The sequence below is a fragment of the Lepidochelys kempii genome, chromosome 3 (genome assembly GCF_965140265.1).
Source record: "Lepidochelys kempii isolate rLepKem1 chromosome 3, rLepKem1.hap2, whole genome shotgun sequence".
Taxonomy (NCBI): domain Eukaryota; kingdom Metazoa; phylum Chordata; order Testudines; family Cheloniidae; genus Lepidochelys; species Lepidochelys kempii.
Window position 1 is genome coordinate 107,829,161 of NC_133258.1, and position 132,374 is coordinate 107,961,534.

The window sequence follows — 132,374 nt, forward strand, 5'->3', positions numbered from 1 at the left end:
AGCAGATTTTGATGGTTGAAAGCATGATGCTTATACCTTCATGTAAAAAACAAACAACAACAATATTATTTAATCACAAATTGCATAACTTCTTATTCTTCTAGAGAAATAACTTGAAAGGTGCCTTTTTCTCTCATACTACTTGTGTTATCTCTCAAATATCCACCATACTGGGTGAAATATATTTCAGAAAGACTTCTCACTCCAGATAAGGAAAGTAATAATCATCTAATATCAGAAGAGACTCCAAGTGTGAATATTAACTCTAAATAGGTTACACAGTGCTGTATACTCTGAAAGGGACATGGGCTAAAAAATCCTTGATGTAGAAATTATCAAAACAATGTCAATTTAACAATACTTTACACTGTATCAGAGAATGAATGGAAATGTTTAAAAAGGTGCTGAAACAAGTAATATTGCTTGTTTTATGTTCTTCTAATCTTACATGGAATCTCAGTTTAACTATCCTTTAACCCAATTCCAAGTAATGCAAAATAGAAAGAATTCTTAAATCTTAAAATGGAATTTCCCATAGAGAAACTAGATACCAGGCCTCTCTAACAGTAAAGCAGAATGGACTTTTGATGAGACATGAAGCCCCAGGGGTGTCACCCAAAGCAGAGTAGATTCAGATAAACTGCTTCTGCTTTATCCAAGGCAGAAAGTATTATTCTGGTGACAACTATCAGTATTTAAAGATCAAAAATTGGTTTATAGCCAAAAGAGAAAAAAGCAGATTGTCAGAGCAAGTATTGTGGAGTTCTTGGAAGCCTGATAAAGAGAATGACAAACTCCAGATAATCAGAAGTACTAGTAACACTTGGAAAAAATAAATACAGAAAATAAAATCCTGACCCCTTGAAGTCAATGGAAAAACTCCCACTGATTTCAGTATTGGCATCTAAGGTATCTGCCCTACTTTTCCACTACTCTATTGAAAAATTAGGCACAAAGCATGCCTTCTGTGTTAATTTGTCAAGGACATTTTATGGAAGAAGAAGTGGGGGGGCATTCCTCAGATCTGAATAAAATAGCCTAAGCAGCCCCATGTCTTTCTTCCTTTCTTTAAGGTAAATAATATTTTGACAGATTGAGTAACTGAGGAATTCAGTGGGACAGCCCATGTACATAACCAGTTGGAAAGAGTCCAGAGGAGAGCAACAAGAGTGATCAGAGGTTTGAAAACCATGACCTGTGGGATAAGGTTGAAAGAATTGAGCATGCTTTATCTAGGAAAGAGAAAACTGAGGTGAGAACCTGAAAACAGTCTTCAACTATGTAAAAGCATGTTATAAAGAGCATGGTAATCAATTGTTCTCCATGTCTACTGAGGTTAGGACAAGAAGTAATCAGCTTGGATTGCAGCAATGGATATTTCGGTTAGATATTAGAAAAATGTTCTAATTCTAAAGATAGTTAAGCACTGGAAGAGGTTACTGTGATACTGACATACCATGTACCAGCTCATGCCAACATCCCCATGTCTCAGAGGAATACCGACAAATACATGAAGAAATGAGAAAACAGTTTTAAATCATTCAAAGCAGAGGCCAAATTAGAGGGAAATAGCAATGGGACTTTCCCAGGCTCCACACATTTGAGTCACACTCTCAGTAGACTGTGCAGATGTTTCAAATATGATTATGCATGCTCTGGGCTCGACTATGCTACTTGGGCTTGGTTACCCCTCTGTGGGGCTCAACCGCTTTGCTGGGTTCTTGGTTAGGCAAACAAATTATCAGTTGTGGTATCTCCCAAGTCCACCCATCCTCAGACTAAAATGAGTTGTCACAGTGAGTAGATTGTACATATCTTCATAATATCGTAAGCCTAGGTCCAAAAGACTTAGGGGGGTGGAACTCCCTTCTCCCTCTTTAATAAGGCAAAGAAATATCATATTGTAAGCCTTCTGTCAGCCAATGGCAACAGCAAAGGCAAGGTTTAGTCTGTCAGGTCAGACTAGATGATCACAGTGGTCCCTACTAGCCTTGGAATCTATGAGATCTACTATCTCGGGCTCTTTTTTCTAAAATACATAAAGCTTGGTTCAAGCCCAAACCCAGAGCCATACTCCTACCTCTGGTTCTGCCGAAATAAAATATAACCTCACTGACCACCTTTACCGCTGGTTTTTCCATAGTTTTCAGGTTAAAAATGAAGTAGATTTGAGTTCTCCTACTGTGGCTTTTTCTTTTATTTTTTCTTTTATTTAAAGAGGGCCCTAACCAATACAAACAAAAACATATTTTATTGACTACATTAAACAGTGTATTTTCACTGGCGACATGTATCCTAAAGGGAGTAAGTGAAAAAAGTATTAATGACACTAAATTGAAGGGTAGCATGCTGTGATAACTGAATAATCTGGAGGTATAAGCATTAAAATCTGTTTATGTGCATATAAATCAAACTCCAACTGCATTTTTGAGCAGGGGAAAGCCGAGACATTTTACCAATGATTTTTAATTTTTTTAAAAATATGCTCACATATAGAGCAGCTGCATACTTTAATCCTCTCAATATCATGTAAATATTGATCCCAAGATGCAAACCTATTTTGGATAAAAGATGCAATAGGCAAAAAGTGGTGGGGGGTTAGGGGTTGCAATAGCTATCTATTATTGCAATGAGTCAGACAAACTACAAACAAATAAAATAACTCTCATTGTACAAACTCGCTGAGATTATGTTCTTGCTTAAAATGTGAAAATCTTTTCTTTGGGAAACTTTTATATGCAGCCTGAGATACAAATACAGAGAGGAAAAACAAGATTGCCAGTCATGCACAGCTTTTGTTTTGAGGACACTTGTGAACGAGAACTGGATCAAAGTCAAGAACTAATTTTGCACAGGTTGTCAAATAGCCTGGATCCAACACCCACCAAAGTCAATAGAAGAACCCCATTGATTACAATGGGTGTCAGATTAGGTGCTTAATAAGAACTTCCAGTTTCTTAGAGATACCTGCATATCAGTGGTTTAGAGGCTAATGCCTTTGGTAGTCCATTAGTAGTCTTCTGCATTACACATAATTTTAATTTTTCTCTTTTCTAGATTAATGTTCTCACTAATTAAAAATAAATAATAACAAAAGTAAGGGAATAATGGCCCTGCCTTGAGCCAGGCATGGAGTAAGATTGTACAGAGCAATGTTCTAGATCGCGTCTACTAAGGCAACTCCAGCTTCACCTCCAATTCTTTGGGTCTTTCTTGATAAGAGATATTTATTTATGATGAACAGGCTCAAACTGTGCAATGGTTTTCTGCACTGCAAAAGTGGGATTTAGGATGATGCCACCACATTCATACACTTAAGCCCAACGCCAGGATTTGAACGCAGGGTTCCCGTTCAGTAAAACACTCACTTAATTTCTAGTCTGTGTTTAAGTCCCACTAAAAAATCAAATTGAAGTCAATGAGACTTAAGTACATGCATGATGTTAACCATGTGTTCAAGTGCTTTGTTGAATAGGGATGGATTTAAGCCACTTAATTTTAGGGCACCTACTTAAATGCTTTGTTAGTGCATTAGACCATAATGCCACATATTCCTCAGTAGTACTACGGTTAAGCAATAGCTGTGGTAAAAAAGGTTATATATGGAAATAAGAGGGAAGCACAAAAATATCTATTCCTACCTTTTCAGTTCACAATCCTGCAACTCTTACACATATGAATAATTCTTCACTTCATTGGGAATACCCAAATGAGTAAGAACAATTCACATATGCAATGTGTTTGTAGGACTGGACCTTTAGTGGCTTGCTTTACAGTCTGGTTTAATTTAGTTTTCCTAGGAGATATAAGAAGGTTTGAAGTTTCTGAGTTCTAGGGTATTTTTCTCGTGGTCATTAATCCTGGGAAAAAAATTATTATTATTTATTCATTATTTATTGAATTAAGGCCTGATTCCTAGAATGAACAGTATCCACAATTCCCATTGACTTGACAGTAGCTATGATTGATGTTAAAAAGTGGCTGCTTTTTTTTTATAATATCTGAGAGCTATAACTGACTACAGTTCTCAGAGGAAAATAGTTTGAGGACATGATGTCCTAGTATGGGAGCAAAAGATTGCTAGTATTGAAAGAGAAATGATATAAAGTTACAAAAAGTAAACTAAAGATATTTATATGTCAGGTAATAACAAAAACTGGATGTAGGAAATTAAATTTGGATGGCCTGATTCTCCTTTATGCCTCTCTCTCTCCCCTTAAGTGTAAAGGAGCCTTAAGTTGGATGTAAAAGTAATTTATCAAAGTAATGAAGCTAGACAGTATAAATGAGAATCAGGCCTGGAATGCTTCAAGGTCATCAAAAATAATAGTCAAATTTAACAAATATAATCCACATTAATATAAAGTATTGATGTTATCTAACTCTGTTTTGTTATTGTGGTATTGTTATTTATGTAAATAACTGATTTACTGATCTTTAATACAGACCTTTTAAAAGTCAATCAGGCTTACTGATCTGCTACCAACTCTTGCATCTTTGTTGGATAAATCACTTTCCCCTTCAGTGTTTTGGAGATGTATGGTGAAGGGAGGCCTGCTCCCCTACGATCTTGGATGAACCTGCAGGGGTTAACAAGTGACACTATCTCTCAAAGAGTACAGAATCCCTTCCTGCTGCCAACCTTCCCCCACCTGTCAAAAACACACTGCTGCTCCCTCTCAGAAAATAAGTCAATATGACTCTCTGCCAACCTTTCAACCTACAAGGCAGGTTCCGTTAGGCAGGAGCCCATGTGGCTTATGACCAATCAAACCAGTTTGAAATTCAACAAAGTAACAAGAAAATGTGTCATAAATTCTCACAGCCATTCAACATGAAAAATAAATTTCACATTTTCACTGGTGAGGAGCAAATGTTCATAAAACTCCCTTTTCTTTTGTGTGTGTGTGTGTGTTTGTGATCTTGGAACAGGCAGATGTTGATAAACAAATGTCTGATAAAAATATCGAACTCATCTCTAATGACTGGCAGCCTGGTATCTTGTCATAGTTTGAGGTTTGTGTGAGCATAACCTGACTCTGTGGTAGACTTGACAACTGGAAATATGTGATAGAAATAAAGGAGTCTGTAGAATGTGTAATTTTGTTGAAATGAATATTTATCATGTTTCTCTCAGCTGCTGAGAGGTCAAAGATGTTACAAGTGGCATCATAAAAATGTAACAGGAACTTAGAGAGGCAAGAAAACTGAAGATTAATTAGCAGAGACGTCATCAGCCTTTAGAAAAATGCCACTAATACTTTCACTGGAATATAACTTTGGTCTTTTGTTTTTAATTTTCAGAACTGCCAAACTCTGCGACTCTCCTGTGTTCAGTAGTTCACCTAGCATTCATGGCTGGCTTTTCAAAAAGAGAAGTGCAATTACACAAGCGTAAAGGGTCAAACCCAGCCCCCCCCCGCACCCCACCTCCAACTATGAAATATATTGCAGTGTGGTCCTGCTACAGCAGATAGAGCAAAAAGTGTGTGTGTGGAGTGGGGTGAGGGTGGCAAGGGATAGAACACATGCAAAACTGGGGGGTTACTGTGAGTGGATCCTCCAGGTCTCTCCCTGCTAAGGGCTGCAAAAGGTACTGCAAAGGCTACTCTGGTCCCTGGACTGGAGTAACCTCTGTGTAATACAGCTCAATAGCCTTTTAATGTGACTGATGCTAGCCTGGGTACCTGAGCTGTGCGTTAGGATCTAGCTTTGAGCTGAAACACATGTGAAAAGCATATCCATGGTTGTGTGCTCTCTTACAAGAGTGTCATTTTCAAATGGCTAATTATAGGCCTATTTATCCTTCTGCATGACTTGTGCATGCAGTTGTAGTGCTAGTGTGAATTTGTAGGCCTATACTTCTGGAAAATGTTATATTTCCATGTTGGGTATATGTGACACAGTGGCCCATCAGCGGCTCACTACCCTATGTCAGCACCTCTTGTCAGGCCTGGCCTACCCACTACACCTAACACATTGTTGTCATAATCTGTATTTAAAAGGTGTCATATAAGATATCTTTGGAAAACTTAACTCTGATCATTAATATTCTTCCATGGTGTTTGTAAGGGATTGTACAAAGAGTTATGGATATGTGTTAGAATTATATTCTTAAAATGAGTTGGGCAAGCATAAGCCCAATCTGCCCTGGACAAAGGAATATGTATTGGTTTGTCTGACCTGCCTGGTCCTCAGGCAGAGGCAATGAAGGTAAATTTACATAAAAGGTAAACAAAGCCGTCAACCTCACATGTGGGGGAGATAGTCTGTTGCTGGGTCTGAACCTCAGATGATAAATAACTGAATCAACTGATTGTGTACAATATTACTAGATTATACAAGTGTATCAAGCAAGGTCTTTTATTAAATTAATGACACACTGTTGTTTAATACCACTGTGAAATGTATACATTAATACTATATGAGAAATTATGGATACTCACTCATTATGAAACACCCAAATTCAGGACATGGAATGTGTCAGACCCTACCAATTTTTGCACCCAGGCCCCAAAATTCTACTGCCTGAGTACAGACCATGTCCAGCAACTCCTACCACACCAAATATTGCAGACCTTGGTATATTCCAGTGCCACAAAACCCAGAGTTGGAAGATTCATTTTGCCAATTTTGGCACCTCCCCTCCCCCGCATTCCCCCCCCCCACATTCCACTGTGTAAATAGAGCATACATCCAGTTGCATCTACTACACCAAATAAACCTGGATCCAAGCATGTTGTGTTGCCACAGAGCTGCCAAAATCCATATCCAAGGTATGTATCATGCAAGATTCTGCCTATTTTTGCTCCCAAGGCTTCATATTTCACTGCCTCAGTAAAGAACACATCCAGCCACTCCTAGTGAGCCAGCAAATTCTGGGACTGATGCTACATAAATGGGGGAATAGGATCCACTTTCAGGGAGCATAGACCAGAGGCACCAGGGGGACTAGTCCTGGCAGACACATAGAAGCCACCCATGAGCCCCTTGATTGAGAAGGGTGTGAGAGGAGATGCATTGCAAATAGACCACACATTTTTCAAGGGGTGGGGGACAGGCAAGTTTCAATGAAGGAAGAAATGTGGAAGGGGCAAAAGGTGGCATAGTTGTGAATTATGGGATGTTTATTATGGACAGAGTAGAAATATTGAACAGTGCAATATTGATAAAGGGATAGGGATAGATTTGTTTCAATGGGGCATGTGGAATATGGGGTCAGGTTGGAATGGAATGGCCTATGGCAGGCATATGGGTGATGCCTAGGTTGGGTCATATGGCTCCAGAAGAAAGAATTAAGAGAGTAAAAGATTCCAGTGGGAACCTGTACTTAAAAAGGAGACCTCAGGGGAACCTGTACTAAGGTACTGGAAGAACAGTCTGAATTCTACTTTCAAATGACAGACAGAATCTAGAGGAAAAAGGAAAAGGCTGCTTGGTAAAGAATGAGGAGTAGTGGAGAAGACACAGTATTCAGGGCCCAGAAGAAAAGTTAAGTGGTCTGGTGACAGAAGTTACGAATGCAAGAAACATAGACAGCAGTGAGCAACTACATGGCTATAGCAAAAATATGGGAGAACTGAATCAAGACTAACATCAGGGGGTGAGAGCAGTTGGTGAGTGGTGGGGAGGGCATCTCTTACCAGTGACCCTCAGCAACAGGCCTGCAGAAATTTCTGTGGAATCTCTGGATGTACAGTATGGCTTTTTTACTATAAGAGAGCTATTCCTTTTGCAGTGGGAGACGTATATAACTGTTCTGAGGGTCAGAAATTTGTTACTGATCCACCATATAGACTTTGTGGGGATGTGTTCCTATATTTTTTCAGAGGTTTTCCCCAGAAGATAATGACTGCTGGTTGTGATAAGTATTCTTGCTTTAACTGATACATCTTTGGACAAAATTACATCTTAAACTATGACAGGTTTCAGAGTAGCAGCCGTGTTAGTCTGTATCCATAAAAAGAAAAGGAGTACTTGTGGCACCTTAGAAACTAACAAATTTATTAGAGCATAAGCTTTCGTGAGCTACAGCTCACTTCATCGGATGCATACAGTGGAAAATATAGTGGGGAGATTTTATATACACAGAGAACATGAAGCAATGGGTGTTACCATACAGACTGTAACAAGAGTGATCAGGAAAGGTGAGCTATTACCAGCAGGAGAGCGGGGGGGGGGGCGGGGATGTGTGTCTGTGTGTGTGGAAACTTTTGTAGTGATAATCAAGCTGGGCCATTTCCAGCAGTTTACAAGGACAGTAGGAGGGGAAATAAACAAGGCGAAATAGTTTTACTTTGTGTAATGACACATCCACTCCCAGTCTTTATTCAAGCCTAAGTTAATTCTATCCAGTTTGCAAATTAATTCCAATTCAGCAGTCTCTCATTAGAGTCTGTACGCAACAAAAACACTAACTCAGGAACCTATGCTTACAACAAAACCTGTTACCAACTGTGTCCACTTCAATCTCTTTGGTCACTCGATTACAGACCTAAAAGTGGCAATTCTTCAACAAAAAAACTTCAAAAACAGACCCCGCTCTCCTGCTGGTAATAGCTCACCTTTCCTGAGCACTCTTGTTACAGTCTGTATGGTAACACCCATTGTTTCATGTTCTCTGTGTATATAAAATCTCCCCACTGTATTTTCCACTGTATGCATCCAATGAAGTGAGCTGTAGCTCACGAAAGCTTATGCTCTAATAAATTTGTTAGTTTCTAAGGTTCCACAAGTACTCCTTATCTTAAACTATGGAAATTTTAGCCCAGAATCAAAAACTAAGTAAAGTATAGGAACATTTGTTACACACAGTTTTCATAGATTCAGAAATTTTAAGGCAAAAGGGACCACTGTGATCATCTAGTCTTACCTCATGCATAATACAGGCCACAGGACTTCAAGTCTAATAGCTGTGGTTGAACTCGAGCATGTCTTTAAGTAGAACTGGTTGGAAAATTTAGCCATTTTGACTAAAACAATTTTTTTTCATGAAATCTTATCAATTTTGACAAAATAAATATTTTAAACTAGAATACCGGAATCACAAGAAATATTTATGAATGCTTCCATGCAGTTCTAAAACAGTGGTCTGAATTAACAGAAATATCAATGGAAGAAATGGTACTACCAATGTACTGTCTACAAAAAAGTTACTGGAGATAAATGTTACGTGAACTTTGACATATAGGAGATTACCACTGATGCTCACAATTCATCAAACATGCAACACTCCCTGAAATAAGTTTTGATCATAATATAATATAATATAAGAGAATATTGCTTATGATCTACCACCAGGCTAGGGAGCTCAAAAATATAGAAATTACATCACCAAAAAAGAGGGAACCTGTAAGTCGCATTCTGTGAGTCCAAAAATGCTGGCCAATATAAGATAGAAAAATTAACTGCTCTGTAGCTACAATGGAACAATTTTCCCATTTAGTTAGTACTTAATACAGACACTTGTGCTGTAAAGACTGTCAAAGCAAAGCACAAAATATTGCATAAAGCACAATGTCCTACAAAAAGACAATTCCTCTTAATGAGAGACATTCACTGGATACTGATTACTGTCATGAAGACAAAAATGCTTTACCTAGACTTAAACTATGGACAGAATATGGACTAGATGTATGGAATTGCAACAGTTTTAGGGAATCTTCTTCTTATGGAGACTAGAGAGTCATCAGTTTGAGTCATTTTTTGTTGCAGTAGCCAAAGTAATCCACGCAAAATAATTTTAATGACTGTGGTGTGTTTCTGTTCACATCATTGTAACAGCTAGGAAGTTACATTACACCCAGAATAATATCACTTGCTACTTCTACATCTGGAGCCAAGGGTGTGATTCCCAGTTCCTGTAGACATACTCCAGCTAGCTCTCAGAGCTACCATGCTAAAAATAATAGTGTAGCCAGTAGCACTGAGAGCTGGGGCGAGGGCTAGCCACAGGGAGTACAAACCAGCCAGGACCCCTTGGGATTTATTGGACATCATTAATCTTTGCTACCGCTGCTACACTACTATAAAGCTAGCTGAATGAGAGCTAGCACCAGTATATCTATGCCAGCTGGGAATCACCTTCCTAGCTCCTAGTGTAGATGTAGCCATTACAGACTGTATTGCAATGACATTAATAAAATGTACTGGAAAAATATATTATTTGTGAGGTAACTAGTCTCCTAAAAATGAACCAAGAAGATCCAGGTTTCCAGATATTGTTCTGATGGCCTTTGAGGAGCCTTAGTCGGGTTTTTCTCCAATTTCAATTTCTTTGATGGACATTAGACATGATGTTTTCTGAAAAGAAATGCCTTAGGCCAAACTTGAACATGAATATGGTGTTTTGTAAAGGAAACTGTAAGGCCTGGTACCATTGTAGTTGCTTGGCAATTGAGACAACAATAAAAAAATCCTCCCCTGTGTTATTTCCCCATTTGTGAAAATTAAGTGCAAATCAAGATCAATCAAATAGTACCTGCTCTTATCACTAATGCTTAGTGGGTGGATGAATATATTTTATGGAGAGAGATGGATTTAAGGGAAAGGGGCTGAAGAAGACTAAACTAAGGGATTTGGCAGAGAGGGAGGGGAAAGTGAAGGGACAGGGGGATATGCCCAGCAGCTTGTGTCATTATTTGCACCTATGCAGAGTGACAGGTTTCAGAGTAGCAGCCGTGTTAGTCTGTATCCGCAAAAAGAAAAGGAGGACTTGTGGCACCTTAGAGGCTAACACATTTATTTGAGCATAAGCTTTTGTGAGCTACAACTCACTTCATCGGATGCATGTCCACATGTCTACATGCATCCTATGAAGTGAGCTTTAGCTCAAGAAAGCTTATGCTCAAATAAATTTGTTAGTCTTTATGGTGCCACAAGTCCTCCTTTTCTTTTTATGTAGAGTGAGTGTAAAGCAGGCGTGAGAACAGTTTTACATCAGCTCAGCATACAAGTAAGTGTTCATTGTTCGAGATGTCAAAACTGGAGTAGGATAAACATCCCATACTCATTTAAGTGACACAACGCGATAATCCTATTTAAAAACACCTTGTTTTGAAGTCTGTGATTACCTTCCAACTCTCATTGTGCTAATTCTGCCCTTCCTTCCTCTGGCTTCTGATCTCCTCTTCAAAATTCATTTGTTAGGATATGTAAAAATGTTTGATCATGGGTTACATCTTACACTTAAAACAGTGAACTGTTCAGGAGCTGTTCCTTCTGATGCTCTTTAAACTATGTAGCACACTTTAGGTGCTATGCAAATAATAAATACTACTACTTATACTTAGTAATTATTCAAAGACTTATAGTTTTTGTGTAATTGAATTTAAGGGCTTAGATCCGAAGCTTTTTGGCATGTATCATTTCAACTATTGTTTTTATTTACCAGTTCCTGCTATATTTCACTCACCTATTTAAAAAAGTTAAGTTATTAAGCAACAACTGTTGTCGTTTAAATCATATTAATAAACCAATGTGAAGTTAAGTAATTCGGAAATATATTTATAATATGGAAAGGGCAAAGCTGTGTAACTTTTCTTTTTATATTAAAACTCTTCTCTGCCGCCTCCCAGGATTGTCCTGAATACTACCCAAACATAATTTCTGATCAGCAACGGACTTCATTAATTATATTTTCTGTCTGTTAAGAAAATGATGACCTGATCTTGAATCAGAAAAAGGAGATGCACATGTTACAGATATCTGAGCGTGGCAAGCAGACCAGTGAAACAGCGACACTGTTACCTATAATCTGAACAATTATCACAAAGCGCTAGAAACAACTATTTGATCAGAGATGTTTCCTAAATAGGGAGAGGTTGCAATAGGTTGTACAAGGACTCGCCGAGTTCCAGGTCAGTCTGAGTGGCCGAAAGACAAAGTGGTCTCTATTTGGGCAGTGGAAGGGGGGACGCTTGGAGACACAAATCGGCGGGCAGATCCAGCTTTCTCCTCCCCCCAGCGCAATTTGAGCTTGAGCGCGCAGTAGCCCCTGCTGAGTGAGGCGGCGGCGAGGCAGGGAGGAGCGACGCATGAGGCCGCGGATGATTACCGGAGCGCTGCCCACAGATGTGTGTGTGTCTCTCTCTCTCTCCCTCTCCCTGCCTGGGGTGAGCGCGCTGGGCGGGCGAGGCACCGCTGGCGGGACAGCAGCTTCCTTCCAGGATGCTCCCGGCTCCTCTCCCTGGACGGAGCCAGTGGCTGCCGCGGAGAAGCGGGACCCAAGAGCAGCAGCTCCTGACTTGAGCGCCAAGTGAATGGGGCGCCCCAACAACACCACGCCGGGGCTGCGGCTGGTGCGTACTGCGCCGTCTCGTTGCGGTTGGTCCCTGCTTTCCACTAGGTCCAGCTCTGCGGAAAAGTTGGTTCCCATCTGAGAAGGAGGGGAAAGGGAAAGCCCCGCATGGCTCTGCGTCCTCGGGCTGCTGCGCAGCCCGGAAAATACACCGTGCGCTGCTTTCCCTAGCCCCCACTTGAACTCTCTGCGTGGGTCAGGCTAGAGGGGGACTAAAGAGAGAGGAAAGGTGAAATATGAGGGGGAGGGGGACTGTAAGGAGGAGGATCGTGTTAGCAAATGGGGAGGATTTTATCAGTGACTATCAGAAGGGCCAGTGTAACTCCTGTGTGTGAGTGAGCAGAAAGGCGTTGGGAGAACACAGATGCAAGAAGTAAGCTTACCAAGAATGCCTTGCCCACCCCAGGATTTCACTTTAGAAGGGAGTCCCTTCCAGGGGCTGTTTGCTAGGCAGATCCCTGTGCGCGAGATGCTTCAATGTTTCCTAAGTTTTCACTGATTTCCTTTGCGAGAGAGACTCATTCTCTGTACTCGGGTATCTCATCATGGGAGCCCACCGGGATTGAAACCCCCAAGGGGCATTTTTTTTGTGTTACTCTCATTCTCAAGTAGCACAGTGATGTTGGGAGCTCACTGCCACTTGCATGTTCCCCTGTCTATTGTGTGACTGTGTTACGGTGTTGCACGTTTCTGCTGACTCCGTTCATGGATTATTAGGCAAACCACATGTATCCTGCTTTTGTTTGGGCTCTTTTTTTTTTTTTTTTTTTTGGTCCTGAAAGAGTAAGGTTGATTGGGGCCCCAGAGATAAAAAGTAAAATGTGCAGTGACAAGTGTTTTGTACAGCAAGGGTCATGAGAGAGCAATAGCATCAGACTGAGTCTGATGACAGCAAATTGGCAATGAGGGGCATGAATTATGCCACAATTGCACTAGGATAACATCTTCCAAGACATGTCTTTAAATTACATCAAGAACTTCTATGAAGGATGTGTGAGTATTAAGTAAATAATGAAAGGAGAGGTGTTGGGGAAATAAATAAAGTGCTTTCTTTATCATGACAAATATACATGGGTGGAGATGAAAGTTCTGATAATCAAATATGGAGGAACAGAATAGCATTCTCTGAAAAGGCAGACTTTAAAAACTACATAATCCATGCTTTCCTAAAAGAAAATAAAGATGTAGCACTACTACTCAAAGTAACAGTGCAAACAGGTAAAGTTTCCTAGCCTAGTTCTAGCAAAGCCACTTTTGAGAACTTTATATGTTTAATTTCTGATACTAAATATTAAATTATCTTAGTTTAATCAATAGAATAATAAAAATTGATTGACTCTTTATTGAAGGATTCTTTTTCAATCTGCCTGACATGTCTCTAATTGTAGAATACTGAGTTTTATGAATGTAGCTGATATGTAAAGCCACTACTGAAATCACAAAAGCATAGTTGTTAAGCAGAACAACTGACAGACACAATATAAATGAGAGTGTACTAGAAACAGTAAGTAAAATCAGTCCCTAACAATAACAGGGACTTTGATTATATTTCAAGCCACTATTTGGTTTAAGGTACACAACACCCTTTGTATAATAGTTATTTTTAAAAGGGAGAAAAAAAGAGTGAGAAGGGTGTTTTTTAAACCTGAAATAAATGTTCTAGGTAACCTGAAACTGGAAGAATAACTTTTGTTCATGTTTGCCTTTATCTTTCCTGCTGCATAATCCTGCGACTGTTACAGCTCAGGCCTCCAACAGTGATTGGTCAGTTCCATACCCTTTTCTTTGGCTCAGTTCGAATGTTTTTCCTTGGAGTTCTGGGCTTTGCAGTTTATGGAAATGAGGCCTTGCATTTCAGCTGTGAACCAGACAAGAGGGAGGTTAATCTCTTCTGTTACAACCAGTTCAGGCCTATAACTCCTCAGGTAAATTTTCTTTTAATTGAAACAACCAATTATTTAGGAAATAGATAAAAGGTTCATAAAATGAAAGTAAATTCCATTTCCCCATTTTACATAAAGAGTAGTAATTAAACAGAAAGTGGTGGTAGTGTTTTTCAACAACTGGCCCCAGTTCCTGAGCTCTCCCTGACACAGTTTAGGAAGGCAGCAAGCTGGTCCCTGGTATCAAAAAGGTTGAGAAATACTGGTTTGGACATCAGTGGAACATAATCTTCTGTAATAAACTTTAATTTGTGACAAAGTAAGGGGCTAATCTTTTCATCTTTATTCACATGAGCCGTCATTACCCTTGCAAGTAGTCAGACTGATTTCAACTCATATGAATAAAGATTGCAGGATCAGCACATAAATGTACTATAAATAGCATTCTCCTACTTGGAAATATTTGTAGACAATAAGGCTGGATTCTGTAACCCCATATGCAGTCATCCTTGTTCACCTAGATCAGTCCAGTGACTACATAACAAACAGGAAGGTTGGCCTAGTAGATAGGGCCCTAGCTTGACACTCAGAAGACCTATGTTTGATTCCTGGTTCAGCTACAGATTTTCTGTATGACTTTCAGCAGGTCCCCTCATCTGCCTTAGTGCGTCTATCTGTAAAAGAAAATAGGGATAACATTTAACTTACTCACAGTGTGTTATGAGGATAAAATCCATCAGTGATTGTGAAGCACTCAGGCTGAGATCTGCAAACGCTCTTAACCTCCACTTCCCTTCTGAGTCCAACTGAACTCAGTGGAAGTTAGGAGTTTAAACATCTTTGAAGATCTGGGCCTCATACTTTGGTGATAAGGGCCATATAAGCGTCTATAGCTAGAATTATCCAGACAAATAAGGACTACTCCTGTGAATAAGGGTATACAGGCCCAGGATTTATTGACTGTAACCTACTTTATTCATACCAGTCTTCAATTAAATGAATGTTTACATGTAAATGAACTGTAAAACTGGAATAATATGTAATGGTGATTGTTCTTATCTTAAATGATCTTGTAATTGTTTTTAATGTATATCATAAATAGAAAAAAACTTCTCACAAGAAATTTGGATGTATGCCTGTTTTAACTGGCACAAGGCAATTGTACATGATCTGACTGTGAAGTTTCTGCTACCCTTTAGGTATTCTGGGCATTACAGCTAGTGACGGTTCTGGTACCTGGAGCAATGTTTCATCTTTATGCTGCATGTAGAAACATCGATCAGGAAGATATCCTCCAAAAGCCCACCTATACTGTTTTTTATATCCTCTCTGTTCTGTTAAGGATTGTCCTTGAAGTTGTGGCTTTTTGGCTTCAAAGTCATCTCTTTGGCTTCCAAGTGAACCCACTCTACAGGTGTGATGCAGGAGCCCTTGACAAAAAGTTTAATATTACCAGATGCATGGTGCCAGAACACTTTGAAAAGACAATTTTCCTCATTGCTATGTACACTTTTACTGTGATTACAGTGGTGTTGTGTGTTGCTGAGATTTTTGAGATATTATGTAGGAGACTGGGTTTTTTAAATAATCAATGACCCTGTAGTCATAGTGAACTATTCCCACTTATGTGCCATCATTCTCACTGTTGTGTATGATGGGCTTTTTATGAACAATGGAGATCTTAGTGTGAAACAAAGACCACTTTTTGTACACCTCTGCAATTTTGTATAGGAACTTCCCTTACATGAGCTTTTTCTACATTACTGTTGTAAAATATATAACTAATGGCCAGATCCAAAAGATATTTACTTGTATGAATAATCCTTACTCACATGTATAGATTGAAGCCAATGAAGCTACACATGTGAATGAGAGCCACTTCAATGCCATTTAAAGCAATTTGGTGGGGGGTAGGGGGAATGAGTTGGGGTTTTGTTTGTTTATTTGTTTTTTGTTGTTTTTTCCCCTGTCAAGGTTCCTCCCCCACTCTGAACTCTAGGGTACAGATGTGGGGACCTGCATGAAAACCTCCTAAGCTTACTTTTACCAGCTTAGGTTAAAACTTCCCAAGGTACAAATTAATTTTATCCTTTGTCCTTGGAATATCCACTGCCACCACCAAACTCTAACTGGGTTTACTGGGAAACATAGTTTGGACACGTCTTTCCCCCCAAAATCCTCCCAGCCCTTGCACCCCACTTCCTGGGAAAGGTTTGGTAAAAATCCTCACCAATTTGCATCGGTGACCACAGACCCAAACCCTTGGATCTGAGAACAATGAAAAAGCATTCAGTTTTCTTACAAGAAGAAGACTTTTAATAGAAATAGAAGTAAATAGAAGTAAAGGAATCACCTTTGTAAAATCAGGATGGTAGATACCTTACAGGGTAATTAGATTCAAAACATAGAGAATCTCTCTAGGCAAAACCTTAAGTTACAAAAAAGACACACAGACAGAAATAGTCATTCTATTCAGCATAGTTCTTTTCTCAGCCATTTAAAGAAATCATAATCTAACACATACCTAGCTAGATTACTTACTAAAGTTCTAAGACTCCATTCCTGTTCTATCCCCGGCAAAAGCAGCATATAGACAGACACAGACCCTTTGTTTCTCTCCCTCCTCCCAGCTTTGGAAAGTATCTTGTCTCCTCTTTGGTCATTTTGGTCATGTGCCAGTGAGGTTACCTTTAGCTTCTTAACCCTTTACAGGTGAGAGGAGTTTTCCTCTGGCCAGGAGGGATTTTAAAGGGGTTTACCCTTCCCTTTATATTTATGACACGCCCCCCAAATCTCAGCTAGGGTGAAACACTGGCTGGGATTTCTTCCTGGAGCTCTAGGAAAAACAGAGTTAATAAGACACATGCATCTCTAAATATACTACCAAGTACATAAAGACTAACAATATTTTCCACATCTCAAGGATGATTTTAACCAGTTGATTCTGGGAAACTTTCACGGGAGAGTGCATCAGCCACTTTGTTAGAAGCTCCTGAGATGTGTTGGATGTCGAAATCAAAATCTTGGAGAGCTAAACTCCACCGAAGAAGTTTTTTGTTAGTTTCCTTGACGGTGTGAAGCCACTTCAGTGCAGCATGGTCGGTTTGCAGGTGGAAACGCCGTCCCCAAACATATGGGCGTAGCTTTTCCAGAGCGTAGACAATGGCGTAACATTCTTTTTCACTGACTGACCAGTTGCTTTCCCTCTCAGACAGTTTTTTGCTGAGAAACACTACAGGGTGGAATCAGGTCCTTTCTACATTAAAACTGCTCCCACACCACGCTTGGACGCATCTGTGGTTACTAGGAATGGTTTGTCAAAGTCTGGGGCCCTTAGTACAGGGTCAGACATGAGTGTCGCTTTAAGCTTGTTAAAGGCCTTCTGACACTTTTCGTTCCACTGAACGGCATTTGGCTGTTTCTTTTTGGTTAGGTCTGTCAGTGGGGCGGCGATTTGGCTGTATTGTGGTACAAATCGTCTGTAATAACCGGCCAAGCCTAAGAAGGATTGAACCTGTTTCTTTGACTTTGGGACAGGCCACTTTTGGATAGCATCCACTTTGGCCTGTAGGGGGCTGATAGTTCCTTGACCCACCTGGTGTCCAAGGTAAGTCACTCTGTTTAGGCCTGTTTGACACTTGTTAGCCTTAACAGTTAGTCCTGCCTTCCTTATGCGCTCAAGGACTTTTTGTAGATGTTCCAGGTGGTCTGCCCAGGAATCCGAAAATACGGCCACATCGTCAAGGTAGGTGACTGCATATTCTCCTAATCCCGCTAGGAGACCATCTACAAGTCTTTGGAAGGTGGCGGGTGCATTTCGCAGCCCGAAAGGGAGTACATTAAATTCATACAGCCCAAGATGTGTGGTGAAGGCTGACCTTTCCTTGGCAGATTCATCTAGTGGTACCTGCCAGTACCCCTTGGTTAAGTCCAAGGTAGAGATGAACTGGGCCCGTCCCAGTTTCTCTAATAGTTCATCTGTGCGTGGCATTGGATAGTTGTCTGGGCGAGTTACAGCATTTAGCTTACGGTACTCCATGCAAAAACGTATTTCCCCATCTGGTTTGGGAACTAGAACCACTGGAGATGCCCAGGCACTTCCACAGGGGCAGATTACACCCATCTGTAACATATCCTGGATCTCCCGTTCTATAGCAGTTTTAGCTTGAGGAGACACCCGGTAAGGTTGGACTTTAATTGGGCGAGCATTACCTGTGTCAATGGAGTGGTATGCCCATTCAGTCAGTCCTGGGGTGGCTGAGAACGTTGGAGCGTACCTAGTGCACAGCTCCTGGATCTGCTGTCGCTGCATACGCCAAAGGGTCATGGAGAGGTTCACCTCTTCCACACCACCAGCACTTTTCCCTTCGTAGTAGACACCTTCAGGCCACTCAGCGTCGTCTCCTCCCTGGGCTGTAAACTGACAAACCTTTAATTCTCTGGAATAAAAGGGCTTTAGAGAATTAATATGGTACATCTTAGGCTTTCAGTTGGAGGTGGGGAATGCTATGAGATAATTAACAGCTCCCAGGCGCTCCTGGACCGTGAATGGCCCTTCCCACGATGCTTCCATTTTATGGGCCTGGAGCGCCTTTAAGACCATGACCTGGTCCCCTACTTTGAAGGAACGCTCTCTGGCATGTTTATCATACCAGGTTTTTTGCTCTTTTTGAGCATCCTGTAAGTTTTCTTTAGCAAGGGCTAAAGAGTGTTTTGTAGGTTGGTTACAAAGTCCAGAATGTTAGTTCCTGGAGAAGGTGTAAATCCCTCCCATTGCTGCTTCACCAACTGTAATGGCCCCTTAACCTCACGGCCATATACAAGTTCAAATGGGGAAAACCCTAAACTGGGGTGTGGTACAGCTCTGTAGGCAAAGAGCAACTGCTGCAACACTAGGTCCCAATCATTGGAGTGCTCATTTACGAATTTACGTATCATGGCCCCCAAAGTTCCATTAAACTTCTCCACCATGCCATTTGTTTGATGGTGGTAAGGAGTGGCAACCAAGTGATTTACCCCAGGAGCTTCCCAAAGGTTTTCCATAGTTCCTGCCAGGAAATTAGTCCCTGCATCTGTGAGGATGTCGGAGGGCCAACCTACCCTGGCAAAAATGTCTGCTAGTGCCTGGCACACATTTTTAGCCCTGGTGTTGCTTAGAGCTGCTGCTTCCGGCCATCGGGTGGCAAAATCCATGAAAGTCAGTATGTACTGCTTTCCTCTGGGTGTCTTTTTCGGAAAAGGACCCAGAATATCCACAGCTACTCACTGAAATGGAACTTCAACGATGGGGAGTGGCTGGAGAGGGGCTTTGACCTGGTCTTGGGGTTTTCCCACTCTTTGGCATACTTCACAAGACCGGACATAGGTAGAAACATCCTTGCCCATTCCCTCCCAGTGGAATGACCCCCCCAAACGGTCTTTGGTCCTGTTCACCCCAGCATGGCCCCTAGGGTGATCATGGGCTAAGCTCAAGAGCTTGGCCCGGTATTTAGTTGGAACTACCAACTGTCTCTGAGGATGCCAGTCTTCCTGGTGTCCACCAGAAAGAGTTTCCTTGTATAAAAGTCCTCTTTCTACAACAAACCTGGATCGATTAGAAGAGCTGAGAGGCGGTGGTTGCTCTGTGCTGCCGTCCAAGCTCTCTGGCAGCTTTCATCTGCTTCCTGTTCAGTCTGGAACTGTTCCCTTGATGCTGGAGACATCAGTTCCTCATTGGATTGTGGACCTATGCTTGGTCCCTCTGGAAGCGATGTAGGGGATGGGGCTGTTTCTGTTGACTGTGAATCGCTTTCCGCTGGTGCACTATGTTGGGATTCAGGCTCCGGCTGAGCCTCTTGTGCAGGGTTATCGGCTGCTGCCGGTTCAGGTTCGGTGGGGCCCTCTGGTGTTGAGGTTGCAAGTACTGGATTCAGTGCTGGCAAATGGTCTGGTGCTGGTTGTTCCGCTGGTTCCAGTTCTGGGACTGGTTCCGTCTGGGTCTCTGGGACTGGATCCACTACTGCTGTTGCAGACATTGGCCTGGGGTCCGGGTCCATCACCTCTGACCGGGTCCTGATAGAAGTTTCCGGAACAGAACTAGGCCTCACGGCTTGTTTAGCCTGGCTGCGGGTGACCATTCCCACCCTCTTGGCCCGCTTCACATGATTGGCCAAGTCTTCCCCCAACAGCATGGGGATGGGATAATCATCATAGACTGCAAAAGTCCACATTCCTGACCAGCCCTGGTACTGGACAGGCAACTTGGCTGTAGGCAAATTGAAAGAGTTGGACTTGAAGGGTTGAATCGTCACTTGGATCTCTGGGTTGATTAAATTGGGGTCCACTAAGGAAGCATGGATAGCTGACACTTGTGCTCCGGTGTCCCTCCACGCGGTGACCTTCTTCCCACCCACACTCACAGCTTCCCTCCGCTCCAAGGGTATCTGGGAGGTATCTGGGCCTGCGGACCTCTGGTGTGATCCCGGTGCAATGAACTGTAATCTGTTGGGGTTCTTGGGGCAGTTGGCCTTTACATGCCCCAGTTCGTTACATTTAAAACATCGTCCAGCTGACGGGTCACTGGGGCGAGGTGGGTTGCTGGAGAACGGGGTGGTGGGACGATAAGGGGTCTGGAGGGTTCTTTGGGAGGTAGGTGGGGCTTTGGGCGGCCCCCAGTAATAGGGTGTGGTCTGGGGTTGTCCTTCTGGTCTCCGCTCCAACTGCGACCAGTTTTCTTCTTCTCTGCCACCTCCACCCATCTGGCTCCAATCTTTCCTGCCTCGATTACAGTTTTGGGCTTCCCATCTAAGATGTATCTTTCTATTTCCTCAGGAACACCCTCTAAGAATTGTTCCATTTGCATTAGGAAGGGCAAATTTACTGGAGATTCAACACTTGCTCCTGATATCCAGGCATCCCAATGTTTCACAATGTGGTAGGCATGTCGGGTAAATGACACGTCTGGTTTCTACCTTAGGGCTCTGAACCTCCAACGAGACTGCTCGGGTGTTATCCCCATTCTGACTTTCGCCTTGGATTTAAACAGTTCATACTTGTTCATGTGTTCTTTAGGCATTTCAGCTGCCACCTCAGCTAAGGGTCCACTGAGCTGCGGCCTCAGCTCTACCATGTATTGGTCTGTAGAGATGCTGTACCCAAGGCAGGCCCTTTCGAAGTTTTCTAACAAGGCCTCAGTATCATCGCCTGCCTTGTAGGTGGGGAACTTTCTGGGATGGGAAGTTCCCCACCTACAAACCTGCAGAAGGATTGCTAGGGTTTGTTGGTATATTCTGCTGAGCCTTTACCTTCTCCATCTCCAGTGCATGCTTCCTCTCTTTTTCCCTCTCCTCCTCCACATGCTTCCTCTCTTTTTCCTTCTCCTCCTTCTCCAGCCGCATGAATTCTGTCTTTCTTTCATGTTCCTTTTGTTTTTCCTCAGCCTGAAATCTGGCTAATTCCAGCTTTTGTTGAGCCGTGGATTTTGTCATCCTAACCTCTCTGTTTTTAACTAACTTTACACCCGAGGTTTAGAAATAAACAAACAAACTTGGCTGTAAAATTTTGCTGTGCTGGAATAGGATACCTATTTTCTGATAGTGATTGTCAGCCTACAGAAAAAGACAATTCCCTTTGTCTCTGCTCTGGCCTCAAATCAAAGCAAAAAACCTCCAACTACTTGAAAAACTGCTTACCAGCAGCCTAAAGGAAAGAAAATTCTTTTTCAAACCGGTGTTCCTTGTAAAAAAAATCAAAATCCTAAAAAAAAAAAAAACCCTGCCACTTTTGTCTCCAAGCAAATGGGTAGAACACACACCCCCCCCCCCATTTACTTTTAGGGGAAAAAAAGGCTTCTGGTTTACCAAGACTGTGAATTTCCCTGCAGGAGGTTAAGTACCCTGCCTCCAGGCAAAGAAAACCTGCAATTCACAAAGATAATCCCCTTTTGTCTCTCCTCTGGCCCCTAAGCAGAGAAAAAACAAGCTGCTTTCCAGCAGCTCCAAAGAAAAAAAAATCCTTTTTAAAATCTGTATTTCTAGTTCAAAAAATCTCAAATTGATCTCAAAATGATTTTAGGTTAATCCCACTACTCTGCCACCATGTCAAGGTTCCTCCCCCACTCTGAACTCTAGGGTACAGATGTGGGAACCTGCATGAAAACCTCCTAAGCTTACTTTTACCAGCTTAGGTTAAAACTTCCCCAAGGTACAAATTAATTTTATCCTTTGTCCTTGGAATATCCACTGCCACCACCAAACTGTAACTGGGTTTACTGGGAAACATAGTTTGGACACGTCTTACCCCCCCAAAATCCTCCCAACCCTTGCACCCCACTTCCTGGGAAAGGTTTGGTAAAAATCCTCACCAATTTGCATCGGTGACCACAGACCCAAACCCTTGGATCTGAGAACAATGAAAAAGCATTCAGTTTTCTTACAAGAAGAAGACTTTTAATAGAAATAGAAGTAAATAGAAGTAAAGGAATCACCTCTGTAAAATCAGGATGGTAGATACCTTACAGGGTAATTAGATTCAAAACATAGAGAATCCCTCTAGGCAAAACCTTAAGGTACAAAAAAGACACACAGACAGAAATAGTCATTCTATCCAGCATAGTTCTTTTCTCAGCCATTTAAAGAAATCATAATCTAACACATACCTAGCTAGATTACTTACTAAAAGGTGCCACAAGTACTCCTTTTCTTTTTTTAAAAGTTCTAAGACTCCATTCCTGTTTTATCCCCGGCAAAAGCATCATATAGACAGACACAGACCCATTTTTTCTCTCCCTCCTCCCAGCTTTTGAAAGTATCTTGTCTCCTCATTGGTCATTTTGGTCATGTGCCAGCGAGGTTACCTTTAGCTTCTTAACCCTTTACAGGTGAGAGGAGCTTTCCTCTGGCCAGGAGGGATTTTAAAGGGGTTTATCCTTCCCTTTATATTTATGACATCCCCCTTTACCCCTTGTTGGAACTTGTAACTTAACTGCACAAATGCATTTGAACAAGTTTATTTTTAAATTGAGTGATTATTAATCTGCAGGGGAAAGCCTTTCCAAACTACGTAAATGCTCTCACGATTAACTTTTCGTTCAGTGAATTTTAATGCTCATGAAGTGAGCTTTCATGTTTCAGTAATGCCTGACATGGTACAAGAAAATGCTCTAAAATGTTCTCAAGCAGCTCTACCATTGCATCCTGATTCCTGAACCACCGTATCCCTGGCCTTCACTAAGACTCCTGGTTGTGCTGTGATTTTAGTATGAACCAAGGTCTAAATCTAGCTTCCAACAGCCAAACCTATTTTATCTGTGTCCAATGCTAGATGTAAATTCCCTTTTAAAAAAGAAAGCTAGCTTGAGCTTCCTTTAATCCCCTACCCTGCTCATCTTTATATTTAAAGATAAAATTTAGCCCCTCTTCCTTTTCTTTGTAATGAATCAGAGCTTATATTTATGGCTCATATTTACTTATGAAGTAAAAGTGTACAGATCCTAAACTTGCCTCAGATATGTAGCATTTAATAATTCATACATATTCATTATATGGTGAGGTGAGGAACTGGCCCTGTGAGTTAATTTTTTAACAGGAAATTTCAAAAGAGCTGTCAGGATGACACTGCTGCTTGTGGGCCCAGTCATGCATTGATTTCAGTGAGAGTTTTGCCGGAGTATGGCCTGAAAGACTGGGCCTTGTAGATATATATATATATATATATTTTTGCCACGCCACTTTTACTCACCCATGGCACTATATACTGTTAAATAAAAATAATCATAAATATTCTGTGCATTAAAAATATTCTCTGAATTAAATGTATTTTTATAATTTACACATCTTAGACTTTTATAGAAAATATATCTCATCTTCTCTTGCACTCCAGTTTCCATCTCATAATTAATGGAAATTTTAACATGAAAATTAATCTTGTTTCTTGAAGACTGGACAGAAAGAAAGGGGTAGTTTTCCTTTTTAAGTGTTTACAGTTAGAGTGCTAATAATCACCTAGGTTTTTTGTTTGTTGGAGATTTTTTGCCACTCAGTTCTGATTTCTAAAAGTTAAGCTGTCTTGTCTGCTTCATCATTGTCCATAGGAACTAAATAAAAAAAACCCTCAGTTTCATATTCCAGTGTGCCTACTTTTGATGAAGTCTCAAAACAAGAGACTTTCTGACACATTCTCTTGAATTAAACTGACCTTAGGGCTTGGTCCAGTGTCCACTGAAGTCAATGGGAGTCCTTCCATCGTCTTCTGTGGGCATTGGATGAGGCTCATAGCGCTGAGGATAAACTGAGGGGGGAAAAGCTTAACTTATTTGCGAAATTTAACTTATTAAAAAAAAAAGACAGTTAAACTAAAAGTTAACAAATAAGAGCAGACAAAAAGTTGCTGTAAAACGTACAGGCTTAAGGGTCTTTCAAAATTAATTTACCTTTGAAATCTCTGTGGGGAATCCAAATACAACTTTTACAGTAAGCTGAGGCCAAATCCTGTTCACTTTATTCATGTAAGTTGTCCCAACAGGCTCAATTGTGCAAATCTTGTAATCGTGATCCACACAGGTAGTCCCAGTGACTTCAAGTGAGTAAAGCATACAGGATTTGGTTGCTGTTGTACTCATATCAATGTAAACTGTATACAGGTTACCTAGTTCTATTAGTTTTATGAGCTGGCTAATGATGAGATCCTAAATTCTAATATGTTTTTGTACTATAGATTAATCTTTTGACTCTTCCCATGGAAACAAGTGATATTTTTCTTGTCTTAATATTATAAATGAATGCAATATGTTTGGCCAAACACACTTAACTAATTATTTATTTGATATTTTGAAATACAACAAGGGCCGGGGGACTGCTCTTGTTTTTTGCTTGCTGAATATAACATGTACTTTGGTCAGTATATACTTATTTTTGTTGTATATATCAAATATCCATCCAACTGTTTTTACATATATACAGGATCTGTTCTTTCCCAAGTAAATTTGTAATCTCAGGTACAATAAACCTCTTTATGTATAAAAATACAAAAATGTGTGACTCTATTGACAATCCAGTTCATCTCTGTACACGAAATATAGATCAGTAATTATAATGTTGTCAGGGTTTTTCCCTAGTGTTTCATAGTTCTGTTTAAGTGATGAAATTCAAATGCTTTCCAAATAGACCAGCTGACCTCATGTTAATTACAAATAATAATAATTCCTAGATTCTATATAGGACTTTTCATCAATAGATCTCAAAGTGCTTTGCAAAGGAGAGCTGGACACTATGAGTATCCCCATATAGCAATGGGGAAACTGAGGCAAAGAAAAGTGCTCAAGTTCACCAAGCAGTCCCTTCACAGAGCCAGAAATTGAACCCAAGTCTTATAAACCACAGGCCATTACCCAGCCTTTAGGCCACAGCATCTCCTGGCCTAGGATACTCAAAACTTGGAATTTTGAGAGAAATTTTGACATCTTGAAATTTGTTTTCATTCCAAAACCAATCCATTTTTGAAAATTTTTTGAATGTTTGTTTCAAAACAAATTGTTTTCATTTTATATTATTTACATTATTTCATGACATGAGAAGTAGTGTATAAAATGTCAGAATATAGTAGTCAAAATATTCTATTTTATTTTTTGAAATTATTACAGGAAGCAGCTACTTTTAACAAGAAAATAAATTTATTCAATGAATCTGTACAAACTGTATCATTACAACACAAACAGGAGACACTTTGATCTAGAAAATAAGATTTTCCACCAGCTCTCATTCTAAACACTACATGTAATTTGTTCAATGCATAAGCTGTTGTATGTAATGCCCTAAAGGTTAAGTTGCTTAATAATCCTCCTTCTATAGGATGCAATCCTGCATTTCTTAATAAAGAAAAACTCCCATTGAACTAAATAGTAGTTTTGCCTCAGTAAGGAGTGAAGAATTGGGCCCAAAATGCATCTCTCAAGCCATTTTCAAACTCTGTTTTACATAGGCTCGCTCCTCTGTGAAGGTGATTTATGTGGCCTCAGCATGAAGTATAATTATGAAGAATATTATATCAGAGGCAACAAGTATTTTCTTAATGTAAATGGAAGCAGCAAATGTTGTAGATGTACTCTCAATTGGATATCTGGAGTGCTCCTTTCCCATGCATTAAAATGTAAATACATCTCCATGTATGAAATGTATTACTGCACAAGATATGAGATAAATACTGCACAGAATGAAAAATGTGAAGTTGTATCAATAATCTGGTCGCTATAAAGGTCACACTATTAACCAGATTCACTCGTGCTGGTGTAGGGAGGTGTAAACTGCAAAAGCTGTTGTAGCCATGGGAGCATTCACCCTGAAGGGACAGCAGACAGGGTACCCACAGCTTTCTATCTGCAGGAGTTGTATTGCAGGGAGACCAGCTTCATAGAAGGCTGGGGCTTTATAGGAGATCTGACTTTGGACAGTCTTGGCCAGGCTTGAGTTTTCTCGTGTGGTGGAAGTTGTCGGCAATCCCTGATGAATGAACCTTACATTGCTAGGAGCTCTCAATTATTATGTATTTATAAGGCCTTCGCTGCTTGCCTTCTTCTGGAGGTAACAAGGCAACACTAAGTACCAGGAACACAGGTGAACATTTGTTGGCATTGCAGTGAGATACGCCTGAAATCCAGAGCCAAGGGAAATCTTATAAATCATCCGTACAAAAAAAACTTTAACTTGCAGTTAAGGCTGCTGAACTGGATTTTCTATCAATATAGTTGCCAAACATTAAGGAAATAATTAGTTAAGACAACATTAACATCCACACCAACCAAAGCTCAGGTGCCTTGAAACCCAATTATAATGTCCAGCTGCACCGATTGACAATCTCCACAACAAACTCTCTTTCTATTCTAATGTAAAATCACCCAAAATGTACACATCCAGTTACCCAAAATTATATTCACTTGTACAACCTTTGTTCTGGCCTCAGAATATTTTAGATAGAAACAGAACAGTATAGGATCTTGCTGAGGTTAGAGTAAAGGTTCTGGGCTTGAGGACAAGTTTGAGAAACTGGATATGTGCTCTTGAATAACCTGTTCTAGTTTCTCTTCAGATTGTATAAATCTTTATTGAGTGAACTTAATTTCAAATTAACAAAGTTTGGGGTATTTGGTGATGGGGGGAGTGGGAAGAGGGCAGACGAGGCAATTTCCTTGTTTTCTAAAATGAGGAAAAAGGGTTTAAATGGAATTAGCGTGCAGGGTTTGAAAGAGGGCAGCCTTCTCTAACAGATGTTATGAGGCACACCAAGTACAGTTTCCCTTTTGCGGTTCTTTGCACATCTGTAGGGCCCTACCAAATTCGTGGCCATGAAAAACATGTCACGGACCGTGAAATCTGGTCTCCTCCTGTGAAATCTGCATAGTATAGGGTAAAAGCACACAAAAGACCATATTTCATGGGGAAGACAAGCATTTCTCAAACGGGGTCCTGACCCAAAAGGGGACTTGGGGGAGGTGGGCGGGTCGCAGGGTTATTGTAGGGGGGTCGTGGTATTGCCACCTTTACTTCTGCATTGCCTTCAGAGCTAGCTTGCCGGAGAGCGGCAACTGCTAGCTGAGGGCCCAGCTCTGAAGGCAGCAACACAGGTAAGGATGACAATACTGCGACCCCCTTACAATATCCTTGCAACATCCCTCCCTGCCCCCGCAATGCTTTTTTGGGTCAGGATTCCTACAGTTACAACACTGTGACATTTCAGATTTAAATATCTGAAATCATGGCATTTATGATTTTTAAAATCCTATGACTGTGAAATTGACCAAAATGGACTGTGAATTTGGTAGGGCCCTACACATCTGCATCTAGTGTGTGTGTATGGAATTATAGCTATATGGGACCTGAGGGGTTAGATAATGGAGGGAAATACTTCTATCCATATTGAAAGTGTTAAACAACTTCAAGCATTTAAAGTGTAACCTAAAAAACCACACCCTTTCCCTGTTCTCCATGGCTCCCTCTGCCATATCTGTCTGTAACCTTTACAGCCCCTCTCTGAACTCCCAGATTTGAGCATCCCCCAAGTCCCACCCTCCTGGTCCTCCAAACCATCAGACCTCTCTTCCCTGATACCTTTTATACTTCCTTTTTATTTATGCCCTTACCTGAAGCTTTCTTCACACCCTTGTCTGCACCTTTATTCCATGCTTCCATTTTCTGCACTAGGTCTTTGTCCCCACTGTTACCCCTTTCCAGCCAGAGCAATTAGCCAAAATTCAGGGTCTTGCAGGTTGTTTCTATTAGGAGGAGAAACTGAAGGAGTCAGGTATTTCTTTGATGCAAGCTTGTTTATTTCCAAAAAAGGTACACAAAGTTCTGTTTTCTGGAACACAATAGGAATCATACAACAAGGGGGAATTTCCTTGTTCATAATTCCAAGCCTTTTTCCAGACAATACTCTGCCCCAAAAGCTCTCTCTTGGCTTTCTCTCATGGTCATGCTACAAGTTCTCCTCTTGCTCTCTTGGCTTTCTACTTCTCTGGCTGTTTCTGACACACACACATAGAGCAATCAAAACAATCCCTAGCCCCAGCATTTGCATTCAGTCTAGTCTTCGGGCAATGACTTTCATTGTTTCAATTATCACTAAATGGGCATTTAACAGTTCCTTCATGTACCCTGAATATAAGGCAGCTAGTAGGCCCAGCAGTTACAGTGAGGTGGTGACATCATGTAATTGCCCATATATCAAATACATGCTTGCTGGGGTCCACCCAACCTCCAGCATAATACCACAATGCTCCAGTCCCCTCACAACTTTCTATCCCATCCAGTCCCCTGTCCACTCCATCATATTTAATCCCCTCCATCCTCCCATGTCCCAACTCATGACACATTCAAGCATGTATTTGCTACATTTTTAACCATGTAAAAATAAATGGAAAAAAATCCATTCAGATGTGCAACAGGGGAGATGACTGAAGGGGGTTGTAGAGTGCAGAGGTTCTCCAGGAAAAGTGCCCACTTTACAGTGAATCACTTAAGCAGCTCCATTTCTTAAGCAGCTTTGCATCCAAGTTTCCCTTTGCCCCCGTCCTCTCCCGCCATATCCAAATAAGAGCCACAGGGGAGGCATGAAGACTCGAAGGAAAAATTTCCTAAGAAGCATAGCTTGTAGGTCCACTAGGAATGCACTGTTCCAGGCTGGTGAATCTGCCAGCTTGCCATAGTATGGTTTGCTAAATCACAACTGTTCTGAATAAAACTTTTGTCTTATGGTTTGTTCTCAAATAAAACTAACCTATACATCCTCTAGAGATCGACTCTAGAGGGGAGGTGCTTAGTCCCAAATAGGACTGACTGTCTCTGGGAATTTTACATCCAATTACCTTTTTGTGCCTTTGAAAACCTCATAGTGCAACCTAAACTTTCAAGGGTGAGGGCTGTGCTATTTGTTTGCTAGAGGAAGCAAAAGCTAAGATGAGACAGGAAGGGTACAGAGCACTAACAAGTCACTTCCACCCCTTAACGCAATTGAGAGCAACATTCAGGCACGTGCCTATACGCCACCCTTTGCACCGACCCACGGCTTCCCTTATGATCACAGCTGCCGCCTAAGCAGCCCTGCTCTATTTGACAGGGGAACCCACACAGTAGAGGAGGCCACAACTTTTGTCTCCCCTTTGTGGCTAGGAACAGGCCCGCAGCGGCTGCACTAGCGACCACAGGCTAGCCCCATTGCTAAAGCTCGCGGATAAAGGGAGGCTCGTGTCCGCGGTGGGCTTCGAACGCGAGTCGCCCCGCTCCCAGGCCGGCGCGCTCCCTACTACGCCACTTCGCGCCGCAGGTGGCAGCCCTCCCCGCCTCACTTTTCCCCGTCGCTCACCAGGTGTCGCTGCTGCAGGAGCGAGGCGCCACGCTCTCCCCCCCCCCCCGCACGCCTCGGCCGGCGGCTGCCGCGGCACCGGAAGCGGAAGTGGACCGCGGGGGTCGGGCGTGGGACTAGTTGTTGTTGCTAGTGCTGGCGCCGCGGGTCCGACTGGGGCGTCATGGCGGCCGCGGCCCTTCCTCCTTTGCCTGAGCAGTTCAGGAGCCTCCAGCATCACTTGCGAACCGGGCAGGAGCTGGACAAGCGGGAGCCGGTGGTGGCGTATTACTGTGAGTGAGGCTGCCACGGCCACGAGAGCCCCGCCCCGCCCCCCACTCACCGACCGGTCCCCGACAGCCACGCCCCCACCCCGTGACTGTGTCCCCTGCCCCGCCCCCAACGCCCCTTCTAACCGCAGCCCCCTGGGCCCGCGTCTCGCTGGGTCCTGATCTGCAGGCCCGACCCGAGCTACAATCCGGGCGGGCCGCGTCCCCCCCGCCCCCCTCCCGGGACAGACCACTTTTTCGGGGGTGGAGTTAGGAATACTAACCTAATAAATCGTTTTGTACCACGACTAAATTTGTCCACTTTTAATCCGGTGCGAAAAATTAATGTTTGTTCCAAATTTAGCGTTGCCTTTAATTAAGGGAGCACCTATTCTGGGTCGCCGCCCAACCCTCAGTGATTAATGCCCAAGACACAACGTCTAGCAAAATACCACCCAGTGGCACCACCTTCACCTCCCTATAAAGCTTATGCCCAGATGAATTTTTTAGTCTCTAAGGTGCCACAAGTACTCCTCCTTGTCTTTGCTTAGAAGTTGGAATAGTTTTAATAAGGGATTTTAAAAAAATCAGTGATGGAGGTTTTCAAATGCCTCTTTGAAATATATAAAAGTAGACTCTTAAAATGGAGAAACAGACTAGGATTGAGGGGAGCTTGGTTCTGTTCCCAGCTCTGCTGCTGAATTGTCTTGCCTTCAGCAGTTCACTTTCCTCATCTTTTGAGGCAGGTGTTTGTGTATCCTTCTAGATATTTAAAATCTTCATTTGTTATTATTTGACATTTCCTCTTTCTAAGGGCAGGTCTACCCTACAGCCCAAGTCAATCTAACTTACGTTGCTCAGGTTACGTGGATGCAAGTTTTGCGCTGTTCACGCCAGTGCTACGTCGGCGGAAGATGCTCTCCTGCCAACATAGCTTATGTTTCTTGCTGAAGTATATGCCAACGGGAGAGTGCTCTCCCGACAGCATAGCGCATCACCAGACATGTTACAGTGGCGCAGTTGCATCAGTGTAGCTGCGTTTATGTAGCACTGTACTGTAGAATGGCCCTCACTCATTTTCAGCAGGGAGGAAATTATATTTTCTTAAGGCTTGTCTACACTACAGTAGCACAGCTGCACTAGTGTAGACCCTTGCTATACTGTCAGAAGGGTTTTTTTCATTGCTGTAGTTAATCTACCTCTTCGAGAGGTAGTAGTAGTTGACAGAAGAATTCTTCCATTCATTTAGTGGTGTCTATATTGGGGCTTAGCCTGGCCTAAGTACATCTCTCCGGGGTGTGAATTATTCACATCGCTGAGCAACATAGCTAGGTCAACCTAAGTTTTAGGTGTACTGTTTCTGTCTCTTAAATGACTTATTCTTCCCCTTTGAGATAACTTTATCAGGAGGTAACTTCTTGGAGTTGTAGTAGTATATTTTCAGAAAGTAAATGGGGAAAGGAACTTTTTAACCAATGATTTAATAAAGTACTTCTTTGTATACAGAGGTAAACTGAAAATGCAGGCTTGCAGTGTTTTGAAAAACATAGGCAACTCGGAGGCACAAGAATGATGCTATTCTTTATTTCGTGCACACAAATAATATGCTAATACAGTACTAGAATATCAACAAGTTGAATAAGGCATCTGTAAAATAACAGGAAAACTAGAGGTTTATAATAATAATTGCTGGATGGTTCTAGTAAAACACAACACAAAGTCATCTTGTATGTGACAGGAAGCACTAGCTAGCTCCTGAAGTGCTTTTTCGTTATCAGATGTAACACAATGTCTAACTACGTCATACAAATAATAGAGTTTCATGTAAGCAAGTAAGTGCAGGTTTTTGTTCTGATGAAACTAAATGCAGAAATGTTTGATGATTAACCAATATAATTTCTCGTTTTTTTGATTTATATATTTGTTTTGAAATCTAATATAAGTTCTCAGGAGTATGTAGGAAAAAACTAACTTTTTATCACACCTTAATATATTGTGATATTTGAATGTATTTTGTGATATTTGTACTTCAGTGAATAAGTACTTAAGGGAGAGGAGATAAAGTGCCAATTAGCTTTATATCATTTATGGTACTTCCCTGCTTGAGCTTTAAATTAGTGTAGGTGGCCTTGACTTTTCCATTTGGTCACTTAAGTGTGCTTACTGTGTTATTGAACATAGCAGAAGAATATGTTCCAGTGACATAATGTTTCTCATTACAACTTAAAGTAAAAAGTGATGACATCTTGTTTTCAAAACCAAACACTGTATAGATTCTGAATCCTTTTAAATGTCACAGAGCAAAAGAATCAGTCATCACTGAAATTATTTCAAAACTTTAAGTAGTGTTTCATACAAATAGACATCCGACCCATCTCTAGCAATGAAACTGTTCCTGCTATATTGTATGGCTCCAATCCTGCAACTTCTGGTGTGTTGATGTGCTGGAGAGCCCTTTTGAACTCCATGTTGGTGGGATTTGATGCAGGGACAAGGAGTTTCAGGATCAAGGAGATAGGCTTCAATCCTATAAATGTGTGTTTTTAACTTTACTATGATGAGTACTCCCATTGACTTCTTGTGACTACTCAAGGTTTTAAAGTTAAACACGTTCATGAGTGTTGGCAGTGCCAGGGGTGAAGGGCATTTCTGCACATTGTTTAGCAGTAAAATTGTCAGTAGTGACCACTCCTTGATATTACTTCTATATGTAACTTCCTGCTGTTCCCTCCCTTCGTGTCCTTCCCCCCACCCCCATTTCAATGGATAGTGGGTGTTAAGTCTGTGTTATGAACAGACCTTGGTACTTGAGTTCGAAGTTGGATTTTCTACCTCTAAGTAATAACTAAAAATCAAGAAGCAAAGTGTAACATATTGTTTGTCTCACAAAAATAGCAAACAGAAAATTTTAAATAGAAAGATATACATTTAGAAGTATTTATTTATTGTTAGACTATAATAGTTTTTAAAGAATACACCTTGGGCTTAAACTATGTTTATTTTAAAATGTGTATTGTAAAAGACTTTTTTTGAGCATTTCCTTTTCTAGGCTGTATTAAATAGTTTGTGTTAATCATATGGCAAGGTCTTCTCAGTGGTGCTTGTTCAGTGCCGAGCTGTTTCCACACCCCACTGATGATCAGATTTACTATCTAGTAATGTCTAAAAGAAAAGTTATATAGCTCCACTGGAGAAAAGGGCATAGGTGATTAATGGTGAACAAGGTGGAATTCTTCCTTCATTAAGTAATATGTGTGGAGGGTAGATTGTTTAATAGAATTGTATGATTTCTTCAAGGGATGTCATTTTCTAAACACAAGGAGGAAAACTCTGATAATAAATCTCTGGCCTGTTCAATATCTAAAGAAAAAGATGTCCCCAAGTAATATCAAAGACAGTCTGACTGGAAAATAAACTTGCAAAATAACTGTGTTTGAGAGATAATTACTTGTTTTTGTAACTAAGTTTTCACTTCTGTTGTAGAGGTTTGATGAAGGAAACTTCTTCGATACTGATTTTTTTCAACCTTTCACTCTTGGCTCTTTTCAAATTAACCTGTAAATTTTCAAGAGTATATTTATTAACTAAATTGTGTTCATTTTACTTACTGTAGCTCTAATTTAAAGGTTATTGATAGCTGTGCAGGTGTACTGAAAGCAACACTATTGTCCCTGAATCTTTTCAACACTATAGTACGTACATAAATCATATTTCCATATCCAGTAAATGCAGTATAAAATAGTATAAGTGATAATAGTCAGTGTGTTCCAGCAACTTCTAAGAAGCAGAGATATAGGGCCTGATTCTGATAACACAGTGTTATAAATCTGAAGTATCTCTGTTTAAATCATTGGACTAACTGGTGTAAAATAGGTGCAAAAAGAATTTGATCCTTAGATTTTTTTTTTTTCAGCTCTCCCTTCTCCTTCTCCCATCATCTTCAAATTAATCTTTTGGACAGATGACAGTTAAAAAAGCCCTTACTCAGCATGTGTATTAGTGATTTTCCTGAAATGCAAGGGAAGAAAACACATACAAGATTTCAAGTTGCTTACTTCTCCCAGAACTCTAGCTGGCCATAGTTTGGTTGAAAAGCTGAGTGGAACAGAGGAAAAAGCCTCTGGCCAACATTTTTCAGCAGTTAAATGGGGTTTTTCCACTTTGGGGAGTTTGGGGAGTAATAAAATGTTGGCAGACTTGACCTTTTCTACCTGCAGTAGATCCAATGTCATTTTTTCTTGTGACAAGTGATAAAGAATAAGGAAGCTCTGCTTGGCCTTCTTGTCTTCTAAGGCTGAGAACTGTGTAGTGTATTGCAGTTCTATAGGATCATTCTGTTTAGCATTACCAAGCTATTTCTGTCTGCTTGTTTTATACAGCAGCTACAGTGTAGACCCTCTCACCCTCACCGGTATTTGACATACTGTAATATGTTTCTTAATGAAAACCTACTTTGTGTTTTTCAAAATTAGCCTCAACTGAAATTTCAAGTTCCAGTAAAGTGTTAGCATAAGTGGTAAATTTAAAAACTTGGCTATTATTAAGGCACAGGACTGACTATAGACAGCAAGAAATATTTTTCCCATTGTGCTTGGTTATAGTTGCAGAAACAATGTTCTACTGTAACTTGATACATTTTTGCTTATTAGGAAAATTTTGAGTAACCATTTAATCTTTTTTTGAAGCAGTATATAACTAAATGGTATTAGATCTTTCTATTGAAAAAAATCTTTGTCAATTATGTACTTTATACATTTAACGAGGGCTTATTAGAATTCAAAAGCATAAAATATAGTGCCCAGAAGATTTCTTGTTTATTAAAAGGTGAGTTCTGTGGAGTTCCTACATACTGGAAGGAAACATACATTTATTACATGTCTGCAACAAAGTTTCTTTGTAGGATGGTACCTACTAAGACTTCAGAGTTCAAACTGATTCACATGTTGTCCATGGTTGAACAATCTGTTTTCCGTATTGCTAATAGCAATGGGGAAACAGATTTTATGGGGTTTTTTTAAGTGTATGATTTGAGGTTACACATTAAGGAATAGATTTTAATCTTTTGTTTTTCTGGAATATTTAAGGAATAAGACACCTAGTTTGTGGTGTGCTGTGACCCATGTTTTGAATATATGGGATAAATTATAAGTTGTCCTCAATTTCAGTTTCTTGAAGATGGGTTTCCTTCATCCTATATCAAGTATTTTCCTTCGTCTGTCTTTGTTTGTGGGCACTTATTCCTTTAAGAGGATTGCAAGGGAGAAACTGTACTCTATGCTTTTGCCCTTATTGTTGCAGCAGAAGAACAAGTAGTTGTGTGTTTAGCAAACACTTACGAGAAAGGTTAATAAAAGTTAATAATTGCCAAATGTATTTGATGGAAATTATTAGAACAATGAAATCAAGCTGGTGATATTGTTTAAAAATACTAGGGGATGGACAGAAATGGAAATATAGAACAGATATGATTCAGAAATTAAAACTTGTTTTCTCAGGTGTGTATTCTTTGATTTAAGTAAACCATTAAACCTATTACTTACCCACTGGTCAGAGAATAACCCTCGGTCTAGGACCTCAGTACAGACCTGAGGATCATGAAATCTCCATTTTAACCTCTCTCAGAATGTTCCTTACACCAACTCATTCTCCTCTGGCTATTTTGTGAATCTAGCCCTTTAAAAATGGCCAGAACAAAATGTTTTCAGTCGAATAAAATGTTTAATTTAATCTGAAATGGACTTCAATTTGCCAAATTTGTCTGGAATTTTTCAAATTTGATTTGGGTGCTATTGTTTTTTTTAATTGCCAAATCAGTGATTTGCCCAGCTCTAGCTCCAACCTATTCTGTCATCCAGCTAACTATAATTCCCATTGGCATCTCCCTGGAACTTGTCATTTTGGGCAAAATTCTCTGCAGAGGAGCCCAAGTTGAGATCAGCATCTCCACTCTCTTGCATCTGGCAGCTTGTCTACACAGGGATATGTAGGGTAAGCATGGATGTGAATTTAAAGCGCACTAATAGTGATTTCTCACTAACTCCCTGTGTGGATTCTCTTACTTCACACTAGAAGCGCCTTTGCACTTTGCATTTACACCCTAAATTACTCTGCACTAAGTTCCTTGTATAGACAAGCACTTAGTGTCCTAATAAGGTGATTAAAGAACATCAGGCCTTTAGTAAATTCCTTGACCCTGAGAACCAGGGATTTGAATCTCTTCTGCTGGGGTTACCCCTCATTTTACCTAATCTCATATATCCCTGTTTGATTTGGACAAAAAGGGAAAAAAATACGGTAAAAGCTAAAAATCACAATAAAAGCAGTCGTTTTCAGAAAATGATTTGCAAGTTGACTGTTTCCATTTAATCATAAAATATTAAGATATCTTCGCCAAACATATTTCATATTGCAAAACATACATCTCACTGCTAAATACTCAAATCACAAAAGAAACGACCATTGAAAATGCAGTGATTTCACACTTTCCTTCTCTGCCCCTTCCCAACTTACTGACAACCACATATAATTGTACATGATCAGTCTTTGATGGATGTTTCATAGGAATGTAGATTGGTGGTATGATTCTGCAGTATACTCTTCTAAAACAGGTGTGCTATAAATCTGAAGACCTGTTGTGGAATTAATGTAATTTTTTTTCTTTTCTAAATTGACATTGATTATATAAAATTCATTTTGGTTATTAATATGCAAGGTTTAATTTAGAAAGCATGTGTTACTTCCCCGACCTTGTACCATCCCACGCACCCACCCTACTCTTCAAATAAAGGAGTTCCTTTTCCCATCCACCCTTTAGTCTGCATTGTGGTGTTTTTTCTTGGCTGAGGAGAGCTGGATGAGACTGTTTGGAGCTAACAATGCTAATCCTACAGTAGCTCAGATCTAGGGATTATTACAGAATGACATCCTTCCCACTAGAGGCCAGTACGGGTTGGGATGAGAAAAATCTCGATACTGAGTGAATATGACTCAGATGTCGCAATGTATATTGCTTCAGGGCCAACATAACAGACCCTCTTCTGTAGCTTTCACAAACTGTAGTTGCTCAAGAGTTATTTTTCTTGTGTGTAGACAATCCCATTTTTTGACTTCTTTCTTTGAACGAGTTGTGTCATCTTAGATGTGGTAACCCATGACTGCAGTTAATTGAACTTGTCTGCTTCTACTTTTCAAGCAGTTTCTCAAGTATTTGAAAAAGATGTCAAACTTACCTTTTTACTAAACTCTTACTCATTTCTAATATCAAATTTAGTGTTTTCACATTAATATATTGGAACATAGTAGTGCTCTTAAAAAACAGCAATGTTACGATCTCTACAAGATTGGATTTAATAGGGAATATGGTAAATTGCCTTAACCAAGAATTAGAACTGTAACCTTTCCATTGCATACAGAATCCATTGCTTGTGTCTTTCATATGAATTAAGTGCTCACAATAGGTGTGACTGATAAGTCTTGAAGACTGATGTTTTCATCTGTTGAATGGGTACAGCATAGACAGTTACACTGCAAAGTTCCCCAAATGGTCCTGAAAATGTAGGTCAGTCTTTGCCTTGAAGTACCAGCTTTAGGGATGAGTGTATTTCATTCTTCAACCTGCTGATCCTCTAAGTTTCTAACAAAGGCAAGCAAAGGTGCCGTTTGTGAAACATTTTCACGCTGGCCATTAAAGAGAGGAATGATGCTCCAGTGTTAGGGCAATAGTCAAAGACTTGGGATCAAGTCTGCCATAGACTTTTTCTGTGACCTTAGACAAGTCACTTAGCCTTTCTGTGCCTCAGTTCAGCATTAGAAAATGGGGAATATAGTATTCTCCTATGTCAAAGGAGAGATGTGAGGATAAATATATTTTAAGTTTGTGAAGCACTTGGATACTATAGTAATGAGGGCCAGAGATAAAACATATGTTTTTAAATCTCCCCCCCAAACCAAAGGAAAAAAAACGGGACAGGGGAATCTCCTTTTATTCTTTCAGCTAGTATTTTTAAAAACAGGTGGATTTTCATTTCCCTTGGTTATGTCCATAAGAGAAACTGAGCAAATGTAAAACCTGTCTTCAAACCTTGTCAACAATTTTCTTAAGTTTTTTTTGTGGCTTCTTCCTTTATAGTGTGTATATATCTCATGTTACATACTAAGCAAACAGATAGTGATGAGACAAGGAAGACTTTTTAAAAAATGCTTTCTCCTGACACTCATAAAAAGAAAGTTATATTGAATTAATTTTATTATGAGGCTTAAGTTCAGAATCTATTAGATTGTGTAAAGCTTTTAACTTGGAAAGCCATTGATTTTGCTATTGTTAGCTCTGTGTAAAGTGTTTGGGATGTTTGGAGTATCTGATTGTTAAAGCTGAAGTAAGGTTTTAGAAAGTGCATTGGATTGACTCTGACAGTGTACTTGGAGGTAGTGTGTTATTTTAATTGTTTTGTGGAAGTGCAATAATCTGAATATTAAAGACGCAGGTATTAATACTGACCATTTCAAAGATTAAAACCTGATACTTTTTAGGTAAAGTTTGCAAGTCTACAGATCAAGTTATTGCCCATTGTCATCTTCCTCATAATATTTTAAACTTTTCTTGTGTTTGCTCTGACCGTAGCCAGCATCTTCCTCGTACTTTATGGGGCAGCCCCCGGTACCTTTCCTTTGACTGAGGGCCTAGATCTGGCCTATTTCTGTCTCCCTTGAGAGTAAATGAAAGGGTTATTCATCACAATGACCATGAGTATCCTCTTATTAAAGTCAGCAATTTTAAATTCATGTATTTTTTTTAAAAAAATCCTGTTTTTTAATCAGTCTAAATACATTGACAGCTATGTTGTTGCACAGTATTTAGTGTAGCTAGATCAGATTTTTCTAGTTTTATTCCAGCTTTATGTTGGAGGACCAGAAGTTGGTCTTTAAATAACAGCACTGAAAGACCAGAGCTTGGAAGAGAGAATTGGTCATTCTTTTTCTAGAATTCTTAATGGAGATTTGTACAGCCTATTTGCATTACCATCTGGACTTCAGAGTTACAACATGTGTTTGTAATTGCAAATATAACTGTATTTTCCAATTAATTCATTTTATTTAACAAGCTGGTATTCTTTAGAGAATAGTATGTTCTAAAATAGTTGTTTATAATTTTCAATACAATTTTTTGAAACAATATCAGGTTTGTAGTATTAATAGTACAAATATGTATCTCCTACGTAGTGTTTTGAAAAATGAGACCACCCAGCACATATACAACATTGTGGTAAGTTTTAAAATGTGGTACTGTAAATGATCCGCCCTCAATTCCAGGATTTGGAATACTATTAAACATGAACTGAAAATATTTTTTTTTCTTGGATGGGATCTCTCTTACTTTTTAAAGGTAGTCTGGCTATTTTTTCCTCCAAAAGGAAAACAGTTTTCTTCAGCTTGTATTTTTCCTTAGAAATATCAGGAATTTCAAGTTTTGTTATCTTTGGGGAGGACTTATTGTTTGACTCAAATTTTTGACTTTTTCAGTCAAACTCTTACTGTTTGACTTTGCCCATCTACATCTCCCACGTTATGTAGTGGAAGGGGGAGCATATGACCCTCCAAGGTGTTTTTTATATATATACATATATACTGCAAAATAGGTAATGTACTTAGTCAGTTAATTCAAGTGAATTAGACTTGGCCATCCTGTAAAAAAGTAGCATGATGAATACTAAAACTACTAATTCCATAGTGGAATAAACAGTGGAGCAAGTAGAAATCATTTCTTGCTGGTACACTGCACTCATAGGGGGAGGCATGTGACCTCCCCATGTGATTCCTCCCCAGCCTGGTCCCTCCCCGTGATCCACATCCATCCCACAGTTACCTGGGGGAGGGGGTCTGACTGTCCTCCTCCTGCTGTGCCGTAGGTGTCTGCTGTACAGATCCCAGGCAGGAGGACTCAGGAGACACAGCTGCATGGAAGGCCTGGGGCAGAGCTGGAAGCGGTACAGCCACACCGGAGGAGCGTGAAAGGAGTTGTGGTTTCTGTTGCTACAGAACAGTTGTCTATGTTAGATTAAATGACTCTGGAAAGCAGGGTGGATTGATTTTAAATCAAGGCAATTTAAATCCTGATTTAAATTACCAAGTTGAAATCCTTGATTTAAATAGTCGATGTTAATCAGGTTTTCCATTTGCACTTTAGTTACTTTCTAAACAAAGTTGCATTCTCATTGGTTGGTATAACCATTAAAACATGTTCACTTCCAACTAAATAAAGCCTTTGTGCTAGATTTTGTACATCTTTTTGCTACCTAAGAGAGTATACTGTAACTATATACATTTATTTAAGCAACTGTATAGCTTAATATTTTCAGATTCTTATTAATTGTACATTTTAATATGTTAGAAAATTAGTGAATAACATATTGCTTATTTCTAACAACAAAAAACTAATTTTTTTGTCATGATTTGTGTCAAACTGGATTAGGATGGTAACTGGAATTTAATTAAATGCACAAAACAGCATATAAAATTTATTTTTATTAAAACAACCTTAAATGTTGTGGGCACAAACTTCTCTTATCAGGACATAGTTCACATTTACAACTAAATGGTTTAATAAAGAAACAGAGGTATTAACTGTAGTCAGTGAATAAAATTGATTATTTCAGGTGAGCCTGGGAAGAATTTCAAACATGCCTAAGTGAAAGTGACTGGAGCTTAAGTTCCTACTTGCCTAAGTCTGCTGAAAATGAGACAACAGTCTCCTAAGTTACTTGGGCTGTGTTTCACACTTCTAAAACTAGTAAATCTCAATCCCTCCCTCTTTGTTTTTATGCATAGGCTGAAAGAGAGAGACAAGTTTTCCTGCATTTTGAATTCCCAATTGATTTCTCAACTTCGAGTGTTAGTCCACATGAAGAAAATAGTCTTTCTATGCCTGCAAAAGAGGCTACAGCTGTCAGAAGCCAGTTTAGCACTTGAGCATGATATGGTTCCAGGTGCTTAGCTACTGACTTCCACCTGTTTGAGTGGTGAGACTTTCTTTAAAACATCAGCAAACATATACTTCTTGAATGGTTCACCTCAAGCCCTGAAATTTATTATGGTTGGTGTGACTTGAAGGGTGACTATTAGATGCCCATGTCATAGCAGTTGCATCTTCTTCAGCAGTTAGGAATCTACTCTAGTACTTTGGATTGAGAATATTGGCAAGAAAATGAGGTGGAGTAAGTGCTTGACCTATCTGCTTCTTTCCTGCCTACAATTTAACATTGTTCTTGAGTATTTCTTTCTTCAGTGTCCTTTCCAAATTTCAACAGTATCAGCAGTACAGCAGTAATCTTTCTGCAGTTTGTTCAAGGCTATGGAAATAGGTTTCAGTGTATTCAGCATGTCTTCTATATTTCTCTTTAGTGCAATGTTGGCTGCTTTGTCTGTGATAGTTCCATCTATTTTGTCACAATTTTCTTGATAAGTTGTCATCAAAATAGGCCAGTTCTTAATAAATAGCTCAAAACATTCAGCCACTGAGTTCCATTGTACATCTTGGGGGAGAAATAGTTTGGATCTTATTGCTCTCCCATGAAGCTGAAATAAAGTGGTTGTTACAGAAGTAGTTTTCAATTTCAACAATATTTTCCTTTATTCCTGGAGTTTTACATAAGTCTTTGGCTAAAATATACATCAGATGAGGTCTGCACCCATATGTTGTGAGTTTCAGGTTCCCTCCATTATCTTCTAGATTTCTTCTCATCTTTGCTACATTTGCAGCATTCTGGGATAAAGCTACACACTTGATACTTTAATATTTGTTCACAGTTTTATAGTTTTTACTGCTCCTTCTTTTTAGTATTCTGCTGTATAGTCATTCCCTGATGTATCAGTTGTTTCTGTAAGATAGAACTTCTGTAAGATAGAACATCTTCTGTTGTCAGACAAGTACAACAGGATCATTGTGTACATTGCTTCATCCATCAAGACTCAGATTAACGCATTTCCCATCAATGTTTTTTGCGCGCTGTTCAATTTCTTTGTCATACACTCTATCCAGCAAACTTCCAGCAGTGTCTGCTTTACTGGGTGGAGTGTAGCCTGGTCGTAATGATTGAACCATGTCAATGAAATGTTTTGTTCTGAACAAGATGAAAGGGGGGAATTTGTTGCATAAATGAACCGAGCAATCTTTTCATCTATGGAGTCTTGCTGAAATTTGCTGGTCCTGATTACAATGCATCCATGGTTTTACTGGATGATGAAGACAGTACTTTTTTTATTTTTATTTTTTTGGATACAGGTAACTTACTGTCTGATGTGTGTTTAGTTGCTGTGCTGCTGGTGGTACACATTGCAGATGATGGACGTTCATAATCCCTTATGTCTAAGAAGGACCCTGAAACAAAATGGTAAAGGAAGTCGCTCACTGAATATTACTCAGTACACTGCTTTAAAAAAGTGATTGTGAATACAAGATTCCTCCTAGTGCAACTCTTTGTACCACCTTTTAAATGATAAAATTTATTCTAAACCAGGTTTTATAGGGAAGATAATTAATAAATATATGGATTATCTAAATGTATTTAAATCCTTATCTCTAGCAGCATACCAAACAGGTTGAAAAAATGGTTTTAAAAGTTAAAATTCATAAGTGTCTAATAGAACTTTATTTGTAAACAGGAAATCTTCACCTAGGATGTTTGATTATATTGAGCAATAAAAAATAATTTCAGAAGTCCAGCAGAAACAGTAATAATATAGTTGATAAATATTCCTACAACAAATTAATATGCCAATTATATTTGCATTCAAACATTTTGAAATTCATAAGTAATCTACCCAAAATACAATTTTATTACAATAACTTGTCATAGATTATCATTTATTAGCATACTAGGACATGGAAGGCAGTCCATAAGAATGATGCAAAAATAAGTTTACTAACCAGTTGATTCAGATTGTTCAGGCATGCCCACGTAATCATCTTCAGGTCATTTACTTCTGAGGAGTATTTTTCATGATGGTGTTTCATTCTGTCGGTTAGGACTTGCATCTATGTGGCCCATGTTCCTGTTTTACCCAATGGTAGAGGAGTTTCTTGAAAGTATTCCTGAGTAGGGTCTTTCTTATGACCTGCAGCCAAGGCAGTTTTTTCCTCCAGTTCCCAGGTGTTGAAATCAAGACTAGAGGCTGCATTCTGAAGAATACTGTTCCTTCTTCCCACAGGGTCCTGCTTGAACACCAGTATTGCTCCTTTCTTTTTGCACACTTTGTTTCTTCTCCCTTGTTACATAAACTGGATCCACTGCTCCCCAATTCTTCACCCTGGGGGAAAACAACAAACTAAAAACTATGGAAGACTTCTGCTCGTGTAACCCAAATGCCTTTTTGCACTGCAGTATTTTATTTATTTAGAGACAGAGAGGGAAGCAGATGAGAAATTAATGGATCTGTTTGTATCTCCTTCTGTGTACACATGCAAGGAGACTGAGCAAGGCCGTTTACCTGAAGTGCCTAGAACCATCCAAAGCAGGGCTTGTAGTTACTGGGCAGGTTAGTGCTCTTCCATGAACTGGAGAGTAAGCTTCTGTGATGAGTTGACTCATAAATTTTCATAATTTTGAGAACTGAGCCAGTCAGGGAGTAAGCTATAAAATAGGAGTAAGAGACTGAGGTGGATGATCCTGATGTGATACATGATGGGGTCTCCTGGAGTAAGAGGCCAGGTCCCAATGCCTGTGATCACTTTGCCAGTCTTTTGCACCCAGTAGCGCTGTCCCTGGGTCCCCCCCAGGATCAAGCCCTTACTACAGTTCATGACCTATTGTGCCATATTCTTAAAGCTTGATCTCAAAAATTAAATGTTTTTCCTCTGATTTTTTCTTTATTTAGAAAAGCATCCTTTAACTCAAAATGTTTGATGGTGACAGTCATAGATTCAACATATTTTTTATTAAATTCAGATTTCATTTTAAACAGGTTTATTTTCAAAAGGAAAAGCTCATTATAATTTACATAAAATAAAAAGTCAGATTTAAATTTTAAAAAATCCAACTTAAAAAAAATCTACCCTCCTGGAGAGAGAACTACCTATTTGTCATTACAATTCGTCATCCCTCTAGGCCAGAGTAGAAGCATGTGGTAGGACAGAATTAGAAGATAGCAGCTAACAGTAATATCGATTCTGTGGATAAAACTTCATTTGCTGCTATTTTATTTTTATTCAGCACTAAATTCATTTAAAAAATAAAGTTTCTGTTATCCTGGCTGAAATCTGGAATAATATACTATGTTATAGAAATGAGTGCTATGCACAAATTAAAGACATACTACTCATGGTGAAATTGTGCTGTGCATTAGAAAAGGAGGAATAAACTAGTATTGAGTGACATGAATAAAAGCAGAACAGTTTGTGTCAAAGCTCATTGTATAATTCCTTCCAGCACACCCACATTTAGTATTTACTGAACAAAGATTAAGGGCAACAAATTGAAACATAAATATTCACTTCTTTGAAAAACATTTTTCTGCGAATTATTACTTGCCAAGTCTTTGACTTTGAAGATAAATGTCCTGTCTTAAAAAAAAAAAATTAAGAAAAGAAATAGAAACAAACTGTTAATGATTAGTAAAACATATTTCTATCTTTGTGTATAAAAAGATTTAAAGCGATTTCAGTAATATATTACTAGCAAGTACTCTTTGCAGTATTAAATGATGGTGGCAGTAATTTACTCCACAAACCTTTTTTTACCTCTCCACCACCCCAGTCTCTGCATGTTGATTTAGTTTTGTTTGAGTAGACTTAATTTGAGCTGCTAAAATATTTTGTTAATTTTAAGAACATGGGAGCAAAGGTAATATAATTCTGTAATTATATATTAAGCAAAGTGCTTGAAACAGAGGTGAGATTAAAAATGAGTAATCAGCATCTTTTATTCATCTTCAGATAGCCCACATCTGTATCACAAGTAGTATTGAAGATTTGTAGGTCACTTTTTTTCTGACAAAGAATACCTAAGCTCTTCTAAAAGGTCCGGTTAAGACTTTGGAAATTTGTGAGTTCTTGCAGCTGGAATGTATGACTAACTATGGCTTTTATTTCAGAAGTTACAACTGCTTGGCTTTCTTTCCACTGAGTATATTTTTGATCAAAAGGTTAACATCAAGTGGCTGCCTTCATTTTAAGCCTAGCTCTTCAGTTTACAGAGTATTATTGGTTCCTTTAGGGACAAGCAATAAATACATTGTTTCAAGTTCAAGAGAAGAGAAGTAATTGGAAAATGAGCTTCATAATCATCTTGATATAAAATGACACCTTGAGCCATTAAGCACTTGTGTAAAGTATTCTCATTGTTTTAAAAGCAGACTCCTTTGGCTGCAATAATACAGTTTTAATTCAGAGCATAAAGAGGATCTCATTCTGTGCTGTATGTGGTACTAAGCAACTTAACCTCCCTATGAGGCTATTAGGAATCAAACATTGTCAGACAAAACAGAATTTGTGTGACCTTAGCAAGTATCATAGCTATATGTTCCATTGCTTTTGCAATATCATGGAAACTAAAATTTCTGGGTTTAAGGGAATGTAAATATTCAGTCTGTTTTCTTTCAGAAAAGAAATGAGGAAATATCATTTATGATTTATTAATGTCTGGTTTCGCTCAGCAAACTGGTGGGAAGAGGTGGGAATTTGGTTTCTCATTTGGGAGTTGCCCCTGAATATTGAGAAATCCCATCTTACTGAGCAGTGCTTAGGGCCTAGCAAGTTTTGTCTTCTGGCTATTAGGTGTCAGTTAAAAAATTTCAGAAAAGGAACAACCTGAACTTGAGAAGAAGATTTGGGCATCACTGCCTACAGCTCAATGAAGATATTTGCTTGTTGTTCAGTTGCAGTCGGAATAACAAATATGTGAAGTCCTTATCTTTCAAACACCTACATGCATGCTCAACCTCACTTTTGGACTGCTCACTGTAGTAAAATTAAGTATGTCTTTGTAGGATCGGGACTTTAGTTTGCATAAGCAACAGGATGGAGAAAAATATAATGCTTATGGCTTACTCCCAACTAGAATACTTTGGTCATCCCATCTTTAAAAGGATATTTCAGAGTTTTTCTAAAGGTGGGGGGAGAGGGCTAGAAAAAGGTCACAAAAATGACTAGGGGCATGGAAACACTTTCATATGAAGAGAGATTGAAAAGATTAGATTTGTTTACCTTAGAAAAGAGACATCAAAAAAGTATATAAAACAATTAATGGAATAGAGGAGGTAGATGGGACATTTCTGTTTTCTCCCTGTCTTACGAGAAAGGGGACAGTCAATTAAATTGAAAAGCAACAAATTCAAAAGTGAAAACCAATAAATATTTTTTGCATAAATCTGAATTAGATCACTGATGTTGTTGAGTCCAAAAAATTAATAGAATTCAAAAAGAGCTTAGATATTTATATGCATAACAAGAATATCCAGAGTTTTTATAGTTAATACTAGCAAATTTTAGAGGCAATATTAAACCTCATGCTACCAGGTTTTATGCCAAACTCTAACTATTAAAAATTAGGATGACACCTAATGTGGGAGGTAGGTTATTCAGCATCTGCCTAATACAGTGTTTCTTGCAAACCCATCTGAAGCCTCTGGTGCTGGCCATCATCAGAAATCACTGGACTAGATGGTTTGTGGATCTGATAAAGTATGGCAATTTCTGTGTTCCTGTAACACAGCCCTGGGGGGCAAAAAGTAGGGGAAAAAATCTAGTGTGTTTTAAAAATGTGTTTAATTGTATGTGGGACTGCAAACACTAAAATGCCTTAATCATATTCATATGGTTAGCCCTACTGCAGGGCAGAGTTAAAGTTGTTTGGGTGCTTCATATGTGCTTATTTTAATATGTTTGAGTTTCTTTTAAGTGTATCCTTAATTCTAAATTTTGTGGATTTGTAATGCTTGGTTTTAGAATAATTGCAGCACCTTGGAGGGTAAAAAAAATAAAATACTGGTACATACTCTTAAACTTAACTATATCTTAATGTAAGTGTTTTTTTTGGGGGGGGGGGGAAGGGGAAGGGATAAGGGAGTACATATGATAAATTCCATCTGCTTTTAAACTTATTGAGTTTCTTTCAGTTGCCAAACTCTTATTTTCAGTTGCTCAGAGCTTTTACCCAAAACATATCTTTTGGACTGAAGTTCCTATTTAGTCTCAAAATTAGAACTTTGTTTTTGTTTTTGCATTGTTGATGATACAGCTGTTAGGCTATTTTTTAAATTATCCAAATGTGTACAGGGAGGAGTCCGAAGGCAAAAGTTGTTTTTCATCTGCTAAAAAATGTTTGTCTTTTTTGTGGTTAAATAACTCAGATTTATTTTAACGTTTTAAAACTTGGCCAGTGCATGATCCTGAATAAGGAGTGCATGCTTTGTCTGCTTTGAAGAAATTTGGTTTTGAAATAATGTGGTATTTGGCTCATATGAGGTACATTTCCTAAACTTTGGAAAGACTTACCAGATTGTAAGACTCACTGCTCAAACCTAATAACTGATAGCCAAGGTGATTCTGCTCTACTTCAGAATCATTGGAGGAAGTTTGCAGCCCTTTTTTACTTACACAGCAAGTTCAATATGTCCTCTGATTTGTCTGCCTTCAGAATGGGGGTTGCGTGTTCCCTACTGCAATCACTGTCAAGTCCCTCTGCCAGTTTCAAAATCAGCTTGTTACACTCCGCCCCTGCCTCCCCCCCCACCCCCGGCAATCTTACTGGATTTAATGTATAATGATGTGAAGGGGGGACAGACTGATAACTTCCGCATTAATTCACTGGAGTTGTCGAGGCAGTTTCCAGTTTACTGTACAGTTAATACTAAAAATTAAATGTACTTTATGGTGATTAGTTATTTTATTACAATTGAGTATGTTCTATTCTGGCAATGAAATAACATGGTTAGATGACTCCACATACCTTCAGTGACCCATTTACTTTTTACCTTCAACCATTGTTGGGCATATCTTTGTAAAAAAGTCTCCAAATTTCCTCCTTCCTCCTCCCACAACATAACATAGAATTATTGGTTTACATTCCATGTTTAAAAAATATGGAGAAAAGAACCTGTGAGTTGTTATCCTGTTACTGTGAAATAGATAAATAAGATAAACCAAGTGGAAAAATGAAATGAAATGGAGAAAATCTGTATTTTGAATCAACTATTGTGGATTTTGCTTTTTAAATTTTTACATTGTATAGGGCAGGGGTGGCCAAACTGCGGCTCGTGACCCACGTGTGGCTCTTTGACAGTTAAAATGCAGCTCGTGGAGCACTCCCTGTCCCTCCCCCATTCTCCACCTACCAGACTGGGGGCGGGGAGCTCAGGGCTTCTGCCCTGCGGCAGGGCGGTGGGGCTTCAGCCCCGTGGGGCATGTCTGCTGCGGCTTGGGGCTTCAGCCTTGTCAGGTGCCTACTGCAGGGTAGAAGCCTTGTACCCCAGCAGGCACGCCCAGCTAGCGAACTTTTTAAGATTATTGTATGAGACTCGGAGGATCAGTAAGTTTGGCCACGCCTGGTATAGAACATAACTTCAGACCTTATTTTGCAGAAGGTACAGTAATTTCAGGGGTAATGTCTTAGAATCTCTTCCATAAAACACATGATTGGAACTTTGTCAGAAAATATGAAGGCTAAGAGAACCCCATTTTACTTTGATTTTTTACAATAAGGCAAGGGATCCAGTGTTCCTAAAGTGATCATGTTTATAAGCATCCACAAGCCCTAATGTAGAACTGACACTTAATACCGCTATTCGTGAGGCTGAACACTTAGAATATTTTATTGCTAGCTTAGTAAATTAATTTTATATTTGCACTGACCAGGTGCAGGGTCTAGGTTCTTTTCTGATAGCCTTTAAATTTCTCTTTGAATATGTCATAGTGGATCCCAGTGTACATGCACATGTGCCTCATTCATGCAGGTTTGGAATCTTTCAAATGACAGCGTCCATCAGGGCAGTCTATGTGCCCTTTGCCTCTTTGTGCTCCAGTATGAGGGCAGAAAATGTCGAGGACCCGTCACCCTCCCTCAGTTCCCTTTTACAGTTCATGGCTTCAAGATGGAACCTGAATGGTGTCCAGTCAACTCTGTTTCTCAAGCTTCAAACCCAACTTTACTCTGAAGAAATTCCTGTTCACTCCTATTATTTAAATTTATGACTTTTTTTTTTTTTTTTTTTTTTGCTGGTCCAAAAGACAAGGGGAAATCCCCTGCTGGAATGAGGCGCTGGGTGCCAACTACCAGCATAATGGTCACTTAACCCACTGGGTTTAAACCTTGCTCATCATGCACAGCATATGTCTTTTCTGCCTCAGGGAAGGACATATCCCTGAAAAGCGCTTAAGCTGACACTCTTTCCCCTCCTGCACCCAAAAATCAGGAAACACAAGGCTCAAATTACATCTCTTGGAGAAATCCATGAAAGAGACATCTTCCAAGCTGGAGTTGAGGAAGCTATCTGCAGCAAGTGCCAAAGTAACCAGATACCCATACCTCCAGTTCTAGTGGGGAGAAGAATTCTAAAAGGATGCCAGGACCACTGGGACCAGTGTCAAGATCCCCAGCACCTTATGCACGAGTGGTCTTGGCACCAAGCGCATCTATGTCAGCTTCCAAGGAAAGAGACCCAGCGCCCATTTTGACTACTTCAGACACTGAGCAGCATACCCACAGAGAGCTTGTCCCATAAGGAGGAGTCAAAATTCCTCCAAAGACAAGTCTTCCCCAAACGCTCCTTGACATCGAGGGATAGAAGCAGGATTGTGAGACCATGTTTCAGGCACTGATGTTAACACTGAGACTTGGCCTGGTACTGACACCAATCAGTGAGCCCTTTCAGGTACCAAGGTACACCTTTGAAGAATTGTCCTTTGCCCCTTGTCTCAGCACTAGAACTGGCACCAGCTCTAGACCTGCACCCATCAACACCACCCTTCCCAGAGATGTACTCCCCCGTGCCATCGCCAAGCCACTCCTTTGTCCTGACTTTGAGCAGGAAACCTTCTCCCATTAGATTGGAACATTACCGTGGAGGAATTTCAGAAACACACTTTACCAAGCTCTGGTGCATGACTGGCAGTGGACAGGCCAACCACTGTCTGGCCAATACCCATACAATTTATCACAATGACTTTACTGGCCTTACTAGGTCTAGTTTCCCACAGGTCTAGAATGGAGCCCATCACATGTCAGGAAAGAGAAGGAGGTCTCGGTCACTGTCCCTATCAATTGCCAGGACCCCCAATTTGGAACCAGAGGAATCCCCTTGTGAGGATGCAGAGGTTGTTCAGGAAAATCTCCTATTGCCTTGCCCACCTAATGCATCCTCTTCTCTGGATGAAGCAGTAAACTTGGCCCTGACACTGGCCATCAGTGATTTTAGGATCTTCCAAAATGTGCTGTTGAAGATAGCTTCAGCCTTGCACATCAAGCTAGTGGTGAACCAAGAGAACATGACAAGCTATTTGATATCCTTAGCTCATCACTGTCGACAGGAATTGCCCTACCAATCAATGAGAGCATATTGGACCTAGCAGATGGACTGTAGCATACCCCATCTTGCTTCACCTTCTGCAGAGTAGAAAAGCATTATCAATTTCCACTTAGTCTTCAAACATTTTATGTGCATTTGACACCAGGGTCTCTTGTGGTATTGCAGTCCAGGAAATGACTAATTTCACAAGGAGACTCTAAAAGATACGGTCTTCAAGGAACTGGACCTTTTTGGCCAAAAGGTTTACTTATCAGCCTCCCTCCAATTCTGCATCATGAACTACCAGACTCAGTTCACTAAATAGTTTTCTGATGGGGGAAAGAGTAATCCTCTTTCTGTCTAGGCTCCTGCAGAACTCTGGAGAGGAGCTGGACAGATGGTAATGAAAACAGCGCTACAACTGACAGTAGATTTGACCACATGGCTACAGCAGTCACAATGTGCTTGGCCTCCTGGTTACAGGAGTCTGGGATTCCAAAAGAAGTCCAAGTGACAGTAGAGGACCTACTTTTTGAGGGCATAGAGCTCTTCAGCAAGCAATCAGAAGAGGTACTCTGTTCTCTCAAGTATTCCAGGGCAGTGCTGAGCTCTTTAGAGATCTACATCACAATGCTGTAATTCAGGCCCTTCCTATATCAGCCCATCATAGACAAAGAATACAGGCTTATTCCCACAGTTGCCAGCTGGAATATCTGCTCAGAAAGCAACCTCAGGAGGCATGCCCATCCTCCTCTCTTACACTCCATGATTCGTCCCAGAGTCAGCAGATTTGATGAGGGTGTTGAGAGCCACATCAAGACCATCCCAGACCTGACCTTCGGAAATCACTTCACCACCATCTATTGGGTCTGGTCAGAGATAACAACAGCTGACAGAGGAGTGCTGTATAGGTAGCAAATGAGTGCTGGACGTCCCATGGCTACCCCATCCATTTCTTTTTCTTTGCCCCCTACCCCATGGACTTTCCCCATCCATCTTCTGTGACCCTTCTCATGAGAGCCTGTTACAAACAGTAGTGGCCTCATTACTTTGTCTAGGAGCTATAGAAGAGGTAGTACAGAATAAGGACATATCAGGAATAGAAATCTCTTCCACTGAAGAGTTGGGGGGGGGGGGGCTGGCTTTGTCCTATCCTAGATCTGAGGAGACTGAACAAATACAGCACCTCAAAGTAAAGAATGGTAATGCTTGCCTCCATCATGTCATCACTTCAGGCTCAGGATTGATTTGTCGCTTTAAACTTACAGGATGCATATTTCCACATTGCCATCCACCCAGCCCACAGGATGTATCTGAGATTTATGATGGGACCAAATCACTATCAGTACGAGATACTGTCCACAGCACCAAGAGCTTTTACAAAAGGTGGCAGCACACCTGTAGAAAAAGGGCATTCATGTCTATCTGTACTTAAATGACTGGCTCATCAGAGGTAGCTAACATCAGGAAACTCTAAGTCTCAAATGTGCTCTCCGGGCCTCCTAGTGGATGGTGAGAAATAGTCTCTTATCCCTTCCCAGATAGAATTCCAAGGAGCCAAGATAGATCCCCCAACAGCAAGGGCTTACCTACCAGAGGATAGATTCCTCTCACTTCGGTCATTACTGAATAGGGTGAAGTCACACCCCACTACAGTGGCACCAGGTTGCCTCACATTATTAGTTTATATGTCTATTAAGTATGTAATTGATACAACTTGATAGCCTTCCTGAGATGGCTGCTATTCTGGTAGAGGTCAGTTTAAAACAATGGTCCCCAAATTGTGGGATGTGCCCCGCTAGTGTTGGGTGTGGGGGAATATTTGGGGGAGGGGGGACTGCTGGGCCCAGGCCAGCCCCTCTGGGGGGCAGAGGGGGAGTGCCACCCAGACCCATTCCGCCCCCAGCTCTGCTCCAACTTCCAGGCTTGGCCCCTCCCCCCCCGGGAGCCGTGGTGCTACTTCTGGCTCCTAGCGGGGATGGGGAGGGCGCAGACCGGGGTGTGGGCATGTGACCCTGAAAAGTTTGGGGACCACTGATCTAACCCCTGCAAAACAGGCAGTGTCCAAAAAGGTGTAGGTTTTGTGGCCCATCATCTTCAAGGCCATCTATCATGGACATGTCAGAGCAGTTTGGGGAGCCCATCTGGACCATGTACAGATACAAGGGTCACTGTCACTGGAAGACATGGACCCGCACATAAACGTCTTAGAGCTCAGAGCCATCAGACTGGTATGCAACACTTCTTTCTGTCCTGTGATACTTGGAAGTGTTGTTGCTGTCAGACAGTATGTCAGCGATGCACTTCATAATCAAGCAAGGAGGCTCCTGCTCTTTCCTACATCTGCAGAGACAGTCAAGCTTTGGAGCTGGTGCCAACTGTATGGCATAACCCTGGTAGCTCTGCACCAGTAGGAGCCAGTAGCATCTTGGCGAACTTCCTAAGCAGGAAACTGTCCCTATTTACAAGTGGTCGCTGCAGAAATCCATCACCAAGTTGATATTCCATCAGTATGGGCCTCTGCTGATAGACCTGATAGAGAGGATGTGTCCAGGATCATTGCCTTCCTTCTGCAGTGGAGTCAAGGCCTCCTATATGCCTTTCTACTAATCCTCCAGGGTGACTTGCCAAAGCCAGACAAGACCATATCACTCTCATTCTCAAAGCTCCCTAGTATGAGAGGCAATTTTGGCTGACGGACCTGTTACAAATGTACACATAACCACCGATCAGGCTCCCAGATTGCCCAGACCTTCTGTTGCAAACCAGAGTCAAGTATACCATCCAGACCTGAAGTCACTGCATCTGACTGGTTGGATGTTGGCTGAGCACCAGGGACAGGGACTGCTCCTTATGCATTCAGGAAATTCTGGCACAGAGCAGAAAGTTCCTCCAAATGGAAAAGATTCTTAATATGGCCAACTCACCATCGCCTAGTGCAGGCCCTGGTGTTAAAGTGTATGTCTACACTGCAGTTAGACACTTGCGGCTGGCCCTTGTCAGCTGACTCAGACACGCTGGGCTTGGGCTAAGGAGCTGTTTAATTGCGGAGTAGAGGTTCAGGCTCAGGCTACAGCCCAAGCTCTTGGATCCTCTCACCTTGCGGGCCCTAGAGCCCAGGCTCCAGCCCAAGTCTGAAAGTCTACAATGCCATTAAACAGCTCCTTTCAGCCCGGGAGCCTAAATCTGCCACGTTTTTTAATTGCAGTATAAACGTACTCAAAGATTCTTGTCTATCTGCTGCAGTTAAAACATTCTGAACTTTTATTTGGCTCAACCAGGGTCCATCCAGCAGCAATATTAGCATAGGAAGGAGAATAGATAGTTAGCTCTGGAGAAAAAGTTTGACATGCAGGAGACTAGGTGAGTATAAAACATCAGAAGAGAGAAGTTTTTGGACAGTTGGGAGGTCTGAGAAAGAATGGCAGATTTGGGATTTGAAGTTTCTTGTTATGACTCTTAGTTCTTTTCTATGTCTTAAGCCCTCCCTGTGCTTCACTTGCCTGTAGTCAGTACCTTCAAAATACTTCTCTGGATAGAGAAACTGCGTTTTGAGAATACAAAATGAAAATTCTTAAGTTTAAATTCCAAAAATATTAAAATTGGACAGGTTTGTTACACCTGTCAAACCTTAAATTTAATCCTATTAAATCAGGATATTTAAAAAAAAATTATTAGAACAGAAATTTAAACTCTAAACCTATTAGTTTGTTGTGGTCAGCTCCTGACATACACTATTCTTTCAAAAAGGGAGCCTCTTAATAAGGGAAATGGGTCTATAACTCCTAATCATCACTCTAATTCGGATAAACTCTTATACCTAGGGGAGATGAACTAAGGATGGTGTTTATTTACAAATGCTTCATTATAGTTATATTTTAGGTCTCAATCTGCAAAAACTTACTGATTTAAATCAATTGATTACTAAGTGCAAAAAGTGAAGCACATGCATAAATCTTTGCAGAATCCAGTTTGCCCTAAGTGTGCAATAACGAATGTAGTTGAACACTCGATAGGGTTAGAGTTATGATTTAACAATGTAAAAATGAAATTGTTCCTCAAAATATCTGGTTTTGGGACATCTGTATATAGACAGACATACACACAAACACACACAGAAAGTTCATTGGTGACCTTTTAATATTTTCTCTCCTTTAAAGGCCGTTTGTATGCCATGCAGACTGGGATGAAGCTTGACAGTAAAACCCCAGAGTGCCGCAAATTTTTATCCAAACTAATGGATCAGTTGGAAACTGTGAGTATTTGGGTTTGGGGTTTTTTGCTATACTATTAGAGAATCTACTACTATCTCACTTTTTAAAAAATCATCTTTAAACAATTGGAATTGCCTTTCCCTTTACATTAATTAATGAAACAAACCTATATGTGCAAGCATACTGTTTAATTGTTGTAATGTATTGTTTTTAAATTAGGTGACAGGAGGGGCAAAGGGTCTACATATATTTACACAAACTTAACTGAAATCTAATACAAAACAAAATTTTACCATAAAATTCTATGTGAAGTATACATATTACAATGACAGTTTTCAGAGTAGCAGCCGTGTTAGTCTGTATCCGCAAAAAGAAAAGGAGTACTTGTGGCATCTTAGAGACTAACCAATTTATTTGAGCATAAGCTTTCGAGAGCTACAGCTCACTTCATCGGATGCAATTACAATGATATTTTATAATGATACTTTATTTAAACTCTACTGAGAAATCAGATGACCTAAGGATACGACTTTCAAAAGTGCTCATGCATGGCCTATCTTTTCTCCTATTGAAGTCAATGAGAGTTTTACCATTGACATGAGTGGATGTGGTTAACCCAATGCTGACTGCTTTTGAAAATCTTACCCTAAATGTCTTGCTGGAAGAAATAAATCTCTTGCCATGCTGGTAAGATCAAGTAACGTAACAATCTAAAAATGTTAAGATCTGTCATAATTTCTGAACTCGATCAGTCAAGAATTCATAATGTGGCAACCTTAATCTTACTCGCTATGTAAATAATCATCTGAGCCTCTGAGAAGCAAGGACCAATACTGAGCAAAAGAAAAAAGTATCTTAAACTGAAAAGGAGTAAATTTAAAAAGAAAATGCATGGTTGAATACATCAATAAAGTTATAGAAGCTGAATGCCACCTAATGACTTCTCATGTAAAATTCCTGTTGCCCTTCATGGAGTTGTCTGCCTTTCTCTCCCCCCGGTGAAGGAATGCTTTGCTTGGAAAATAATTTATCACTATCATGCCAGTTATGAAGGATCTTGCAGTGTGTCCTCAAAGTGGTTGTCCTCTGGGCTAATCTGATTTCTGATACCAAAGCTTTGAACATGAAATGAAAATGGACTAGTAGACAATGGAGGGAACACAGAAGTGAAGTGTTGATGGAAGTCTGTCCCCGTCAGCAGAGAGGCAGCCCAAGATGGAGTATCTGCATTGTGTTCATGTTCTATCCTAGAATAGAGTGAATTGTGATAATCCAGTCTGGAGGTGACTAATGAATGGATCACTGTGGCCAGAGCCTCATCTGGGAGTAAATAGTAAAGTTTACTAGCAAACTGCAGTGGAAGAAGCATTTTTTTTTTTTTTTTTTGTAACGTCTCTGATACTATCTGATGCCTTAGCTTAGTGATGTGTTAAATAGATTCACAGAGCATTACATTGAATGTGAAGCCAAGGACAATGTACCAGCTATTTCTTCAAAGCATTTTTCTTCTTACCAGCACTGCCTCAGTCTTGTCTAGGTTCAGTCTGAGGCTAACTATTAATTCAGTAGCTCCTGTCTTGTTGGCCTTATGACATTCTTGCACTGCTTTTATCTTTTGAAAATGCTATATACAGGAAAGTGTCCTTGACATGTTGACATTGGAGCCTGTTGTATCTTGCCACATCTTCAAATGGTCTTATGTAGATGCTGAAAAAAAGGGGAGCTGAAATAACTTTGGTGTCTTGAAGAGGAGCAATTTCCTATCAGCACTCTCTGAATCCTCTTGGAAATGAATGATTGGAGCAGTAGTACTACACCATCTACTTCAGCTGTGTTATCTAGGTAGTCCAATAGCACCTTTTGGTTCATATCTGAAAAAAGGTAAAATAATTTGAGCAATGATATGTGGCCTCTACCCATTATCATAAGAAGTGTCATGTGTTAATTGCTGTAGTGGTTGTCTCCATGGTGTGCCCCTGTCTGAAGCTCTGTACGGGAGAATCAAGTATATTGCAGATGTCATTTTTTGTTAGTTAAGTGTTGCCCTTTTCTCTCTTTTACCCAAGACTGGGAGGCTGGAGTCAGAACTATAGTCAGAAGGTTCTGAAGCATCAGATTTATTTTTTATGTTTGCACAGACTAGCATTTTTAGGTAATTTGGCGTTTTAGCTTCTCTGAAGGAGGCGATGATTTGTTAACAGCAAGCATAGTTGTTTTTCACTAGCCAGAAGAACAAAAATGTCTTTCTGGTCTTGGTTTAAATATTTCTCAGGGCTTTTTGAGCTTTTGTGGATGTGAGGTCATATTTTGTCACGGGTGGTGAGGTGCAAACAATTATCATGCTCAGTCAAATGTAGATGCTGTATAGCTGTAAAGAATAAAATAACTCAGCTGTCTAGAAATTACCAGAAACAAAATTTGTTATGAAACACCATTATTTTGTAAATAATCATGATTAATTATTGTTTAATACTGTATATTATTGCATTATAAAATATTTTACATATTTTGTGTAGATATGCCTTTGCATTAAATAATTGTATTATCTTAATGGTTCTGGCAAAGTAAAGCCATTGTGCATGCTTTTAGGTTTGAATTATAAACCATAATTTAGTACATAAAGTTCAACCTCAGCACTACAATGCTCTTTGGGGAAGAATTTCAAAGGCACAGCTTTAGGCACCTAATTCCCATTGACTTTCAGTGAGAGTTAGGAACCTGTGTGCTATTTGAGCCTTTGAATATCTATTCCTTTATTTTGGAGTACCTTTATTAAAACTGCCCCATTATATGTAAAATCTTGGCTAAGGAAATCTGTATGAAATGACAGTTCATCTTCAATAAATAAAAGCAGTGAGTACAAGTTCACATATTTTAGGTCAAATATAAGTCTGACAAAATTACTTACAAATAATGATAATTCACTGGGAAGAAAATTAAGCTCTCTCAAATACCAGTTGTTTTGTAACATAGCTATGATGAAAATCATGTTTAATTTACTTTTGTAAAGAAAAATAACTATTTGCAATAATGTTCACATTTCAGGTCTAAAACTCTCGAGTGGCTGTTTTTGGGTACTTGTGTGCTTTTTACGTTGCTGTAGGTGTTCCTAATATTATAGATGTCTAGCCTGTAGACTTTATTCATGTGCGCCCTTTGAAAAAAAAAAATAGACTACCATTCAAAGTTGCCTTTACAATTTTTGGCAGTATAGAAGTTGCATGTTTGTATTATGTGTAGTATTCCTGTTTTTTGTTCTGTAAGGATAAACTGAGATGTCTTTAAATGCAAACAGTAAGTCTATTCAGGAGCCCTACATCCACCTGTTGTAACTGTACCAGTGTTATTTACTTTACGGATTTTATTAGGAAACCTGAGGTTTCTTGTACTCTGTAACATCTTTGAAAAGAGGTCTTTCAATTGCAGTTCACTGCTTAGACTGAGCATTCCAGTAAATATTTAGGTCATTAGAGCAGTGAGGTTACAGCTGGGATTTCCTTTTCATTAGATCTGAGTTTTTATTAAATACTATAGTGTGCAGCACAAAAATGTTTTATAAGACAGAAAAAATATGTAGTCATACTGATCTACTGTGTGACTCTGTGAAACACACATTATGAATTCGGTAGTGTTCAATCCTTACTCAGAGTTCAGAATGTACGGTCTTTCAGATAGTGGAAAAAATGATGTAGTCTAGATATTCCTTCACAGCAACATATGTGCATATTTCTTTCAATATTTCTAAAGACCACTGTGAAGAATGCTTCTATCATAATACAAGCCATTTAGAGTTATTAGTTCATAATATTTTCTCCCCAAAAGGCTGCGCTCTGTCATATTATAAGAAACTGAAATAAAGTTATTAATCGTGTCTTTGTGTTTAATTGCATCTGGATTGTTTTGAATTAGCAAATTGATCCTATGTCTTTGAAATTCAATTGCTGAGAGCTAGTCAGTAACCAGATATGTATTTTTAACTTGCTTCAGATGAAAAAGCAGCTGGGTGATAATGAAGCTATTACTCAGGAAATAGTTGGCTGTGCCCATGTGGAGAATTATGCTTTGAAAATGTTTCTATATGCAGACAATGAAGATAGAGCTGGGCGATTTCACAAGTAAGTGAAGAATGAAAGCAAATGGCTTAAAGTATCTTTTGTCTTCATTACCTAACCTAAGTAATAAATCTAGAGTCCAGAAACTCAAATATCCAAACTCTGTCCTTCTTTCCTGATTTATGGAAAAACATTGGGTTGTCATCTGCTCTTCGCAATTTTTTTTTTAAACCCATTCATCACTACCCCTTAAAGCTACCATTATAAAATGGCTAGCATCTCTGAATGGCTTTCAGTATATAATGCCTTATTTTATTGGCAAATTATGCACCTCATTTTGAAAACAGCCTTATGTTGACCTAAGAAGAGAGACTCCTGAGGCCAATATTGAATCATCATCATCATCATCAAACATGGCAAAAGTATTTCTACTGCTGTACTACTAATATATCTATGATGACACATCGCTAAGGTCACAGTATTGTGGTTTGATTTATGGTATTACTAGAGAATAATAAAAATGGCTAATTATTTTTATGAAAATACATTAGAATGTCTTATGAATTGGCATCTACAGAGCAAAACTCCAGATCAGTTTTGAAAAATCTGTATTTTGCCTTCTAGTTAAAGGGGCATTATCAATTTAAATTTACTCCTAGATCCAAGTATTGTGGAAAAAGTTTTTTAAACTACCTTCATTTATTTTAAATGTCAGTGACAATTGTTTTTTAAACAAATAAATATTTCCCTGTGGTGTTTGATAATACAGTGTTATGACAAAGTTAAGATTAGTGACTCTGACTATAAACAAAAGTGAAACTGATTTAATTATTTTTCATTGTCCAATCTGAAAGAAATATCAAAGCTCAAATAGTGATAAGTAAATGAGATTTTAAAATTCTTTTCCTTTTAATAATGTGGTGTTAGTAGCAAAGATAAGAAATTTTGAGTGGAGGGGTTACATCATATAATTTTTAAATTTATAGTATTTCCTTGACTCATTTTTTGAGATCACCAGTAATAAGCAAAATTCTTAATATTGCTATAGGACTACATGTCAAATAGTTCCTTATTCAGTTTGTCTGTGTTATTGTTTTAAGACTTTATTATTAAAATAATACTTATGTAGGACTATTGTTGATTAGATTAAACTAGTTGAAAAAAAATGAATGTGCACCTGACTTCAGTGAAAAATTGTAACAACTAAGTTATGAATTGACAAATCTACTTTTAGAGATTTTTAGGCCTAAAAATGCTTACCTTTTAAAACCTGATACTAATGATATTCAGCATATGAAACTAAAGTTTGCACGATGTTTGTTTCTTGTAGAAACATGATAAAGTCCTTTTATACTGCAAGTCTCCTGATAGATGTTTTGTCTGTATTTGGGGAGCTCACTGAAGAGGTAAGTTACACAGGTATACAGTATATCATTGATTGCTTCTTTCCAGTAATGACACAAAGACATGGTTTTAGTCTGTTAAAGCTTTGTTCTACCGTTTGGCTCTCAGTATATTAGCTGTTAATTGTGAATGTCAATGTAGATGGGTTTTATTGCCATCTACAGCTTCACTCTTGTGATCACAGGATCTAGAGGGAATCACATCCAGTATTTCCTCCATAAAGTGTAATATACAGGCTGTGTGTATTATCCTTTATGCATAGAAATTTTATACCTGTACAAGTGTTTCAGTTAGTAATGAACATACGGTACATTTACGTGGGGATGAAATATTACACCAGCTAGAGGGAGGGTCACCAGGGGAACTGGGGAGGGAAAATGAGAGAGTCTAACTCCTCTTCCTCCTCTCCCATTTAAAGAAAAGCGCTTCTCACCCCAATAATTGAGGTTGCACTATATAAAGTTTAAAGTACAATATACATTTTTTGGTGCAACAAATAATAGATACCTTTTAAAAAATGATGTTTGATATCAGCAAGTACCGAAGTTCAGTTCACAAATGTGCTGCTAATGTCACGAATAGTCACTTTATAAGCATGTTGAGCACCACCAGAACTAGTTTCTAGAAAAACAATTCTAAACTAAAAATTGCGAGTAACTAAAGTATACTTGGTTATAGCCACTTTTTTCAGCAGATTCCTTATTCAGACAAAGACTTCAGACCTGGCTGAATGGGATGAAAGTATGCCTGGTAAAAATGGGAGCAATCACCAAGACTACTTTGTACTACTGGCAGACACCTTCACTTTAGTCACCTGCTCCTGCTTACTCTTGCAGCAGGAGGTTTAGACTGGAACAGATAAAGTCTAATCAAGATGTTTCATGTTCTTCTATTTCCTTTCTAGAAAATAACTCAAGGGATTTCTGCAGAATTAGCTGATTTAGAGTCTTGATGGAAAAATGTGACAAAAAGGTTGAAATCTTTGGACAGTAAGATAAAAAGAAAGCCATTGCGGACTAGATCGCATCTAGTCAAAGGCAGTTTAAAATACCTGGAAGATCAAAACAAGATGCTGAAATATTAAAGCACTTGGTGTCCCAGCATCAGAAGGATATGTGGTCTTAGTAGCATTTGTGGAAAAACTAGTGCCAGAAGTTCTGAATGGGGATGGGATAGAACCTATCCAAGTGGAAATTGGCAAACATACAACTAGGGGGTTCAGAGTAAAATGATGCTTGCTGTGATCTTTCTCAAAGATAGCTCATACTGGTCAGTTGTTCTCTTCTGCCCCCAGATTTTAGCTCAGTTAAGCTAGTTAGGAGAAAGGATTTAGCTTCACTTAGGGCTTAAACCCATGGAAGAATGTCCATTGACAGCAATGAAAACTGAATGGGTCCCTTAAAGAACTTGGTAGACAAAGGTGCTTTCACACAAGAACCTGGATTCTAAGTTTACTGACCTGCATCTAATCAGAAGTAACCAACACTCTTCCAAGTGCAGTTTTTAACCTTCTATAATCCAGGTGCTTGGAACATTGTTCCCCTCAGTAGCAGAGTTAAATCAGTAATTACATCTTTTTATGTCACATCCCAAGATGTAAGGTCTAACCTGTCTTTCAGACTCTGAATGTTTCCATCAAGCGGAAGATTCAGTTGTCCTTACAAGTTTGTGGCCTGAAGAAGGGCTTTGTGTAAACTCAAAAGCTTGTGTCTCACCAACAGAAGTCGGTCCAATAAAAGATATTACCTCAGACACCTTGTCTCTCTATTATCCTGGGACCAACACAACTACAACACTGCATATAGAAGAATAGATAGAAAAGGTCTCTGAGGCATAAAAAAGGCCAAAGACACACTGTCTAAAGAATCATGTGAGGGACTATCTTTGGGCTCTTGAGCCAATGTAAACTGTACATCCTTAGCTGGCAGCCAACATGACTGACTCCAACAAGGATTCTGGACCCTAGTTGCTCACGTGATCAGTCTCCTATGCAGCCAGGCACTTTGAGGGCTTCAAGCCTGGGTTTTATATGTGCGCCCCCAGCACAGGAAAGACGAGGAGGAATAGAGGTATCAGAATCTGAAGAATCCCAGCACTCAGAGGAAGCTGGAAAGCAGAAGCATCCAGATGCTAGGTAACTGCTCTGGTGGGCTGCAAACATGCCCCTCTTGGCCCATAAATTCATATTTCCAATTGCCCTCCAACCCATCCCCTATACCCAAGTCTCCCAGAGGACTCAGGTTACATAGTTTCATCTGCTCAGGGGCTGGAGCGAGAGCACAAGTGTCACTCCAGCTCTTCCAGTGACTTCACTTGTCAGCCTGACTATAGGGGAAAGCAGCCAAGCAGACTTCTCTCCTCTCATATTCCAGATTTGGTAGGAAGAGGAAAAAGAGCCTATGCTGCCAAGACCCCCTCCTTCCAGAGAAGTCTCATGCCAGAATTATCCCTAACTCTCAGTTTTGAGCATCTCATCTTTCTCACCTCCAGCAGAAGGGCTGCAGGGGGAGCTTAGTGATAATGGTTCTTCTGCTATAAATTCCCATTACCAACACAACAGCTCAGGCAAAGAAATGGAATAACTGCTCCAGTGTTTCTCCTGTGGATCAACATTTCCACCCCCACAGAAACAGACCACTAAAGGGGAAAAAAGCTAGCAGGCAAGCATCAGAGTGACTAGCAGGCAAGCATCAGAGTGACCAACAAGCAACTCCACATTTCTTCAGCAGCAGATCCATCAGGATACACAGTAGCCAGAAATCAGCCATAGCTTGCAGGATCGTTGCTGCCCTGTTCCCCCAGGTAATCCTAACCAACCATGAAGTAGAAAAGATGATCAGGGGAAAGTACCAAATATATATTCTGTCTTTTGAGACTGACAGCTCCTCCCCACAACAGACATATATGCTCCAATAAAGAGGACTACCCTTCTAGGCAATGAGGAACACCAACATCTGTTCCTTCAGTGCCTCCAGTTAGGTTCCTGCTGGACACTCAAAGCTCTGTTCAGTCCAAACCTAAACAATCCCTGCATCCTTTCACATCCCCATGGGAAACTGAGATAATGTGTACTAGATGGATGAGTATAAAGCAGTATGGGAAGAGGATTAACGGGAAAATGGGGCAACTTAAATGGCAATAGGGCATCCCAGAGCTGCAGCTGTAGCGAGCAGAGCATTCTAAGTATTGAAAAGAGGAACAACTGCACTTTTCATAGTTGGGTGGCACAGAAGAAGAAACAATGGTGGAGCCAGTATCCAGGTCCTCCTAGTATAAGACATAATTTTGCTCTTTCATGCTCACATAAAGCAAATAGTAGACTAGTAGGGGTTTTTTTCCCCCTAAACAAAATATTAGGGCCCAACTGGATTATGAGAATTTTGCATTCTTTCTATCTAGCAGTCCGTTTGGTTTATATGGCTGCTACTCTCAGATCCGAAGATACAGTTCATATGGAAAACTCCGAAAGAACCCCATCCTGGTTCAGTGGCGAAATAAAAAGTCAGTGTATAACAAATGGAAAATGGGGGAAATAGATAGCAATTGACATAAATGAGAAGTTATGTAGTGCAGAAAACTGATGAGGGAAGCTAAAGTCAGGGGAAAAAATCCATGTCTGGAAGGGTTAAGGACAAGAGAAGAAGTTCAATATATTAAGAACAAAAGAAATCCTAGCAATGGCATAGGCCCATTATTAGATGGAAATAAATAAAATTGTTGTTAGTGATATAGAAAAACCAGAAGTGTTCAATAAATACTGTTCTGTGTTTGGAAAGAAGTGGGATGATGAACTCATGTCATATGAGGATAATGAAATCCTTTCCTGTCCATTTGTAACTGAGGATATTAGACCTCTACTAGGGATAAATATTTTTAAGTCAACAGGCCTGGATAACTTGTATGCAACAGTCCTAAAAGGATTGGCTGAGAGATCTGTGGCCATTGATGTCAATGTTTAATAAATTTTGGAAAACTAGGGAAATTCCAGAAGGTAGGACAAAAATTATTAGGGGTATGGAACGGCTTCCGTATGAGGAGAGAGTAATAAGACTGGGACTTTTCAGCTTGGAAAAGAGACCGCTAAGGGGAGATATGATTGAGGTCTATAAAATCATGACTGGTATAGAGAAAGTAGATAAGGAAGTGTTGTTTACTACTTCTCATAACACAAGAGTTAGGGGTCACCAAATGAAATTAATAGGCAGCAGGTTTAAAACAAATAAAATGAAGTATTTCTTCACACAATGCACAGCCAATCTATGGAACTCCTTGCGAGAGGATGTTGTGAAAGCCAAGACCATAAGAGTTCAAAAAAGAACTAGATAAATTCATGGAGGATAGGTCCATCAATGGCTATTAGCCAGGATGGGCAGGAATGGTGTCCCTAGCCTCTGTTTGCTACAAGCTGGGAATAGGACAGGGGATGGATCACTTGATGATTACCTGTTCTGTTCATTCTCTCTGGGGCAACTGGCACTGGCCACTGTTGGAAGACAGGATACTGAGCTAGATGACCTTTGGGCTGACCCAGTAGGGCCATTCTTATGTTCTTTCAGGAGTCTGATTTGTTTTGTGTACCCCAGGTTTCACCTCACTTAAAAACTACTTGCTTATAAAATCAGACATAAACCCACAAAAGTGTCATAGCACACTATTATTGAAAAATTGCTTACTTTTTCATTTGTACCACATAATTATAAAATAAGTTAATTGGAATATAAATATTGTACTTACTTTTCAGTGTATAGTATATAGAGTAGTATAAACATTTCATAGTCTGTGTGAAATTTTAGTTTGTACTGCGTTTACTAGTGCTTTTTACATAGCTGTTGTAAAACTAGGCAAATATTTAGATGAGTTGATGTACCCTGTGACAGGGGCCCTGCATGTCAGTTTGGGGCGCCCCTGGTGGCCCAGTGCAGGCTTGGTACACGCAGTCACACAGTCATTGGAATTTCCCGTTAAACAGGTGATTTCAGTCAAGCGGGGGGCTGGGACCACTTAGCTAAATAGTCTGTGGGTCCCTGGGCGGGAAAACAAACAAGCAGACTGTTGCCCTGCAGCCTCCTAGCTGGGGCAAAGCACACAGTCTATGGCTCCTGAGTGGGGCAAAACAAACAAACAGTCTGTAGGCCTTACTTCCCTCTGGGCTGGGACATAGAGCAGGCAGCAGCCTCCTCAGCGGGCAATGACTTGGCTTCCCTGGCAGTCTCTGCCGTCGGCGAGTCACCAGGAGCATAGTCTGGGTCTTTGGGCTCTACCATCAAGAGTGTCGCAGGAACTGGCAGGGTACATCCTTCCCCCACTGTCCCCTTCGCTTCCCCCAGTTGAGCTGGCACAAGGAGTTATGGATCAATCAGGGGTGTGGATTTTTCACACCCTTGAGTGACATAGTTATACTAAGTAAGGAGACCAAGCCTACCTTTCCCAGACCTGAAGAAGAGCCCTGTGTAAACTCAAAAGCTTGTGTCTCACCAACAGAAGTTGGTCCAGTAAAAGATATTACCTCACCCACCTTGTCTCTCTAATATCTGGGACCAACATGGATACAACAACACTGCATACGTTTTTAAATAAGTCCATCTTCAGAATAGGGCATTTCCTGCAGGTCAGACTAGCTGCAAAAACTAGGGCCACCGCTTTCACCTGACCTATCCAAGCATGCAGCTAGACAAAGACCAGCTAAAATATGAAAAGCATTATCTAATTTTATGTCACTGATGTCTGACTGATTCACAACTGATAGTGCTTTGAATTTAATAAAATATAGCTTTGGATCTCTATTTATCACATTCCCAGAATCATGAATGAAAACCTCAGGAAGGACCATAAGACATAGATTAAAAGATGTGTGCAGTCTGCTTTGTGCCAGATTTCTTGTCTTCCCCAGACATTTATAGCCTCATGATTGTCTCCAAATATACTGACCAGCAACATCTTGTCAATATGATGTGGTCTTCAGTGGAACGCATGCGCCAAAGCTAGGATGAATCCTAGAGCAAAATGAAAAGGATGTTGCTAAACCTACTTTTGATTGATTGGATTTGCAGAGTTACTCCAGTAATCTCCGCACTCCTCCTGCATGCGTGCACACGCGCGCGCACACACACACACACACAGAATCCCATCCGCTAAAATAGGTAATCTTACATCTGACCAAACCTGTGATTGGGCAGTTCCACCCACCTTAAGTGACTGTCTATAACGATCTTCTTTCCTGACCCACCAAGACTTCTCTAGTAAATTGGACATCCTTTTTTTGTAATTAAAAAAAATCTATTACATCCATCCAAGGGGAAATAAAATAGCCCAGATATTTTTCATTTTATTATATTATACTCGGTTCTAAAATTTGCCTGAAATATAAATAAACCTTACACCAGTTCTAACCTTCACTTAATTCTGTGAAATTGTACCCTTTTGCACCAGGTTTGAATTTGCCAGGTTTTTTGGCTCCTCTAGTTTGTTTTGGCCATATGTACAATTCAGTTACTGATCTGTAAAAGTGACAAGTGAGAGTGCTCAGTGTCTTCTTTCTGTAGGTTATTATGATCCCATTTTTGCAATGGTTGAAGTCAGTAAAACCCTTAAATTACCTTAATCACTCCAATGTTCATTTTGGGGAAAAACAGGAATCTGTAAAGGCCCTTGATGAGAGGTTTTTCTGATGGTTCCTGTTTCCCAGAAACAGAAGGTGGCCAAAAATAAGGGAAGGATTTTAAAATATTGACATTCTAAATTTTCCTTACTTTATTTTCTCAGTTCCACACTGTTTTTATGAAGATGGAATTGGAAAGCCTTCCAGCAGCTGAGTACGAACTTCTTGTCACTTTCACTGCTCAGCAGTCATCCAGCTTCAAAAAAATACCAGTTTGCCAAAACTAGTTACAGGCTCTCTTGAGAAGAGTTATTTTAAACTCTTTTTGAAGATATTAGTATTTGTTAAACACCTGGTACTCTTATTTCTCTGGTTATTGAAGGTATTTTGCCATTGACCTAACATATAATTCACTAATTTTGTCATGTGTTCTTATGTACAGAGATTAGCAAAGATAATCAACTAGATATAACAAAGCTGCTGTTCCATCTGTTGATTTTAGCTCCATTATAAGATGCTATGGTAAACTTCACAGTGTCTTTCTAATGTCATCAGAATGTGTAGATGAAATTATAACCTCTTTTATACAGACATGATTTTAAAGCTCTATTTGGAATTTTATATCTTATAAAAATTCCAATATTATTGGTTAGAGATGAATTATTTGAATTTAGTAGAGAGACGAAATCTTAATCAGATGGTCTTCTGAAATTATCAAAGTGTAAAATTTATTTCTGCGCTGTGTGGACAGTTATAAAATACCTATCAATTTTTAGTACTCAGAGAACAGTTCAATATACTAGATGACTAGGGTGTCCGTTCTACCCCTTATCTTGACGTGTTGCATTAATTGAAGACCTCCCACATTTTCACCTCTAGCTGAGATCCCATTTAAGAGCTTGTCTTTATTAGTTCCCTGATTTACTTACCTGAATAGTTGTTTATAGTGGTATCAGGTAATTGCAGAGAAGATTACTGTAACATTTTTTTTCGTCCTGAGGAGGAGTGGAAAATCTAAATCCTGCTTAAAATAGAAGGTTGAAGACCAGTGTATTTTCTTAATCTGTGAAGTCCCAAAAATTAGAGTACGTTTTTGACACTTTTTTTTACCTCCCCCAGAATGTTCAACACAGAAAATATGCCAGATGGAAGGCAGCATATATTCATAACTGTCTAAAGAATGGAGAGACTCCTCAACCTGGACCTATTGGAATGGACGAGGAAGATTATGGTATGTACATTGCTATTTCAAATAAAATAACGTTAACAGGTTGGATGGGCTAGTGAATTAAGGTGAATATTGTTATATATGTTTCTCCAAAGGGAACTTATTATCATCACTTTTCTGCTTAGGTGAATGTTTCACAATAATTTTCTGTTGTTCTTTTCTGTGCCAGACATCTTTCTGATTTTCATTGGACTTTTCTCTTGACTGGCAACACTAAAAAAATCTTGCTTGCATATGGAATGTTGTGATTTTGGATAAGTCTCAGCTAGAAACTAAATAAGGATAATGAAACTAATTTCATAAATGTCTCAAGATGGAATTTAATAGTTTTCAGAAGCAAAAGGCCTGGTAAATTAATTCCCTTTATCACATACCCTCTTTGACTCTAAGGCAGATCTGCAACTAGAAGGTAGTCAAGTAGCAATGTAAAGTTCTGAATCTGTTGGTACAGGATGTGTACTAAGGTTATGGGCTCTATTCCTGGCTCTGACATAGACAATATAGTTCTTTTATGAAAAGTGATTCTAAAAATATTATCTCTAGACTTCTGTTCTTCAATTTAATTTAAAATGTGTTAAACATTAGGAGATAGACATATACTATTATGGATCTGGTTTTCAACCTTTCTGAAACATGATCTCATGCTTTTGGAGAGCCCCTACCCATCTAATCAAAGAAAAGGAAGGATGGGCATGACTTCCAGTTTGAGAAGAGATCAGACTATTGGTCCTTCAAATACATTATGCTGCTTGAGGTAGTGGCAACTAGCTGATGCCATGGAGAAAAACAGAAAATAGGAACATAAGGACTGCCATATCGGATGAGATCAGTGGTTTGTTTAGGCAGATTTCCTATTGCCAACAGTACTAGATGCTTCAGAGAAAGGTGCAAGAAATGCTGTAGTAGTGGTCATAGAATAATCTGCTCTCAGGGAACATTTTTTCCAAGCTCTCTTGAATAACAGATTGGCTTATGCCCTGGAATATGAGAGCTTATATCTCTTCCAAAAATACATGTGTTCCATAGTTGTACAAGGAAAATGGGATGAGTGATACATGTAGTAATCAGCAGATATCCTATTGCATTTTTTAGGCTGATACCTCTGGGTATCCATTTTTTTTAATCTTTTGGAGTTTACATGTTACTTGGCACTATTTATGGTGTTTGTAGGCTTTCTAGTTTAAAAAAAAAAACAGTATTACTGCTCATACATTCTTTCTCTATTTAACTACCTATATTTACTGTCCCCCTTTTGTCTGATAGCCATACAAGAGATCTCTGTTTGTATTAGTTATTTTCAAACTACTCTCTAAAATGATTGTGACCTAGTTTTACTTTACTATGCAGCGTACTTAGCCTTTATACTTTAAAAAGTAGACATGAATAGAGCCACCTAAAGGACTGTAGTTGCAAATTATAAGTTTTATATCATAGAACTATACTCCTTAGAACACATGTAAATGAAATTCATAGATATTTGTGAATTGATATTAAATCATATTTCAGATTATTAGTTTATCCTAATTATTATAAATGTTTCATAGTAGTATATTTTTTCCTACCAAAGAAACCCGAAGCACTTTACAAATACTGAAATCAGTACACTCAACCACTGAAATACAGTTGCCTCTGAGCTGGAGCACAGCAGCCAGTTGCTACAATGTACAACTTTAAACAGTCAAGAATAATGCTATATTAAATTGAAACTATATTCTTACGTAGTTCTGTAGAATTAGGCGTTGTCTCAAACTGAGCTTTTTAGCCACTGGTACAGCTATGCTCATGTAGTTGTACCAATGCAAACTCCGAGTGCAGATGTGGCAACCTACCCCAGTTTGACATGCACTTAGTTAACTGAAAAATGTTGTTAAAAGAGCTAATGTGAAATGAGTTAGTTTTTATTATCAATATATTATAAATCTGCAAATATAGAAGTCTGTAAATTAAAGAATTTGTTTTTATTATTCAAATTCATAACTAGTGATCGCCCACAGAACTTGTTTGATTCTTGTAAAATTGAATAAACGCTAGGCAACGTGTAGTAATACTACTATTAAAACTTACATACCACTTCTAGTCTTCAAAACGTTGTACAAATATTAACTGATCCTTAGAATGAGGAGTGTAAGTTGTATTATGCCTCCTCATTTTACAGACTGGGAAACAAGCAAAGATGATAAGGGACTTGCCCAAGGCCACAGAACCAGTCAGAGGGGAGATTAGAATTCAGTAGTTTTTCACTCTTACTACTATGCTAAAACCACTACTTTTCACTCTGTATCGTTACCAGGGGCTGTAGGAAAAAATGAAAATTGCAAGTCCCATTGCCAGGGTTATAAGTAAAAGTAAACTAATGGGGACAGTATTTTTGGTGGTGATATAAAAATGAAAGCATTGCTATTCAAAGTGAGCCTGCAATATGTATTTTTCATAATCAACAGGCTATATTTTTTGTTTGACAAGTTTTATTTTGTTCGGTAAGGCATTACTCTTTTAGGCATTAACGCCATATTCTATTTTTATGTATGGGCAATAAAATGACAAAATACTTTTTTTTAGGGATTATTAACATTGTACCAGATGTGGCATACATGCCATAACATTTTGAGGATTGTAGAGCCAAAGATCATATGCAAATAGATTTTTCAGTAGAATATTCTGGAAAAAGAACTTGTCATAATTCTTGCTTTGTTCATCCCAGAAAGAAAAGCAGCATTGTTTAAACATACTGCTGGACTTTCCCCATTCCTTTCGGCTTGCTCACTTTCTGCCTCTTCTTGCGAATGAAAAAGTGCATGTTTAAATAGACTGAAACTAGCCATCTCCAGCTTGACAAATTACCATATTTTCCATAAGTGTTGTGCTCCCTGTGATTCTTGAAAACCATACTGTAAGTCTTGGAGATGTTTATACAGTAACATAGGCGTTCTCTATGTAATTCTGCTCTTGGATTTAGTGGAGGCTTTTGTCAGTATCCTACAAGACCATGGAAACTTAAAATAGCACACTTGATTTATTAATGTGGTTAGAATACGACTCAGAGAGTACACATGAAGATCACTCAGGAGTACCCTTGGGTCAGCTACTAAACTTTTATTGCAGTCAAGAAAAACATAGTTATAAGCTATGTATATTTATAAATTAAAAAAATCCTAAATGGACAAAGTATAAAGACGGTAAAATACATGAACTACTGACATTAATATTAGAGAGTTCCAAGGAGCCTTTTCAGTCCTCATAAGAATAAGGAGAAATTTGTAGAAGCAATTAACTTTAACTTCCAAGAAGGGGAGGTGCTGGAGCACCCTTCTTACCTGATTTGAGGAAAGTATGTGTTCTAAATGTTTTTAGAATCATAGTTTGCAGTAAATTGAAGTGAAATGGTACACCAGGATAAGAAAATGAAATGATTTGGAACTGAAATTACTCCAGGATCAGTTGGAAACAGGAGACAGTCTTTAAAGTTCTAGTCTGGAGTTCCTAACACCTCCAAAAATATGGTTTCTATGCCAATATTCAGTATGATATTCTAAGCTGTATTCCATATGATATTTTAATTAAAAGTTGTTGGTATTGTGTGTCAGAATGATTACTGTAATGTTCCAGATCTGTTACTTTTATGATCTGCTTTAAATACCGATCACTATCTTCAAAGCAGAAAGTTATCTGTTTTATATTTGCCAAGATGAAATATCTATGGAATTGTTGCTGTCACTCTGTGTAAAAGTAGTTTAAACACTATGTGGCAATAAAAATGTGACTGTTAAAGAAGGCAAATATAGAATGATAGTATTTCATTCACGTGGGCTCTAGAACTATAAATATATGGTTTGGCTATATATATTGACAACAAAATTAGAAATATAAATATTAGATAGCTTTAAACAAGGTTTTTGTAAAACTACAGAAGTCCTAATATTTACCTTTTGAATTGCCAGTTGTTAAAAAGAAACTATAAAATTGAAGTGTGAAGAGACTGCAGTTGTTTTACTACATAGTTTTTAAACATTCTTAGCCATGTTACAAATGTTTTAAACTTAGATTGTAATTGGTGTATTTTGAGGAACAGATGATCTAATTTTACTAGCATTGATTTACTGTAAAAGATTTGCATTTCAGATTTGTGTTCAGATCTCATACTTAAAACAGTTCTTGAATGAAAAATTCTGATCCAGCATCTTAAAAATAACTGTTTATCTCTTGTATCAACTACTTTTCAATCCTGTGCAGTAATATTACAACTAAAGATTACATAAAAAGGCCATATTGAGTCAGACCAATGGTCCATCTAGCCCAGTGGCCAGATGCTGCAGAAGAAATGAACAGAACAGGGCAATTCTTGAGTGATTCAGCCAGTCATCCAGTTGCAGCATCTGGCAGTCAGAGGTTTAGGGATACCTAGAGTATGAGATTGCATCGCTGACCATCTTGAGTAATGGCCATTGATGAACCTATCCTCCATAAATTTATCTAAGTTTTTTTTTTTTTTAACCCAGTTATACTTTTGGCCTTCACAACATATCATGGCAATGGGTTCCACAGGTTGACTACGCGTGGTGTGAAGAAATACTTCCTAATGTTTGTTTTAAACCTGCTGCCAGTTAATTTCACTGGGTGAACCCTAGTTCTTGTGTTATGTGAAGGGATAAATAACGCTTCCTTATTCACTTTCTCCACACCATTCATAATTTTACAGACTTCTATCAGTTCCCTACTTAGCTATCTCTTTTCTAAGATGAACAATCCCAGTCTTCTTAATCTGTCCTCAGATGGAAGCTCTTTCATACCCCTAATCGTTCTTGTTGCCTTTCTCTACTTTTTCCAATTCTAATGTATCTTTTTTTGACTGGGGCAACCAAGAACTGCACGCAGTATTCAAGGTGAGGGCATACCATAGATTTATATAAATGGCATTGTATTATCTGTCTTATTATATATCCCTTTCCTAATGGTTCCTAACATTCTGTTAGGTCTTTTTTGACAACCGCTGCACATTGAACAGATGTTTTCAGAGAACTATTCACAATGACTAAGATCTTTCTTGCATGGTAACAGCTAATTTAACCCCATCATTTTGTTTGGATAGTTGGGATTGTGTGTTCCAATGTGCACTATTTTGCACTTATCAGCATTGAATTATATCTGCCATTTTGTTGCTTCGTCCACCAGTTTTATGATATTCCTTTGTAATTCTTTGCAGTCAGCTTTGGATTTAACTTTCTTGAATAATATTGTATCATCTACAAATTTTACCACCTCACTGTTAATCCCCTTTTCTAGATCGTTTAAGAATGTGTTGAACAGCTCTGGTTTTAATACAGATCCTTGGGGGATCCTGCTGTTTACCTCTCTTTACTGTGAAAATTGACCATTTATTCTGACGTTTTTTCTGATCTTTTAACCAGTTACTGACCTATGAGAGGACCTTCTTGTTTATCCCATGACTGCTTACTTTGCTAAACAGCCTTTGGTGAGGGACCTTGTGAGAGACTTTCTGAAAGTCCAAGTACACTATATCCACTGGATCCCCTTTGTCCACATGCTTGTTCAAATCCACAGAATATTCTAATAGATTGGTGAGGCATGATGTTCCTAGACAAAAGCCATGTTGACTCTTGTAAAACATACCATGTTTATGTTTGTATCTGACAATTCTGTTGTTTAGTAAAGTTTCAACCAATTTGCCTGGTACTGCAGTTAGGCTTACTGGCCTGTAAATGCCAGGATTGCCTCTGGAGCCTTTTTAAAAAATCGGTATAACATTAGGTGTCATCCAGTCATCTGGTACTGAGGCTGATTTAAATGATAGATTACATACCGCAGTTAGTAGTTTTCCAATTTCATATTTGAGTTTCTTCAGAACTCTTGGGTGAATAACAGCTGATCCTGGTGATTTATTACTGTTTAATTTATCAATTTGTTCCAAAACCTCCTCTGGTGACACCTCAATCTGGGACAGTTCCTCAGATTTGTCACCTAAAAAGAATGGCTCAGGTTTGGGAATCTCCCTCATATCCTCTGTGGTGAAGACCAGTGCAAAGAATTCCTTTAGCATCTTTTCAACAGCTTATCTTCCTTGAGTGTCTTTTAGCACTTTTATTGTATAGTTGCCTCACTGAGTGTTTTGACAGTCTTCTTTCTTCTGATGTACTTAAACAAAATTTCTCTGTGTGTTTGTGTCTTTTGCTAGTCGCTCTTTGAATTCTTTTTTTGCCTGCCTAATTATACTTTTACACTTGACCTGCCAGAGGATTTGACTTCCATTTTTTAAATGATGCCTTTTGCTAGTTTGGTTAGCCATGGTGGCATTTTTTTGGCCCTCTTACTGTGTTTTGTTTTGTTTTTTGTTTGTTTGTTTATTTATTGGGGGGGTATACATATAGTTTGAGCCTCTATTATGGTATTTTTTAAAAAAGTTTCCAGGCATTTGACTCTTGTGACTGTTCCTTTTAATTTCCATTTAACTAGCTTCCTCATTTTTGTGTAGTTCCCCTTTTTGAAATTAAATGCTACTGTGGTGGATTTATACAGTATTTTCCCCCCTACAAGGATGTTAACTTTAATTCCATTATGGTTGCTGTGATTGGGCTGTTTGGCTATATTCACCTCTCGGACCAGATCCTGTGCACCACTTAGGACTAAATCAAGAATTGCCTCTCCTCGTTTGAGTGCTAGGACTATTTGCTCCAAGAAGCAATCATTAATTGTGTCTAGAAATGTTATGTCTCCATTCCAGCCTGAGGTGACATGTACCCAGCCAATATGGGAATAGTTGAAATCCCCCATTAATACTGGGTTTTCTGTTTTTGGAGCCTCTCTAATCTCCCTGAGCATTTCACAATCACCATCAGCTAGTCAGGAGGTTGGTAGTATATTCCTTCTGCTATACCCTTATTATTCAAGCATGGAATTTCTATTCACAGAGATTATGTGGTACTGTTGATTCATTTAACATTTTTGCTATATGTGACTCTGCTTTCTTTCACATTTAGTGCCACTCACTCACTAGAGCGACTTACTCTCATTCCTACATATTTTGTACCCTCATATTAATGTGTCCCATTAATTTTCTTTGTTCTGCCAAGTTCCTGTCATGCCGGTTATATCAATATCTTCATTTAATACCAGGCACTCAAGTTCACCCATCATAGTACTTAGAGTTCTAGCATTTGTATACAAGCGCTTATAAAATTGTGCTCCTCCACACCCCCTCCAGCCCTTAGTTTAAAAACTCTTCTACTACCTTTTTAATTTTATATGCCAGCAGTATAGTTCTGTTTTGGTTTAGGTAGAGCCCTTCCTGTATAGGCTCCTCCTTTCCTCAAAGGTTCCCCAGTTCCTAGTAAACTTAAATCGCTCCTCTCAACTCCATTGTCTCATCCATGCATTGAGACCCTGCAGTTCTGCCTGTCTAACTAGCCCTGCTCATGGAACTGGGAGTATTTGAAAGAATACAGTCCAGAATCTCCATGGTAGCAATCAATTACCCAGCAGTCTAAATTTGACCTCCAGGACCTCTCTCCTATCTCTCCCTGTGTCATTGGTACCTACAAGTACCACAACCACTGGCTCCTCCCCAGCACTACACATAAATTTATCTAGATGTCTCGAGAGGTCCTTCACACGTGCAGGAAATTCACCATACAGTTCTCCTGGTCATCACAAAACCAACTATCTGTATTTCTAATAATCAAATCCCCCATTACTATTATTTGTCTCTTCCTAATAAGTTGGAGGGGTATCCTAAGTGCAAGAGTGTACCGTCACATCATCTGTAAGGAGGGTCCCAAGGATGGGCTCATTTTCCTCTGCTCCAGCTTGTTGTCCATCTTTCATCTTCCTCAACAGCACAGAGGCTGTCAGACTGGGAGTGGAACCACTCTACAATGTCCCTGAAAGTCTCATCTATATAGATTATAAAGGACTGTAATTTTTTGCTTCCTTCATTTTGGACAGGTAAAAATTTAAACATATGACATTGCAGAAAGGAAAGAATACTTTTCATGTTCTGGTGATTAATTTGATTGAGCTTGTGCATCTAATAAAAGAAGTTCATTTTATAAAAAGATGGCTTTGTTTAAGAGCACAAGATGAGTTTAGCTCATTGCATTACGAGTTTTCAATTTTAGAAAGTGTGTATTGGGGAGGGGTGGGACAGCTGGAATTGCTCTGCTTACTGTATGTAGGCTGTGTGCATATGGAGGCTAATTTTTCAGCAGTGAACATGCATGAAACTGTGCTTAATTTTCCACATACAAATTGAATATTTGCACATGCCCCAATAAATGAATATCCCTCTTTCTGGGGTGCTTTGTATATATATGTATCTTATTGGAGACTACCTATTATTATGTTTGCCCAAATTTTCCCATTTTAAGACCCTGGTTTCAGTTGCTTGTAATTTGGGCATGTACACACTACAAACGTAAGTGACCTATGTTGGCGCAACTTACAGCCACCACAGTAATTACTGCAATGGTTCATGTCCACACTGCCCTCCTTCTGTTGGTGGTGTACATCCTCACCAGGAGCACTTCCACTGACTTAAAAGGGGCAGTGTGGGGGACTGAGAGCCCAGGCTGTCTGCTCCATCCAAGTTGGGATCCTGGGCAGCAGGGTGGGAGGGAGCTGGGAGCCCATCAGGCAGCCCAGATGAGAGCAGGCAGCCCGGGCGACAACTTGGGTGGGAGCTGGAGCCGGGGGTGAGAGCAGGGAGCTTGGGCAGCAGCCTGGCTGAGAGCAGTGAGCCCAGGGACACTAACTGGAGCACCCCACCAATCCTGGGGGTGACAACGTAAGCTGTGAGCAGCCTTCCTGTCAATTTCATGGCTCCAGCATGGAGTCATGAACTTGAGAAGAATGACAGTCAACAACCAATGTAAGTAACCTGTAGTGTCTACACGGATGCTTCATTGCCCTAACTACACTGATGTAAGCCCTGTGCCTCTCATGGACGTGGAGATATGGTGGTGTAGTAGGGCACTTATATTAGTCAGAGCAAGGACTGTAGTGTGTACATTGACATAATTAAGTCGACATAAGCTCCCTTGCATCAACCTAAATCTGTAGTATAAACCAGGTCTTTGCAAAACTTTAACTATTTGGTTGAAATTTTCCGTGCTACTTGTCCTTCTCATGCTGAATTGTTCAGGATAATTTCAGCCAAAATGGTTCAGCTAGTTCTGAGAACAAGGTTATGGAAAAATACATTATTTTGTCTGTGTTAAAAAAATTCTGGTGACCTTTTCTTTGAAAAGCTGTAGTGCCCCATGTTTTGGATTGGGACTGCCAAAACTGCCCAAATTTGGCCAAGTTACAAGCCTTGTTTAAAAAAAAATAAAAATAAAAAAAATCACAATTCATACGTGCTTGGAGACTTGCTAGACCTTTGCAGCTAAATTCCCTGAAGATTCTGTGCACAATGAGCATGCTCCAGCCTGAGGCAAAGTAGGATTTTCCCCTCTGATTGCAGCTCTGGGCTGGGCCAGGAACTGGAACAGAGATCAGCAAGCCTGTCTTTCCTGAACTCTGTGACCCCCTGCTGGTCCAAGGCACCACAGAGAAGGAAACTTCCTTATATAACTGGAGTAGGCTGGAGTAGATTAGGACAGCAAGCCCTGGCGGGGCGGGGATACAGGGGGTGGGGGGGACTAGGATTAACTTGGTAATGAGACTTGGAGCTGGGATGGGAGGAGACTGGTGACATGATCTGTGGGGGGATGACTGGAGGCTGGGCGTGGGGAAGAGACAGATCAGATGTGGCACTGATTGAGTGGGGGAGCTGGGAGCGGAGGAGAGACTGGGACTGGTTAGGCAGTGAGAATGGGATTGGGATGAGTAGGAGATTAAAGGAAGAGAACAGATTGTCATCATTAAGGATGTTGAATGATGCTTAGCAGAATTGGATTCTATCCCTGTCTCTGCCACAGAATTCCTGTGTGATGCTGTGTCCTCTTTTTCTGGGTGTTCAACCTGAGTCCCTAATGCCTGAATTGTAGAAGTGTTGACACTTAGAGTTGCAGTTGAAGTCTATGGGAGTATGACAAACTGGGAATATGTCTTATTTCTTATGAATATCTGTTTCCTTATTCAGTTGTGTATTGCTGCCTGCCTTAATGCGTAGAGTTAAATCAAAGGAGGCTTTAAAGGGGTTGTTGAGAGGCCAAGTAGGAAAGGTAATGTAGTGACAGGATAAGACAGCCTCATAGGTACCTACCTTCAAGGAATTCAAGATAACAATGGCTGGGCCATCATTGGAGGAGAGAAGTTAGCTAGATGGCTCCATCCAGGTGAGAATGTTTTACCCTTCCCAAGACTAAACCGATAATCAAAGTTTTTTATTTGTGCTATACCTAGTCTTTTTCTACCTGTTTTAACACACCTTAGCTTTGCTCCTGTGAATGTTAGCCAGATTGCATTGCAGTGGTGGTGAACTAGCAAGAACTACAGAATAAAGGAAAATCTCTGCATCTTTAGGATTGTGTTTGCCTGCAAAAAATCTACCTTAAGTTTGTTGTAGAGGTCAGACATCTGTAGCAATGAATTACAAGATGCAGATGAGAAAAAATAATTTTTAGAAGGTAGAATAATTTTACGATGTTCTGTGCTTTTCTATTACATTTTGGAAACAATACTAGCCACTTTGTTTATAGCTTTCTCATAAAAATGCATTTTTATATGTTTAAACACTGGCAATATAGTGAATGCAACAGTGATGGCTTAAGTGTAAAATAATGCATTTATGAATAAACTTATACAAGTCACAAAGTATAATGACAGTATTAGACTTATTGACAAACACAGCCATCGGGCATATGGTGTTTTATTCCTTCTTATGTCTTCAACTGTATTTGAAGGTAGCAGTGAAAGACTACTAGGACTAACTTAGTTACAAAATTACCAGAAAAATCATTTTTATTGTAATTATATTTAAAATCAGATTAGAAAAGAACTTCATGGGATAGCTTTTCTTCTTGATGCACACATTTAAATCCCATACATATGATGCTCACCTCAGAAAAATATACATATACAAATTTTGATAGGGAGTTGAGAAGGCAGATAACTTTAAAAAAAAAAAGGGGGTTTTCCATGGAATGTATTTTTAGAGTTTTATACTTTTAAAGTAATGATATCTTAGTCTAAATCTAGTAATACGCTGATACAGATATTGTCAGTTTCAGCTATTCTACCTTTAGTCTTCTGTAGTAGTAAAGGATATTGTGAAAGGAAATAGAAAGTGGTATTTGTGTACTCTTTTTAATAAAGTTAGCTGTCCAACATGTAACTCATATTTTACCCTTTCTCTGTTTATTTCAAAAGCCTTAAGTGGGGCAAAATCTCAGTTCCATCAGTTGACTCTCCAGTTTTCATTACTAGACGCTAATATTTACATACTTGATCAGATCTTCTATAGCTGGAGACCAGAATGCACTTCGTAAAGAATTTTAAAATAACCAGTTTTTACACGATCTAAATACAACTCTATGCTCTTATGTTGTTTCCGCTGTCTGATGCACCAGCAGTTAACAAACACTGTTCCCAGAACTGTGCTTGTTCCTGCTGACCTTTCTAATCATGCAGATGCACACCTCCAATAAATGAAACAGAGCTTTGTTGGCTTGAGCGCCACTAGAAATCTAGGAACAGAAACAACTTCTTAATAAAATGGCACAGGTAGGATAAATTATGCTTGGTGCAGGTATGGCCATACTTAGCTGTCTAGATTGGATCTTTAAAGTTATATGCCAATTAGAAGCCAGGATATTTTTAAAGAGGTAACTATTAGCTTTGCACTAAATAGGCCAGCCATTCATATTCTAATGTAGGAAGTTCTGCAGGCAGGGCCATGGATCAGCTGACGAAATGTCTCATAAGCCCTCTTTAATATTACTTCCTTCCCAAATTTTCTCGTTTTTTTCTCTTTGCTTTCTTTTCATTTCTCATTTTAATCTTCTTAACATTTTCCTCACGAATATACATGCCATATAAAAGAGAGAGTGCCTTATACAGTGAAGTGTATTCATTCAAATATATTCATTACTACACACTGTTCGTACTCTTTGTCAAACTGTTTTTAATTCTGTATAATTTATATGCTAAATCTTAAGGATTCAGAAAAATAAAACCACAAGGTTGTACATATTCAGCCCAGTGATGACATGCATTCTCTTTCAAACATCTGTCTACAGCTCTATACATTAAGTATAAAGAAAAGGAGTACTTGTGGCACCTTAGAGACTAACCAATTTATTTGAGCATAAGCTTTCGTGAGCTACAGCTCACTTCATGCTCAGATAAATTGGTTAGTCTCTAAGGTGCCACAAGTACTCCTTTTCTTTTTGCGAATACAAACTAACACGGCTGTTACTCTGAAACCTACATTAAGTATGTGAGCTCCCAGAACTTATCCCATGATGCACTTATACTTCTATAGATCGTTATTTGATTTTTTTTTTTTTGTTGTTAAACCATTCATTTTATAACTTTATAAGACGTTATCCGATAAGGAAGTCAAGGCGGATTATTGTTGCAGAAATAAATGGTAGTTTATATGCTTGCTCAAAATAAGAATTAATAGAGCCCTTTTCTGTATCTTAACAGATGCTGAAAGTGAAGACGCTAGTTCATCTGCTCTACCTACCCAAGTATCTCGGCCATCATCATCTACATATGACGCAAACGTGCCAACTAGTAATTATACTGGCATACATATCCCACCTGGTGCACATGCTCCAGCCAACACTCCAGCTGAAGTACCTCATAGCACAGGTATGTCGCATTATATCCAAGAACACAGATTTACTTTTACTGTGAGGTGCTTTGCTATTCCATTGTAGCCTCCTTTCCAGTTATATGTAAAGTATAATAAGGCTGCAATATTGTATATGTGTTAGAACAGAGGCAACTTTTATAGTTAATACTTCATAAATTACCATGCTAATCCTCATGTTTTTGGACACTTGTGACTTTCTGAAACTTTCACTTGTTGGGCTGAAACTTTCTATAATTGGTCTCTGCTTGAAAGTGATTTTTATTAAAAGTTTGGCAAAATAGTGTTGGTCTTTGACTAGAGGGGATAGTGACAAGAATTTACTTTTCCCATTATTAACAAATATTTCATAGAATCATAGAATATCAGGGTTGGAAGGGACCTCAGGAGATCATCTAGTCCAACCCCCTGCTCAAAGCAGGGCCGATCCCCAATTAAATCATCCCAGCCAGGGCTTTGTCAAGCCTGACCTTAAAGACTTCTAAGGAAGGAGATTCCACCACCTCCCTAGGTAACGCATTCCAGTGTTTCACCACCGTCCTAGTGAAAAAGTTTTTCCTAATATCCAACCTAAATCTCCCCCACTGCAACTTGAGACCATTACTCCTTGTTCTGTCATCTGTCAACTTCTTTGTCTTTCTCTACATACTCCCATTGCAGCATGCATTGTTCCTCTGGTTGTGTCACCTGTGATTGGCTCTTTTTTAAGACTTTTCTTTTTTCACTCGGTTTCCATGTGCCTGGCTGTATCCACTCTTCTGTCCTTGATCATCTTGATCCAAGTGAAGTTATTGCAGCTTCCCATCAGACATCTCTAAAGCAAGCCCATTGTTCCTCTATGTCATCATTTGTTACCTGCAATTCTTCAGATTCATTGGACTGCTGGATTTTAAACTCCCTCCTTCCATGAAATATCATCTCTTTTCTTGTTAACTTGTCTTTTAGCTTGATTCTAACTGTTCCAATGGCAAGGTAGTGGTTACTTCCTGCGTCAGAATTTTTAAAAGATCTTGCATCCTGCAGTGATCATCTGTGCCATCTGTTTAGGCAGCGTTATCCAATTGTTTCTCAGCAATTCCATCATTTGACTTGCCTGGTAGTTTGTGTTTCCTGAGATGAGGGAAAAGTACTCCCACCAATGGCACAAGTTATACATGCTGCATATCTCAGTGAATCTTTTACCATTTTCTATCTGCCCCTCAATTCCATGTCTATGAAGTGATCAGATCCGAGGCTGCCATTACCACCTTGAGCATTCATATCACCCAGAACCAGAACTACATCATAAGCATAGACCTGGTCTGGTACATCTTGCAACTTGTTGTAGAATGCACCCTTTGCTTGTTCATTATGATCATTGGTAAGTGTGTAACACTGGATGGTAGTTACTTAGCATGATTTGTAACAAAACGTGCTCTTGTAATTCATGAGTTGACTGGTTCCCATTCTTGTAGAGCTTATGTGTTGCCTTTTGGTCAAGGACTATTCCAACTATCTCTTTAGGAGTATCATGAATAGAGTACCATGATACCAACTGAATTGATTTCAAAGTAACAGCCGTGTTAGTCTATATTCGCAAAAAGAAAATGAGTACTTGTGGCACCTTAGAGACTAACCAATTTATTTGAGCATAGTGAGCTGTAGCTCATGAAAGCTTATGCTCAAATAAATTGGTTAGTCTCTAAGGTGCCAGAAGTACTCCTTTTCTTTCAACTGAATTGAGTATTCCACATTCAGTCCATCTCATTTTCTCCCTCTGGGAATACCATTATTGAATTGAGTCTGACTCTTAATTACTTGACTCAGTTTCCCAGTGAACCCACATGGTTCTCACATTCCAATACCTAATTTTAGCGGTTAGGATCTCTTGTTTCAGGTGATGAACTCCTTAACAGGTTTCGTCTACCACCCTCAGACCTCCATTTGAACTCAGTGATTCCAAAAGGCTGAGGTCTCCTTCAAGCTGGCTTAACTGAGACAGACTCTCCTGTATCTGGGTTTTTCCATAACTACAACTTTTTTAGATAAACTGGTAGTTCATATGACTCTCAACCTTAGATCCATGAATCCTTATCCTATATGGGGTTCCTTCATCCACCATCCGAGACACACAACTGGTAGTTTAAGATGCCCCAGGAAAATGGCATGGTTGTAGGGTGATAAGGGGTTGTCTGCATGTGTTGGGGGGGAGTTGGTCTCACACAGAACTACCCTTATCTCAGGGATCAGAGAAAGATTTGAGATAGAGAAGTGCTGTCTCTCTCACTGAGAGCACAAGACTTCGGAGTGAGAATTGTATTTTCAAAGGAGCACAATCCCAGATAAAAAATGTTCCTTTTCATTATGCAACCATCATGTGGAACAACTTTTCTGTATCTCCTCATGTCTCAATCCTTAACTCTTCTTTTTGACCTGAAATTCTTAACCCTCTTTGAGAATACACATATGCTACTTCTATTCTCTCCTCCCCAACCCGTTTGCTTTCTCCTAGTTCCTTGTACTAATTTTCCCTAAAACTCTGAATCTGGTGACCACCTGTTCCCACTGGACCTTTTTTCACACCAACTTTTCCGTACCTGTTACTTCTATGAAATATTGTACTGAAATAGCTGTTCTTGAATGCGTCTTGATTTCGTCTTCATGAAAGGTGCTATTTAGAAATATTTAAACGTTCGTAGCCAACAAATTATTTTTCAGAAGTACTTTATAAATGTTTCTGAAGTTCTCCTAAAGTTTCCTTCAGTTATAATTATTTCCGATAAAAGCCAGTTCGGGATTGTTTACACTATATAAGTAACACAATTAAACCTCCTGTTAACAACTTGCTTTTTAAGTCTATAATTAAAAGTAACATAGTATAATTCCACTGTTGTTTTGCTGATTTGCAGGTGTAACAAGTAATACCATTCAACCCACTCCACAGAATATTCCAGCTGTAGATCCTTCTCTTTACAATGCTCAATCTGCAGGTAAGACAATGGCATTTATGTTTTTGCTTATGACTTATTTTGCACAAAAAATAGTTTAAGGAGAAACCGAATAAAATTTCAGTAATGTTGACAATTTATAAATAAAGAGTATTGCTGTTTGGAGGTAGGGACTGCCTTTCTGTGCTTGATGCCATCACTTAGCACATTCTGAGTGCTAATGAAATGCAAACAGTTTTTAAACTGTTGTTATTACCCTGATATATAACTCTTGGCTATTACCTCATTAAATCCCCTAGCTAATGAAAGCATGGTCTGTACTTAGAACAATGTTTCTGAAAAGCCCAGGTGCTGCAAAAGATAGAGTTGGGCGATTTAGGTAGGTAATACTCCTCCTCTGAATTGGTATTGAACTAATGAGCTATTATTATGATAGGGACTCTGTGCTCCTATTTTTCAAATGAGTTTTAGAGCCAGCCAGTTCAGTAAAAATGATTATTCTTGTGGTGTGGCTAAATTCCATGTTGGGTAATCACGGAACATTCCACCTACCTAAAATGGCCCTCACAGGGTCAATTTAGGTTATTATTCAATTCCTTCCTAAAATAATCACACAAAAAAGACATTTCTGTAGCGTCTCTGCTGCAGAATACCTGTCATATTTCACACCAGAGACAGCACATGTCAGTTGTAAATAATCCCTGTATGAAATGAGCTAACTTAATATAATGCCTCCTGATTATGCCTGTATTTAATTATCAGTCACTTAGCCAAAGTTTGCTTTGAATCCAAAATATATATTGCCATCTGTCTGTGGTGTTATATTAGCACCCATTGCCATACTGTTTCTCTATTCATAAGTTGATTGTTCTCTCTGTATATACATATGAGCTAACCTTAGCAAGAAACCATACTCTGAGAAAGGTGTGGTCTGACTAGAAGCCAGAATCCTCCTAGCACTGACACTCCGTGAATGAGTCCATTAACCTTTCTGCCAGACTTTTCCATCTGTAAAAGTGAGGTAGTACCAAGACAGGTTATGTTGCTATGTAAAACTTAGTTATAGTTAGTGTTTCTGTGTGGCTGGTATAATTTTGATACTGTAACAGGCCAGTCCTTGCTTCCAGACAGCCCCCCAACCTGAAGCAAATACTCACCAGCAACCACACAACAGAACCACTAACCCAGGAACCTATCCTTGCAACAAAGCCCGTTGCCAGCTGTGTCCACATATCTAATCAGGGGACACCATTATAGGGCCTAATCACATCAGCCACATTATCAGAGGCTCGTTCACCTGCACATCTACCAATGTGATATATGCCATCATGTGCCAGCAATGCCCCTCTGCCATGTACATTGGCCAAACTGGACAGTCTCTACGTAAAAGAATAAATGGACACAAATCAGACTTCAAGAATTATAACATTCAAAAACCAGTCGGCAAACACTTCAATCTCTCTGGTCACTCAGTTACAGACCTAAAAGTCACAATATTACAAAAAAAAAAAAAACTTCAAAAACAGACTCCAACAAGAGACTGCTGAATTGGAATTAATTTGCCAACTGAACACCATTAAATTAGGCTTGAATAAAGACTGGCAGTGGATGTGTCATTACACAAAACTAACATAAAACTATTTCCCCATGTTTATTTTCCCCCCTGCTGTTGCTCACATGTTCTTGTCAACTGCTGAAAATGGCCCATCTTGATTATCACGACAAAAGGTTTTATTTTCTCTCCTGCTGGTAATAGCTCACCTTAACTGATCACTCTCGTTATAGTGTGCATGGTAACACCCATTGTTTCATGTTCTCTGTGTATTGTGACAAAGTTCCTGCTCTACCTTGGTGGGTCTTGCGCTTATTGGCGGATTTGCTCGCGTTGGAGCTTCACGGCAGCCCTCAGCTTGGCCGTTTTTCTGAATTCACAGTCCAGGTCGACTCCTCCTGTGTCTGATCAGGAGTTGGGAGGATTTGGGGGGAACCCGGGCCCACCCTCTACTCCGGGTTCAGCTGAACCCTCCCCCCAGCCCCCCCCCCCGAGAAAGGGGGTACCTGCCGGCCCGCTTCCCTGGAGGGGGGAGTGGAAGGACCCAGCCCCCAGACCCAGCCGCTTGCTGTTTGTCTGCGGACCCGTCTCCGGCTGAGAGAATTTCTTATCTGCTCCGGCATCCCTGGAATGCGAAAAAGAAAGCCCGGAACAGACAGAGAAACAGCCGTCTACTGCCTATTGGCATTTTAACAACAGCCTGTTGGAGGATGAGGGCTTTGTGACGTCCTTCTGGGAATTCAGGCTGGCCTGGCGAGGGCAGCGGCGTGCCTTTCCCTCAGCGTGGCGATGGTGGGACCTGGGGAAAGTGCGCACCCGGCTTTTCTGCCGCGACCACACCTGGGGCACCAGCCGACGGAGAAATGCAGCGATAGACCATTTGAAACGGGAGGTCTTAGAGCTGGAGAGATGTCTGACCACCAGCCCGAAGACCCACTCTTCTGCGGATCGTGCCAGGAGAAGCGGAAGGAGCTCCGGGCCCTTGAGGACCATCGGGCCCGGGGTGCCTTTGTTCGATCCCTCATCCGCCTCTTTCGGGTGATGGATCGCGGCTCCTACTTTTTCTATGCCCTGGAGAAAACAAGGGGGGCCAAGAAACACGGCACCCCCCTCACGGAACCGGCAGATATGTGCAGGAGGGCCTGAGCCTTCTACGCAAGTCTTTTCTCCCCAGATCCAACCAACCCTAGTGCTTGCAGAGTGCTTTGGGAGGAGCGCGAGCGACCGAGATGGGCAAGAGTTGCCTCTCACTCTGGCCGAGTTCTCAGAAGCCCTCCGTCGTATGCCCACTAATAAGTCTCCAGGCGTGGACAGGCTGACCGTGGAGTTGTACCGCTTGTTTTTGGACGTCCTCGGCCCAGACCTAGTCACTATCTGGGCCGAGTCTCTGCAGAGTGGGGTCCTCCCTCTTTCGTGCAGGCAAGCTGTGTTCGCCTTGTTGCCGAAGAAGGGGGACCTCTGCGATTTACGAAATTAGCGTCCCGTCTCGCTCCTCAGCACGGACTACAAAATCGTAGCGAAAGCAATCTCGCTGCTGCTAGGGTCTGTGCTAGCAGACGTGATCCACCCAGACCAGACCTACACCGTCCTGGACCGCAGTATCTTTGATAACCTATTTCTGGTTCGGGACCTTTTGGAACTCAGGCATAGAGACGGTCTGTCGTTCGCCCTCCTGACCCTAGATTAGGAGAAGGCGTTGGATAGGGTGGACCACGGGTACCTCCTGAGCACTCTGCAGGCGTTTGGGTTCGGACCCCAGTTTGTGGGTTTTCTCCGGGTGCTGTACACTTCCGCAGTGTGTCTGGTTAAGCTCAACTGGACCCTGACCGAACCGGTCAGCTTCGGGCGAGGAGTACGGCAGGGGTGCCCCCTCTCGGGCCCCCAGCTCTACGCTCTGACGATCGAGCCCTTCCTCTGTCTCCTCCGCAGGAGGTTGACAGGGTTGGTCCTGCGGGAGCCGGAGCTGCGGCTGGTCCTGTCGGCGTACGCTGATGACGTGCTCCGCGTGATCCAGGACCCCGGCGACTTGGCGCAGGTGGAGGCTTGCCAGTCCATCTATTCGGCAGCCTCCTCTGCCTGGGTCAACTGGGTCAAGAGCTCTGGCTTGGCGGTAGGAGACTGGCGGCAGGCGAGCTCCCTCCCACCCGCACTTCAGACCATCCGGTAGAGCGTGGGTCCACTGCTCTACCTTGGCATTTACCTTTCTGCCACGCATCCCTCTCCGCCGGAAAACTGGGAAAATTTAGAGGGCAGGGTGATAGGGGGGCTCCAGAAATGGATGGGACTTCTCCCATGCCTCTCCCTCCGAGGGAGAGCGCTGGTGCTTAATCAACTAGTCCTGTCCATGCTCTGGTACCGGCTCAACACCCTGGTCCCGGCCCCGGGTTTCCTGACCAACCTCCGGACATCGATTCTGGGGTTCTTTTTGGTCAGGAACGCACTGGGCCCCTGTAGGGGTTCTTCATCTACCCCTGAAGGAAGGAGGACAGGGCCTGAAGTGTCTACACACTCAGGTCCGTGTCTTCAGCCTCCAGGCCCTACAGAGGCTCCTCTATGGTGCAGGCAGTTCGGCGTGGAGCACACTGGTGCACGCCATCCTGCGCCGCATCCAAGGGCTCCAATATGACAGGCAGCTCTTTTATCTCCGTCTGGGAGGTCTTCCGCGAGACCTTTCCGGGCTGCCGGTCTTCTACCAGGACTTCCTCCGGACTTGGAAACTGTTTTTAACAACCAGGTCCGTGGCGGCCACCGAGGGGGTAGTTTTCCTCGCGGAGCCCCTGCTACACAACCCCCAGCTCCATGTGCAGGTGGCGGAGTCCCGCTCGGTGCGCCAGAGCTTGATCCTGGCAGAAGTCACGAGAGTCGGAGACCTCCTGGACTACGACCGGGGAGACTGGCTGGATCCCCTGACGCTTGCCCGGCGCATGGGGCTCTCCAGACCTCGCACCCCCGGCGCATACTTCAGGAGGCGAAGGCCACTTTGCCGCCCACTGCTCAAGCTTACCTCGACCGGGTCCTGCTCGAGGGCATGTCCTCTACCCCAGGCCCGCCGGACCCTTTAATTGGACCCCTGCCCCGCAGACCCAATCGACCCCCTCACCCCTTCACTGCGAGCCGGCTGCATGAACTGCAGCTGGTACGCTTCCAAACTGCGCCAAGGAAACATCTATACATGTTCGTGCTCCACAGCCTTCACGCCCTCACCCTAGTGTCCCGCCCCAACACAAAGTGGCGAGACCTTCTGCCACCTTTGGAGGGTGAGCAGCCCCGGTGGGCCAGCCTATATTCCACCTTGGTTCCGGGGCCTGTCGGGGACATCCGTTGGCGGCTCCTTCACAGAGCTGTGAGCACAGGCACATACCTGGCGCATCCCAGATATTTGTCCCTTTTGTGGTGTGAGGGAAACCCTGGCGCACGCATATTTGGAGTGCGCCAGTCTGCAGCCCCTGTTCCAGCTCCTCACAAATCTCCTATTATGTTTTTGGTTGCATATTTCCCCTCACCTTTTTAATTATGCACTCCCCATCCAGGGCCTCACAAAGTCGCGGGATCTCCTAGTTAACCTCCTCCTGGTCCTGGCTAAAACGGCCATCTATAAAACCAGAGAGAGGAGGTTGGCCGATGGAGCTTCCTGTGACTGTGGGGCCATTTTCCGATCCTCGGTCTGTTCACATATCCAGGCGGAGTTCCTCTGGGCTGCGTCCACCAATTCCCTTGATGCTTTTGAGGAGTGGTGGGCGCTGTCCGAGGTTCTCTGCTCAGTGTCCCTGTCCGGGTCCCTTTGTCTGACCCTTTGATTGGGGGAGAGAGTAAGGGACCCCAGCCCCAGCTATTGCTGCTGCAGACACCACCACCTCAGAGGGGTCCTTTCACACGTGGGTGCACGTGCGCCCCACCCCCCGGATTGTCCACCCCACAGCCTGCCCCTCTTGTTGGGTGCTTTCAGAGGAGGGAATTGTTGGTGACACTTGGGCGTGGCGCCAGATAACTCGAGGGGGTGGAAGACCACGAGAGTCGATGAAGCCCCCTCGCTCTGGGCCACCAGGTAACTCGGAAGGGTGGAAGACCATGAGAGTCGAGGAAGCCCCCTGCTCTGGGCCCAGGCAAGCTTGAACACTTCCCTCCCCTGAAGCTAATGAGAAAACACTTGTGATTGGTTGCTGTGTTACGCATTGCATATGCTGCTGTTTTTACCTTGTAAATGTGTTATGCAAATAAAAACATCTTTTGCTTCAAAAAAAAAAAATTACTCTTCTGTAGCCATCTGGCCCGACCTTGTCACAGTATATAAAATCGTCCTACTGTATTTTCCGCTGCATGCATCCGATGAAGTGGGCTGTAGCCCACGAAAGCTTATGCGTAAATAAATTTATTAGTCTGTAAGGTGCCACAAGTACTCCTGTTCTTTTTTCAATAAACTAAGAGACCTAATTAAAGGTGGTGTGGTACATTATTACTTAAAATACATTTTTTTCTTTGAGATATGAAAAGACTCCTTAGCAGTCTGCTCTTTGAGTATAATTAGGATTGGAAGGATTAGATTTTTTTGTTGGTACATGTCAGGAAATATCAATCTACAAACTGGCAAAAAAATTACCATCAACAATAATCTAAATTTATAGATAAGCAAAGTAAAAAAAAATGCTGTTTGAGAACTTATTAGTGTTTGATGTAAGGATACTTACTGTGTATATTTTGATGTGATATTGACCATTTTTGTTTTAACAATATTAAAGCTTTCTCTTTTTGGATATCAGGGTCTACTGTCATTAAAAATTGTTTGATTCCCCCATTAATTTCCCACATCGGTGAAAACTTAAATTGATAAAAATAAAAAAAAGCTTTAAAATAAGCATTGATTTTATCCATCAAAATTACATTAAAAATCAAATTCTGCCAAGCCTAAGTATAATGAATTAAAAGACATTAACTGGAATTTCGTATTTGAGGATGTTGTCACATGAGGATGCCACATAACAGTGCCATTTTGATGTGTAAAAAGCAAATTTCTGTGATAGGAGATGTGTTCAAAAGATTGCAGATGAGTAGGAGTTCATTAATACATTCATCTTCCCCATTTTCTTTAGAGAATAAAAGGCATCCCTCTGAATAATTCTGAATAACATATAATGTAGTTTCAGAGTAGCAGCCGTGTTAGTCTGTATCCGCAAAAAGAAAAGGAGGACTTGTGGCACCTTAGGGACTAACACATTTATTTGAGCGTAAGCTTTCATGAGCTACAGCTCACTTCATTGGATGCATTCCGATAATGTAGTGTTTCTGGTTACAGTTGCTCCTATTGTTGAGTACAAAAACATGGTACTGTGATTAAACCATTTGTGTGCGCAAAGGTTTCATAAGCCCTTTCGCCTAAATCACAGGGCATTATTTATTTTTACACATGTGAACTGCCCGCTGCCCTCTTATCTCTGGGAGCCTGAGTTCAAATGCTGAATTAGGATATAAAAAAGAATTTGAATCTCTGTGGATTCCCCCTACATGTGATGCAGTTCAGAATGATTGGGAACCTCTACTACAGAAACATTCAGCACTGGGTTAGTAGTGAGCATTGCAAGTCCTGATTAAATTGATCCATCCTCATTTAGGTATTCGCATGCCCCCTTTTCAAATCATCTCAGTATGGTCTTGATCCTCCAGTGGGATAAGGAGTAGCACCAATAATGCTGAGCAGAGCGAGATAACCCTGTGGATCGCCAGTTGCTCCTGATCCAGAGAGCTACACAAGTAGTGGAGATGATCTGCATGCGCTCCCCTCTGCATGAGTGCACAGAGGTCATGCCAGTTGGCAGAGTCAGGGTATGATGCCACATCCCCTGCGGATACGCAATTGAGGATGTAGGGCGTGTGTGTGGAAGTCCATGTCCACCCTTCCTAATCACCATCTCTAAATTCCCGTGTGCCAACTGGTTGCAGGCATTGATGCCATATGCACAGACAGGAACCAGATGGCAACCTGCAGAGAGGGGTAGGTGCCCAGTGGCTCTAATCACAGACATCTCTGCTGGTAAAGGGGCACTTCTAGAAGCTGGCCAGCCCATGATATCCCCACCTCAGGCAGACAGAGAGGTAACCTCTGAATTTTCCTCTCTGAATAGTTGCAGAACCAAGCATTCGTCTGTGGCACATGCACTGCCTCTCTATGGATAGGAACCTGTCCCTTGCTGCATGGGCAGGCTTTGGATCGCATGCTGTGCCACAGGGTGTTCAGCACGCTCGTGCAAGGCTCTCTGAGCACCTCCTTCGTATTTTAAAAGAAAATGGAGGTGGTGGTGGGTGGGTGGTTGGGTGGTTATAGTGGGACAAGAGGAGTGGTTGTCTTACTGAAGGAAACAAAGAAAGAAGAAATAAGTATTGCTTTTAGTTTGCCCAAAGTGAGGCATGTGGTAATTGTCATATTTATTAATCCAGTTTATTACAGTAGTGCTTAAAGGCCAACCAAGAATGGGACCCCATTATGCTAGGGTAGTCGACGTTTCTTCTCCTGAAGAGCTTGCAGTCTAAACAGAAGAGAGAGATACAGGGTAGGGCAAGGGGTACAAAAGCACACACACAGAAATGTTCATCATTTTTCTTGGTCATTTTTATTTGCTCCTGGCCTTGTGGCTCTCAGTTTTCTTCATCCATCCGGATGTAGAGCAGGACATCCCTTGAACAATTGTGACTTTCCTCAGCAGCTTGTTGAGCTCCTTGTCATGACAGATGATGAGCTGCAGGTAATGGAGGATGATCCTGGTTTCCTCCAGTGTTGCATGCCAGCTCAAGAATCTCAGCTGTCAGATATTCCAGCTCCATGGCCATGTAGACTGGGGCTCCTGCCCCAGCTCACTCCACATAATTGCCTTAGCAGAGAAGATGGTGCACACAGTCCACAGGGAACTGCAACCCAGCCCTCAAGGAACAAGACTTAGCCTTAGCTTTTGCTTTGCCTCCCTGCTTCCCTCAGCCTGCCATTGTAATTTACGCTCTGACAGAGCGACCTCCCAATGAACACTGTGATGGTAGAAAATGAAAATATCATGTTTGTGCCACTGTTTGGGGAGGGGGAAGAGACGGGGTGGGTCTGTTTACTTAAGTGGGGATAAGCTAAAGGGAAGGGAAGTGAGGGGAGGTTAGGTGTGGAGTGAAACTGAGGGACTGTAAGGCACGGGGAGAGGATTGGCACAAACAGCCAATCAGCACAGAGCAGAGTTGCAGTTCAAAACTGCAGAAAATTCTCTGAATGTCCAGAGGTCCCTGCTTTGGTTGCTTCCACTCCGCCTAGCTAGAGCGTCTGTCTAGCTCCTCCCTGTAACTTTCCCAAAACACAGGAATGAGCGTCACTGTCTTAGCTATGGCTACACTAGAGATCTTACAGCAGCACAGCTGAACCGATGGAGCTGAGCTGCTGTAAGCTCTCAAATGTAGCCGCTCTAAGCTGATGGGAAAGAGCTTTCCTGTCGGGTCAATTCCTCCAGCCCCCATGACCAGCAGTAGCTGTATTGTTGGGAGAAGCTCACCCGCCAACATAGCACTGTCCACACTGATGCTTAGGTCGGTGTAACTTATGTCATTCATGGGAGTGGCTTTTTCACACTGCTGAGTGACATAAGTTATACTGACATAAGTGGTAGTGTAGACTTAGGTTTAGTGTCTGTGAAAGTTCTGACTCCTACAGTCAAGAGTTGCCCATCTGGTTGACAGTTTCATGGTACAAACAAGCCAGAACTGTGTAGCAACTTTGTACACCACCTGCATATATTAGTTCAGTTCAGTTTAGTCATTGTTTTTGTTAGCACTAAATTTCATTAAATTTATTCACAGGTTACGTGATGTTTTATATAAACTTTGTATGCTCCCATAAGCTTCCTTTGCAAATGGCATAGTGTAGTAAAGCCACCTTTACCACCTTGTTGTACAAGTGATCATATTTGAAATTAATAACCATTTTGGTTTGCCACCCACAAAACAGAAATAATAATTACACATTTAAGATGGCTAATGTAAATGAATATATCTAGGAAGAAAGAATGTAGCCTATACTTTCATGATGGGGCACTCTGTCCTGAGAAGCAGCGATTCTGGGGAGGGGAAAAAAAAAGATTAGGGAGTTGTGGATAATCAGCTGATCATGAGCTCCCAGTGGGGCCCTGTGGCAAAAGGGATAATGGAATCCTTGGGTGCATAAACAGGAATCTCAAGAAAGAGTAGAGAGGTTACTTTGGCACTGTTGTAACCGCTGCTGTAATACTGTGTCTAATTCTGATGTCCGCCGTTCAAGAAGGATGCTGATAAATTGGAGAGGATTCAGAGAGAAGCCACAAGTTTGATTAAAGAATTAGACAACAAGCTCTGTCAATTTAGCTTAACAAGGAGGAGGTAAAGAAGTGACTTGATTACAGTCTATATGAACGTACGGGGAACAAATGGGCTCTCTCTGAGCTAGCAGATAAAGGTATAACATGATCCAGTGGCTGGAAGTTGAAGCTAGGCAAATTCAGACTGGAAATATGACCTACATTTTTAACAGTCAGAGTAATAAACCATTGGAATAATTTACCAAAGGTTGTGATGGATTCTCCATCACTGGCAATTTTAAAATCAAGACTGGAATTTTTTTTGTTCAAGTACTTGTTCACATTGATGCCATTCTAGGTGTGTGTGCACCCACGTGTGCAGCTGTCAAAGATTTTTGCCTTAGCGGAACTTGTAGGGCTGGCTGTGGTGCCCTCTAGACTGTTGTATTCGTACCACAGTATATCAGGCGCTGCCAGCTCACATCCTCTAAGTTCCTTCTTACTGCCCGTGGTGGTCATTCGGAGTGCCTCTCTTGCTTGACAAGAGCTAACGGTTTTCTTCCCTTGGACTCTGTGTCTTCGGGCCTCTTGTACATTGTTGATAGTGTTAAGTAGTTAAGTGTTAGTTAATAGTTAGGGTCCCAGCGGGGACTTTGTCCCAGGCCAGGCGTGCCTCGTTCTCCTGTGTTTAAGCCCTGCTTGGACTGCAGCTGGCCTATGCCTGTGAGTGACCCCCGTAACAGCTGCCTTAAGTGCTTGGGGGCGTCATACATCAAGGAGTGTTGCCAGATCTGCAAGAACTTTCAGCCCCGCACCCAAAAGGAGAGAGATATTCACCTCAGGACTCTCCTGATGGAGTCCACTCTCCACCTGGCTTCTGACCCTTCCACACAGGCCGTACCAAGCGCCTCGGCCTCTGTGCACAGTGCGTCCCCAGCACCTGGCTCTTCGCGGCACAATTAACCGACGCTGGTACTGAAGAAGAAGGCTAAAAAGAACCCTCCAGCACCGAGCAAGAAGGCCCAGAGGTCATCCAGCAAAGGACCCGGGCCTGCCCGCCAGCCTTCTCCAGAAACACGTGCCTCCATGACTGGGGCTCTTAGCCCCCTTAAAGGTCCGCCACCGACTCCTAGGAGCGGAATGGGACCCACAACCCGGCCTGAACCGTCATCCCAAACCAAGCTGCAGAGTGTGCACAGGTCTCCATCTGCTCCTATGATGTCTTCGGTGCCACAGGAACAGGCTAAGGGTCCCCAAGAGGGCAAGCCCACTGTTAAGACCCCTTTGGGGGCGGAGCAGCACCACTGGTCACCAGACAAGAAATGTCAATCTCCACTGCGTAGAGCAGTGCTCTTCACTATTTTTGAAGTGGGGGCCACGTTGGTAAAAAATCTTCAATGTGAGAGCCACATCAACCTGACACAGACATTTGAACACTCCGAGTTCTTTGTTCGTTGATATGGTAATATTACCGTTATTGATAATATTGTTTGGACTGCAGGAGGGGGCATGGGAGGCTGGCTCTGGGAGGGAGTTTGGCTGCCGGAGGGGGCTCAGGGCTGCAGGAGGGGGTATGGGTTGCGGGAGGAGATATGGAGTGCGGGCTCTGGGAGGGGGCTCAGGGCTGGGGCAGAGTGTTTGGGTGCAGGAGGGAGTATGGGGTCCTGGCTGCAGGAGGGAATACGGGTTGCAGGAGGGGGTATGGGGTGTGGGCTCTGGGAGGGGACTCAGGGCTGGGACTTAGGGTGCAGGAGGCGGTGTGGGGGGCTGTCACTAGGAGGCTGCAGGTTGGGTGGTGGAAGAGCTATTCAGAATCTGCCATTGAAGAAAGTGGCACTTACTTTGCGCGGCCCCAGCCCCACGTCGCTCCTGGAAGGGGCCAACACACCCCTGCGGCCCCTGGGGGGCCACATGGCTCTGCGCGCTGCCTCCACAACTCCCAACTACAGTTCCCCGTTTCCAGCCAATGGAAATTGCGGGGGCAGTGCTTGCAGGCAGGAGCAGCACACTGAGACCTCTGCTCCCCCCATTACTCCCCAGGGGCGTGCTGGCCCTTTCCAGGAGCGACGTGGAGCCGGGGCCGCCCAAAATGGCGTGGGGCCAGGGAACAGCATGGGGCCAGGGAACGCAGGGAGCCGGCCTTTGCCGCAGCCCCACTGGAGAGCGTGATCAACAGGGAGCTGCACTTAGGGTCCATAGGAGCTGCCACTGGCTCATGGGCCTTGCCGTGAAGAATCCTGGCTTAAAGAATCCTGAGCCAGGTCCCAATCTTGTCATCGGTCATATGGACTTTCCTCCCGGGCTCCTCAGCAATACTCTACTGCACGGTGTCTACGCTCCCCATACGATGACCGGTAGCCTTCACCCTCTCACCGATCTACCTCTAGACGTCAGTCCTGATCGCCGACACCATGGGAAATCTCCCTATCGTATTGCTGGTGTCCCCCCGCACCGGGACCGCTCTCCCCGGTAGAGTCATCAGTCAATTACGTCTGGCCAGCAATCCCCGGTAGCCATGACCGGTAAACAGACTTAGGCGTCGACAGCTCCTCCCTGGTTGCTGGAAGGTGGTTCCTTTGGCATGGAGGCCCAGTTCAGCCCATCGCCCCAGTCTCAGCGACGGGATTGGGCACTGGAGCCTGCTTCATTGTCCATGACACCGCAGTGGCAGCAAGGCCAGTGGCCAATGTATTGGAGAGCAAGGGGCGTTCCGGTGAGGACGATGCTCCCTTCGCATTACTCCTCGATGGCCTTGTCGAAGCAACGGGCGGCAGCTCCACCAGCACTGGGTCCAGTACCGGAAGTCCATTCTGAGGTCAGGGTAGAGGATCCCATATCCACCCCTAAACCTCCCTCTCCAGCAGCTGCCAAGCCCTCTGCGCCACCACCGGAAACCAAGTCTTCCTTATCTTCCCTGGACAAGGCAGTTGTGGGACCTTCCAGGGCTAGCCCCCCGGATGACTTTAGGGAGCATCAAGCCCTTTTCCAGCAGGTGATCAAGTACTCAGGGCTCGAGGTGCAGGAGGACACCCTTTTCAATGTCCTCTCAGCCTCCATGCCCGCCTGGGTTGCCCTGCCGATACACGATGGGGTCCTCAAGATTGCCAAGTCACTGTGGCAGACCCCATCCTGCATCCCGCCCACCTCGAAACGGGCAGAGAAAAAATACTTTTTGCCCGCCAAAGATTTCAAGTACCTTTATACTCACCCAGCCTCAGGCTCGCTGGTTGTATCTGCAGCCAATGAAAAGGACAAGCAGGTTCCCACCGCCTCTACTCCAAACATAAAGAAGCCAAAAAACTCAGTTTATTTGGCAGAAAAATTTATTCAACAGCCAGCCTACAATTCCAGGTGGTGAACTATCAGGTCCTGCTGGGCCAATATAATTTTAATCTTCGGGACAGTCTTAAAAAGTTCCAGGATTCCATTGCTCAGGGTCAGGTTCAAGAGTTTGGCACCCTGGTAGAGGACGGTGGCAGCCAGATGCTCCCTGCAAATGGCATGGGACTCAGTGGCAAGGGTGGTCTCATCATCTGTGGTCATGCAATGCAGCTTCTGGCTCCAAACAGTGGGCCTCTTCCAGGAGATGCAGGCCTCGATTCAGGCCTTTGATGGAGTTGGACTCTTCTCCGATCAGACAGACGCCAGGATACACGGGTTGAAGAACATGAAGGCTACCCTTTGCTTGTTGGGCACGCATATCCCGCAGTCTGCCAGAAAGCCATTCAAGCCTCTGCTGCCATCAAGGCCTTGGCAAGCCTGGTAGGGATCTGCCAGAAAGGATGCTCGGTTTGCCATCGCTGCCCTTCCTCCCGCTCACCAGCCCAGCCGCTAAACCCGCTGAACACTCGGGCGGCCAAAAGTGATCGTTTTGTGGATGCGCTCGAGAGCGATGCCCCAGTCATCCAGACGGATCCTGCCCATCCTTTCCTCAACTGCCTTAGTCCCTACCACTCCACCTGTTCGTGGGTTACATTGGACTGCTGGCTTCTGGACACAGTAGCTCAAAGCTATACCCTGCAGATTTTGGATACCCCTCCTTCCTGCTGCCCTGCTTCCCGACCCCTCTGCAGGGACCCCTTTCACGAGCAACTCCTGGTTCAGGAGGCCAACAAGCTCCTGCAGTTGGGGCTGTGGTTCCTCAAGAAATGGAAGGAAGAGGTTTCTATTCCCAATACTTACTAATCCCAAAGGCCAAGGGTGGGGCCTTAGACCCATCCTGGACCTGGGTGGCCTCAACAAGTCTCAAGAAATTGAAGTTCTGCATGGTCTCCCTGGCCTCCATTATTCCCTCTCTGGATCTGGGGGACTGGTACACCGCTCTCAATTTAAAGGACGCTTACTTCCATATCTCCATATTCCTGGGACACAGACGTTTCCTGCATTTTATAATGGACAGGGACCACTTCCAGTTCGTGGCGCTACCCTTGGGCCTGTACTCGGCCCCCAGGGTTTCATGAAATGTGTGGTGCCAGTAGCAGCTTACCTCAGACGTTGGAGGGTCCAGATCTTTCCGTATCTCAATGACTGGCTCATCAAGGGCAGGTCTCCGGAGAAGGTGCAAAGAAACCTCAATCTGGTGCACTCCACCTGCAGCGACCTGGGCCTGTTAATAAACATAGAAAAGTTCACATTAATGCAAGTCCAGCACATAGAGTTTATCGGAGCAGTTCTTGACTCCACGCGAGCCAGGGCCGTCCTTCCAAAAGAATGCTTTCAGGATCCCGTATAAGGAGACATTCAGTCACCACGGCCCACACATGACTGCAGCTGATGAGCCACATGGCATCATGCACATACGTGGTCAGTCATGCCCGGCTTCATTTATGACCCTTGCAAACGTGGCTGGCAATGGTTTACGTTCCCAGCAGGCATCCCCTGGACCGAGTGGTCACAGTACCGAACCACATCCTCTCGCCCATGGACTGGTGGTTAGACCCCAAGTCAGTGTTTCCGGGAGTTCCCTTTTTGTCCCCAGCACCATCGCTCACCTTGGTCTTGGACGCATCGGACCTGGGCTGGGGAGCCCACCTGGGCTAGTTCAACACCCACAGCTGCTGGATGCAGAACGATGTAGCCCTTCATATCAATGTCAGGGAGCTCAAGGCGGTGCGCCTGGCCTGTCAGGCATTCTTGCTCCACCTGAGAGGCAAGGTGGTGCAGATCCTCACAGACAATATGGCTGCAATGTATTACATCAACAGGCAAGGCGGTGCCCGGTCTTCAGCCCTGTGTCGGGAGGCACTCAGCCTCTGGAACTTTTGCGTGCAGCATGCCATCCATCTGGTGGCTGCTCACCTACCTAGAACCAAGAATGTCCTGGCAGATCACCTCAGCAGGACCGTCTTGTCTCGCCACAAATGGTCCCTCCATCCAGAGGTGGTCAGCCTGATCTTCTGAAGGTGGGGAACTCCCCAGGTGGACCTGTTTGCATCCAGATGAAACAGAAAGTGCCACATATTCTGTTCTCTGCACGGCAGAGACAAGGGATCCCTGTCGGGTGACTTCTTGATTTCATGGTCGGGAACGTTGATGTACGCCTTTCCACCGGTGCCGCTTATCCACAGGGTCCTGCTAAAGGTAAAGCAAGACAAAGCCTCTGTCATCCTGATAGTCCCGGTGTGGCCTCACCAGCACTGATTCGGCATGCTGCTGGGTCTTTTGGTGACCGACCCACTGCAGTTACCTCTCCGACTGGATCTGCTGCACCCAAACCTGGCATCTCTGCACCTGATGGCATGGCTGCTGCATGGCTAAGTATGGGTGAGCGGGAGTGCTCTTGCTGCACAGCAGGACCTGTTGGACTGTAGCAGAAGCCTTCCACCAGGGCTACCTATGTAGCAAAGTGGAAATGCTTCACATATTGAGCCTCAAACAAGCACATTCGTCCAGAGGAAGCCCCACTGCAGAACGTCCTGGACTATTTGTTGCATCTTAAGCTTCAGGGCTTGTCGTCGTCTTCGGTCAAGGTACACCTGGCGGCCCTTTCGGCATTATGCCCTCCGCTTCAGGGCAGGTCGATCTTCACCCATCCCTGACAGTGCAGTTTCTGAAGGGTCTAGAGCATCTGTACCTGCACATCCAGGACCTGGTCCCCCTGTGAGTCCTGAATCTTATGCTTTTAAAGTTCATGGGTCTCCCCTTTGAACCATTAGCTTCCAGCTCCTTTCTGCTTCTCTCCTGGAAGGTCTCCTTCTTGGTCGCTATAACTTCAGCCCAGCCGGTGTTCAAAATCAGGGCGCTCACATCATAGCTTATACTGTCTTCTACAGGACAAAGTCCAGCTGCGTCTGCACCCAGCTTTTCTGCCCACGGTCATTTCCCAGTTCCACGCTGGCCAAGACATTTACTCACCCGTCCTCTGTCCAAACCTTCGTGCATCAGATGAGGAGCACAGGCTGCATACTCTGGATGTCAGACTGGCCCTGGCCGCCTCATTGATAGCCATTCCGTACATCAACGCAATTATTCATTGCTGTCGCAGGGAGGATGAAGGGTTGCCCGGTGTCAGCCAGAAAACCTCGTTTTTGATCACTGCCTGCATCCGCTACTGCTACAAGCTGGCGAAGGCACCTCTGCCGGCAATCATGACGGCTCATTCCACTTGAGCGCAAGCGTCTTTGGCAGCCTTCCTGGCACAGGTGTTGATCCAAGAAATTTGTCTGGTCACCACCTGGCCATACGTTCATAAGTTTGTGTCGCACTACGCATGACTCAGCAGGCGCGAGACAACGCTGGCATTGGCAGAGTGTGCTACAAGCCTCACGACAGTGAACTCCAAGCCTACCTCCATTGATACTGCTTGCAAGTCACCTAGAATGGAATCGACATGAGCAAGCACTCGAAGGGAAAAGGGTTACGTACGTTTCATAACTGTTGTTCTTCGAGATGTGTTGCTTCTGTCCATTCCATTACCCGCCCTCTTGCCCCTCTGTTCCAAGAAGGAACTGAGAGGGCGTGGGTCAGTGGTACCTGATATACTGCAGCATGAGCGCAGCACTCTAGAGGGCACCACAGCTGGCTCTACGGGTGCCGCTAAGGCAAAAATCTCTTGACAGCCATGCACGTGGGCACACGCACCCCTAGAATGGAGTGGACATGAGCAACACATCTCAAAGAACAACAGTTACGAAGGGGAGGGAACCGTTTTTTCTTGTTTTTAAAAAAGATATGTTCTAGGAGGAATTATTTTGGGGAAGTTCTATGGTCTGTGTTAAATAGGAGAGCAGACTAGATGATCACAGTGGTCTTTTCTGGCCTTGGAATCTATGAATCTATTAATTTAAGCGATACAGTAAAAAAAAAATTCAGTTTAGTTACATTTTGAGTATCTTAACTGTTTCTTTTTAATAGGAAAAGAAACTTTCTCTATTTTAAATAATTATGGTTCCAATTAGTGCATTGTTCGTATATTTAAAGAATGGTTAAAGCACTGCTAACACATACTAATAATTTTAATCACCGTCACAGCTTTGATTTTCTGTGGACTATATCTAAGGCCTTGCCTATACACCACAGTGCATTGGTTTCATTAAAACTGTGGTTTTAAACCAATTTATCTAAACTTGTCCAAGTTGTGAGTAGCAATTTAAATTAAATAATAAATCAGATATTGTGTAAAATATCAATTGTTTTTCTTTCAAAAACTGCTTTCCTTTCTCACTACATGATTTTCTTATCCCTCCTCAAAATGCCCTTCATCATGTTCCTAATTGCTGAGCTGAAAGAATCATGGCTGGTGGAAGTTAGCTTTGGATTGCAAATGACTATCAAATTTCAGTAATGAATATAACTACTATACTAATATTATTTCAGGATTGGTACAGCATAGCTTTTCCTGTGTGTCAATATTTTTCTTGCCTTTAAATTATATAGGTTGAAATTAATTAGTTACTAAATGGACAGGCTATCTAAATGATAGCTTTGAAATAACTACAAATATTGTAGTTTTTCTCCACATTATTTCCAAGTAAATACTTTAATAAAGTATTTCAGGAAAATTACAGTTGACTTTTTTTCTATACTCTCTCTCCATTGTGAGATGCTGACTTTAACAGGAGCTGAGGCTGCTCGGAACGTGATAGGATGAGGCCCTTACTGGGTAAACTTTGGTTTATAAATTAAAATTGCTAGAACCTTTCCCTAAAGTGTTGATATGGTGGTATCTGAAGGAGGCGTCATAAAATATAAGACTTCATGCCAACAAAACATTAATAGACCGGGTGCTGTAAAAATAAGATTAGGTGGGTTAATTTAGGCTTTGTTCCAGTAAATTAGTTGAATACTGGAATGATGCCGTGTCTATTTTTTAAAGAATGATTTTCTAGTTTCTTTTGGCATCATAATATGAAGGAAAAAATGTCTAAGGGGAACTTGTTCTTCTTTTACTTTTCAAACGTATACTTTTACTTCTTTTACTTTTCACACAAACCCAGTGTGGTGGTGGAATTCAGCCTAACTGGTTTGACTCAGTTAAATGTCACTTAGGCTAATAAATATGGACAAATGTATACATACCAGGTATGTATGAGTATATTTTTAAAAAAGGCGTAAACTGGCTCATCTGATTCACTAAAGTACACTGCCATCATACAGTAATCTTACAGGTTTGACAGGTGCCAGATGCCAGAATATTCAACATCTATTCTTTCTCAGGCTTTATATTTTGAAGATGAAAGTAGGTGCGGGTGTGGAGTGTGATTTCAATTCGGATAAAATTAAATCTCAAGAGCTTCTTTCCTGATCATATGCTGTTTGTTTTGGAGGGCTGGTTGTTTCACTGACCTGGTTTTACTGATGAATCTCAATGATACTAAATGTTTCTGCACTGTATGACAGTCGTAATTATCATCTGGATTTGGCTGTTATGTGTATGCTAACTTCTTGCCATATAACAAAATTGAACCCAAAAGAATCTCATTTATAATTTGCTTTGATTGGCTGATATATGTTGTCCATCTTCAGTAATATAGATACTTAAATCATTATTTAACTTATTCATCTGAAAAATCATTGGTACTTATTCATCCAGGACATATGAATCAGATCCAAAGAAGGTTAAACTGAAATTAAAAATATTAAAACAAGCTTTAAAAATTGTATATAGATTTTGTCCACTAAACTATGTCTATCAATTGACAAACAAAAAATGTGTACTGTAGATTTAACTTCTTTAAACAGAACACAGCAACCATAAAATGTATTTTCCTGGAAAAATGGAGTAATAATAATAATTAATAATACCTAGCTCTTATTAGAAAATGAACAAAGATATTTAGTTTTTAATATTTACTATCTTCCCATTTTTTTTATTTGCCCCAAATCAGCTGCCTAAAAGTGGAAAAATGGATGAGGAAATATAATGGGTACTTAGAAACATTTCTTGATAAGTAAACAACTGAGATTATGAAGTAAATATTTGCATAATATCAGCAACTACACAGTTGGTGAGTTTCAGAAAAGGAAATCCAGCTGAACTGAACTGTACAGGATAAAACTCATATGTTTATATTCATGTTTAAACATTCAAAGAATTACGTTTACAATATCTGAGTTTAAACAGGTTTTCTGTTATTAAAACCCCCATTGTATAAGAAATGAATGCTAAATAAATATTCATTTTAAATACTAAAATATTATGACCTGATATAATAGGTGGTTATGGGAGCCCTGGATTAAATAAATTTATATTAATGTCCAATATAACACATGGTTTTTAAACAAAAATTTTCTGATGAATATGACAAAGAAGATCCCTCAGGACCACAAATTTTCACCTTGAGTAGCATTGATAGAAGTAGGATTATTTACAGAGTAAAATATACTATTCATTATGAGCACAGGTTTCAGAATCGGGCCCTAAATTATATTGGCTACATGAGCGTTAGCCTTAACTTGCATTGAATTGGTTAAGCCCTCAGTGCAATGCATTTAAGCACATGCTTAACTTTAAGCACATCAGTGGGACTATTCACATGCTGGTCTGCTGAATCAGGATTTACATCTCCAACACCTTTTTGAAAAGTAGGAGTGTGTGTGTGTGTGTGTGTTTGAGAAGTTTGTACAGATCAATGTTCGGGTTTGTTACAAAAAAGCTTTTGGCTGGTGTTTGTCAAAATTACAAAAATAGGTGAATTAATAGAGCAATCTTGCTTTCTCTGATTACGTAAAACTGAAAATATTGCAGATATGTTGATAATATTGGGACAAATGCTTTAGTCTGTTCCTCAATAGGTAAAAGTAGAAATGTAGTATTTGCACAAATATCTCAATAGGGGACGTTTCTGTATCTGGAAGGTTATACAGACACGGAGAGAATGGCTTCAGCTGTGAGTGTATTATTCCATGCTGAGAGTAAAGCAGTTACACAATAAACACATAAGCCACTGTCCTTGTTTCACGCAGGTTGTAACATGAATACAGTTAACTTACTATAGTTTGAAAGCTCTTCTGAGCTACCTCAGATAAAGGGCAGATCTTTCTCAAAGGTATTGGTTTACTCATAAAAGGCACTGGATCACATAAATGTCCAGATTTTGAAGGTCCCCATATAATATTAGAACGAACCAAAGAAACTGAGAATTATACATGAAAATGAACTTAAAAATAACGGCGTAGGACCAGCACTTCTTCTCATGCCCTTTGTTAACATATAAACAGACTACTTCAAGCATTTTAAGTAAAACATTATGCTTGATCTGAGATAAAGCCCTGAATTTTCTTATATTTTTACTTCTTAATTATCTTGTTTTTGCAGGGGAAGTCCGTTTGACACCAGAGGACTTTGCCAGAGCTCAGAAATATTGCAAATATGCTGGCAGTGCTTTGCAGTATGAAGATGTGAGCACTGCTGTGCAGAATCTACAGAAGGCCCTCAAGTTACTGACTACAGGCAGAGAATGACGCCTTTGTCCAGCAGATTCATGTCTTTTGCCTAAAGAACTAACAATCCATTACTTTACCTTCTGCCTATCAGGGGGACACAGTTACATGAAAGCTCTCAATTCCATTGACCATGACAATGAAATCTGTTTCTCAGTATTAGATCCCTGATGTAGCACTAATCAGCAAACTCAACCGGTTTTCATTTTCCACACAGTGGAACTGGAAACATATGGATGGAGTGATGTGATCAAGATACTGGAGAATGCACTCTGAACACTGTTTAAGAGTTAGAATTAATGCAACAGTATTTAGAGTGTTTAAGGAAAAACATGGAATCTCTCTTTATTGTTTTGGAAAAACAAAGTAATGTGCTCTACTAGCATTCATTGAGTCTGAATTTATCACTGTTAATAAAATTTCAAATGAAAAATGGCTTTGGGACTGGAAATAAAAATTAGGGCTTTTCTACTGAAATTTAGATAGCAGGAGTGTGGGGCCGGATGGATCATGAAATGATCTTAATGTACATCCAGAAAAGTCCTTTTTAAAAAATACAACTTAAATACAACTAAATTGTTATGGTATTATCTGAGACCAAGTTAAAGGTGTGGGAGGCTTGAAAAGAAGAATACTGAGATTTAATTGATAATTTATTGTACTGGAACATCCATTTCTTGAAGCGTTGGGCAAAGACATTTAGATGTTCTTTTTCCTCCCCCTCACATATGTGTGAGTGTGTGTGGACGGCTACGTATTGATTCTGGTAACTGTTACTCATTTTGCATGGACAATTTAAATTTTCTATATTAAGGATAGTTAAAAGAAGGTGGTACTAGTGTTAACCAGAGATGAGCCCAAAGCCCAGATCCTAACACGGTGGATTTAAGCTTCACAGCTGCCCCATTTCTTTCACCAGCCAAATGACCCCTCAACCAAATGCCTAGACTTTGACACCTTCATAGTCTCTGTTTAGAACCAAACTTTGCAGCTCAGGTTCATCACTATGGTTAGTGCGACAGAGCTAGTATCCTCCCCTGCTTACTTTCTTGTGGAGATTTTGGAGATTCTAGAACTGATTAAAATATTTTGGAATTTGAACTCTGAACATTTTATAGGCTTTGTCCTGGGGAATTATGGAGCTATTGATTGTTAAAACTGCATCCATGCTGTATAAAAACAAATGAATAAAAGATTCTTAAATTAGTATGATCGCCTTCAATGAGTACACTATGTAGTTTGTCTATTTGTATAATACATCTTTGAATACCAGTAAAACCTGATAAACGTCTTTCTTTACAAAATACCAAATCAGATGTGCACACCTGTTCATGCCTACACTATTTTCCAGGGATGGAAATATAGCTGGTATTTAAAGTACATAAAAGCAGCCTAATGGTATGTAAAATCTGGTATGCAAAGCACATCCAGTTAAAACTGCAAGCTCTGTTCAACAGCATGTTTGAAAAGGTAGTGTGATCATTTGTAATATATTTTTAAGCATTTTAATTGAGTACAAATTAATACATAAAACAAGTTCATTCTTACACGTCTAAGAATCCCAACTTAAACAATGTTTGTGTGTGTAAGGGACGTTGTTGCAAGTTTAGAACAAACAATTCTGAAGCATTACTGACAAATAACTTTTTGTAGCTCTTGGCAATGAGCTCATGGTTCATTATAGTACTTTAAGCACGTCAGAGATGCTTCAGTTTGCTGAACGAGCCCTTGTCACCATCAGACAAAACTATTGGTAAATTCTTCCATATATATGGAATCCCTTCATTTTATATATATATATATATATATATAAAATGAAGGGATTTTATTGTCACTAGAAAAGCTGGATTTTAAGAAAAATGATATGTTGACTTATCAACCTAGAGAAACCTGTTGCAATCTAGAAATTATTTTAAAAGTATACAATTTGGTCTAGCACTTTTCGTCTTAGGTTCACACAGCTAATTATAAATATTAAAGAATAAAGCCCCAGAGTACCCTAGGGAAGAAGCTAAGTTTTGCTGTTTGTCTGACTTATACGTTAAGTAAATGTTACGCTTTGTTTTAATAATGTTTCTCAAATGAGTACAGTGTTAGTCGGGGCTTTTGAAATTAAAAATAAGTTTTCTCTTGGAAGAATTTAGTGAGCCAGTACAATGGATTAGAAGGAAATAATTGAGTAGAAGTATACACTGAATTTATAGGTTGCTCAAGAAGGAGGACGACTGGCTGCAGGTTACAGGTAATATGTTAAGTCTCCAAGGAGCATCATCAGTGGAGCAGCCCCGGGCAGTTCCACAGGGGCAGCAGTTGCAGCATCTAGCTTTTCCAACCAGATGACAATTTCAGGGTGGTGTCTGCGAAAGGGATGGAAATTTAAAATGAGTTGAACTAAAAGGTTTCCAAAGCTGTTTGCGAGGGTCTCAGTAGCATTTTTTTCTTAAACTGCTTGTATGGATTCCCCTCCCCCCGCCCCAGAGGAAATCCTCTAATATTCTGTTGCCTGTAAATTCAAAAGTAATCTAACGCTGAACTCCAAAACACAATCTTTTAATATTTTTAAACAGATCAAGGCATTTTATGGTACAAAAAGGGTGTTTCCCTTTCAGGGACTTATTTTTAATTAGCTATTGTTGACAAGCCAGCTACTACAGATAATCTGCTGGCACACTACCTTTTTTCATCTACACCTAATCTAATTCTGTGTGCCCTTCCCGTTGACTTAATTAGAGGTTGTGTTGCATCCATGTAACTGAAGGCAGAATTTGGCCCAACTGTGTTCAGCCAAAAGAAAAAGCGATTTAAAAATGGATGTTTGTAATAAGCATTTTGCTCTATGAATAAATAATTTCCTATTGAGTGCTTCTCATCCAAACAGATGAACTTTGCAATTTATGAATATTCCACTGAAATAAGGCCTTTTCTGGGATTAGCTTAATATGGCAGCTATTTCAAAAGTTTACATTAATGTTATGCAACAGTTTAGGAGCAGTGACGTTGCTGTATCCAGCTGATGCAGGGAGGATTTAGGTAAGTAGAATGCAATTAACCTAATTGGAGTCTGGCACAGACACTGAAACAAGCAGCCTTGATCTTAAGTAGCATGGGAGCTTTTAATAAGTGTCCATGAACTCATTTTACATTCTTTCAGAAAGGTGATACCTCCACCCACAGCTCTCTCTAACATTGTGCTGGGAATTAGTTTAATACTGACTTAACCAGGAGTGTCACTTGCTGAGTCATACACCATTGCCTGCAAGTATAAATCTGGACACATTATCCACATACCAGTCAAACCTTACCCTGCTTAGCTTGTGAAAACTGAACCCACAGTCTACGGAGTGTAGAAAACATAAATAGAGCCTTGGTTCTTCTATGTTCATTTTTGTTATTAATAACTTTCAGAATACTACATTTATTAAAAGGTTTCAATTAGTATTAATTTTATGCATGGGTATTTCTGTAGCACTGATTTTCTTAATACTTTTAGAGTTCTAAGTTTTAAACTTCCACCTGTCCTGTAGGTAGGAAAAGTGTCTTGCAGTAGTTGTAGTTCAGGAGTTCAAGTGTTCTGTGGAATTCACCCTGCAAGGCAAGAAATCCTCTGCATGACACAGTGGGAACCCTTAAGAAGCGTCACGGTTTTGAAAGACTCTACCAATTCTGGAGATAGTCCATTAGAATTGCTGCCATCGTTTCAGTTGATGGAATGTTTCAAAGATGACCGGTGTTGGTAAAATTGTATAGGGTCACATGTAACCTTTAATTGAAATGTTCCATTAACATTAAGTTGTTAAAGATACGGTTGCAGTAACACCCAATTTAGTTTTCAGGTTTGAGCTTCTAGGTCGGTTACAGAAAATTTATATAGTAAGAGACCACTAGGCAGCACTTCGAATGATAAAACCAAACTTTATTAAAGAAAAATGATTAGTTAAGTAAATGGGCATGCAATTACTACTTGCACAATACTACAATAATACTTACACTCAAAGATGAAAGTGTATCAGTGGGTGATCAGTCCACTGACAACAGAGTGAAGTATAGCCTTATAATTCTGTTCCTTTTTTATGTTAATTGGAGCTCTCTCCAAATTAACAAAACTACTCCTTTTGGAAAGCATTGTAATACAAATTAACATTAAACTGTCCCTTACCATAATTATGTTTCTACCACCTCTTTTTGGCTTTTTGCATTACTCATTACTTTTTACATTAACAACAGCACCAATGTCCTTCCCATACTATCAATACAGATATCATTTTAATAAAACATGCCAGAATTTTCAAAGAATTCTAGGGATTAAAACCTTGCTCAAGTCAGTTATAACCAAAACATAACCATAATATAACTTTGGGTCATGTCCTTGCTAACTTCAGTTTTTGCATCATACTATCCCCAACCTATCTCTTTACTTTCTCATACTAGCAACTTCAATTTCCCATACTCCGCTACGCTTAAACTAACTTAGGCCCAAAACCTAATTTCTACTTATTTCTTAAATGAAACCATCCTATAGGCTACACAAGACTCAGTCTGAGAAAGCATTCCCATTTTGATTTTCACCTATATAAACTATATACAGGGAAGGTTATTGTATTGTGATGGATTGGTACGTATATAGAATATTATAATGTAAATATAGTGGTTGTAATTAAAAATGCCAACCAAAAGTCTTCACAGTTATCTCTTATCCCAAGTATAGATAAAATCTGAGGTAAAGTAGATACAAATAGGTGGATAATGTTGGCAAATGTGTTAAACATTGAATACTATTAATAAATAAAAGCAAGGAACCAGTTAATACAGTACCAAAAATGAGATTTTAATTGTATGTTGTTTCAAATAACGCTCTCCCTTTTATGAAGACAAAAAAATAGGACCTTGGTTTCATGACTAGAGAAATATGCATATTAACTTAGGAAAAGGTTTAGACTTGCACAAGGTTGAAGGGCATTTCCTTTCTATTGTTATGAAGTCTTCATAATGACTGTAGTTGAGGTTAAGATGCTTTCCAATGTAAATGTGATTCTGACCATCAACTTTCTTTTAACAAGCTCCTCTCCATACAGCTTCTGGAATAGAGCATGGCCAATGGTTAAAGCATCAGATCTGGGTCATGGGAAAACATCCTCCTCTGCATTTGACACCAAATCTTGAACCGTGTGATCCCAGCAGCACCAGCAGCTTTCTGATGGTCACCGGAGTTCTTATGATCTCCAGTATTTGACTCCTAACCCAGCTCCTTGTGGGAGGTACAGGTGATGGTATCCCTTCTCTTGCTTTATTTTCTCACCACATCACAAACACACACACAGTTAGAGAAAAAGGGAAATGTCACACAGGACTCAAAACATGAAAGTATGCCTTAGAATCATGACAATTTCATTGCCAGCAGCGAAAGGGTCATTCTCATTTGAATGCCAGCAGCGTTCTTGGAGAGTTGCAAAAATATTTGGAGGGATGGTCTCTGTATCAAGAAGCTTAGTCTGAACAGACAGGCAATTCTCATATATAATGCTCTAGATTTCCAAAAACTGTGATACACAGAAATTCCTAGTGGTAAAAAAATCTTTAGAGGGGGGGTAGTCAATTATTTTTTTTCAAGGTCCAAAATTCTTGGTCAAGGTGTAGTCAAGGTCCAGACTCCAGAGAAACATTTTTCACACTGCAGTAACAAGATAATAAGTAAAAAGATTTCAGGTCCATTAAAAACATCTGGCAGTCCAGATTTAGCCCATGGTCCACCTATTGACTACCCCTTGTTTTGCACACTTGTGGGGAAAGTGGGGGCTCCAAGAACAGGCTCAACATGGAAACACAGTCTTTAGAGTCCTGTGTGGACCAAAGGGATCAATAGGATGAAGTGAAAGTAGAGATGTGTAGAGGCTTGAAGGCAAAGGGAAGAAGCATGACATAAGAAGGACCATACTGGGTCAAACCAAAGGTCCATCTAGCCCATTATCTTGTCTTCTGACAGTGGTCAATGCCAGGTGCCCCAGAGGGAATGAACTGAACAGTAATCGTCAAGTGATCCATCCCCTGTTGCCCATTCCCAGCTTCTGGCAGACAGAGGCGAGGAAAACCATCCCTGTCCTCCTAGCTAATAGCCCTTGATGGACCTATCTTCCATGAATTTATCTAGTTCTTTTTTGAACCCTGTTATAGTCTTGGCCTTTACAACATCTTCTGGCAAAGAGCTCCACGGATTGACTGCACATTCTGGGATGAAATATTTCCTTTTGTTTGTTCTGAACTAGCTGCCTATTCATTTCATTTGGTGACCCCTAGTTCTTGTGTTATGAGAAGGAGTAAATAACACTTCCTTATTTACTTTCTCCACCCCAGTCATGATTTTATAGACCTCAATCATATCCCCCCTTAGTCGTCTCTCTTCCAAGCTGAAAAGTCCCAGTCTTATTGATCTCTCTTCATACGGAAGCTGTTCCATACCCCTAATCATTCTTGTTGCCCTTTTCTGAATCTTTTCCAATTCCAATATATCTCCCTTTAGATGGGGTGACCACATCTGCACGCAGTATTCAAGATGTGGGCATACCGTGGATTTACATAGAGGCAATGTGATATTTTCTGTCTTATTATCTATCCCTTTCTTAATGATGCCCAACATTCTGTTCACTTTTTTGCCTGCTGCTGCACACTGAGTGGATGTCTTCAGAGAACTATACACAATGACTCCAAGTTCTTTCTTGATTGGTAACATCCAATTCAGACCCTATCATTTTATATGTATAGTTGGAATTATGGTTTCCAATGTGCGTTACTTTGATTTTCACCATCTGGTCCTGGTGACCCACCACTGTGTAATTTATCAATTTGTTCCAAAACCTCCTCTAACGACACCTCAATCTGGGACAGTTCCTCAGATTTGCCACCTAAAAAGAATGGCTCAGGTTTGGGAATCTCCCTCTCATCCTCAGCCATGAAGACAGATGCAATAAGACATGAGGCAAAAAGTAATAGGAAGATGGTGAAGGGATTCTAAGAGGAGAATGACGTGATTGGAATATCAAGTGAAGAAAATATCTTTCATCTTAGCATTTTGGATGGCTTAACAAGGAAGTGGGGGGAGTAGAGCAGGAGGTTGCATGACATGACATGACAACATGACAAATGACCCAGACATGGACAATGGATTTAAAAGTAAGGGCATATAGAGTGAGGAATAAAACCCAAATTTAGCAGCCTTGCTGTGGTGAAAAGAGTGAGAGGAGGAGAAGATGAGTGAAGTTGTCGGACTGTGTAATGGAGGATGGTGGAATTGTTAACAATGATGGAGATGATTGGGTATGGGAGCAAGGGAGAGTTATTTGACTTTCTGGTCCATGGTGCAGGTCTGCTCCCTAATGAATAAATGTGTAAATCAGATTTCATCATCTCCTTTTTCCAACACCAAGGTTGGTTAGGCTGAGGTTGTGAGCAGATTCCATCCGTATCTGCTTTGAGCCACCATTTGAGCCTGTTGGGAGGTTTCCTGGATGGTTTTATATACCATGTTATATTACTGTCTCTTTGTTTCAGAGTAACAGCCGTGTTAGTCTGTATTCGCAAAAAGAAAAGGAGTACTTGTGGCACCTTAGAGACTAACCAATTTATTTGAGCATAAGCTTTCGTGAGCTACAGCTCACTTCATCGGACATCCGTAGCCTCTCTCACCATGCACTCTTCCCCTGAGGAGAACAATTTTAGTCAGATACATGATTAAAATTAGGGGCCAATGAATACTGCATTAGGCAGCTGCATAATTTACAGGTTTTAGCAAATTGATGCTTAAATCTATAAAAGTGCTACCCTTTCTGCTCCACTTGCCAAGGCCCAAATGTGAGGTGCAGTGCCTGGCAGATGAAAATGAGGGACACAAAATATTAAGCATACAGAAAATGTAAAGTTCTGTATGATTGCTTCCTTGAGTTTAAACATTTTCTATCACCTGTATTCCTGATGTAAATAACTTTCAACAATAAGTGCAAGAAGCCAGCAAACATATGTGGACCATAGGTAACTTTGGGAATCAAATGAGTGATGTCCCTTGAAATTGGGCATAGTTGACAGATAGAGTTTTGAAACTTTAAATACTGCCAGAAAGCACAATGCTATGAGAGTTTCTGATGCCATCTGCCTCTGCTGGTAGAGATTATAACTTTTGAGTACTTGTGGCACCTTAGAGACTAACCAATTTATTTGAGCATGAGCTTTCGTGAGCTACAGCTCACTTCATCGGATGCATACCGTGGAAACTGCAGCAGACTTTATATATACACAGAGAATATGAAACAATACCTCTTCCCACCCCACTGTCCTGCTGGTAATAGCTTATCTAAAGTGATCATCAGGTGGGCCATTTCCAGCACAAATCCAGGTTTTCTCACCCTCCACACCCCCACACAAATTCACTCTCCTGCTGGTGATAGCCCATCCAAAGTGACAACTCTTTACACAATGTGCATGATAAACAAGTTGGGCTATTTCCTGCACAAATCCAGGTTTTCTCACATCCCCCCCACCCCCATACACACACAAACTCACTCTCCTGCTGGTAATAGCTCATCCAAACTGACCACTCTCCAAGTTTAAATCCAAGTTAAACCAGAACATCTGGGGGAGGGGGGTAGGAAAAAACAAGAGGAAACAGGCTACCTTGCATAATGACTTAGCCACTCCCAGTCTCTATTTAAGCCTAAAGTAATAGTATCCAATTTGCAAATGAATTCCAATTCAGCAGTTTCTCGCTGGAGTCTGGATTTGAAGTTTTTTTGTTGTAATATCGCAACTTTCATGTCTGTAATCGCGTGACCAGAGAGATTGAAGTGTTCTCCGACTGGTTTTTGAATGTTATAATTCTTGATGTCTGATTTGTGTCCATTTATTCTTTTACGTAGAGACTGTCCAGTTTGACCAATGTACATGGCAGAGGGGCATTGCTGGCACATGATGGCATATATCACATTGGTGGATGTGCAGGTGAACGAGCCTCTGATAGTGTGGCTGATGTTATTAGGCCCTGTGATGGTGTCCCCATTTACAACACACACTTTGCTTCTCTACAAAAGAAAAAGGACACTAAACTTTCTAAACTACTACATGCTACTAGGGGCCACAGCAATGGTTCCCTCAACCCACCTAGCAATATTGTTAACCTATCCAACTATACTCTCAGCCCAGCAGAAGCAGCTGTTCTATCTCGGGGCCTCTCCTTCTGCCCCTCCACCCCCACGAACATGATACAGTTCTGTGGTGACCTAGAATCCTATTTTCGACATCTCCGACTCAAGGAATATTTCCAAAATACCTCTGAACAGCATACTAATCCACAGAAGTCTCCCTACCAACACTACAGAAAGAGGGATTCTAGGTGGACTCCTCCTGAAGGTCGAAACAGCAGACTGGACTTCTACATAGAGTGCTTCCGCCGACGTGCACGGGCTGAAATTGTGGAAAAGCAGCATCACTTGCCCCATAACCTCAGCCATGCGGAACGCAATGCCATCCACAGCCTCAGAAACAACTCTGACATTATAATCAAAAAGGCTGACAAAGGAGGTGCTGTCGTCATCATGAATAGGTCAGAATATGAACAGGAGGCTGCTTGGCAGCTCTCCAACACGAGTTTCTACAAGCCATTACCCTATGATCCCACTGAGAGTTACCAAAAGCAACTACAGCATTTACTCAAGAAACTTCCTGAAAAAGCACAAGATCAAATCCGCACAGACACACCCCTGGAACCCCGACCTGGGATATTCTATCTACTACCCAAGATCCATAAACCTGGAAATCCTGGGCGCCCCATCATCTCAGGCATTGGCACCCTGACAGCAGGATTTTCTGGCTATGTAGACTCCCTCCTCAGGCCCTACGCTACCAGCACTCCCAGCTACCTTCGAGACACCACTGACTTCCTGAGGAAACTTCAATCCATCGGTGATCTTCCTGATAACACCATCCTGGCCACTATGGATGTAGAAGCCCTCTACACCAACATTCCACACAAAGATGGACTACAAGCCGTCAAGAACACTATCCCCGATAATGTCACGGCTAACCTGGTGGCTGAACTTTGTGACTTTGTCCTTACCCATAACTATTTCACATTTGGGGACAATGTATACCTTCAGATCAGCGGCACTGCTATGGGTACCCGCATGGCCCCACAGTATGCCAACATTTTTATGGCTGATTTAGAACAACGCTTCCTCAGCTCTCGTCCCCTAAAGCCCCTACTCTACTTGCGCTATATTGATGACATCTTCATCATCTGGACCCATGGAAAAGAAGCCCTTGAGGAATTCCACCATGATTTCAACAATTTCCATCCCACCACCAACCTCAGCCTGGTCCAGTCCACACAAGAGATCCACTTCCTGGACACTACAGTGCTAATAAACAATGGTCACATAAACACTACCCTATACCGGAAATCTACTGACCGCTATTCCTACCTGCATGCCTCCAGCTTTCACCCTGACCACACCACACGATCCATCGTCTACAGCCAAGCTCTGCGATACAACCGCATTTGCTCCAACCCCTCAGACAGAGACAAACACCTACAAGATCTCTGTCAAGCTTTCTTACAACTACAATACCCACCTGCAGAAGTAAAGAAACAGATTGATAGAGCCAGAAGAGTTCCCAGAAGTTACCTACTACAGGACAGGCCTAACAAAGGAAATAACAGAACGCCACTAGCTGTCACCTTCAGCCCCCAACTAAAACCCCTCCAACGCATTATTAAGGATCTACAACCTATCTAAAGGATGACCCAGCACTCTCACAAATCTTGGGAGACAGGCCAGTCCTTGCCTACAGACAGCCCCGCAACCTGAAGCAAATACTCACCAACAACCACATACCACACAACAGAACCACTAACCCAGGAACTTATCCTTGCAACAAAGCCCGTTGCCAACTGTGTCCACATATCTATTCAGGGGACACCATCACAGGGCCTAATAACATCAGCCACACTATCAGAGGCTCGTTCACCTGCACATCCACCAATGTGATATATGCCATCATGTGCCAGCAATGCCCCTCTGCCATGTACATTGGTCAAACTGGACAGTCTCTACATAAAAGAATAAATGGACACAAATCAGACATCAAGAATTATAACATTCAAAAACCAGTCGGAGAACACTTCAATCTCTCTGGTCACGCGATTACAGACATGAAAGTTGCGATATTACAACAAAAAAACTTCAAATCCAGACTCCAGCGAGAAATTGCTGAATTGGAATTCATTTGCAAATTGGATACTATTACTTTAAGCTTAAATAGAGACTTGGAGTGGCTAAGTCATTATGCAAGGTAGCCTGTTTCCTCTTGTTTTTTCCTACCCCCCTCCCCCAGATGTTCTGGTTTAACTTGGATTTAAACTTGGAGAGTGGTCACTTTGGATGGGCTATCACCAGCAGGAGAGTGAATTTGTGTGGGGGGGTGGAGGGTGAGAAAACCTGGATTTGTGCTGGAAATGGCCCAATCTGATGATCACTTTAGATAAGCTATTACCAGCAGGACAGTGGGGTGGGAGGAGGTATTGTTTCATATTCTCTGTGTATATATAAAGTCTGCTGCAGTTTCCACGGTATGCATCCGATGAAGTGAGCTGTAGCTCACGAAAGCTCATGCTCAAATAAATTGGTTAGTCTCTAAGGTGCCACAAGTACTCCTTTTCTTTTTGCGAATACAGACTAACACGGCTGTTACTCTGAAACCTAACTTTTGAGTGAGGTCTAAAACTTGACTCTTGGAGGTTGCCAGCTCTGTAAGGTATTTGAGAATTGAATTAGTTCCATGAGGCTCCATATGATTCTTTCTGCTCACACCAAATACAACCTTATTACACCCTTCCCTGAGAAATACACTTAAAGCACGAGGAAAGCTTGTAATTCATAGACACCACTGATTAAATACAGGTCTCATTGAAGAGAGTGAAGCATTTGGTTCTTGAGGATGAGAGACAGGCGTGGCCATCAAGACTTTGGATTCCAATCCTAAACCTGACACTAACTTGAGTGATTTTGGGCAAGTCACTTAACTTTTCCTTGCCTCAATTATCTCATCTGTAAAATGGGGATATGTATGCTTACCGCATCACAAAACTGTTGAGAATTATTTACTGGTAGTTTAACTTTGGCACAGTGCTTTGAAACTATAAAGCGCTGTATAAGGATTAAACTGAGTACACTTGAATCCAGTGCTATAAAAGTCTGTGCTCTTTGACAATATAAAATGTCTTTTCAAAGACTTTTAGCATGAGTCTATAGGAGTAAATGCCTAAGTTTGGTTAACAATCTAAGAACAATTTTTAATGTAAGAACACTACTGGGCATTGTTACTACATGTTTAATCATCACTAATCTTATTGATTTTGGCAGCATGTATTCCAAATACATTGTCACATCCCTTACTGTTTGGATTGTTCCTTCCCACGGCATACACACAACACAAGATGTAATAACTGCTGAGGGTTTAATTTATTTTCAAATCAAATGTCAAACCCTTTGGTTTTATTCCCTCATGCTCTCCATGAAGGAACACAAAAGAGTCTTAATCTCAAAAGATCAGAGGTGAGATAGCAGATTCAACAACTGATGGAAAAGTCTGTAAAAATGTAAAGGCTGGAAGCAGAAATAGCTACCAGATTTTCTTTCCTAACCCCCTTTTCTCCCCTCCCCCCAATAATATAGACATGCTCATTACAGAATACAGACTAGGTCCACACCATGAAGAATTTACAAGCTACTGCAGCAAGAAAAAATAGGATGTGACGAATGAAGTGAGGGAGGCTACTGTGAAGGTTTTATTTATATGACAATTGTATCGACATCGACAGAGGATGTGGATTTTAAGGAAGGGATTTGAAGAGATGGAGGGAGAGGGAAGTGGCAGACGAGAAATGACCATTCCCGGTGTAAGGAACAGCAGCGGTGGCAACAATCTCTTCATAGGGAGGCAAATTCCAGTCATCCGCCTCCCCACCCCAGCAGGAAGACCATTCTTGTTCTTGCTTGTCCTCTCCCACCTCCCCCCTCTCCCCCCATCTCCCTCAGCCAAGGAGTCTCTCTTACCACAGAATGTGTGAGTCGGTGCCTCCAGGGAGTGGAGTTTTCAGCAGACTTCCCTGTGCTCTGCCACAGAGGAACAGACTTCCTGTGCATCAGGTCACACCAAATTTTAAAGGCGCTGCAACCCCATGCACCAGGTTGCAACACAACTCGCTGAAGTCTGCCAGTTCCTCCTCTACGGAGGGCGACTTGGTCAAAATTCAGCGCTATTGCAACCACATAGCTGGAGCAATGCTCCCAACTGCCAGCTGCGCTGATTTAGTATGCGACCGCTGCTTAAAAGTGGTCTGGCCATGGTCACCCAGCTTTCCTCCAACACACACGTGTGGGAAGCTTAGAGAGCATTTTGAGGTTCAAGTTTGGGCTCACCCGTCCGGTCCATAAAGATACTTTGATCTCAGCACACAAATGTAAAGGAGTGTAAATCACATAAAATATACCTTCAGCATAACAAAAAAGAGCAAGTAAATTGGAAAGCACCATTTTGACAATAAGCTGATGTAAAGTATGGCTGAAAGGATGTCTTCCCAAAATTAAAAAACGACTTCTCCCAAAAATACTGGAAAATATTTTAAGAAATTAGTCAGTAGTTGTAAATCATTAAACTGTTAGCTAGTAAAGTAAATATAATAAACAAATAACTTACAGCCCCATGGAAACATGCTGGTTTCCTGTGCTTTCTATCTGCAAAGTTCATAGATTCCAAGGCTAGAAGGGACTATTGTGATCATGTCTGACCTCCTGCAAAACACAGGCCATAGAACTTTCCCAGGGTATCACACCCTTCATGCTTCAACCACCATTCCAGAGGACATCCATCCAGGCTTATGATGGGTTCTGCTTGATAACGATCCAAAGCAGAGCAGATTGATGCATATTTGTTTTCATCATCTGAGTCAGATGCCACCAGTAGGTTGATTTTCTTTTTTGGTGGTTCGGGTTCTGTAGTTTCCGCATTGAAATGTTGCTCTTTTAATACTTCTGAAAGCATGCTCTCAAATTTTGGAAGACACTTCAGATTCTTAAACCATGGGTTGAGTTCTGTAGCTATTTTTAGAAATCTCACATGGGTACCTTCTTTGCGTTTTGTCAAATCTGCAGTGACAGTGTTCGTAAATCAAACAACATGTGCTGGGTCATCATCTGAGACTGCTATAACATGAAATATATGGCAGAATGTGGGTGAAACAAAACAGGGGACATACAATTCTCCCCCAAAGAGTTCAGTCACACATTTAATTAACACATTGTTTTTTTAACGAACATCAGCTTGGAAGCTTGTCATCTGGACTGGTGGCCAAAGCATGAAGGGGCATACGAATGTTTAGCATATTTGGCACATAAATACTTTGCAATGCCAGCTACAAAAGTGCCATGGGAATGTCTGCTCTCACTTTCAGGTGACATTGTGAATAAGAAGTGGGCAGCAGTATCTCCCGTAAATGTAAACCAACTTGTTTGTCTTTGGTGATTGGCCTACAAGAAGTAGGACTGAATGGACTTGCAGGCTCTGAAGTTTTACATTGTTTTGTTTTTGAGTGCAGTTATGTAACAAAAAAAATCTACATTTGTAAGTTACACTTTCATGATAGAGATTGCACTACAGTACTTGAATGAGGTGAATTGAAAAATACCATTTCTTTTGTTTATCATTTTACAGTGCAAATATTCAATAAAAATAATATAAAGTGAGTATTGTATACTTTGTATTCTGTGTTGTAATAGAAATCAATTTGAAAATGTAGAAAAACATCCAAAAATATTTAATACATTTCAATTGGTATTCTATTGTTTAACAGTGCGATTAATCGTGATTAATTTTTTTGAGTTAATCGCGTGAGTTAACTGCGATTAATTGACAGCCCTAATTCATGCCCAATCTTACTTCGAGTATGGCAGTTTATTAATAGTTCATTTCTGAGGCACAATGTGGATCAAAACATAGGGAATATCTATCCACCCATATGAGTATGGGTTTGCAGGACCAGGTCTGTATTTAGTAAATATTTAGCCACCCAAGGTACTGTAACTAACCACAAGCATTTTCATTCATCAAAACCATTTGGCAGGTCGCATACAATAGATTATTTCAGACTCATCATAGCCAGGAAGTGTATTGAAATCTTGGGTGAATTTTAATGTAGATATTAACAACAAATTTGTATTTGCAAAACATGCATGCAACCACTCACGGTCACTGCGTTGTAACTCACCAGCCCTTTGATAATAGAAGGGCTACACAGTAGGCTCCCATCCTGCGAACACTTCTAGAAGTAACTTTGCCCAGGCCAATAGTCCTATTGAACTCAATGGGACTGCTCGTGTTGCGTAAGTGTTCGCAGGATGGGGGCCTAACACGTTTACAAGAGGCAGATTACTTTTGTGTAATGAAATATTTCCGGACTAGTGACAAAGGGCTTTTTGGTGCCAGAGCCATTGTGTCGCTAGTCCCTTCACTGTGCATGCTCTCATTTAGAGACCACCATAACATTGAGGCCAAGGCCTTCGCTTTTCTTTCATTTGCGACTATTTCCTACTAGAAAGGGCTATGTACTTCTGACACTTTGTAATAAATAATCAAGATAATCTTTTTTCCCAACTTATCTAGACTCCAGTAGATTTTCCAAGAAAACCAAGACTTAGTTTCCTTAGGTTTCAGAGTAACAGCCGTGTTAGTCTGTATTCGCAAAAAGAAAAGAAGTTCTTGTGGCACCTTAGAGACTAACCAATTTATTTGAGCATAAGCTTCCGTGAGCTACAGCTCACTTCATCGGATGCATCTCACGAAAGCTGTAGCTCACGAAAGCTTATGCTCAAATAAATTGGTTAGTCTCTAAGCTTTCGTGAGCTACAGCTTTCGTGAGATGCATCCGATGAAGTGAGCTGTAGCTCACGGAAGCTTATGCTCAAATAAATTGGTTAGTCTCTAAGGTGCCACAAGTACTCCTTTTCTTTTTCGTTTCCTTAAATGTTTCTGAAGTTGCATGGATGCATCAAGATACCTTTTCATGGATAATCTGACTGTGCCAAATTTTGCTGTCAAGGACCATGCAACATAGGATAAAATGATTTTATACAATATGTTAATTCTGCTGCCAAAGGTGCTGTCATTTCACTCTTACTGATTCCTAGGATAAGATTTAATTAAAAGAGCAGAGAGAAAAAAATAAATGAAAATAGAGGACAGCGCTATTAATTTTTGCTGGTAGGAGTCCTGCAGCTCAGCAAAAGAACATATACTGAATGTACTAGCACTAAAAAAAGCCTTTATTGATGAAGTGGGTTTCCACAGCTATCCTCCTTTCCAGCCAAACTCTGGGGAATGTACAATAACAAGATTTTATTGTGGAATGTTTGCTCTGCACAGGAATTTCTGAAGGAAAATGGGTGGAAAAAAAGAAACTAAACCCAGATTCTAAAGTTGAACCATGTATGGAAGTTGCAGCCAGTTTCATCTTTCATAACCTATATTCTGATCTGTGTCTAGGAAATGGACTGTTAGTAGATCTCCATTTACTCTCAATATAATTGAAATGTATGTTTTCTCTCACCTGTCTTTTTAATTTCTCCTCTGCCAAATATTGGACTTCCCTCCCTCCCTTCTTGCTTCCTTTTTGAATGCTCTCTGTTTGTTAGTTATATTATTGGATGTTTCATTTATTTTTCTGCAATGTGGACATTTTAATAAGAAGAAGATGCACTGTAATTTTTATATGTGTCAACAGAATTGGTATTTTTCAGTGTAATGGATATGTTTGTTTCTTGCTAGAAATAATAGAAAACAGATGTTCTGTATGTTGAAATTTCAAAACAATAAAATATAGGGAAGGAAAAGCTGCCTGAGCAAAACCCATGTGTGATGTAATTCTGTCGAACACAATGGATTAACACCAGGGATTAATTTGTCTTTGCAAGCAAAACCAGAATAAGAGAGAACTCTACAGATACATTTACATGCAGAACAACTCAGCCCTCTCAACTGCTGCTTTTTAAATCTCATTTTACAGTGGAGACGTAGGAAAACTAAAGGTTTTAGAATCTGATTTAACTTGGAGGTGAGGGGTGGAGAATGTTTATGTGTGACTTTGTAGTTGGCTCCACAGGCATTTAAACATATGGCAAGCCTTTACTTAGTGGCTTCAAAAGAATTAGTACAGTATATGCATGACTTTTTGTCTGGTATTGAACTTTGTTTAATTATACCACATTGCACTAAATGGCTGGTAGTAATTTGTGTAATGGCATGCATAAACAACACACACATTTCAATAACTCATTTAACCTAAAATGCACAGCTATCGCTGTAAGGGTTCTATAGATTTGCATAAATCCAGCTTTTAAGTGGTTATTTCCACCCCTCTTAAGCTCAGACCATAGCGTGTTTGTCACCCAACAAGAGAGGAAGGTAACAAACTTGGTCAGAATTCTTCTGGTATGGAGTCTAATACATGATACATTGGCATCCGGCTTATCAGTGTGTGTGATTATATCAGACCTTCAGCAATTTCATTTGTCAGCCTTTTTGCTTCACGTAAGAAGAGGTTAGGACCAAAAAATCTTTAACAATGAAATGAAAATGCAAGACCAGGGATTTGAACGATCAGGAACAAAATTAGACTCCAATGATGACTGTGTGGGGTTCAGAGCAGGTAGGACCTAGCTGTGCAGACATTTATGTGCTCATTCTTTTTCCTTTTTTGTGTGTGTGTTTACCCCTCTATGATGGCTTTCCGTTATTGATGCCTACGTTCAGCCTGCATAGTCATCCCTATCACTGACTCATGCTTGATGGACAACTTACATAAGCTGTTTAAAAGAAAGCTAAACCTCTCCTCTGATATGGGAGGTAATAATGGCAGGTATGTTAGAACTGGTGAACATTAAACAAAACCAAATAGCTCGTTATTGACATCTGATTGGATAGATCACGTAAGGAGCTGGTCAAGATCTTGCTTTAGTCATCCAAAGAGATGCTGCATACTTGTGTGCATGTATGCTGTTATGGCCAGATTCTGCCTCCAGGTATATGCTTGCGACTCTTTAAAACCTGAGATTGCTACTGAGGCAGTAGGGTCAACTTCTTGGAGAGGGACTGTAGGTTTTGAGGGTGGACATGGGGGCATTCAGAGGGGAAATAATGGGGGAAACCACCAAGAAAGTCTTGGAAGGAGGAGGGATTTAGAGAGAACTTCCAGACCCCCTTGAAATGGAAGAGAAGGTGATGTCTCTTGAGGTGAACTTGAAATGTTTGAATTCAAGTGTTCAAGGGGAAAATAGTCTTAAGACTTGGGTCAATCTGCACTGAAGCTTTTAGTCACTGGGGCCAGCTACTTGAAGGCTGCACTGGGGAAAACCTTTGTCTGTGAAGACAGGAAAAACTGTGCCAGTGTATATCACAGATTTGTTGGTCTGCTTTGAGCCACCAGTGGCTGTTACCAGGGCAAATCCCCAGAGTACAAAAGTCCTGGGATTGCATATAAAACTATTTAGGTATTGGGCTGGGAAAGTGCAGACATGTTTCCAGTCTTCAGATACATTTCTTTTTGCATTTCTCTTGAGTTGATTCCAATAATCAATACTCTGATGGTGCTGGTAGATGGTGGTAATGCTGTACCAGACAAATCTCCTCTGGCCCTGCCATTTTCTGCTAAATTTAAGCTTTCCTATTAATAAAATGAGAAGTTTCTAGCCCAGGTGGTTGAAAAGATAGCCTTTTACACCTGATCTGATGCACTGCTGTTACAGTGAGAATGTGGGTAATCAGAACAATGCCTCTGAAACCTGGGAAGCTCATGCCGTGGAGCTAAGTGGAAAGTTTGGAATCTCCTCTCTCCAATGGTATACCGGTTTCTAGCTGTTTGGGTCTACAAGCTAAGACCATAAATACATCACTTGTTGCAGAATTGAATATTGTCTCTCTGGGCTTTGGAATAATGTAACCTGGGGTAGTTGGGAGGAAGGAAGGAATGAATTTTATGCCAGATTGATTTTCTTTTCTAAATGACAGGTGCCTTAAGATTCTCAGCGGCTGGGAAATTAGATATAGTCTTGCGGGAGACTGATTATTGGGCAGAGGAGAGGTGAGAAGGTCAAAAGTGGATGGTAAATGCAATTTATTACCTGGATAGAACCATCATCTGTGTGGCACATGTCTGTGTTTGTGTTTATATACATGCACAAACACAGTGCGACGTGTACTCTGAGTGTGCATGTAATATAGGGGAGAGGCTTTTGTGTCTCTTACTCGTATTTTACATTAATCCCTGTAGTTATTGCTATCAGGATTTGCTTAGGAGCTGAGCTTTCACGGTTTCAGGCTGAAGCACCTCATCTGGGAGACTATGGCTTCCTGCCCATCCCATGCTGTACCTTTTATGCTTTAGACCTTCTCTGTTGAAGTTTTATTCTGGAATACAACTTTCCTCTTCCCTTTTTTTCTATTACTCCCACACCTCTAGTCAAACGACATGCAATGTAGCCACCCTTATCCTGGCTGAGGGTGACTGGATTCAGTTCTCGCTGTACCCCAGCAGCACTGCTCCTCAAACCAGGCAACAGAGTGTCTGAAGAAGATGGAAGAAACGCCCTCTCCATAGAGGCTAAGCATTGATTTATTGTTCTTGAGCAACGTTACAGACAAATTGTTTGCCAGGTATAACTCCTTTGGCAGGACTTACACCAGGGATGAATTTGTTCCTGCAATGGTATTTGGTTTTAATTTTTTCCATATCTTCCTATACCATGTTGGTTTAACCTTTGTACCTCAATGTTCCTTCCATTATAATGCCGAGGTTAATTTCTTGATATTTCTGTAGTTATTTTCTTTAACAGAATTTTTGTATCTGAAATTTGGACTAGATTTGCCAAGATTGAGAACCCAATGAACCTAAACTGAGCTTTGAGAAAAAGTCTGGGCTGATTTGTGGTTTCAAATGGAGAGTATGTTTTGGCTAAGTTTGCTTTTCATATTTTGGGTTTGTCTGGATAAGAACACTCAGGGGACGCAAACTCAAGTGAAGTGAGGCAGGAAAAGACATTCAAAGATTCCAAGGCCGGAAGGGACCATTGTGCTCATCTATTCTGACCTCCTGTATAACAGAGCCATAGAACTTCCCCAGAATAATTAGAATAATTCGTAGAGCAGATCTCATTTTAAAAAAATCCAGTCTTTGATTTAAAAATTGCCAGTGATGGAGAATCCACCATGACTTTTGGTAAATTGTTCCAATGGTTAATTATTCTCACTGTTGAAAATTTATGCTTTATTTCCACTATGAAATGTCCAACCTCAGCTTGCAACCACTGGATCTTGTTTTACCTTTCTCTGCTAGAATGAAGAGACTATTATCAAATATTTATTCCGCATGTAGGTACTTATAAACTGCATTTAAGTCACCCCTTAAACTTCTCTTTGTTAGAGCTAAATAGATTGAGCTCCTTAAGTCTATCACTATAAGGCATGTTTTCTAATCCTTTGATCATTCTTGTGGCTCTTTTCTGAACACACTCAACATCCTTCTGAATTGTGGACACCAGAACTGGACACAGTATTCCAGCAACACTCACACCAGTGCCAAATACAGAGGCAACATAACCTCTTTACTTATACAAGAGATCCAAGGATGACATTAGCTCTTTTGGCCACGGTGTTGCACTGAGTGTTCAGGTTCACCATGATCCCCAAACATTTTTCAGAGCCACTGCTTCCCTAGATAGTTTCCCCAATATGTAAGAATGAGCTACAGTCTGAGTTCCTAGATGAAGTCATCTGTAAAAACCTCTGCAAAATGAAACCGCTGAGTTTCACATGGCTCTATCTGCAAGTATTGTGCCAGAGACTGTGGCACTGGCCAGTTTTCCATATATGACATTGTACCTATTTGACAAGTGGGTTTTTGCTCTGTGCACCTCTTTCTCCACATTGTGCTATTCCTCTCTTGCAACAGGGAATTCTATTTCCCTTCAATAAAAAGTAAGATTTTAGATGTATTACTTTGCTCTTGAAAGTTGCTTTACTAAATGCAATCTTAGAGCAATACTGATTGTCGGAATGTATTGCATTGGGAGGAAATGGGCTGTAGATCACACAGATAACTCTACAGCAAACCTCTCATTTTGGAATTCAGGGGTACTTTGAAATGTTTTCATTATGACTCTGACTATATGCCCAAGCAAGGCAGTAAGAACTCCCCTTATGCCCCTGCACAGGCTATCCAGACCTTGATCCCGAGGTTGCAGGTGTAAGCAGACATTGCATGACACTTACTCCTCCCCAATGCAGATAGGGAATGGACAGAGTCTTGGCTCCACTCCTCCTTGTTTGGCCAGTGGAGATGGAGTGAGGAGAGTTGTAATTTGCTGCTGGTGTAGACCAACAACAGAGTACTCAAATCCTCTCTCTTGCCTCCCAGGGCTTCTTCTGAGGCCATGCAGTTTATGCACCATTCCTAGCAGAAGGCTGTATCCAAAGTCACAATCTAGCTGTTAGTTTGATAACAATGACACTGTTTAAAAAGTTTGTGCTTTTATGGTTTATTAATAAAGTTATACTATTTAGCTGGTGACTGTTCTATATAGTATTATTTTCACCATGCATGCATCCATATTATGTGATGTTGTTCTCTAGTTTCTTTTTCATACAAGCTCAATAAAACTCTCAGCTCTTATTTTAAAAAAAACCAGAAATTCACTAGATAGGAGATTTAAATTTGTAAAAGATTTGTCAGTCAAATGATTCTCATTCACTCACAGTGCATGGATTCACTGCTAAGTTCAAAGGCATTTTTACTATTTTTTCCAAAGGAATTTAGCATTGGTGGAGTTAGAAGAGACCAAGTTGCCACGCTGGAGCTTAATTTCCTGTGCCATAAGAAAAGATACAGGACTGGCAGCAGCAGTTCAGGAATCACTATGTGAGCGGATCAGTGGGCTCCAATCTGGAACAGAAGAAATTCATGTAGTGGTGAGGGTAACTCTTCATAATCATTGAACTCTTGGCCTCTCTGCAGAGATTATTGACAAAGGTAATAAGTGGTACTAATTATGATGGTGGGGTTTTAATATCAAGATGGAACCTCTCTTTTTAGTGAATGAGCGTAATCTTGTTACATTATTAATAGGGTACAAAGTGTTGAAACACCGAGTTTGAAATATACAAACTGGCTTAATATTACAAGCAGTAATGTCTACGCAAGTCTCTTCTTCAGCAAAAATAAGCAAGCTCTCTGGGACAGGAACTGTCTTCAACCGTGTTGGCTGGGGCTTTTGGGCAGTGCCATAATATATTACTATTACTAATAATGATCTAAGGTGCCTTCTGTCATTTGCTTCTCTCCCCAAGTGTTTTGCTGCCATTTTTGCTTGAGGAAAAATCTGTCACACCTGTAAAGGCATTTAAATGACAATATTTCGCATATATAGCACTTTTGCTCCCAGAGCACTTTATACAAACAATACCAGTGCTGTGGAGGGGGAACCAGCTAGGGAACAGCACACTGCATAACACTGATATGAGTGGAAAATTTGTCCAAGAATATCTGGGCAAAGCCCACTTTTCAAAACCTGCCATAGGATCTTAATCTTATTGAGAGAATAGAAGGCCCCAGTACCTTTTTAAGGGCTCATACAAAAGACTCCTATGTCGTACTCAATTTATCTACTTCAGAAAGATAAAATAAACCCTGCCAGGAGTTGAGTCAGGTTTAGACCTATCATCCTCTATGGAATTTATCATAATGAAAAAGTAGTGTTGTATAAACAAACTGGACAATGGGTGCAGTGTTGATAGTGACATTATTTACATGAAATAAAAAGCTCTATGGATTGTAAATTCCGATGATATCTTATAATTTGTCAAAATCACAGTAGTTCATTCAACACTTGCCCTCTGTGTACACATTCTGTACATAAAGCACTGAGGTCTAAGGCAAGAAAAATGCATGGGGATAGTATGAGAGAGCAGTATACAGCTTTTATCTTAAACCACAGTGCATAATCAGAAAGCTCTAGAGCAGTTAAACTATCCATTTTACGGTTCCGGTCTCCACTAGGGAAAGTAACTAGTGCAATTATCTGGATAATATAAAATAGGTTAGACATTACAATTATCAGGAGAAATAAGAATTAATCTTTTCTTTTTCTTTTTGGGTCAGTCTTGCTTCCTGAAGTCTGTGTGTTCAGCAAAGGGATAATTTGTAATGACAAAGAATGAATTGTTCTGTAAAATGGAATACAGCAGAAGGTAAAGTGGAGTTTTCCACAGCTCTTAATGATTTTGAGTATTAGAAACTGCATTTCATTAGTGTCTACATTTTCAGTTACTGAAGCATTTTGCATTATTTGTTGTTTGTCTTACTCTTTTAGAACCAAGGGAACATTTTTCCCATTATCAAGTAAAAGATGGAGGGCTACTCACAGAATCTCTGATTTGTGTTTGAATATCTCTGTCATAATTCCTCTCAAGTTTTGCTATTAATGTCACCTTTATTGAATTTGTATGCCTTCATATTATAGCAATCAGACTTACTTAACATTTTTTAAGACACAAGCAATTTGTTGTGTTAAGCTTGTCTTTGTGATTTTTTCTGTGCTATAACACTCTTGTTCCTTATCTGTCAAATGGTTGAATGAAAAATTTGCACACCAGATAAAGTACAGATAAAATAGCAAATCACATCCTATACCATAGTCTCCAATGCAATTTAAAACATACATAGATTCTTTACTGTAGCATTCTTTACTGTATTCCATCAACACTTAACATTTGAAAGTTCTTTGCCGTATTCATAAGATCCAATTCAACGTGGTCCAATTTCAGTTTAAATTACCCACCTATCCAGTGCTGGGAGATGTTCCACAGTTTGATTTACAAACATCCATACAGCTCTAAAGCTGTCAAAATAAGAAGTCCAAAGCTCCATTTTCACTCTATGTCCCGTGCAGCCTAACTTGTCATCTTACGAGGGGGAGATTTAGGCTCCCAAGAAGTAATATAGTTACAAAGTTTTATGTCTTTTATATTCACTAATTCAGCATTGTGGCAGACTTCTGTGGGACAAACTTAATATTTCTCATCCCAATGATGTTTTTGGTGACCTTGACAATTGTCTGTCAATAATTCTGTATTTTTGAGCAAAATCAAATGATATGTTCCAATGTCCTTTCCCAGCAATTTCTCCAGTAGTGCTTCTGTTGCCATAGTTTCACAGACCCCCAACCTCGCCGATGTTTAATAGAATCTACATAAGAATTCAGGCCCTGATCCTGGAAGCACTTACACACACATGCGTGTACACACACACACCCTCTCTCTTCGCCACTTCCTTCTTCAGTGTTACTGCTTCTGCAAAGTGGTTAGTTAGTAAGACATCTATCATGTGAATACTGATACCTACCTGTTGGTTAGTCACCTAGAGATAATAGGCTGGTCTTTCCCCTCAGCCTACTTGTTTTGGTTGCCACAAACATAACCTTGGGTGAGAACAGAGTCAATTTTGCTAAGCCATAATCCTTCAGGCTAACTGATGAGATCCAAAAGGGGAATCCTCTCTGGTCTTCATTACCCAGAATGGGAAGAGATCCTCAGAGTTCCAATCCGATACTCAGCTACAGCCATGGTGCACCATGTATATAAAGCTCACTTCTGTGCTCCCCATAACTTCTGTTTAGGGTCAGTTCTACTCCAGGATGGTGTAGCTTGATGGCTTTTGCTGGCTGCAAACAGGTGCAAGAGGCTGGAAATGCAGCTGAGGATCAGCAGGTTGCAGGTAATCCCAGCCATGACACACTTACTCTGGTGGTACCTGTTTTCTCTGTCATGTTGGCAGTAGGGAGGGAGAGTGGCACAACCCTTTATGTTGGCATGATCCTCTCCTGCTTTCAGGCCAGTTTCTGCCAGCAGTGTAGTGGAAAGTGACCACACCATACCAGACAGTCTGGCCCTTTAAATATAAAGGTTAAATAACATTTTCCTCCCTTTCCAGGACAAATGTGATGATAAACATATTCAATGTTCAAAGGGCTATAATGAATTATCATTTTCTATTCAGCATAGATAAACACATGCAAGACCTGCAGAAGTGGTTTGCTCTCACTTTTAATCTATTTGGCAGAAAACTGGCCACTTGCAAGAAAGTTTTTCTGATTGGGTTCTGAGAGAGCAAACCATGATGAATTTAACTAGATGGCTGCCTAACATGGCATGAGCAATCTCTTCCACAAGAAGCTCATTCAATGTGCTAGCAGAGCTACTTTGATGCCATAAACCTCTTTATGCTTAATGGGCCAAATTCAAAGCTGGTGTAAGTGGGACAGCTGTGTAGATATCAGAGGAATGACATCTTCTCATACCAGGAGTGAATTTGGCCTAACGATTCTTCTTGGCATTTGTGTGCTGAAGCAGAACATTTATATTATACCGTGGAAACAAAAGGAAACATGGGATTTGGGATCCTTGAAGTCTGATAGAGCCAAGCTGTAAATAACAATTGCAGTGCTCTCCAAGCACTACATAAACCCATTTGGAACATAGTCATGTGTGATCAAAAAATGGGATCATAAGGCTGGCGAGGCCGATTTGAAAGTCAAATTATAACAGATGGGACATTTTATTGACACTAAAGAACCAACCTATGCACATAATAGTCTAATATTTGTTGAGGCTGGATTTCCAAAAGAGCCTAAGGAAGTTAGGCACGCAACTCCCATTTTAATTTAATGTGATTTGGGTGCTTAATTCCTTTAGGATACATTTAAAGAGCCTAAGACAGTGAGCTTCCCAGCCCAGCTCAATGGATTGGGGGAAAGACATATTTTCATCTTTATTACATAGGGAGGGTATTTTTTTCTCATTTAGTCCTAGCTCAATGTGGCCTAGTGGACATGGCACTGGATTGGGTCTCCAGAAACCTGGGTTTTCTTGGGCAAGTCCCCGTCTGTACCCAGTTTTCCTAGCTGTAAAATGGGGGAAATAATACTGACCTCCTTGGTAAAGCCCTTTAAGGTTTATGGATTGAAAAGCTTATATAAGACCCGGGTAGTAGTATTAAAATGGAAATGATTTTTTTAAATGTCCCTCCGAGTAACTCTTGGATATGACAATAAAAAAATAAAAATTCTCAGTCTTGAAAGGAGAATATGGAGCACCAGGCTGATGAGCATATTCTTCCCCATGGGACAGCATCAAAACACCAGTCGCTTCAAGGAACCTCTGAAAAGCTGCTAACCACAAATAGTTGAATCTCTAGTGCTGCTCTATAAAAGAAATAATTACAGTCAGGTGAGAGTTTTGCAATTTTATAATATCCATAACAAGTTGTCTTATAAAGTTTACCAGACTTCACTCTTAAAAGAACTAAAGGCTGACCCTATTGTGGTGCAATACCTATCTTTTAATTGATTTTATTTCCAGTGCTAATTATGATAACATTACACTACTATTAATGATCGGCAATAGTGAAGTTTTCTCTTTTGAAATGTTCATTACCTATAGAGATGCATAGACTGTAAAGTGAGGAAGGACTATTATGATCACTTAGTCTGATCCCTTGCATAACACAGGCCATAGAATATTACCCAGTTATTCCTGCATCAAGCCAATTATCTTGTAGTTAAATTGGGTACAATTTGCAAAAGCACCTAAGTGACTTAGAAGCTTTGGGCCTGGTCTATACACAGTTTTTGTCCTATTAAAACTCTGTCAATTAGGGTGTGATACTGTTATCACCACAGTTATGCCAGTACGACACCTAGAGTTGGTGCAGTGATGCCAGTATCCATGTGGTTATACCAGTCCAGTTTATCCCTGTTTTTGTAAGCTATACTGGTATAACTACATGCATGCTAGGGTGGGTCATACCACTTGAACGATACTGGTAAAGTTAAAGCACCACAACATTTGTGTGGAGGCAAGGCCTAAGTCCCCTTTCAAAAGTGACTTAAGAATCCAAGTCTCATTGTCCTTTTCAGCCCTTGAATCATCCGTGAAGTCCTTCTCTGTGTTATCCAGCCAAAGCTAAATAAAAATAACTTATATTTATTTTACCTTAGTTTGCTGATTCTTAAGCAGTGAAATCTATGAACAGGTTCAGGGGAGTGGTCGTCTCTAAACAAATCAAGCAGAGCTGGTGCTAGGCATAAGCAGACAAAGCAATTGTCTAGGGCCCCAAGCATCTCAAGGGGTCCCCCTGTTCACTTTTTATGATGTGTTGTGGGGGGGGGAGGGGAGCAAAAATATTCAGGCTTAGGACCCCCAGTGGGCTAGCACCGCCTCTGAGAAGGAAACCCTTAATGAGAATAAAGTAGACATAAAAATCAACTGAAAGGTACATAGCAATCCTGTCTTTCCAAGAAATCAAAAAATAGTTAAGGAACTAGAAGTTCCCTCATAAAAGATTTTCTGGTGGAGATCAGGCAATATGAGTCCATCAAAAATAAAGTAAAACCAGACATACTTGATAGTGGGGAAAAATTGCAAATCTCTTGCGAGCTGGCAAGAGGCTACAATGAGCAAATGAGTTCTAAGAATAGTATAGTAAACTGGTGTTCAGTACAAATACCTATAAGAAAACAAGCCTTTACAAAGACATTTCAAGTATTAAAAGGAGTGCCA

General features: G+C 40.8%; 2 protein-coding genes across 3 annotated transcripts; both read left to right on the forward strand.

Moving 5' to 3' along the window:
- Positions 1-12,217: 12,217 nt before the first annotated feature.
- On the forward strand, positions 12,218-15,845 carry GJE1 (gap junction protein epsilon 1). Its single transcript, XM_073337488.1, has 3 exons — positions 12,218-12,299; positions 14,041-14,223; positions 15,381-15,845. The coding sequence occupies exons 1-3, from the start codon at positions 12,261-12,263 to the stop codon at positions 15,774-15,776; spliced, it is 618 nt and encodes a 205-aa protein (XP_073193589.1). The 5' UTR covers positions 12,218-12,260; the 3' UTR covers positions 15,777-15,845.
- A 14,238-nt stretch (positions 15,846-30,083) lies between these two features.
- On the forward strand, positions 30,084-105,905 carry VTA1 (vesicle trafficking 1). Of its 2 annotated transcripts, none has more exons than XM_073337486.1 (8): positions 30,084-30,284; positions 54,914-55,008; positions 58,955-59,082; positions 60,350-60,425; positions 68,141-68,252; positions 80,853-81,020; positions 83,910-83,990; positions 104,551-105,905. In XM_073337486.1, exons 1-8 carry the CDS (start codon positions 30,176-30,178, stop codon positions 104,694-104,696), a joined length of 915 nt encoding a protein of 304 aa, XP_073193587.1. In that variant the 5' UTR covers positions 30,084-30,175; the 3' UTR covers positions 104,697-105,905. The 2 variants fall into 2 exon arrangements, with proteins under 2 accessions (XP_073193587.1, XP_073193588.1); XM_073337487.1 differs by lacking the exon at positions 30,084-30,284 and adding an exon at positions 56,602-56,848 and having other exon boundaries at positions 54,934-55,008.
- The last annotated feature ends 26,469 nt before the right edge of the window (positions 105,906-132,374 follow it).

Excerpts from the sequence above, each read along its gene's own strand:
- GJE1 (XM_073337488.1), top strand. The coding sequence starts at position 12,261 with ATGGGGCGCCCCAACAACACCACGCCGGGGCTGCGGCTG. Across the intron at positions 12,300-14,040 it reads CCACGCCGGGGCTGCGGCTG|CTCAGGCCTCCAACAGTGAT; the intron begins GTGCGTACTGCG and ends CGACTGTTACAG. Across the intron at positions 14,224-15,380 it reads TCAGGCCTATAACTCCTCAG|GTATTCTGGGCATTACAGCT; the intron begins GTAAATTTTCTT and ends GCTACCCTTTAG.
- VTA1 (XM_073337486.1), top strand. The coding sequence starts at position 30,176 with ATGGCGGCCGCGGCCCTTCCTCCTTTGCCTGAGCAGTTCAGGAGCCTC. Across the intron at positions 59,083-60,349 it reads AGAGCTGGGCGATTTCACAA|AAACATGATAAAGTCCTTTT; the intron begins GTAAGTGAAGAA and ends TGTTTCTTGTAG. Across the intron at positions 60,426-68,140 it reads TTGGGGAGCTCACTGAAGAG|AATGTTCAACACAGAAAATA; the intron begins GTAAGTTACACA and ends TACCTCCCCCAG.